Genomic DNA, 123,854 nt, shown 5'->3' with positions numbered 1-123,854 from the left:
AATATAAAATTTTATGTATTTTGTTTACAGTGTAAATGAGATATGACAAGTCAGCTGTAATGTGTCTATCTCGTTTACACTGTAAACGAGATACATGAAATGTTCATCTCGTTTACAGTGTAAACAAAATATATAGAAGACAATTACAGCAGTTATAAAAGGATGTGTAATTCTTGGTATTCTTGACAAACTTTTTCTATCCTTTATGTGTCTCATATTTCTCACAAATACAAAGCATTACTGGCCAGTAATATTTCATATATTGTTGTGCTTGTGTATCTCAATTGTCATATGAGAAATGGCGACAACGGGGTGACATTTGAGTGTGAGGATCCGATATTGTTTCGCACTCAGCGTGTGGAGACGTTGTCGGATTTGAAGAAATTGATATTGAGCAAGCTCGGTAGTACACAAGCGAGGGAAATCGGAAGGGTGGCGTATAGGTTACTGGCACCCATGGGTAACGAAGTCTTCCAGTTTCGACTCTTCTGACTTCTTGGGGACGAGCATGTGCGACTGATGTTCGACATCCATGGGAGGATCATGGTGGAGCAGGTAATGGGGCTTTCAGCAGAGGTGGGACACAGTGGGGTGGGTGTTTCGTACACTCGACCTATGTACAGGACGACCGACCCTTCGCACCACCGCCTATTCATGTTGCCATTCCAGTGGATGAGGCAGAGGAGGGCGAGGAGGAGTCGGACGAGGATTATGTGGCGGACAGTGCGGATAGCAACTTGTCCGACAGTGGGGAGGAGGATGAGTGTGTTCTGGAGACACCTGTGCAGACTGTGGCGCACCATGTCCTGCCTCCACCTCTCCCGATTCTGGCGCTTTCGATAGTTCCATCTCACTATCACAGTCTGGATCTGAATGCCATGCACGAGAGGACTCCCTTTTTGGACACGGGAGAAGAGGATTACAACCTAGACGGCGGTGCAGAGTTTCGGGTCAGCCACAAGTTTAGAAGCCGAGAGGCAGTGCTTCAGGGTGTGAAGAACTACAGTATTCAGAGGAGTGCGGAGTACCGGGTGATCGAATCGGACCGGTTAAAGTACCATGTGCAGTGCCGTCAAGCTGAGAATGAGTGTCAATGGAGTCTCCGTTGGCCCTTCGGCAGAACCTCGGATACTGGTAAGCTTAAATTTACTTGCGCTTTTCAATACTTCTGTACGATATATTCAGTAGGTGCACCAGGTTGTTGGACTTGTCTGTCAATAGATACCCTCTGATCAGTACATAATATAGTACCAGGCATACTGTCGGAGGGTCTCCGAATCGTCGGTCGGAGGCATCTGGAGGATACGATCACGCAACCACACCAGCTTCAGCGTGAAGGACTCCTTCCTCTACGCGGCCTGCGGTGCCACCACCGGAGGCCTGGCACCAACCAGCTGCTCCACCTTGCCCCACGTCTCCGTGCCGTACCATTTACCGAAGTCACGAAGGCACCCCAACGGGATTTTCGTGTACGCGTAGGCCTAGGTGGTATGCCATGTCTTACAGGGTGATAGTGACCTCACTGCACGAAAGATGAAACGTGTGAGTCTCCGAACGCGATCGCTCCACGAGTGCTGAAATTAGGGAATTGTCAAAAGTGAAGTCCTTGAGAGGCACCGTGTGCCGAATCTGGCCTCAGCCAGATACGAGACGTTGGCGTCCAGTGGAGGAAGGGTATGGATGACTTGCTGGGGCAATAGAAGGCGAGGCCTTTGCGGAATAAAAAAAATTAACTTATAAAGAGATAATCATAAATTTTTGTAGTCTATTTAAGAACATAGAGGTACTTCTACTTAAGAACATACTTCCATGTTTCTAGTCTACACATGTCTCTAAATTACATATGTCGGTAAGCAAATCCTAATTAAGTCATAACAATCTTACAGAAGCAAATACAGTTCTAAATTCATCATACAGTCCAATCCCTAAAGCATTTGACTCACTGCTTGTCACTACAGGACTACCCTAACAATGTCAACATACTTAGATTAACCGAACAAAACGCAACTAACCTCGAAGTCGGCTGCCCTTTATGGCGTAATGTGACGTCTCGTTCAGTCTGTTGATGTCCCCGTCGTTCCCCGCCTAGCGTGCCATCACCGTATCAGTCTCAAATGTGGTAGGAAAGGGTAAAAAGAGAGGAGAAAGAGGTTGACCAAATCAAAATGGGACCTAGAGTCAGCTGTAAACGACTTATACTTATAGGCGCAGTATGGGCTTATCTCGTTTATAGTGTAAACGAGATAATTAGTCTATCTCGTTTACAGATAGACATAATTTGGTTGACGTGTCTTATCTCATTTACACTGTAAACGAGATACATGCAATATCACTTCGTTTACACTGTAAACGAGATAAAACTAAAGAATTTAAATTGGTAAATATTTTTAAAATTATTTATTTCGGTAATTATTATTATTTTATTTATTTAAATAAAAAATCTATAGTAAACTTTTGTTTTATTGTTTAGTGCCCTATTGTTTTAAGTTAACACTTTTTTTTATTTCATACATACAGTTTAATTTGTGTTATTGACATTTTAATTTATTGTTTTAATGTAAATACTATTTATTTTATGATTTGTATAATAGTGAATTTTTTTAAAAAAAAAATCGAACTCAAGGTTATGAGCATATAATATATTTAAGCGGGTATGAATTTTTTTAAAAATATTTTTTATTACCGACGCTTTTGTATTGGATTATTTGATAGTAATTACACAATTTTTTTTAAAGATTAAATCTTTTTAATCCATTATCGTCAGATTTAGTGTTAGAAAAATTCGACAATAATTTATTAAAATCAAACATTATTTGTGTCAGAAAAATCCAACACTATATTCAAAATTTTTCTATGAAATCCTAAAAATTCAAAGGTAACGTTGTAAAGAGAAAAGGTCAAAAAAATAAAGAAGAGAATAAAAAATCAAGAATCAATAAAGATTATGAAACGTGTACAACAAGCAAATAGGAGAGAGCTTGATTAGTTAGTGTTCTGTTTCAATAACAAAAAGCAGTTACAAGATCTTTCATTATAGACAAGGCTTCTTGCTTCTAAACCTTCTATGATATGTGAGAGAAGCTTCAAGAAGTATTTACAGCATCATCAAGGCCATGAATTCAAAGTCTAAAATTTCAATTGAGATCTATCAAATATGAAGAATCAGCAAAAGATTACATAGGTAAAATTTACACTCTTGTTGATTCATTAATTGCTATTGATAGTCATTATCTGGATGAAGATCATATTCAAACAATCCTTGATGGATTAACTGAGGAGTACCAAGGATTTATCTCACCTGTCATGTTTAAGATGGGACAAATCACTGTCATAGAGACAGAATCATTTCTCGTTGCTTATGAAGAAATGCTCTAAAGATTCAAAAAACTGCAACACTTGATTCCATTAGCTAATCTGTCACAAACATCAAGTTCCTTTGCTTCTAATTTCCAAAGAGGCATGAATACAAGAAGAGGAAGAGGAGAAAGGTTCTCTCAGAGATGAGGAAGATACAGTTACCAAAAACCTTTTTCTACAAGGAATAACTAAAGATGACATCTATATGTTTTTCCATTTGTTCTATCCTAGGACTATTAAATGCACAGCGTTAGTTGCATCATGTAATTCATCACATAATGTAGAACTTTGGCACAAAAGACTTGGCCATCCTTCAATTAGAATTGTGCAAAGTATTATGAATAAATGCAATATTTTCTTTATGTCTCTGCCTAATAATATTGATATTTGTGAATTTTGTTCTATGGCCAAAATGCACAAATTGTTGTTTGATGACTCTAACTCTGTGTACCTAACACCTTTAGAATTGGTATATATAGATATTTGGAGACTAGCCCCATCTATTTCCAGAAATGGATACAAGTATTACGTATGCTTTGTTGATGCTTGCACTAAGTATACATGTATTTTCTCCTTATTAATAAATCCGAGAGCCTTGTTGCATTTCAAAATTACAAGAAACTACTGGAAAATCAAACTGGATGTACAACAAAATCTATACAAACTGATCATGGTTCTGAGTTTTTATCAAATACTTTTAGATCTTTTCTCTTGGATTGTTGCATTTCACATAGACTAGCTTGTCTTTACACACACCAACAGTAGAGTAGAGTTGAAAGAAAACATAAGTATATCACAGAAATTAGATTATCTCTTTTGGGAAGATGTCTTTATTATTGTTGTACATCTTATTAACAGATTACCAACTCCTCTCTTGAACAATTCTTCACCATTTGAGGCTTTGCATCATAAAGAACCAGATTATACAACTCTCAAAATATTTGGTTGTGCTTTTTATCCGTACCTCTGATCATATAACAAGCATAAATTAGATTATAGATGCCAATTATGTCTATTTTTGGGGTATGATAGTCAACATATAGAGGGTATAAGTGTTTATCTTCAAATGATCAATTATATATGTAGGCATGTTCTCTTTGATGAAAGGAAGTTTTCATATTCTATCATGTTCCCTACTAATCAGAATACTTCTCAAATAAATGCTACTAATAATAATAATGATTCTGTGTAGGTCATAAATATTTCTTTTAACACTAATTCTATTGATCACCTCCATATTACACAACCTCAACTCCCATCTTCTGACCCTCATATATTATCCTCATCCACACATGACACAAAATCAACACCTATAATACATACTACATCAGAAACAATACCTATCAATTCTTTAAAACAGCATCATATTACTCAAAATCTCCCTCATGGCCATATTCCTATTTCCAACATAGAAATTCAACTACCAGTGTCACCACCTTCTCAAATTATACCACTTCTAACACTAACCCCTCTTCCAACTAATACACATAAAATGATTACTAGATCTAAATCAATTAAACCTGCAAACTCTGCACTAACTGTGGTTACTAATGTTAATGATGATCCTGAATTTCTATATCATATACCTAAGAATTCTACTGAAGCTCTCAAGCATCCTCAATGGACTCATGCTATGGAGCAAGAATACAAGGCTCTTTAAAGATGTCAAACTTGGACTCTCACAAGTCTGCCACCTAATTCCACTATAATAGGAAGTAAATGGGTGTTTGCACTAAAAAAGAACTCTCAAGGACAAATAATTAGTTATAAGGTCAGATTGGTGGCAAAGGGATTTCACCAAAGGGTGAAGGTTTTGATTTTGATCAAACATTTAGTCCTGTAGTTAAGCCACAAATTATTCGGATTGTTATCACTTTAGCTCTTCATAAGGGTTGGCAATTGAGGCAATTTGATTTTGATAATGCATTTCTTAATGGTATTTTACATGAAACAGTTTTTATGGAGTAGCCACAGGAGTTTATTCAACAAGATTCCACACATATTTGCAAGCTTAACAAGGCTATATATGGTCTTAAATAGACACTCAAGGCCTGGTTTCTAACTCTAGCTTCTACTCTCTCTCATTTTGGACTTAAAAATACTAAATTAGATCCATCCCTTTTCATTAGAAAAACTGCAACTTCTATTACTCTTCTTCTAGCATATGTAGATGATATTTTACTCATAGGAGATAATCCACATGAATTGCAGACTCTAATTCAACAGCTCAATACATTTTTTTCTCTTAAAGATTTAGAAAAATTTAACTATTTTCTTGGATTGAAGACTACATACCATGGTGACAATCAGATTTTTCTTCATCAAAGAAAGTACATCAAGGATTTGTTAGATAAAACGAAGATGTCAACATCAAATACTGTACCAACTCCGATGGTTACATCTACAAAATTACATATTAATGATTCACAACAGTTTGATGACCCAAAAATGTATAAGTCTATTACGAGAGCTCTTCAATATCTTACTCTGACCAGATCAGATATCACCTATTCAGTACACAAAGTTTGTCAATTTATATATTCTCCAACTGTCAACCAATGGAAAGCAATCAAGAGAATTCTAAGATACATTAAAGGTACAATAGATCAGGGACTGTTATTTTCTAAAAACACTGACTTGAGTAATAAACAGCAAGCAATCTTAAGGTCTAGCACAAAAGCAGAATATAGAGCCCTGGCAGCAGCTCAAGTTGAATAAGTATGGGTGCAGAATTTACTTTTTGAGCTGCATGTGACATTGAAGACCTCACCAGTTATCTATTGTGATAATCAAGGAGCTTGTCTCCTTACAGCTAACCCAATTCTAAATAGCAAGTCTAAGCATTTTGAACTTGATCTGCACTTCATTTGGAATCATGTCAGTAGAGACAAATTGTTTACAACTAATATTCCAGCTCAAGAACAAGTTACTGATATACTTACAAAACCTCTCACATTGCCTCTCTTTGCGAAGTTTAAGCACTGTTTTGGTTCACTCAAGTTCCCCCTTCAGTTTAAGGGGGAATATAAAGAAAAAAGGTCAAGCAAATAAAGAAGAGAATTAAGAATCAATAAAGATTATGGAACGTATATAACAAACAAATAAGAGAGAGTTTGATTAGTTAGTGTTCTGTTTCAATAATAGAAAGTAGTTAGTTTTATAGCTATATATATAAAAAGTTTATGGTGTAGTCAATAAATAAAATTCTTTCCTCTCAATTCTAATCATAAAACATTACTTAGAATTACTTCTTACTTCTCTGCACTTATATATCTCAACAAACTTAACATTTTGCTGCAGACTTTATCTTAATTTTTTGCTGCATAAATCTAATCAATTTATATTGAATAAACTTCACAAACGTGTTTCCATGAATAGTTTCTTTGTCATTAAATTTAACAGTAATAATATCTTCCATTATATTTACATACAAAATTTGAAAGTAAATTCGACCATAATTTATGTTTTTCCTGTAGTGATATCGTCCAAGTAATAGCTGATCAATATGTAATGAATATAATTGAGGTGGATCCAACTACTATAGATAGAATTAGATAATAGATATTATTAAAACTATATAGAATAAATAAAAAATTTGTATTGTAATATTAGGGAAGTGAATATGTGAATTGTGAAATGCCTTAAGACATTTCTTCTTCTTGAATCATTTTCTTTTCTATCAGATGGTTTTTTTATTTTTAATTTCCAAATTCTAGTAAATCGATTTTCTACACCGACCGTTACGCAATATTGTTACCTATAGTTGCACCAAACATGAAAAACCGGACAAATTAATTCTTCATATAATGAAGCAATGTCACATGTAACATGAGGGCTAATACTATTGAAGAGGCATTTTACATTTTAGCATAGAATATTCTTATTTCTTTTTTAATAAAACATATAATATTACTATCACTTATTAGATTCTTTCACTTGGATACGTAAGTTCGGTGAAAACTCAAGTGCAGTCAACTTTACGTGAAATTGATAATTGAGAGCCGTTAAATAATTTGACTGATTTGACTAAATTTTTATCTAATGACTCTCAACTATCAACTTCACGTGAAATCAATTGTACCTGAGTTTTCACTTGTAAGTTTTACATTTAAAACGAGATTATAGAAAAGGAGTGGGACAAAACAAAAGCGCTACATTATTTTTTTTTTCTTTCCGCATTTTTGTGTTGATCTTTAATTCATGTTATTGATTGCTTGCAACACTGCTTGCTTTACCACTTGCGCATCGATGCTCTCCTTCTGATCTTGACCCTGCAAAAAAGTATCACACAAATTTTAATTTGTAGGTGTTAGTAAAAAAAAAGAAAGAAAAAAAAAGAAAGAAGAAGGAGAAAGAAACCATCCACCACAATGTTTATATAAAGATAATGATAGATGATTGCTTATGTAAAAATATCTTTATATAAAGATAATAATTAAATTATTGATATTTATTATATTAAATAATTTAATTAAATATATTAAATTATTTAACCAATTTTAATTATCATGACTTTTTTTTAACATTGGTGAACAAATCTAAATATACCGGAGGCACTCTTAATTTTGAAGCTAAAAACTTCAGATAGATATGTATATGATCAAATTGAAAATAGCAATATAATGCTTTATCTATTTATAATTTTGTCTTGAACATTTTTATTTATAGATAGGAAATTATATAAGACAAACTTCATATTTTAAAAGAAGAGAAAAATATGTAATGTATGAAATATGAGTAGATACAAAATAGATGTTTTGTTCTGAAAACAAAACAGTACAACCTCCTCGTGATGTTTTGTTCTGAACGTTACTATTTAGAGGGTGATAGATGTATAATAAACTCCAACATGTAAGATTTTAGAACACAAATTTTTTGCCTAATAATTTATATGATTAAAAAAAGGGTACGAGCCGTGTTCTTTACCCCCCAAAACATTTTTTGAAAAATAATTACAAATTAACATATAATAATATGCTTGAATTGTTTATTTAAAATTCTATAATTTATGGCTCGAGCAAAAAGCTACTAAATGTTTTTTTTTTTTTTGCCTAAACCACACAATTTAGACCTTTTCGATTGTAATAATTCAAAAAGTGCAGTGCTAGAAGTGTTATGTTATTGTACTATGACATATATACACTAAGAAATTGGTAGAGAAATCAAGAGGATAGTAACGATGAACAGAAATAGAGCAATCCTACATGAACATCACTATTTCAGTTTCATGTATGTATTATAATTGTTTGAATAAAATTATGAATCTAATTTAAAAAGAGAAAAATAAATACATATATGAATAGATAAATAAAAAAATTATTAGATATATAGTCATTTATGTACTTCTTTCTACTAATTTAAATTTTTGCATGGTATCAGAATATTCATAATTGAAAAATTTAGAATTTGATTTTTATTATTCTTCAAAAAAATAGCATAAGTCAAAATAAAAAAATATATAAAAATTTCAACAAACTAAAAAACTCTTATTTAAAAAGACATATTAAAAATATAATTATTTATGTGTCTTTTCTTATCTATTTAAATATTTAGAAAAATTAATTTGTTATCAAGAATAATTATATATGTTAAGAGAAATAACAAATGGTAGGTATAGTAGATTATATTATTATCTTACTTCTCCTCCCACAGCTTCAAGCTGGAAATTGTCTTCACAAGAAACCCTAGCGTCAAGAACATCAAGACCCAGTTCTTCAAAGGCCTCAAGTATTGCCACAAGCATACCGGGGCAATTCCTTTCTGAAAACACATTAATAAGAAAACCCCTTTCTAGGGTTTCTACCGTGACCTGAAAAAAAAATTCAATAATAGTTTGTTAATATTATCTAATAATATAACCAAGCATGACTTCATGAGTAAAAACAAACGCTCACACATATATAGAAGCTAAAAGATAATAAATTTAATTGATGATTAGAATAAAAAAGATGTATACAATAAACTCTAGTTATTTAACTATTTTTATAAGAAAAAGAAAAGTATAAGACTAATAATAAGCACCATTGGTAATTCATCTTGGGAGGTTGATGATGAAGATCCAACGGTTCCTAGCTCTGAGTTAATTCCCTCCACTTTTTGCTTCAACTCTTCCATGTATTTGGTGGCGTCAACAATAATAGAGGCTTTGTTCATCTGCCAAAATACCAAAAGAATAGAATAATTATTATTATATCGATGAAAATATTGATTATTGCATTGAAGGAACAACCAAAAAAATATGCTTCTACACTATATGCTATTAATTACAGCACTGGAATTTGTGGCGGTTCGAAGCTGTTGCAACATGCGTTGCATAGCTGCTTTTTTTCTCCCCCTTGAAGACATATATGCTTCTCTTTCTTTCTTTCTTTCTTGAATCCCTTTGATTTCTTTCACTTCTTCATCCAAAGGCATTTAATGGTTTTTTTTATATATACAATGGGAGGCCGTACAAATAATTGTATGTGATGATCTCTTGTTTTTTTCCTTGACGACTACCAACTTATCCCCGACAACATATCATGCTTTTCAAAGTTGAATTACAAATTTGCCCTTAGGAATATATTTATATTCTATTATTATTTCTTGAGGAAAATATATTCTAATTTTTTGTTTAAGTTAGAGTGATGATCACTTGGCCTATACCATGTTTCCTAGCTCGGACAAGAATATGTATGTACAAATATTGTAAAACCATACTCTATTTCTTTTTGAAAAAAAAAATACTACATTAATTTTCTTTTTCTCATGATTTGTAAGATGTGACACTAATTAGCTTGCCCTTTGAATTTAATTACTTTTATGTCATTATAATTTCAATCAATTTTTAATGAGGTCTATATTATTCCAAATGTTGTTTTAATCAAGTCCTAATTTCACCAAACAATATAAAATTTCACTACTATAGATAAAATATTTCATAAACATTTATTTCTTGTCCTTATAATATTTTTTTCCTTCTAATTTTACTCCTTTTCTTAATATGGAAATGTGAGATTTTGTATATGCATTGGTTCATTTTACGTGATATAACTTATAAGGATAGTTAGATAACAAATATGAATAAAATTCCATTTATTTTGAATTTTTTGTTATTGTAGAGACTTTAATTAAAATTCTTTTGTACTATAAAAGCTTGATTATTGAAAATTTTAAATTGGAAAGAATTAATAAAAAATTAAATAAAATGATAAAAAAATATAGAATAACTAAATCTACGTATAATATAAAAAATATTATATAAATACAAAATATCAATAATCAAATTAACCATGTCTTATTTAATTTATTTTTCATATATATTTGTATTTTATTTAGGTAACTAATTTTTTTTGGTGACTATTTAGGTAACTAATTTGATGTACACATAATATGCCGATATAATAATAAAAAAATCAACATAAATATATGAAAATTTAAATAGTGTCAACAAGTAGAAGATTATATAATTATATAGAATTTAGTGTTAGAGATATTCATTTATATTTTTCCTTCTATTAAATTAATTTTTTAAAAAAAATAATGTGATAACATAACATAGTACCGTCCTTTTTGTGAATGAAAGAAAAGACTCTTATCTAGGGACTGAATTCTTTTATTCTCTCATTTCAACTAAGGATATCCCTTGAGGAGATCAAATTATATTAATCATATATGGTATCAAATTGACAACAAGAAACCATGATTTTTTGTGTGTGTGATCATTGTTGAATATTTCACTCTCAAGAAGAGAAGAAAATATTATATTGTAAAGAAAATTGAATGAACAAAGATGAAGATGAAGTATGAACATTTAGCTTATTTGTTAGTGTGTCCACGATATTTATTAATATTTGTTCAGTACATATATTTATTGTGTTCAACCCTATTTTAATAAAAAATAAAAAAATTTTAGACACGTTTAGATACACTTAAATACTATCATGTGTTAGCGTATCCAACCTTATTCTTAACATGTATTCTTGAAATAAATTTAAAAATAATATATATTATTATTTATTAAAATAAAAAATTATTTAAATACTTTATATAATTAAAATGAGACATTAACAATAATTAGAAATTAATTGATATTTTAATAATATATATTACGATTTATCCAAAAAATATTTTATATTTTATAGAATAATACTACGTGTACAAGTATGTTGTAACCAAGTCCAACCAAATTGTTACAAAGTCCAATAAAAAAAATGCGTGCATACCTTATTATTCTTTTTTCGTTTTTTTATATCACACAAAAATTTATTGATATAACACACAAATTTTTAAAATATAACACATAATTTTGTACATAACACAAACTTATTAATATAGCATATAAATTTTTTCTTATCAAGCATTTACTAAGAAACATGAACTACTTCTTTAAGATTTTCTATATTTTTGTGTCTTTGTTACAAAGAACTCATAAGTGACAGCAACTTTTATTCCCTTTTTTCAATGTTGCATATTTTCATTTCATATGACTCCTAATTGATATACACCCGTTGCTTGCCACTGGATGTCTTTGAAGAATGATTTTTGATAGTATAAATTTAACTCAAATTAAACATTATACAGACAAAGTTATCTGTATAAATATTTTTCAACACACAAATCTATGTGTTTTTATTTTTATTTTTTTAATATATTATATGTTTATTTAATTCTCTTAATCTAGGATACTTACATATTTATTCAATGATAAAATAATAGAAAATAAATTAATTCGGTTTATAGAGAAGTATAAATATACTTAATAAATCAATACAATTTCTAACTAAAAGAAATCTTAATATTTTTATGCGAACAAATTTAACCTGCAGCGTAAGAATTATACTTTTAAAATGTATATTAAGCATTTTAAAATATATAGAAAGAGATTTTTATGGTTATTTAATTAAGTCAGTCAACAAAATTCTCAAATCATTTCATTGTTATGAGAATAATAGAATGGCGAGACTCAAACATGAGAGGATGGATATCTTTGATCCCAATAAAAGGCATTTGGTGTGTATATATCTAAAGGATATACCCAAGAAATTAGAGGCTCTAGAAATTATTATACATTCTGAATTCAATTGATTAGGTAATGAATCCTTCGTACCATGGTAATTTTGTTAAAGTTCAAAATCATGAAAGAATATCATCAAATTAATAAACTGTAATGTAATCTTTGTAGTTTGTAGTAATTTTATACTACTTGGGCTTTCATGAATTTTTTATGGAAGTGTAGGTGAGTTGTTTTACTTTGTTTGTATGATCTGTTTATTTTGTGTGAACTTTCGTATCTTCTTGTTTGTCTGTCTTAGACTCTGATATTCTACTTATTATATATATATATATATATATATATATATATATATATATATATATATATATATATATATATATATATATATTGAAAACCTTTTTGTTCGTACAATTTTTTTTAAATCAACCATTGAATTAGAAGCGTATGTGCTATAGTTCATTTCTAAGAAAAATATTATGTCAATCCAAGATCATTTGTCACATTTTTATATATTTAAAAATTAACGTAATATATATTTGTTCTAAATATACACGAACAAATATTTCTTTAAATATATATTTATTGATATCCAATTTTAATAAAATTTGGCGTAAATATTTTTATTAAATATTATAATTCAATAGTTATATCAATAAAATATATATTTCATAAAAAATTATAAAAGCATAATTTTATTTAAAAAAATTTAAACATCAGTAATTTTTAATATTTTTTGTTATTATTTAGTCAGTACAAACATTAAATTATTTTTAACAAATAAATTTTATTAATTTATATGTATAAATTTTAAAAATTATAAATATAAATTGTATTAGTTTATGTATATAAAATTTTAATAAATATAAGTATAAATTATATATTTTTATGTTTAAAACATATAAATATAAATATAAATTAATACTAATCAAGTATTAATTAAAAATAATAATATTTACTGATAATATAATATTATTTTTATTTAAATTAACACCGATATTTTTTTATCTTAACTATTTATATAACTGAACCCACTTGAATTCTTTTAATGAGTTGGCAAGTGGATAATAATGTGAAAGGGCATTTATGAGAAAACACAGAAAAAATAAGAATATAAATTGATGAAAATACATTCTACATATGTAATTGTAGAAGGAAGATTAGAGAAAGAGATTAATATAATCAATTTAGTTAGTTTAATCATTTATTTAAATAAATATTAAAAATTTGAATTTTATTTTATATATACAATCATTATTAATTAATAACAAATATTTAAATAAAAATATGATTTATGATGAATTAATGTTTGTTATGTCAAATATAAAAATATACCGTATAAAAAAAACGGAAAAGAGAATAAGATGGAATGGAGCCCGTGAGAGTTTGGAGGGATTGACAGCTAAACAACCTTTGACGCATCCGTCGCAGTTTTCGATGCGTATGAATAATGGAATAATTGAATCACTTCAATTCATGGCTTCATTCGATCCAATATAGGTAGCTACTGCCACCAAATCACCATGCATATCCCTAACCCTAATCATCATCCATTCCCCTCTCTATCACGTGCAGATTCCCTAACCGCGTTAACACTCATCATTCCCTCCACAACATTTTTAAATCATTTGTGGGACCCATTTCTTTATAATTTAACTTAATTTTCGGACATATATATTATATTATATATGGTCTCAAAAGAAATTCATATTTAATTTTTAGAAAGAAATTTCAGTTGAAAAAGTTTGATTATGTTTTAAATATGAAAAAGTATAAGTTAGCAATAAAAATATTAAACAATATGAATATATATGGTCTCAAAAGAAATTTATATTTAATTTTTAGAAAGAAATTTCAGTTGAAAAAGTTTGACTATGTTTTAAATATGAAAAAGTATAAGTTGACAATGAAAATATTAAACAATATGAATAATGAATATGTCAGATGTTTAATTTAATAGATATGGAGATGATTATTTTTATTATTTTTAATTGAATAGTTATTTTTTTTATTAGATTTACTCATATACAGTTAATAATGACTAGATGTTCAATTTATTAGATATACAGGTTATTATTCTAAGGAAAAGTATAAGGAACCAAAAGCTTATCAGCCAAAAACTAAACAAAACTATATTAATTTATATCAATAATTAATTAATTTTAAATTTTTTAAATTCAAAATTTAAAAAATTTTAAATTGATTAAGTAAACCTAATTAAAACCTATAAAAACCTTCTTCTTTTTTCTCACATTAATCTATCCACTTCTAACAATCACAAATTCAAATAATATATAAAAGAACATCCATTTAATATGAAAAAGAAACATTCTAATACTTAGTAAAAGAAACATCCATATATATTAACTCGTAAAAATTTTGAATTCATCCAAAGGTATTTGGCTGGCTTTTGGTTCCCTAGCTTTACTCTTATCCTAATGTTAAAATTTATGAGGTAATTTTAAGTAAAATATTTTTTATTTTATCAGATCAATTCTAGAGTCTATTATTTATAAAAATTATTATCTACCTAACAAAACTGTTTAAATATATATCAATCTTCTTTGAAAATAACTTTAGAAATAGACAATACCTTTGCACATCTAAAAAAAATTGTTTATATAAAACTCTCCTTATAGCTTCGCTCGGTAAGTAAATAAGATCAACAATTTATATGTATTTATTACGCTTCATTACTAGATTCGTGTTCATCATTATCAATAGTGACTAAATTTTCATTTTATCCTTGAAATCTACACAATTATTCATTTTGATCTCATTTTTCGTTGCTGTTTTAAATTTTGAATAAAGTTGTATCTTTATTATTTATCTAGTTTCTAAAAAATTTGATATTATTTGGTTTTATATTGTTAATGTTTATAATGGGATAAAAAAAACTTTATCGACAACCCGATTGTTTGTAAAATTATTTTTTTAATTATTGAATTTTGGTCAAGTATTTTATTGATGACTCAAGCATCGCTAATAATAATAATTTGGAAAAGTTTGGAAGACCAGCAATTTTTATGTTTTTTGGTCAACACTTAACCATCAAAACAAAAGTGAATGATCTCCTATCATTAGATGTAATCTCACATCATTAAAAATACTGTTAATGACTAATTGACAGTTACAAAATACCAAAATTGCTGGTTCCTAACATTTCTCGTTTTAACCCATATTTTTTGCCAACGATTTGGCAATTGGTTTAAATAATTACTGCAACACCTTAATCGTCAGTAAATTTGTCAGTTAAAATGACAATCATGTAGCTGTAACAAATGATTTCTTTTTTTTTCTTTAGAAAAAAAAAAAAACGTTATTGCATGCGTATTTAAAATTGCAAAGGCGACAATGCGATCAATAGAAAACCCTAATTTTGTAGTGCATGGCTCTTACGCACTTGAGTAGTAGCTAGCTTATAATATAAAATAGCATATTCTTAATATCTTAGTAGGATTACAGATACTCCTTGTGAAATAATGTTACATAACAAAAACTAAATCTTCTAACACATTATTATTGGATTACTAATTAAAGTGCCATGAACCCTAGGAAACCAAAATGAATTGGCATCACTCTATATGTTGTGTTATAATATATATCCTACAATGGATGAATCCAAATATTGCCTCACCATTGCGCAGAAAGATAATTAATTATCTAGTACCTTACCTACCTCTTCACATGTGTGCCCGTAATTAATCATCGCTACAAAACAATTAAACCATAGCATAAAAAAAATAAATAATTACCTTGTCTCCTACCATGACAACTTTCATTTTAAAAATTTTCCTTTCATGAACATAGGATTGTTCTAGACGTCCTAGAACCAAATAAACAAAACATTGGACTTAGGATATGACAAAAAAAAATGCTCAAATTTGGAGATCACTTTTTACCACTAGGGTTAGAAGTGAAATACCTCAGTTTGAGGAGAGTAACAACGAGATAGATTACATTTCTCGCTCCACGAGATTGTTTATATTATGAAATCACTCTCTTTAAGAATTTAAGATGATAAAAAAAATATATAAATGATTATATCTCTAACTCATCTTTTTATTTTAGTATATATACTAAATATTCTTCTTTTCAATGAATTTTAATACTACTATTTAGAACCCCAAAACTTAAGGTATATTTTCTCTTCTTTTTTTTTTTGGTGTTTTGGTTTTTCCTTATTGGTAGTATACTTAGCTAAAGGTTTAGATTTTAAAAAATATATTGAGAATAATATTTTATTTATTGGAATATTTTCAGATCATACAAAATTTCAGATTATTCAGCAAAGAAAAAGTGATACATTATCTTGTTGCAGCATTTTTTATGTTGTTTTAGAAACAAAAGAAATTCAATTTTTTTTTTATTTTTACACGTTAAGATTCTATAAAATTAAATACGGGACTCACTTTCCAGTTTTAATTCAATACAAAGAATATCTATTTTTTTTCTTTACATATATTTAATATATTTTTATGTTATTATATGTAAAGTAGCATTTGTTTTTATGGATAGGATACAGAAATATAGATAGTAAATATCTAAGGCTGTATTTGTTTACGGATACAGGACATTAAGATTGAGATAGAGACACAGAAATATAAAATTGTAGTTGACAGATGAGACATAGACAGAGACATTCTGTATATCTAGAGATACTAAATTAATGTATTTTGTGTCCATCATGACAAGAAAAATACAGAGACATTAATAAAGCACATAATCTTTTTTATTTTTTCTTTCATTATTTTTGTTAATTTTTTATAATTATATTTTTATTATATTTTTTCTCAAATTTGTTGAATAAATAAAAATGAGAATAAATTAGATTTTTATAATTTGATCTAATTTATTACTAAATAAAATATAAAAATATTAAAATTTACGTCTTTATTCTTTATATCTTATCTTATCTTATTTTCATAAATAAAATATTTATTTTTATTAAAAAAAAAGAGCTTCTGCCTCTATGTAGTTATGTATGCATGTCATGCACGCATATTGCTTTAATTTTTCTATTGAAATTTATTATTATTATTATTATTATAAAATTATTTTTTCAAAAAGTTTATTAACATAATAGAAAGAAGTATATAAATGATTATATCGTCTTTAATAACACAATCTTTTATAGTTTAAGCTATGATACGTATTTTGTTATAGAAATTTTAATACTATATTATAAATTTTTTTTAAATATTTAAGCATATAAATAAATATATCACTAACAATTATTATTTTATTTTTTTTTAATTTGAACTTAAAAAATAAAAAAACAAAAGTATAAAAGAATTCTTAAAAAATATATCCCATGACAAAGGCAACATAGTCCATAGGTGAGGAGTCCCTGTCCCTCCACGGGTCTCTTCCGATCCTTAATAGAACCAAATTAGGTGAAATTCATTCCAAAATCCTTTATTAATGACTTAATTTGAAAAGCAAAAAGCTGTGAAGGATCATTGATTCCTTTCCGAATTAGTCTGCTGGTTGTTAGAATTGTCTAACATCATCAGCGTGCATGCTTACTCAAATTAAATTAAATAATGACATTTGTTTATAACTAATCATTCTCTGATTGGATGTTTTATTATAAGATGATTACATTAAGACAATATACCAAAATATAAAAAATTGGGTAATTAAGAAAGAAAATAGTCTTGAGTACGCACTGTTAATTGTTTATGTTTAAGAAAATTAACAATTTATTCATCATCATAACCAATGACTGCTTGGAAATTCTTCTGACAATGATATGAAAAAACCCATTATGAGTTGACGATATAGTAACTGGAATAATTTTAACTTGACTTAATTTTGATATATAATCCTAATTTACAAATCAACCTAATATCACATCCAAAAATATTGATTTTAAATTGTTGCATGTGATAGCGAATGTGATCAAAGTACAACTGTTAAAATGGATCGAGTCCATCCAACTGTCCCATTTTACACTTCAAATGGGAAGAGTTTTTACTTTAAAAATAAGCTCACGTGAAAATGAGACGCTTAATAGATTCAACACGATAAACTTGTGAAATAAAGAATTTTTTTTAATAAACAAAATATTCTATTTACGGATAGTCGGATATAGATTATTTAAAACATTTTTATCAATTTGTACAATATATCTTATCTCATTTATATGTAATACGTGATAAGTATGTGCATATTTTGTTTACACTATACACATGATTTGATGCGTAATTTATTTCGTTTACAACGTAAACGAGATGTGCACATATTTATTTCGTTTATATGATAAACGAGATAAAACTTAAATGTGTTTATATAAATATAACTCGTTCACGGTGCCTATAATATCACTATCTATATCCTTGAACCTTCATTTCTCTCTTTATTGCATGTTTTGTTAATGTTATGACGTGCGTAGATATACGGAACGATAACATCAACTGTCTGAATGCTATTTGGCATATCGTGGGGGCAATCGACTTTCGGGTCATTGTTGTTTTTATCTTTTAATTAAGTAAGCATATGTGATTATAGTTAGGGTATTTTAATAGGTTTGGTTTTGTTACACATGAATAAAATAGATTATGTTTTGGTAATATAAAATAATTTAGTTGACAAGTTATTAGCATTTGTTAGATATTAATTGTATTTTTAGTAAATATTAATTTACTAATTAATTTAATTTAATTTATTCATTAACTGCTTATTACATTATTCTATTTCTTTAAGTCAAATTGTATATTTTTTATTTTAATTTTGAATATGCTAGAGAACTTAAATTGAAATAGATTTGTTATTAAAAGGTTTCTTTTTTTAATAGAGGCCTCGCCTACTACTACCTAGGCGGGTGAGCCACACTCTTACACAATCAGACGCCATTGTCTCTTAACTAAGGGAGGCTGGGTTTGGCGACACGGTGCAGTTTAGGGACTTCGTGTTTGATAACTCTTTGATCACTGTATTTGTAGAGCGATGGCATCCAAAGACCCACACTTTTCACCTGCTATGGAGTGAGTGCATCATCACCCTACAGGCCGTTGCGTATCCCCTAGGGTTACACACACACACAGAGCCAGTGGGTAGGTGCTTGTGTGACTTCCAGACTTGGTACTAGCACCCGACATGGGAGTACGTAGAGGAGCTCCTAGGTGTCAAGCCTCCTCATGCTCAGTAGTAGGATGCCTAGAGAAAAGAGTCGTTTAGTATCAAGATGATATGACTTTGGGATTGAGTCCGGCACATGCCAGCGAATGCAGATGTAGCCACCCTCCGTCAGTACACGAGGTGTTACATCTTGTTGCTGATTGATGGTTACCTGATGACAGACAAGTCAAACAATCAGGTTCATATTAGATGGTTGTCACTTTTGGATAACTTCGCTAGATGCCGCAGTTTGTCATGAGGATCCGCAATGCTTGTCTGGAAGTACCACTCCTTATGCCATGCAACACATTGAGATATGACCAGCATAGCTAGATACACTCCGCTCTTGGTCTCGTAGATATATCATTGGTTTTCTCAGTGGTGTCTACCTGAGAGACAAATCCCGACGTTTCCCCTAACAATGAGGAAACTATTTTCATTTACGGTTTTTGTCCTTTCTATTTATGTAATTAAATCTTTTATCGCATAGAGTAAGACAATTTGATTATTGCACATGTGAACAGGTTGATAGGTATGTTCCAACAAAGTAGGGACCATCATGAAAAGAAAGTCTTCCAATGACGTACGGAGTTAGATCGGTTGCAATTGCATGAGGTACGTGCATTTGTTTTATTTAATTGTCGATAAACATTTAGTTCTCCTATATAATGAACTGGTCCTGATGATTCTATTACACCTTAATATGCAATTTTTATGGATACCGTACAACGATTGCGCACTGCATGCCATGAGTCCAGACTAGTTGAAAGATGAAGCAGAGTAGGGGACATAGATGTCTATTGTCTCCCTTGTTTGTTTTAATATTGTTGAGTTTTACCATGTTGATCGGTTGAAATGCTAGTTCCGAGGGGAGCATCCAGTGCCTGGAGACCCGGAAAATGTCGACAGGTTTTTGACCACCACAGGATGGGGAGAGGACGTGTGGTGGCCCATTCGTCTTGCGGAGTGGTATGATGGATGGAGGGCCCGGCCACATGATCTTTATTGTGTGATTCACAGACTATAGGCCTACGCAACAGTACTCGACTTGGTACTAGCATGCTTGCCACGTTAGACATCTGTCTGACTAGGACGTCCTTGATGATCCCAGACTTTCGACTCTCTTGGATGACATGCAGCCTATTGCCAGTTAGCCTAGGGATGTGCTCCACCTTTCCTGGGATGTCCCTGATCGTCATAAGCATGTCAAATGGGTTTGAGCAGACATTCAAAGGCCAGTGAAAGAAATGTTACCGTCGGTTTAGAATTTTCACACAAAAATAATCTCGTTGAAGTATAGATCTAAACCAACAAACAACCCTCAATCAAAGTTTAATTTTAGTTGTCACAAGTTCAACCCAATAAAAATAACTGAGAGTATTACTCCCGGATCATTCTAACTAGGAATTACAATCGAGTGCTCAATTATTGGTTATGAGGCCAAGTGGGTTGATGATAAGACAAGAAATTAAATGGCAAGAAATTAAATCAAACAACTAAAGATAACAAATACTAAAGAGAGGCATTCATGGCAAGGATTGAGAATCAAGGTTTTTTAATCTTAGTCATTAATCATAGCACAATAATTACCAAGAGCTAAGCCTATTACGTTATCTTCACATCGGAAGAAGGTCAATTAGGCCTAGTTAGCCCCAACCCATAAGTAGTATCAATGGAAACAAGATTAATCAACCACTATAGATCACCAATCTAAATTGGGTATTAATGACTCAAGAGTACCTAACTTCTCTTTCCAAGTCAAGAATGCTAAAAAATTTACTCTAAACCTAAGTCAAGCATTTTATCAAACACTTGGTGTGCATAAAAGAAAAGCATATTAAATTGCAATAATAATAAAATCTACTACTACCAAAAGTAAGAAAATAATAATAACAACTCAACTAAGCAACAATAAACATGAAAACATAAATTTGCATTAAATGAAAATCAAAATTAACAAAAGTTCATAAACATAAAAGTGATATAAAAAAAGAAATTAACAAGAAGAACTAAGAGAACAAAGATGTAAGAACAAGAAATTACAATGAAAACTAATTGAAAACAATAACTAAACCCTAAATCTAAGAGAGATTAACCTAATTCTACCCTAATTCTAGAGAGAAGAGGAAGCTTCTCTCTCTGAAAACTACCCTAAGACATGTTTATAACCTTTCTAATTACTCCCCTCTTGTTCTTTCTTGAATTTGGCCTCAAATACTTTAGAAATGAGTTGGATCTAGGCCTGAGTGAGCTCAGAAATCGCCCCTAACGTGTTTCTTTAATGAGGTCATGTGATGCTTGTCATGCGTATGCGTCGCTTGGTGAATTTCTAGTCACGCGTATGCGTGAGTCACGTCTACGCGGAACTGGATAGATTTCCAAACTTCGTTTCTTCATGAATTCTCGACTTTTACATGCTTTTTCTCCATTCCTTCAATCCAATTTTTGCCTTCTAAATCTGAAATCACTTAACAAATATATCAAGGCATCGAATGGAATTAAAGTGAATTAAATTTAGCAAATTAAGATCCTAAAAAGCATGTTTTTACTCTTAAGCACAAATTAGGAGAAATTCACAAAATCATGCTATTGCATTGAATAAATGTGAGATAAGTTGATAAAATCCACTAAATTTAACATAAGATAAACCACAAAATTGGGGTTTATCAGTCGGCTAGGAGGGAGATGGGTGTGAGGGACCATGGAGGAGCTACGGGTCCCTAGAGAGAGCGAGTTAGGCCCCACAGAGAGCGGCTAGATGTCGAGCCTGAGGAAGAGGCAGAGTATGCCAGGTAGAAAGATCATAGTGACATACCAGCTGGCGCAAATGACTCACCCCCACCCCCACCACCATTATCGGTCTCATAGACGCATTAGCTTCAGGATGATCCCTTTACGGCTCCACCTGGCTGGGTAGATCTGGGTGCGTCTTTGAGTGGTCACAAGAGATCTATGGTAGAGGAGATCCAGTTCAACGAGGCATTTCAGATTCATACGATTGACCAGAAGATGATGCAGCATTTTGCAGAGCAATTTCGCTCCGGCAGAGAGCCGAGTGTCGCACAGGGTCCACGCTTCTCATAATCCGTTGCATCTACCATGGTGTAGGTTCCTTACTTGTCACCAGGGCCCAACACTTCGTACGGCACGGATATCCGACCGGGTTCTCAGTATGCGACACCCCTTCGATTGACTGTGGATGATTGATGAATACACCACAACCGTTAGTTGTACCGCCATACTATCCAACTGTACCACCTTACTGCCAGACACAGCCATATTATCTGTCCTACCCACACCCTCCACTCCCACCCCCACCTCCATTGGGTCTACAGGCTCCACCAGCTGCACAGGCTCCACCGAATCCAGGATGTCACAGACCATCTCAATAGACATAGGCTCCATCCTATGGCACTGGGCATCGGTTGCATTGCGCACATGACCAGCACTGATGATGTACTTTACATGCTTTTCGTATTATTTGTAGGTTAATCTATATTTTACTTACTAGTGTAGTATACTTTATTCAATCTGTGCACTGATTTTTATTTAGTAATCTGAGTTATTTTTTCTTAAGTTTTTGTACTAAACTTATCTTATTTTATGTTCATTGTTTTATTTAGTTTATATATGGAGATTTAAATTACAAAATTGGAAGCACACTATTAAGAACTTAGGCTTTTAAAATCAGAAATTGCATTTGATGTACATTAAACGTAGTAACCAACACAAGTAAGATAACGAAACGATAGGACTACAAGACACAAATAGAACAAATGAAATAAACCATAAAAGGCATATTACAAATGATTTTCCTATGTGGGTTGATAGGGACAATCTCTTCGAGTATGTCCAGTTTACCTGCATAGACCACACCGTTTCTCTTGGAGCTCGACCTCATCCATATTGTTACGAAACCTCGAGAAAACTAGTTTGCCAGTTGCTTTTCTACGCATGATGGGATTATGATGTAAAGGTGTCCCATACCACTGCAGTCGAAGCTTCTCGTATGGGATTGGCGGGAACTGAACCTTGTACACCTTGATCATGGCCTCCTCCAAGTACACTAGAAAAACATATGCCCCCACATTTGACACTTACAGCAACACAAGCAGCAAGTGCATGACAATAAGAGAAATGTAGTGACTGGAAAAGACTACAGTCGCATGAACCCGCATTCAACTGAACATAGAATGAACCTTGACACCGACCCTCAAAAGGCTCTAACTCATCCACCACAAACACTGAGGCCCTTCAATCGCAGTGTGTAATTCACATCTTAGAAATTCCCTTTTTGTTCTTCTCAACAGCAGCCTGCAACCACTATGAAAATCGATTACTGGCTACCGTTTGGGCCTGTGCCTCCCTTCCCTTCCTGATGAACAAATGCTAAAGTCTCTCATAAATGCATCTAACGATAGCTAAAATTGGTAATCGTGTACCCTTCAGAACTATATTGATGCACTTGGAGAGGTTAGTTGTCATGTGTCCAAACTTGCGTCGGCTATCGCAATGTTGTAACTATATTTTCTTTTTGAATCTACCGGCCCAGTTTGCCATCTCACGCGATAGCATCCTCAAAGCATCCATGTATCACTCGTACCTAGCCTTACTTGGACTATAAGAACCATTCATGAGATATTGCTTGTCCTCGGCAGATTTGAAATGAGACACAAAATTCGCGGCCATGTGCCTGACACAATACACATGGAACGCTCTAGGAGGCTTCCACCCACTCTCATCGACTCTAAGTGTGGCCTTGATCACCTGGGATCTATCAGATATAATCAAAAGTCCTTCTTGTGGTGTCACATGTCATCTCAAGTTGGTAAGGAAGAACGACCACGACTCCGTAGTCTCAGAGTCAACAATTGCAAATGCTACAAGAAGGATGTTACTGTTACCGTCTTGTGCCACTGCAATTAGCAATGCAATCCCATATTTGCCATACAGGTGCGTGCCACCCACGGAGATGAAGGGCTTACAATGCTTAAAAGTTTCAATATAGAGAGGAAATGCCCAGAGAAAACCTTATCAAATTGGCAGCATTCGTGCACCACCAAATGCGCATCATAGTACGATACCGCACTGAGATCACATGTTGTGCCGGGACGATAACTCTGCAATACTTGCAACAACCGCAATACCTTGATGTATGAATCCTCCCAATCACCATATATTTGCGCAATTGCCTTTTGCTTTGCCAACCAAACCTTTCTGTGCGATAATTTGAAGTGATAGCTCTGCCTCAATGTACCCTGTAGAATAGGGATAGTAACTGATGAGCTGGACTGTATGAGGAGCATGATGATTCTATAGATGAAGTTTTTGTTCAATTGTTAATAATCTTAAGATATAGTGGGGGCTAAACAGGTGTGCAATCCATCAAATTTACGCACCTCTCTAACAAATTCATATATAATCGGTCAAAATTCTAACCAAAATAAGATGATGCATTCAAATACAAAGTAAGGCTTACCAGTATCCGAGATTCTGTCGGAGTCCGCCACGGAGACTCCAAGGATAACCATTAGTAATTGCCTACAACGCACATGGTACTTTAACCAATCTGACGCCACAACTCGGTACTAAGCACTTCTCTAAATGCTGTAATTCTTCACGCCTTGCATGACTCCCTTTTCTGCTTCTGAATCTGTGATCAACACTAAACTCCACACTGTCGTCTATTTTGTAATCGTCCGCACCCATATTGGAAAATGGATACCTTGTGCATTGCGTCCAAATCCAATGTTTGATAGTGGTTGGGTACAACTGATAACTCTGGTATTGGTTGCAGAGCAGACAAAAGGTTTCGAATTGATCCACCAACCAGAGTCTATGGAACGAACTCATCCTCGTCATCATCCTCAAGGAAACCACTTTCGTTGCTATCGGCAACATACTTTTCATTGGACTCCTCACCATCCACGTCCATATCTACTGTTGGTCTAGCACAATGCAGGGATGGTGGTGCAAGAGTGGGTTGTCATCTTGGACGAAATTCGAGTTAGCAGAACCACCACCAACAACTTCACGAACCTTCGCAGAAAGCTCCATCACTTGTTCAGCCATGACTCTCCCATTGGACATCAAACATGAGGTGCATATACTCATCGTCATCGAGCCAGAATAAAAGAAATTGAAATACACCATTTTTCATTGGTGCTAGCATGCTGTACCCAACTCTTCCAACCTCTTTTCTCTCATTAGCTTCAAGATGTGTCAATATCAGACTCTTTATCTTATACCTAGAATTTGCTCTCTGAGTATGCAGAAAAATAGGATTCTCACACTCAAATATAACCCCACTGTCATTGTTTTACATGTGATAGTTGGAATACAGCGTTATAGCAAAAAAAAAAAAAAAATACTACCACTAGACATTTCTACTAAATTTATTAAAGAAACAGAGGAGAAAAATGATTGAGATATTTGTGAAGAATACCAATAGTTTGTAGATCCTTCTATAGTTGATTAAAATTTGTCGTACCATAACTCGTTTATAGTGACAACGTTTTAACTTAGCGTATATCTCGTTTATAGTGTAAACGAGATACGTGGATGTGGCTCTTTTCCATGGATCACGTATACAAACGTGATATATGTATTTGTTGACGTGTTTTATCTCCTTTATAATATATATAAAATATGTTCATATTTATCTCATTTATAGTATAAATGAAATAAGACATATGACACAAATCAATAAAAATATTTTAAATAATTTATATTTATAAATAAAATATTTATTTTTTTTATTTGAAAAATCCTGAAATAAACGGACTGGCACGCAAAATAAATGGGTTGAACCATTTTGCTTAGCTTGTTTAGATTTTTTTTATTATTTTTTCTATTTTTTAAATGCTTTTAACATTTTTAACAATGCAATTTAAATCTCTGAAATTCTAATAAAAATATCTCAAGTTTTAACATAATAGTCTATCAAAAAGGTAAAAAGTTTGACCCAAAATTAATATGTTAGTCTAAAATTTAATTTTTTATATCTTTTTTAATTAAAAATTACCTATTTAAAAAAATCGAGTTATATAGTCTGTTTAGTCAGGAGATTTTTTTTAAATGAGTCGGACTTTCATTTCAAAGCCTTATATATATATATATATATATATATATATATATATATATATATATATATATATGTATGGCCCACCAATTTAAGTATGTGAGCTTAAACAATCAGGCCAACCTATTTGACACCCTTAATTAAAAGATGCAAAATATATATGAAAAAACAAACCAAACGAAATTAATAAACATAAGTTGATATATATGTGAGATATATAAATTTTTACATATCTTCACTAAATTATGTAAATTTTATAATAAATATTTCATAATACAGTATTATTAGAGTTATGATAAAAAAAAAGTATAGAATTCAATTTTTATCATTTTAAAAAAATTAGTATAAAATAAATGAAAAACCTATATAAAATTTACAACTTAAATTATTTAGAAAAATAATTTCATAATAAGATAAGAAGCGAAAAATGTAAAAATATGAAGCTTTTCCATTCATTCTTGTTATGGAGGGCACTGCTTTGTGATCATAATTGAGTCTAAGTGGGACTTTGAATTCGATTTGGCTTTGTTAACATGCAGCGAGGTATATATAGAGTTCTCTTAATTTCCATGCATGAACACATCAAAGAAATAATTGTATCCATCTCCACGTATAAACATTACAACCAAAATCACTTTAAGTAAAAAAAAAAAAAATAGTGACAATAATAAACTGATCATTATATATTTTACTTAATTTTTTTACAATAGATATATATTTATTGTTATTACCATATGTTATAATGACAATTATATATTTTTTGTAGACATTAAAAAAGTTTATACTGACAAATATATAATTACCGCTAAAACTTTTTAGTGATAAAATATAAGACGACTAATGTTTAATTGCTAATAAATATATTAACAATTATTTTTATTGTCACTAAAACTAAAATAAAAAATCACTAAAAATAATTTTTCTAGCAATAAACCACACCCCATTAAGTATTTTTTTCTTTAAATACATTTATTTGAATCTTATATTCACAATAACGTGAGTTATATAATTCATATATTAGAAAAATAATTAGAAATATTAATTTATTTTTTAATTATATTCTTAATTTTTAAATAAAAACTTTAAATTTTTATAAATTTAAGTATTAAAAAATAATTTAGACCTTTCAATCATTATTCAAGTGGATATGATTTTAGGTAAATTAATTACCAAATAATATTTTTCTTTTATTTATATTTTTGTAATTTTTGTATTGTGACAACTGTAACCAAGTTTTTTTTTTTAAAAAGGGATATAATTGATCATTTATACACGTGTAATCAGACAAAACGAACATTAACATATTAACATCAACAGTGCGAAATTTGGAACTCAATCTCGTGACCTATCTTTTATTTCCTTTTTCATTCATTCGTTATATTATTTTATTATTCCTTCCCCTAAACATCAAGTTCGCATTGTAATTTTGTACGTAATTTGAAGGCAACGCGCTATTTCTGTCTCATTTCCTCAAATACAAATTTTTGTCTTTGTCTTTTCTGTTTTTCTATTTCAACCTTCCATTCTATTATTATATAGGAGTTATTCAAATAAAGATGTCTAAAACATCTTTTTTTAAAAATATTTTTTATTAATTAAAATTTAACACATATAATTAATTATATCGTATTATTTTTGTTAAAATTATATTAGACAAATTAATTTAACCAAAAAAATAGTAAATCAAATTTTGAATCGGTCTAAATTAATATTATTTTTGATAGAAAATAACTACAATATTCCTATTATAGAAAATGATTAAAATACTCTTTTATATATATATATATATATATATATATATATATATATATATATATATATATTAAACTCTAAATCCTCATCCTATCCTATGGCAGAGAAGTAAAGGACTAGAATTTAAGATTCTCAAAATTAATATATATAATAAGAGTATTTTAGTCATTTTTTATAATAAGGATATTATAGTCATTTTCTATAAAAAAAATAATATTAATTTAGACTAATTCAATATTTGATTCGCTATTTTTTCAATAAAATTAATTTGTCTTACCTAATTTTGACAAAAATAACATAGTTTAATTGATTATATGTGTCAAATTTTAGTTACTAAAAAATATCTTTAAAAAAATATTTTTGACATCTTTATTTGAGTGGCTCTCTTATTATATATATAAGTTACTCTTTTGTTTTCTACGTTGATTTAAATTTTAATTTATTCTATATAGAAATCATTAAAGAAATGTTTTAATAACAGGATTGGCAAGCAAAATAAATGAATTATAAATTCTAATTAGTATACTAAACTTAAGATTAAATAGACCTAACTCAATTCTAAAAATTAATAGAGAGTCAGAAATGCCTCACATAATTATAAAATATCTAAAAAATTTATTCTTAAACGATATAAAATTTGTTTTACACTACCTTTACTACACGCAGAAATAATCATATGAAATATAAACATTTATAGATAAGTAATCCAATATTATTAAATTAAACAGACTTTATTATTATATTAGAATTGAGACTAAATAAATTGAATTCAAATTCAAAAACTAGTTCATAAAATAAAAATATCTCGTAATAAGCCAAAGATGATACTTAAATCTAACATAAATCTTCTCCATCTAATAGACTAGTCTTTTAGATTAAATTCTTTTCTTAAATTTGAACACATACATCATATGATTCTTTGTTGAATGACACCCAGAAGGGATGACTTAGGGCAACGTGAAGGCATTTAGAACTTGTCTAGGGTTCAATTCAAACAATTTGCAAACAAGATATTGGTCTAGAAGAAAATCAATATATAAATTTTGTTTGTTTGTCTAAATTATAGGTATATGAATATTAATTGTGATCATGTTTCTAACATCCTTTCTTTGTTTTGGTTCAATAAGAATTCAAATTCTAAATCTTTTAGGTCATATAAATTCGGATCAAAATTAATTAAAAAATTAGTAAAATGATAAAATAAAAAATTAATCATATAAATTAAGATAATAGAATTTATATTCAGTGGCGGATACAGAAATTTTAAATTATAATGAGGGCAAATATATTATATATAAAAAAGGTAAACCACTAATTTAGCACACAAATAATCAAAATGTGAATAAAAATAACCTTTATTTTTATTAACAATAAAAATATTCTTAAAATATTTTAAAATACAATAAAAATATACAACGTTAAATATATGTTCTTAAAAAATGTTTTAAAATATTAGATTTTAATGCGATTTTTTATAAATATCATTAGAAAAATAAGATTATTTTATCTTTAAAATTTGACAATTTTACAATAAATAGATTCTTTTTATACAAAAATTAACTTTTTATATATTTGTTATTAATATTGGTATATATAGATAGGTACTAACGATATTTTAATTCACTTTTTTATAAATTAATTATATATAATAATATTAACAAGGAGATTAACTAAGATAGTAAACAAATAATCTTTTAACTAGGAGGTTTTCTATTTGAATCTTTAAAATAGCGAAATACGTTTTTTTTTTTATCAATTATATATGATGAAGAGTATTTTAGAAAAAAAATTATGCAGCAAATTAAACTCTTCATATTCCATTATATACTTTACAAATTGCCTAATAATTATTCAATTGTTTCATAAAAGAAAAAGCAAAATTGATTTTCAATAATAATAATTCAATTTTGATGAATTTTAACATAAAACAATTTTATATGTATATTTAATTACATAATATTATTTCAGTAAAAATAATTATATTTTAAATAGATAAATAGATAAAAGTACTAAATGCTTTATTATTTTAACTTACTTTTAAATAATTTTTAATCTAGTTTATACTCGAGAATTAATTATCAAAATATAAATGTAGTGCAGAATTCTTCAATCCACTATTAAATATTAATGTTTAGTAAACAAGAATTCAAGAATATAAATTTTAACTAAATAAATTTTTTAATTAAATAGTATTATAATATTCTATTTTTATTAAATTAATTTAATACATATTGTACTTTGAGATAAGATTAATGAAACAAATTATTATTGTGTGAGATTAAATTATAAGATAATTTTAAATTTTATATGGGGACAAATATAATTTTATAATGGAGACATAAATAAATATACAAGGACGACTAAAAGGAAAAAAAATATAAAGATACTATTAAAAATTTTACGAAACTATAGAAATTAATAGAATAATTAAACCTAAAATTTAATGTTAGACGGGTTTTCTTTTGCTCATAATAACAGCGCAACTTGTGGTGCAGTGTTTAGAGATCACCTTAGCAAATTCATTAAAGACTTCTCGTGCAAACTTGGTAGTTGCTCTATAATGCATGCCGAACTTTGGGTATTGTCAAAGGATTCTAAATTGCAGCTCTAAACAATTTTAATCATGTTATTGTGGACACAGACTCTCAAATGGTGCTGAAGTTTGTCATAATGACAAACTAAATCACTTTAGTCAATTTGATAATGATTTTCACTTTAACATATAATCATCACTTTTAAGTTAAGTATTTATATATCAAAACCTTGATTGAGAACATCCAAGAAACTTTTACTTTTTCCCTACATTACTCGAAGTTGCAAACTAAAATCAAGGCTACTTATAAAATTGAATGAATGCTTATAGTGAATGAAGATTGAATGCATAATGACCATTATGCTTGTAGGTATCTAGCTAGCAGCTGAAAATCCGGTTTCTAAGATTAGAGTCAGCCCTACAAAACCAAATATCTGATTATCATTATATTATTATTGTCATTATTACTAGCTAGGGTTTCAAACCCTAATCCTAATCTTTATGGATACTGGTCAGATAAATACTCCTCATTATCATTGTTACCTGTTATCATCAATATGATTACGTTTAATTATCCTGACACAATCTCAAAGTTAATTAATATAATTAAGGAGCGAAGATTTTAGCACTTCAAAAGACTATCAATTTTTTAAAATCCTTATTTTTTGGAAGGTTTAGAATTTAAAATTGGGTTTAAACTTTAAAATTTAAAATTTAACATTTAAGATTTATCATTTAAGATTTAGAATTTATGTATCTGTTTGAAATTTAAAATTTAATATTTAAAATTAAAAAATAATTTAAAAAATTAACTGATATTGATTGAACAAAAATGATCTCACTAATTAAATTTATAACATATTTATCTTCAATTGATGTAAATTTTTTAATACATCCAATTATATTAAAGATTTAACATAAAACCCGTAAAACATATATGACTGATATCCTATAGGGGTGTTCAAAACCGATTCGGACCGAACTAAAATGACGAACCAAACCGAAAAAACTGAAAACTGAATTAATTGATAACCAAAAAACTGAAAAAAATTGATTTTGCTGTTTTTTGTCTGGTTCGGTTCGATTTTTGATTTTGAATCTGAAAATCTAACCGAACCGATTAGGAAAAAAACCCTAAACGTAAACGTTACTAACCTAGCCCCCACACCCCCCTTCAAACGAAACTGCGCGAGTGCGCGACACCCCCCACCCCCCAAACGAAACTGCGTCTACCCTTACCCCCAATCCCAAATCCACAATCCCTACCCTAACCTTCAGTACTCATCGCTCCTTCTTCTCCAAATCTCCACACCTGCCGGCTGCCGACCTGCGCACTCAGCCACCCACCGGCCACCACCGCGAAGCCTTTGGCCCGTCGCACATTAGGCCAACACGAAGCCACGCCGTCGCACATCAGGTCAAGACGAAGCCACAACCGACCGACTCGACACGGCAGCACAGCACCACGCCGCCGCCGTTGAGACGCCACCACCCTAACCCATAAGTTCAAGCCAGCACGGCAGCACCTCCCGGTCTCCCACTCAGCCTTCCTCCCAAGTCAATATGGAGCCCGAGCCACCGATTCAGGTAATGTTTACCATTTGCATTCTGTTCATTAGTGTTGATTTGTTTCTACTGTTGATTTGTTGATTTGTTGTTAAGTTTTGTTGCTGGCTCAATGTTGAACTTCTTACACTATTAATAGAAGGTGAAAAATAACAAAATAGTTGAGGAGAAAAAGCTGAACTATGTGCAATTGGCCGAGTAAAATTATACATACGACTAACAAATTTGATCTTCAAAATTGATATTTTTGAATTTATAATTTTTTAAATTTCATATATTTGACCACCAATTTTATATATCTGAGTATCTGACCACCAATTTTTGGCTAAGTTTTGTTGATTTGTTCATTAGTGTAAGTATTAATGGTTCAATTTTTGGCTAAGTTTTGTTGCTGGCTCAGTGGCTTGCTGTTTAATGGTTCATTTTATTGTTGTTTAATGGTTCAATATATTGGAAATGTCCTGCTTGCTGTGTTGCTGTTTAATGGTTCATGTTATTGTTGTTTAATGGTTCATTATATTGGAAATGTCCTGCTTGCTGCCTTACTGTTGCTGGTTGCTGATTAATTGTTGAATGTTGATAACTTGGTAATTGGTATTGCTGGATTGTTGGTTATTGATTTGTTGTGCAGTTTATTGATGGTTATTAATTTATTTGTTGTTGTGTTTCTAGCCTTGATTTATTGTATTTATTTATGTAGTTTGAGGTGGAAATGCAATTCAATGAGACTGTAAACAAGAATGAGGTGGAGTTATATCTTATGGAGGCATTAGAGAAGAGTGGCGTGCAATTCGACATTCTAAATTGGTGGAAAGTGAATTCTACTAAATATCCAATTCTTGGACAGATTGCAAGAGACGTCTTAGCCATGCCAGTTTTCACAGTTGCTTTAGAATTGGCATTTAGTACTGGAGAAAGGGTGTTGAATAATTATAGGAGTTCTCTAACTCCGTTGACAGCTGAAGCGTTAATTTGTACACAAAATTAGCTCCGAAACTCTCCAAAACTTGTCCTTGAGGAACTCATCGAGGAATTGGAGAAGTTAGAATTAGGTATGGTTAAGTTTCTAGTTATAATTTTCTTTATTTTAATATAGTTTTTATTAATATATATCATTTGTTATGATTGTTTCTTGTTTTATATATTTTGTAGAAGTTGCACCTACACGTGATCCCAATGAAAAAGATTCTGGTGTTGAGTCTGATTGAGTACATCTTATAGTAAGAATTGTTCTCCTTATATTATTGTCGTTGTTGTTATTGTTGTTGTTGTTGTTGTTGTTGTTATTGTTGTTGTTGTTGTTGTTGTTATGTAACTTTTTTTATTTCAGGTTGGTTTGTATTAAGAAGTTTAGCTATTTTGTTGGAGAAGACACCATAACTTTGCTATCAGTTTAGTGACAATTTATTTTTATTTTCAGTTGTGTTGACTGTTGAACTATTAAACTTCTTTAATTGTCGTATTTGAATTCTGTTGTCGTTAAATTTCATTAGATCAAGACTTTGTTAGCTATTGTGTATTTCGGTTTGTCAATTTCAATGTTATGACTTTGCATAATAGTATGGTAGGATTTTTTTTATTTGATTGAAAAAACTGAATAAACCGAACCAAACCAAACCGATATTAATTAGTTTGGTTTGGTTCGGATGACCTTGACAAAAAAACCGAATCAAATCGAACCGCAGTTTAATTAAACGATCGGATCGAATGGCTTTTCCTTCAAAAACCAAACCAAACCGCACCGCAAACACCCTTAATACCCTATATGGTTGACCAAACTAACAATTACAAACAAATTCTAATACCATGCACTATAATAGATATGACAGATGGTGGCGGTTTTAAAGGGATTGCGGCGGTTTCGTATCGCCATTAAAATGATTTATGGGAAAGTTGTCCTTTAAAGTGTTGGAAAATGGTTTTGCGTCAAATTCCTAGCCACCGCTGGTATCAAGCACACTATTTTCTTTAATTTACTGGGTTTTTTTTAAAAAAATTGTGTTGGTTTCAAATTGTCCAAAGTTTTTATCTGAGTTTTTAATAAAAACCGCCACAATTTTCTATATAAGATCAAAATGAATTTGATAAAAAAAAAAAAAACTACAATGGTTTATACCTTTTTTATTATAAACTATTTTCTTTACCTCATAATTGATCAAATTTAAGATATTTGCATAAAAGAAACTCGGCAATATAATGGACAATACTAAGCTTGGCTTACTATATTTATGTAAGTGAGGATCAAATGGCAGGTGTAAATATAAGTAAAACTTTAATATTTTATTAATTTCTAATTTATAGGTATATGTGTATAATATTTTAATATTTGTAAATTGTAATTATTGGAAATTAGGTGTTGGGAGGTGTATGTGGGGTCTAAATGTGGCAATGATAGCTGGTGTTGTGTGTTTATAAGTCACCAGAATCCAAAAAGGACATGATATATGAGAGTTGGGAGTGACATTAGGGTTCACGGGCTATATGTTTTCTTTCTACTTTCAAACAGAAACAAAGTGCCTGCAAACACTTATTTAGGGGCCATTGCAAGTAAGAAAATCTTGATGGCATAAAAATTCTATGACCACCATATCATACAAATCGGATTTGTCTCTTTTCCTCACATGTTGGATCTAGCCACCAATACTCTACATATAGAAACAACCAAACTTATGCTTCACCACAGAAACAATAATATATATATATCATATAATACATATATTTGTACACATTGTATCACATCAAAACCATTTTTCATTTTTAATAAAATTAAAAAATACTTCTTTGGCATGTTTTTACGAAGGAGTATGTTTTTTTGGCATTGTTCAACTCTGTCCCACCTTAGCTTATTTAATCAAAAATATTATTCGTAAATTAAAATTAAAATTAATTACTAAAATTATATATTAAAATATTTGTATATAAATATGTGTAGTTTAATTTATTTTTAATGTATATTTATATTATAATATATATTATATACTGATAACTAATTTTAATGATTAGTTTTAATATATACATAGCATAAATATAGACTCTATCTCACTATTATCTCTTAATAAAAAAAATATCCACCCTAATCTTTAATACTTGTCTTACTACTAGGGGTGTGCATGGTCCGATTCGGCCCAAAGATCCAATTCGGTTTCGAACACTTTAGGAGCTAATTTAGTGTGATTTTATCGAGTTTAAGACTGGATAAGGGTCTCAAAAATAGACCCAGTCATTATTTCAGGTCGGGTCCAAGCCATGTCTCGCGTCACCCGAACTTGGCCCGGTGACCCGGTCATCATACACAATTAATATTTTGTGTTATTAGTGATGGATGATGGCTATTCTTATGTGGAATTTAAGTATTGTAAACCTTAATATTTTGTGTTATTAGTTATTATAAGACTATAAGTTAATGTTTTATGTTTAAAATGCAAAAGATTTTAGACTAATTAATGCATAATATTGTGTTATTTGTATTGATTTAAATATTTGGTGTTATTATACAATATTAGTATTGATTATGGTTATGCTTTAATTTTAGAGAAGAGTTGTTTCTTATTATATTTTTCTAAGTGAATTTTACCATGTAAAATAATAGTTAGAATTTTGAAAATTTGGATATTTTCACATGCTAGCCTATAACACAATATCAAGATAATGTAATGTTAACAGCCCGGTTTTCACCCGATATAATCGTGACCCAAAAGTGTATAAATTTCATCGGGTTTAGAGCCGAGTTCGGATCTAATAAATAAATCCAATATATATTTCGGTCAGATCTGAATCACCTCAAACCCGATTTCACCCGACCCATACAACCCTACCTATTCCTACCTTTTCCTATAATTTCCTATAATATTATGCAGAAGATTAGTATAATTTATTTATATTATAGTTAACATTATTATTAATGGTTATATGGACCACACATGACAGCATATAATGAGTGTGATAATATATATCCCCCACAAAATAGGAGCCTCATTGAGGAACGTAAATAAAGATAGCAACCCTTGAAGGCTATTATACTCCAACATTGCTTCCAGAATGAAGGGACTTGGTGTGACTTTAGTGGGTAAAATAAAACTATTGGTGAACTTCTCAAAATAAATTGAATAAATAAATAAAAAGCCTTTGATTTTGTTTGGTTTTCCTAATAAAATCCAAGAAAAGGTGACTAAGCTGATTGTAATGGCTTTGTAAAATGAATGATGCGGTTCTTGACCAAAGAATCATGTAAATCGGGTTCATTTCCCCATGAAAATTGGAGATGACTCTTTAACCGAGGCTTCACATATCATTACATTAGGTGGTCCCTCTTATTATATATGCTTGTTAGATTAACATTATTTAAATATAATTAGAATGACACGTTTCAGAGTTCAATTAGATAATTAATTTTATCATTAATATTATCAATTTTTAAAATTATATTATATTTTGAATTTTAAATTCAAAATTTTAAACTATAAATTTTGAATCCTCTAAAAAAATAAACACAAAAAAATCCTCCAAAAAATAAAATTAAAAAAATAATTTTACAACAAAAATTGGTTAATCTTGATTAATTAAAAATTAATTTTTTATGTTTATTATATATTTAAATAATTATTTATATTTGATTAAATCAACTAGTTATTTTTTTATTATTTAACACTTATAAATAGAATGTATCTTGTATTATATGATGCACATAATTAAATGTATAGACTTTTTCTTAGTTTTTTTTTTAAATACTACTCTATAACAAACTCTTATGAAGGCAATATAATAAAATTATTTTAACATCTAAATAAACATAAGAGTTTAATAGAAATTTTTTAAATCAAAATCATAAAAGTTTTAGAATTCGAGTGTTAAAAAAAGATCATGTATGTCAGATCTTAAAAGTGCTGAAGTAAATAGTATATGAACTATGAGATTTATTTGTATGTTTTTTTTTTTAAAAAATCTATTAATATCATAACTCAAACAAAATTTAATTTTTTTTTATAAGAAAGTAATATTATTTCTCTGATTATATTATGCCAAGTTTGGCAAGAAGTACACAATGGATTAGTTACATGATTTTTGGAATTTGTTCTTAATTGCATAATCTGGTGGATATCATTTTCAATTGAACAATCAATTTGTGTCATATGATGCTACATTAACATTTTTTACTACCTTACCACATGTTTATATATTTCAGATTGGAATTCTTCACAACTCACAATTGTTGGAATTATATGTTTGCCCTTACGTAGGTACAAATAAATTTTGTTGATAACTCAATTTGGGTACCTATGATTTTTGTCGTCTAGATTTATGTTCCTATCTATTATTATTTCCTACAATTTTTGTTAGGGCAAAAAGTTAATAGTATATATCTTGGTTTGGGTGAAACTGGATTAATTAATTCGATTTATGCCCAATCTATTTTTACTTCAATTGATTCATGAACATCTTTTATTGTAAAGTTCGGTATAAGTAATAAAATTTAAAATATAATTTGCATGACAGTGTTTTAGTAATATGTAATTGTGTTCAAATAACATTTAATTATTCTGACATAATTTATCAATCAGGCATTTTAATCTTCTGAATTTTGTCTTTCATAATGATTCTATTAGAAATTTTAATTTTACCATCATATCACTGCTTTTAGTTTTTAAAATATAATATCAATTTATTCTCCATTCAATCAATGAGGTTAGTTGTATATGCGAAAGCAACATTTGACTAAACTTATAGTGATCGATCTCAATCACTTATAATTTAATGTTTTGAACTTATTCCATGTTTGCATAACCAAGATAGTTTAATTAGGTGAACATTATTGAAATCATAAGGCTTAATGAAAGCATTAGTCATCATTTGGATTGCTAGCTTAAGCATTATATCTTGTGTTTGATCTTTAGAGGTGACGTATATATATAATTTCATGGTTAGCCTTATATTCACCAAAAAGTAAACTTGGACTAGATTAGAAATTAGGCGTTGACTATAGTAGACAGATATATATTCGAGAATTTATGTCTGATTATCCTAGAATTAGATAAACATTAAATGGTAACCACTTGACATGGAATAAATTATATCTTTCATCTATCTCACTTCTGTATTTTCAAGGAAGAAGATGATGATGATAATTATAAAATAAAAAAAGGTCATGTTATTCATGGAGTAACCATGGAAAGGAATAATATCCTCGGATAAGGACTAATAATTAAGGATTATAGTTATTAGGAGTGACAGCATTATCCGAATTTATGAGTGTCTACTTCGTTTCTATTCGTTCGAAGGAGATAATTATCTACTTTGATGCAGGGTGAGTTTTATGTGGAGCGGGATTTTGAGCGAGATGGAGCCGGATTTTTGTCCTTTTCTGTCCTGGTATGCATATAATATATATAATTTTAATATATAATATATATTTAATATATCAAATAATTAGTAAAATAATTAATAATATTGTATCATATTTAAATTTTTACTTTAATTTGTGTTATGTATATAATAATAGTTATATAAATTTTAAAATTTAATTTTATTTGTTAGATTTAATAATTATAGGGACAAGTAGGAGCAAATTGAGTTAGGGTTTTAACTTTTTATTACTACTCATGGATACGAGTGGGATAAATTCTATACAGATTGTTAATTGTAAGGCAGAACTAAAGTTGGATAGGACAAACATCTATCTCCTACTCGCCTCATTGCCACCCCTAATTATAGTAGATTTGAAAAAAAAAATGATATTTAAATTACTCTTTATACTTTTATATATATCTTTTTTATGGTTTGCTTTTATACTTTTTATCAATTACTTTTAATAATATTAGAAATAGAAAATATACAAAAAAATATTTACATATAAATAAATAGAGTATATTATTATTATTATTATTGGTCAGAGATCTATCATTTCAACTCTTGCAAAGTCTTCATATTCAAGGATATCTTCATTGGTTTCTACGATAACTTAAACCTGCTGTGGTGTTTTTTTTTTTTTGGTCTACACCACACACCACACTTACGACTAAATTTTATATATTCCACTCCTGGAATTTGAATCCTAATGCTGTTTGATCAAAGGCTTATGATTTTTTTTTTTTTTTGGGTCATGAAGGCTTACAAATCTTTCATCTGTATTAAGTCTCAGTTGCAACTTGCTTAGTTTTTCTTTGTGGCATTGAACATGCTGTAGCTGTTTTTTTTTTTTTTGGGTATTAACATGCTGTAGTTGTTATTCAGTAATTTTGAACTTTATGAAATAGTAGTAATTTTATTTTCCATTTGGTTTTAGGCAAGCTTCCAAATTATTCGGCCCATTTCTATGGGGCATAAATCCTTCAAGACCGGGCCTAACAATGGCCAATATAACAAACTTACCATACCGACCGACCAAAAACATAGGATATCAACCTTATGTTGTCATACTTGATCAAAAATAAAGAACTTAAAGATATGTTTGGTTCAGCCTCATAATTGACTAAGAAAAAAAAATTTGTTAGAATGTTTTTTCTTTTTTTTCTATTGTTTTTTGCTGATTCTGAACCACCGTTATGAGGGGTGGTTTTGTCCAAGGAGGACACACTCTCTCACATGAACCATCCAGAGCTCCTGAAGAAGATAATGCGAGAGCAGCCAAAAAAGTAAGAAAGGTAGGTGAAGACCAAAGCTTTTTAAGAGAGTCTCTTCTCAAAGCAAGGGAGGAAGAATGAATAGTTGAAAAAGGGATAGAAGGACAAGCTGGAGGTGAAGCTAGAAGGTCCTTCAGTGAGATGGTGAAAGGAAGCAGAACTCTAGTAACAACGAAAACTAATGGCGGAGCTAGAAACTTAGCAGGAAATCAGGAGGATATGATGGAGGAGGATGGAAGAGATAAAAGAGAAGAACCACAAAACAGGAACATTCCAGAGATAAAGGTGGAGAAAGTTAATGGGATCTTCAACTTTGTTTTGAATGAAGTGGCAATGAAAAACCTCAGACATCTGTGGTGGGATACGCTGATTGTGAAGTTGATGGGCAAGAAAATATCATTACCAGTCCTCACCCGCAAGTTAGAGAGTATGTGGGAAAGTAGGAAAGTATTGAGGTGATTAACATTGACAACGAGTTCTTCATTGTAAAGTTCTTCTTACAAGAGGACCTTGACTATGCATTGACAGAGGGACCATGGAGGATCTTTGACCATCATTTATCAATCAGATTTTGGAAGCCAGATTTCAATCCAATGGAGGTAACAATTGATACAGTGGCAGCGTGGGTAAGGTTACCAGGTTTGGCCATTGAGTACTATGACAAAGAGATGCTAGAGAGGATAGGTAATATTGTAGGAAGAACTCTCAAGGTGGATTCCAACACAGCCGATAAGTGCAGAGGTAAATTTGCTAGGCTGTGTGTGGAGCTCGACTTGACAACACCACTCATATCTCAATATTCCATCAATGGTGTGAGGTATTTGGTGGAATATGAGGGGTTGTATGATATATGTTTTACTTGCGGTATGGTAGGCCATGAAAAAGCAAAATGTCCAATAAATGTAGTGACCGGAGAAGAGCAGGATAAGCCGGCGGCAATAGGAAAAAAGATAGTCAGGGAAGAGAAGTTGAGGATGTAGAACAATGAAGGAGAGCCCAGAAGGGTAAAGAAGTAATTGCACAAAATGAGGGGGCATTATGGAACTGATATGTTACAGGAGCAATTTGGACCATAGATGGATGTGAATCGCCAGCCACGTGGCAGGAGGACAAAGATAGGGGACGCTGCAGGGGGTAATGGGACGAAAGGAACAAATGATGGTAGAGAAAAGCAAAATAGCAGGAACATGGGTGGTACGAGGTTTGCAGTGTTGTCTGCAGAGGAGACAAATGAGGAGGCAACCAATCATTTGTCAATTAAGGATATTCCACTAGAAAAGACAGATCAGAAGATTCAAGAGCCTAGTATAGTTTCTACAAGCAACCCCACCAATATACACAAGGTACCCAACATTTTTTTTGGCCTTTGGCCCAATGCTAACCAGAACAGGAGAATGGGTCGGGTTAGAAGCAAATAGACCCTTCGCTACTGGTGTAGCACCCATGCCCCCTCTTCATCTCTCTCGCTCTTCGAGACTTGGTTTCCGTCAGCTGCGCAGCCATTACCGCTGTCTGCCCGCCGTCGATCCCAGAGGCTGCGCTGGCACCGTTTCTCGCCACCCCACTGCCTCAAACCGCCAGTTCTGCTGTGGCCTAGTCCTTCTCGCTTGCTGTAATAGCTGATTTCCATCGTCGTCGTCTGATGCATTTGTCCGCGGGTGAAGCCGTTTACCATCGCGTCTCTGCCATGAATCTTCGTTGCCAGTGAAGCTCCGGTTGGCTCTTCTGCCACGCCAAATTTCTCCTTCCCTAGTTCACTGTCTTGCCCAGGTGTGTTAGCGTTATTCACGAAGATGTTTCTCCTTTCCAGCGAAGTCGCATCAGCACCGTTGACAACTGAGAGAGGGTTTAGAGTTCTGAAATTTGGCATCAGATCTCTCCACCACATTGATTTCCCGAAATTCAGATTTCCTTGCCTCGGAATTCTGGAATGCAATGTGTTTTGAGTCTTGCCCATTGAATGGCTTCGATTGGAGCATCCGTTCTGGTTTGAAGCTTCCCTCCTTAATTGTTCTGCTATTTCTCGTGGGGGCTCCCGTCTCCAGTTTTCCCCCAATTGGCCTGCCAAGGAACATTTTGCCACTCCATCTGCGACTTTATTTCCCTCTCTAGGGACCCTTATGAAGCCACAATTGGACAGACTCTCAGCCAGAAGAAAAATATCTCGAAGAATCGATTCCACCTCTCCTATATAAGTTTTTGATTTCACTGCTTGCACAAGAGGTAAATTATCCGATTCTATTAAAATTTGCTCCATATTAAGATTTGTAGCTAAAATTAGTTCCTTTCTCATTGCTTCTGCTTTTGCAGCCAGGTTGGAATGAGCTTTGATTCTCATCGATTCTCCTGTTAACAGTCTCCTGGAATTGTCTCAAATCACAATTGCAGTTGCTCCCTCTACGGTTGATCTACTATAGGCAGCATCTACGTTAGCCTTCAGCCAGTCCTCCGGTGGAGGTCTCCAGGTAATGCTCATTCTGCTCATACTCCTGTTCTAATTTTGTCTGAGCTGCTCCTTTTTTGCAGTGCTTCCCTGATTTCTGATTCTAGGATTTTAGCTCTGATGATGGTAGCATTGGGGTTGGGGATAGTGTTTTAGAATATAGTCTGGTTTCTCGTTTTCCAAATCTTCCAATTTAGCATTCCAATTCTCCCAATTAGATCCTCTGCCTCTTTCTTTCCTCGTCCTCTAATTTTCCTGCACATTTCAAGCAGCCATTTTGCAAAAGACTTAACTGTCTCTGGTGTTGGTAGACATTGACTTTGTGCTCCAAACCACGTTGCTCTAGTCCACGGGCATAGAAGAATTGCATGTTCCGTTGTCTCTATTCCTTCCCTGCAAATTCGACAGATAGGAGTATTAGTTATTTTCTTTTTAAATAAGTTGTTATATACTGGTATTATATCATGTGCTGCTTTCCACAAAAATATTCTTATCTTTGATGGAACATTCATTCCCCATATCTCTTTCCAAAGATTCATCATATCTGTGCTTATTGAAGGTCCCGCTCCCTCGCTGACCTGTTTTTCCTTCTTTGCCACATAATATCCTGTCTTAACAGTGTAACCCCCATCCCATCTGAAAGGCCATATTAGTCTGTCCTTGCTCCTTAGTAGACTTATGGGTGTTTGCAGAATTTTGTTGCTTATGTTCTCCGGGAATAATTCTGTTATTCTTCCTTGTTTCCATCATTCTCCCTCGATGATGAGCTCGTTTACTCTTTCCACTAAGTAATTTCTGCTCAAAAGGATTTTACCCATGCCCATAACCTAGTTGTCTTCCTATATCTTTACTTTTGAGCCCTTTCCAATACTTCATCTTCCATTCCTTCTCAAGAAGTCCATGCCTTGGATAAGACTTTTCCATGCCCATGATCCCCCACTCCCGATGCCTGCTTCCCAAAAATCACAATCCTCAAAATATATTGCTTTTAGAATTTTTACCCATATTGCATTTGGATTTTCAATCACTCTCCATGCTTGCTTGGCCATATAGGCTAAATTCTGACACTGTAAGTCCCTAAAACCTAACCTGCCATCCTTCTTGCTTTTGCAAATCTTGCTCCAGCTTTTCTAGTGTATCCCCTTCTCTCTCTCAGAGTTTTTCCACCAAAATTTTGCAACTTTTGTTCCTATTCTTTGGCAAAAGTTTTTGAGCAGCAAGACAATGCTCATAGCATAGCTGGGTATGACTTGAATTACTGCTTTAATCAAAGTCTCCTTCCCTGCCTGATTGAGTAGTCACTCTTTCCATCCTTCAATTTTGTTGTCTATCCTTTCTTCTAGCCATGCCAACGCTTTGTTTTTCGATCTTCCCCAATGTGCCGGTAACCCAAGGTATTTCCCAGGATTTTCCCAGGTTTGCATGCCCATAATCTCTTCTATATTGACCCTTGTCTGAATCGGTACCTGCTGTCCAAACACTATGCTCGATTTCTCTAAATTTATCTTTTGTCCCGATGCATCCGTGTATCTGTTCAGAATTAAGATGCTTTGATAAAGTTCCTCTTCTTTGGCTTCCGCAAAAAGAATGCAATCGTTAGCAAACAGAAGGTAGGTGATAAATGGTGCTGTTGGAGCAAGTTTAACGCCTGAAATACATCCTTTCCTTTGTGCTTTGGTGCGGTATTTTATAACCCACAAACTAACCAACAAGTGCACCGGGTTGTACCAAGTAATACCTTACGTGAGTAAGTGTCGATCCCACGAGGATTGATGGATCAAGCAAAAATGATTGATTCATTGGTTTAGTTAGACAAACAGAAAAGAGTGTTTTGGTATTCAAAGAGCATTAAACAGTAAATTAAGAATTTCAGAAAGCAAGCAACAATGAGTTGGAAATAAAATATGGAAAAAATAGTTAAGGCTTCAGAGTTATCTATTTTTCGGATTGATTTTTCTTACTAACTATTTTAATCATGCAAGATTTAATTCATGGCAAACTATATGTGACTAGACCCTAATTCCTTAGACCTTCCTTCTCTAAAATTCATCAACTGCCAATTCATTGGTCAATTAATTCCAATTAGAAGGTGAAGTTCAAATTCCAGTTTATATGCCACAAAAATTCTAATTATCCAAAAATAAGGGGATTATATGTCACGTATCCCGTTAAATACAAACAATTAGAAATTTAGGATAATCTGTTTTCAAGCTGTTGTTCAAGTAAAAAGCTTTTCCAAGTTTTACAAGAACTCAATTAGAACATGGGTCATACTTCCGTCACCCAAATTCATAAAATAAAGAACGAAAATAATTATTGAAATATAAATCAAAACATCGATTAAATTAAAAAGATTAAACAAATCAATCCATACAAATAGACAGAGCTCCTAACCTTAACAATGGAGGATTAGTTGCTCATGGTTCAGAGTAAAAACTAGGATTGTGGTAAAATGTGCAGTGTTACCATCTGATGGCATCTAAATTCCTACTTATAACTAATCCTAATAAATTTAAAATCTAATTAAAAATAATATATTTTTCTAAAATTAAGATTTGAATTTAAATTCGAATTAATTAACAAGTCTTTAGCTGATGGGTGGGGACCACTTGATTTGTCGATTCTGCAGCTTCTAATCTGTGTTTTCTGGGCTGGAAACTGGGTCAAAACAGCCCAGAAAGCGCCCCTAACATTTTTCTGCATTTTTCTGCACGTGGCGCATGTCACGCGTACGCGTCGATGGTCTTTTCTGCGAGTCACGCGCACGCGTCGCTAAGCAAATCTTCAATTCACGCGTACGGCGTTAGTCACGCGCACGCGTCGCCATGGATACCTCCAATTATGCGCACGCGTCAGGCACGCGTGCGCGTCACTCCTTGCAGCCATCTCCTTTGATTCTTGTGCTGCAGAAACTCCATCAAATCCAGCCAAATGCTACCTAAAATAAACATTATTGCACAAAACTCAAAATAGCATCCATAGTGGCTAAAATATAATTAATTCTTGATTAAACTCAACAAAATCCAGGAAAAGATAGGCAAGATGCTCACGCATCATGCTTCCTCCATAAGTGCTGTGAGAACCTCTCCTACCATAATGAAAAGGTATGGTGATAAAGGATCACCTTGCCTCAGACCTCTTTGAGGTTTTATCTTCTTAGACAACTTACCATTTATTTTAAATATATAACTTGCGCTTTTGAAACACTCAATTACTAATTGTATCCAGCTCTGCTCAAAACCAAAAGAATGTAAAATAGTTTCCAAAAAGTCCCATTCTAACCTATCATAATCCTTGTTCATGTCCAATTTTACAACTAAGTTTTGGGAGCCAAACCTGCTTTTTTTGTTTAAATTATGGAAGGCCTCCTGAATAATAACAATGTTGTCTTGCATAGGTCTTCCTCCCACAAAAGAGCTTTGGGTAGGGGAGATTAATTTATCAAGAAGCTTTTTTAACTTGAGGACAATGATTTTTGTCACGATCTTGTAAATGTAATTACAGCAGCTTATGGGTCTTAATTGGCTAAGGCATTCTAGTTGTTTAACTTTGGGAATCAGGACCACCGTAGTCTCTCCCATGTTCTCTGGCATTCTCCTACTAGCAAAAATTTCCTTAATAACATCATAGACCTCTCTACTGATGATATCCCAGTACTTTTGAAAGAATAAATCGTTAAAACCATCTGGGCCAGGCGCTTTCAGGCTTCTCATACTGAAGGCTGCATCCCTTATCTCCTTATCTGACACTTCCTTTAGAAGCTCCCTGTTCATTTTAATTGTGACCTTTTTCGGGATAATTCGGGTGTATTCCTCTACTTTGCTCCTTGTGGTTGTGGCAAACAGATCAGTGAAGTGTCTCTCTACTAATTCCATGATGTCCTTGCTCCCTATAATCAAATTTTCCTCTGCGTCCTTCAATCTTTCGATCCTATTCAACTCTCTTATTTGAATTGTCGTTGCATGGAAGAAGGAGGTATTTTGTCCCCAAACTTTAGCCATTTTAATCTTGCTCTTTGGCCCCAGTACTTTTCTTCTTTTTTCCATAGCTGTGATATTTCAACCTTCAGATCCTTGATCCTTTCCTGCTACTGTTCTGAAAACTCTTGATTCTGCAGTTTTGTGATTTCTTCCTTAAGTTGGTTAATTTTCTTATCTGCTCTAGTGAAAGTTCTTTTGCTCCATTGCTCCAATTCCTTCTTGCAACTCTTGAATTTTCCTTGTAGTTTTTCCTATTTACTCCTTTTATTTTCATTCTTTTCCCATCCTTGCTTGATGATCTTCTCACAATCTTTGTGATCTTCCCATATGCTTTATACTTGAAGTGTCGTTCGAATTTCTCTCTTGGTTCCAGCCTTAAAACCAGAGGGTAATGATCAGATCCTATCGCTGGGAGGGCTGTGAGGGTTGCATTCTGATATAATCTCCTCCACTCCCAGTTGACAAAGACCCTGTCTAGCCTTTCTCTTGTAACGAAGCCATTCCTAGGATTGCTAAACATGTGAATTTTCCTCCCTTAAGATCAATGTCCATCAATCTATTGCTATTCACAAAATTCCTAAATTCTTCCACTTGCTCTCTTGGCTTTGGGTGTAAACCCACTTTTTCTTTCTAATTTAAAATTTCATTAAAATCCCCAATGAAAAATTGTAGTTCATTTTGATTCTGATTTTGAGCCACTAAATCCCTCCATTGCTTCCTTCTCTACCTAAAATTGAGGTCTCCATACATAAAACAGCAATCCCATTTATTTTCTTTCCTATCTGTAATATAAGTTTTAATAACATTATGACACCAAGAGTAAATATCAAGATTCATATTTTTATTCCATAAAAGACTCAGACCTCCGGACAAGCCTCGGGGTTCTACACAAAAGGATTTATCAAAACGGAGTTCTCTCTTTAACTTTTTGATTTTGCATTCCTTAGCTCTTGTTTCCATGAGGAAAATATTGGCCGGCTTGATCTTTTTGCAAAGATCTTTTAATTCGGTAACTGTCGCGGTTGCCGCCACACCACGACAGTTCCAACTTACTATACTCATGGATGGGGTTAGGGCATGTATAGGCCCGCCTCCTCAGCCTCTGTACTACTGAGAACAGTTTGTATTTCTCCTACAACTATGTTTCTCTCTGTTACCTCTTTCTTCTTGGTCTTTTTGGTCTTAGTGCTGTCTTGAAACAATTCTTTTTCTTTTTCTTCTTCCCCTGTAGCTTTAATCATCAGAGTGTCCTGTTCAGCCCTCTTTTTCTTGATATTCAATTTGCTTATGATCTCCATTGTGAGCCTCTTTTCCCACTCAGCATGCAGAGCTTGTGTCTCCTTTCTCCCACTCTTATCTTCATCATCTTCCTCAGATAGCTCCACAAAATATGTGCCTCCTCCACCTGCTCTCTGTATAATTAAATTCTTCTTTTTTGTCATGCCATCTTTCTCTTCCTCCATTCTTTTGAGCGCCCAAATTTCCCTGGTGTCCTCATTATATTTTAAAGCCTTGCCTTTGTTTTGTTGTTCTGTTCCTCCTGCTACATTTGTTGTGTTTTTAGCACCAAAATTGGCTTCAGAATCTTCCTTATTGTTTTTGGGCCCAATTCATCCTCCGTATTGTTATACTGCCTTCTACATCCTTCTTCTTTCTTGCCTTCTTTTTGTGTCTTGTTGGTCCATTTCCATTAGGCTCGTATGGTCTAAATTGTTTGGGCTTCCTACTTATTGGTTAATGCTTTTCTCTTCTCCCTGTTGTTTCCTGGTCCAGTACCCAACTTTTATTCCCTCTTTTATTGGACCTGGCCCATTAGTATTCCTTCCTCTTCTGGCCCTGATCTCATTTAAGTCTGTCATAATTTTTTCTAGTATCTTCTTGGCTCTTCTATTGTAATTCCCTCGATTTTCTTCCATCCTCAACTGATTAAGAGGGATTTCTTCTACCTGCTCTGTAGCTCTGAGATCCATTTGTCCTAACTGCTCCTGATTTTTTTATGCTACTTTCTTTCCTTTTTCCTTCCTTCCCTCTTCTAGATTTCTACCTATTCTGCTGGCTGCAGATTCCTGTAGTTCCTCCACTCTCTCATAGTTGTCCTGGATTTCACGCGCCTTCGTCTCTTCATCCCCTTCTTGTGATTTGCTCTGCTTCCATCTTCTTCCCTCTCCCCTATTCAGAGATTTGGCTTGGTCTACCCCTAGCCCATGGGTATATCTTGGTACGTCTAGATTCCACGCCGCCATGGCCATCTCTTTGTTGCATTCTTTTTTTGTTGTGTCCTATAACCCCACAGTTCATTCAGTAACAATCTTGAAGGTGCTCATATTTAAATTAGAGAGGTTTTCCCTTGCCATATAGAAACCTGTGGGTAAAGGCTTGAGAATATCCACGGCTACCCTTACCCTTAGAAAAGTTATAATGAGTACATGGTTCCTTATCCGATCTTCCACATCAATAACAATCTCCATCATGTCTCCAATGATTTTGTCTATTTCACTGTTCATGTTCTCCAAGGGTAGCCCATGTATCTGAATCCAAAACTCCATATATTGGTGATTGTCCTCCGATATTGATTCATGATGTGACCATAGTTAGAGATTTAGGAGATGACCTTTTATACTCCATGGCTCCCCTTTCAAAGTCTGCAGACATCTCCACATATCCTTGAAGCTCGTTAGAACTTTGTTGCGTCCTACTTCAAAGATGGAAACTCCTTCTGGGTTTTCCCAGATTCGCATAATGACATTTTTATTGCTTCTAAATGGGACTTCTTTGCTTGATATAATTTTTCCTACTAAATTGATGATGTTTACTTTACGTTCTTTTTGGCTGTTTGGTTTGATAGTGATTGTTTTTCCTTCTATCAGCTCCCTTCCAAAGTTTGGCATATTTTGTGTCATCTTGTGTATTTTCTTTTGGTGCAGTGTCACTGGTGGATGTATGTGGTTGTGGTTTATTGGCTAGCGTGGTAAACTAGTTTGAAAGGAAAAAGTGAAGGTGTGATCAAAGGTATTGGGTGGTGAGGTGGAGGTGATAGAAGGTTAAGATTTGTATGGTATTTAATGTAATTGTTTATGCTTTGCTCCCTGCTGAAGCATCTCCCAAATTGGAGTAACCCTGTAGTGGTACTCTCCTGTAGAGAGGAAAGGTGCTCTCCTGTAGAGAGAAAACTTACAAGGTACTCAACATGAGCTCATCAATTAACATTTCAGACCAAGAAAATATTTTAGCCCAACAAAAAAAAGAAACCAAATAGAAAAACCCAGAAGCCCAAAAAATCCTGCCAACACAAAGACCCCAACACAAGCCAACTCAACAAAAAACACCACAGAAACCCAAAAGGAACTCATAAGGAAAACACCCAGCAAACCAAACCAGCCCATAATTCTCTACACAATCTATCACCTTAGGTGATCAAAACAATATGGACACATCACGAAATCTTTTATCCCCAAGCCCAGATACTCAAATTGAAAATACACACGATATTAGGGAAGACATGGTCATCCCCGAAACAGCTGTTATGGAGGAGGATCAACACAACTCAATGGACCCAGAACCACTAGACCCACACTCTATAGCTTCATAGATAATGGTGGAAGCAGCTCTTAAGTTTGAAGAAGAGGAGCAGAAAAAAATATCGACAGAAGAGGAAATAGCTATGGCCATGCAGGAAATGTATGAGAGCAACATACGAGCTGAAAATAACTCAATGAACACAGATAGTGGTGAAGATATGTCCTTTGAGAGGGATAAGATGGTGCTAAAACAGTAGTTGTCTGGGTGTGCTTCTCTACCTATCTTTCTCTATGATCGTTTTTTCGTGGAATTACAGAGGAGTAGTGAGTAAGGATTTCACTCGCTTCCTTAAAGAATTTAGTAGGTTATATAAACCTGATTTCATAATACTTCAAGAAACTAGATGTAGTGGTGACAAAGCTTTGGAAGTTGTTAGGAGGATTGGGTTTAAATTTCTTCATATAGAAGAATCCGTTGGCTTCAGTGGTGGTATCTGGATCCTTTGGAAGGACCCGAATATAAATGTTAATGTCAGAGTTCTAAAAATTCAATTTGTACACTTAGATATTACCATCATTAACAAGGAGACTTGGCTTCTTACCGCCGTTTATGCTAGCCCCCATGAGAGTTGAAGGAAAGAGTTCAGAGAGGATGTAGTCTGCCTTGCAAGAGGCGTGCAGAAGGAGTGGCTAGTTGTAGGAGATTTCAATGATATAGCGTGCCCCTTAGAGAAGAAAGGAGGGGGAGTACTGATTCTAGGGCGTGCATTAGATTTAAGGAATGGATTAATGATTGTGGCCTCATAGACCTTGGCTATGTGGGAACCAAATATACGTGGAGAGGACCTCAATAGCAGGGGATAGAGCGAGTTTTCAAACGGCTTGATAGGGCCTTGGGAAATACAGCTTGGAGAACTAGATTTGCGGAGACTCGAGTTGATGTTCTTACAAGAACAAACTCTTATTACCACCCCTTTTAATTACTTTCAAACCACAAGCATAACAACGAAAAGAAAGACCTTTCCGTTTTAAGGTTATGTGGAACCTCCATCCAGAATTCAAAGGGTATATGGAGAGCACCTGAAAAAAACAAGAGCTGCTTGGTACTGCCTTAAGAAACCTCTTAAGAGGATTGAAGGAATGGAATAGAGATATTTTTGGTCATATTGGGAAGCAAAAGCAGAAGCTACTCAATCGTATAGGGGGAATTCACAGGGTGCAAAGCTAAGGGCCACAACCTTTTTCTTGAAAGGTTGGAAAAAGAGCTCACGGCAGAGCTTGAAAATATTTTGGAGAAAGAGGAGCTAATGTGGCTACAGAAGTCAAGAGAGAGATGGGTGGTTGAAGGCGATCGCAATACGAAGTACTACCATACTAAGACCATTATAAGAAGGAGAAAGAACAAAATCTTAAAGTTGCGTAACGAGAATGGGGAGTGGATTGAAGAAGAGGAGACCATTGTCTAACATGCTATTAATTTCTTTACGGTGCTATATAAGGAAGAGGAAAATAATAACCCAGTCCAACTTGTTATCAATAAGTACCCCCCACTAGATGAAGAGAATAGGAAGGATATGGATGCACTTCTAACCCCAGAGGAAATTAAAGGAGCTTTTTTTAGAATTGGTTTTCTTAAAGCGCCGGGGGAGGATGGCTTCCCCGCTAGGTTTTACAAGGATAATTGGAACTGTATTAAATCTAATGTTCTCTCCATGGTGGATGTCTGTTGAATAAATCCGGCTTGCATTAGGGACATGAATAACACACTGATTACACTCATCCCAAAGATTTCCACACCAGAGTTTATAACCCAGTTTAGACCCATTTTCCTCTATAACGTCAGTTATGAAGGGCTATCTAAAACAATAGTTGAAAGAATCAAACCTAGGCTGGTGAGTAGAATTGCTTCGCAGCAATCCAGCTTTGTTCCAGGCTGAAATATTCATGATAATATATTGATAGCCAAAGAAATAACTCATATCATGAAAAGAATGAAAGGTAAGAAAGACTTCATGGCGATCAAATTTGACTTTGAAAAAGCCTATGATGGAGTGAGGTGGTCTTTTCTTAACCAATGTTTAGAGGAGTTCGGGGGTGACAAGCAAGCTAAGAGAGATTATCATGACATGCGTGTCATCCGTTTCATACAATTTGTTATGGAACGGAGGAGAAACAGAGGTTTTCAGCCCCATTAGGGGTTTGAGGCAAGGTGACCCTCTATCACCTTATCTTTTTGTAATTGTGATGGATAAATTATCCCTGATGATAGAAGAGTATGTGGAATCTAATAACTGAAAGCCAATCACAGTTGAAAGAAGGGAACCGAAAATCTCTCACCTTCTCTTTGCGGACGATCTCTTAGTGTTTGCGGAAGCAACTGTAGAGCAAATTGCTGCTATTACAGATGTGATGAAGGAATTTAGTGAGGTGTCTAGGTTGAAAGTCAGCGTTTCCAAAACAGCCATAACTTTCTCTAATAATGTGAAGAAAGAGGAAAGAGAGACTATAAAGGGAATCTGTCAGTTCCAGCAAAATCAAAGCTTGGGCAAGTATCTTTGAGCAATGATTACTAATCAACGAAGAGGAAAGGAGAAGTTTAAACATGTACTACAACGAGTGCATAACAAGTTAAAGGGATGGAAAAGACAGTGTCTATCTTTAGCGGGGAGAATAACACTTGCAAAGGCGGTGCTGAACCCCTTAGCATACTATGACATACAACACACCAGACTCTCAAAAGAAGTTTGTAGGGAGATAGAGAAAGCTATTCGAAGTTTCGTTTGGGGGGATAACCAATCTCAAAAAAAATTCATCACATTAGGTGAGAGACGCTGTGCCAACCAAAACAACAAAGAGAGTTAGGTTTTAGAAAGCTACATGAGATGAATGAAACCTTTATTATGAAAATTCTATAAAGACTGTTCACGGAACAGGAAACTCTATGGACGCAAGTGGTTACTCATGATAAGCAGGAAGTGTTAGATGGGTTGGAGAATATAAACAGTAGTAATAAAAGCTCTTCTTTTTGGAGGAAACTGCAAAGAGTCTGGACTAGAATGAAGTAGCATTGTAAGTGGATTGTAGGTGATGGCAAAACAATTAAATTCTAGGATGATATTTGGCTATCAGGAGAGGAACCTCTTAGAGAAAAAATTTACAAGACATTCCAAAAGAGTAGGATCAGTACACAATTGGAGATTTCGTAAACATAGATAATCAATGGCAGCTCAATATTTTAGAACCTTTTCTCCCATAGAATCTAATAGAAGAAATAAGAAAGATAGAGCCGCCACAGCCCCAAAAAGGAAAAGACACTATAGGGTGAAAATTTACTGCAAATAGAGCTTTTTCTATTGCTACTGCATACAAGAGCCTAACTAGCCAGCAAGGTGAAAACAGCAAAATTTGGAAAGCAATATGAAAATGGAAAGGCCAGAAAGAGTGCGTACCTTTTTGTGGCTCATGAATTATGGAAGGTTGATGACAGCGGATAAAAAAGCCAGAATGATTGGAATTTCTCCCTACTGTCATAATTGTCTCCAAGTGAAAGAATCGATCCTCTACATGCTGCGAGACTGTCCTAGCGCATCTAGGATCTGGGCTAAAATTGTACACCCAAATGCTATTACTCTCTTTTTCACAATGCCTTTGGAGTTATGGGTATAGACGAACTTTAGCAATGACATGGACAAAAGCTCTAAACACAATTGGATGAACGAATTTGTGCTAACCTGCTACTGGCTTTGAAAGTGGTGAAATGAAGAGGTTCACGATCCAAATTTTCTCCGCTCAGTGAATCCTATTTCACTCATAAAGGAGGAAGTAAAGGAGTATAAGAGAGCTCTTCAGAAAGGTAAATTTTTATCTATTGAAACAGCTCAAAGTAAAAAAAATTCACATTAAATCCCACTCAAATGATGATGGGTTAAATTGAATACTGATGGCACGTCACAAGAAAAAACAATGAAGGCTGGGTGCGGAGGTCTTCTTCGAACCCATAATGAAGAGTAGATTGAAAGTTTTGGGACAAATCAGAGAAGATGCCAACCAGTGCAAGCTGAGTTGTGGGGCGTCCTCCATAGACTTCACATGGCGGTAGACCAGGGAATGAGAAGAATGGAGGTGGAAATTAATGCCAAGGAGGTCTATGAGATTTTAAAGAATACAAGACAGAAAAATTATACCACAACAAAGTGTTCATGGAGATTTACGAAATCTTTCGAAGACCTTGAAAAGTTGCTTTTATACATATTGGAAGAGAAGCCAATCAATGTGCACACTGACAAGCGCGCAACAGCATCACGTTCAGGAAGATGTTTTACTTTTTGGATACTCTTCCATTAGATTTAGTTAGTTTAATGAAAGATGATGTAAAAAGGGTTCTTTTGTCCCAGAAACTTAGTTTTGTAATTTTTTTTTTTTGAGTCTAATGTGCCTTACCCTTAAAAAAAAAAAAAAAACAAGATATGTTTAGTTTGTATTTTTTTTAGTTTTTTTTAATTTTATAAAAAAAATAACAATAAAAATAACAAAATTTATTTTTAATTTTTATCTCCTACTTTTATTCTTTTTTTATAAAATCTAAAAAATAAAAAATAATAAAAATAAAAACACAAATCAAACCAAACGCACTCTTATATTATTATATAAAAAGTGAATTTTTTGTAAATGTCAATAAAATGTAATATAGATTGGCTGGTGTATAAAAGCATTAATTTAGTAAACATTGACCAATAAATAAACTTTTGAAGAGCAATTTGATTTAGTAAACATTTGTGGACTTATTTGACCAATAAAAAATTTTTGAAAATCAATTTAACCGTTTACATATTTATAATTTGTTTATTGTAAGGGAATAATTACTTCTTCTGCCTTTTTTGTTTTCCTGCATATATTTTTAGGCCATTACACCATATTTTTAAAGTGTGAGTGATTAAAAATATCACATATTTTATTTACTAAAACTAATTATTTTAAAAGAATTTAACTTTTACATAACTATCTAATAATATTTCTTTCTATGATTATTTACGCAAAAACATAAAATTAATTTTTTTGTTAACTTGACATTTGTTAGACTAATTAACTCTCATGTTAAATTTTAATAAAAATTTATATAAATTATTTTTTTATTATTTAATAAAGACATAAAAAATTTTAATTAAACCAGTCTTTTTATATACAACGATTAATACAATGTAAAAAAAATATTTCCAGCAAAATAAAAATTTAAAAAATTCATTTTCAATTTAAACTTAAAAGTACTATCCCGAACATCAAAATTAGATTCTTCTTAAAATTAACTTGGAAATTTTTTAGCTAATTATTAGCCTTGGTACTTTTTTTTTTGTTGACTATCTATTAGTCTTGGTACTTTAAGTTAGCTTGACAAATTCCCAAAATGATAATTTAGTTTTTACGTGAAATTGTGAATTAAAAATTCATTTAATATGTTGGATTAAATTATTATTTAATAATTTTAAATTAACAATACGTAAATTTATTTTTACTAGATGAAGGTGATATTTTTATTTTTTTATTTTTATTTTTTTTTCAAAAAACAAGCGAACCTCTTGTTCTTCCTCTTCGTCTTGGTCTTGGTTTTTGTTTCTGGTTTTTTTTCTTTTTCTTCTTCCTCCTTTCTTTCTCTTCATTCCAATGTTTACGGTTTCTACTTGGCGCCTAACACCAACAACCGCACCCGCATGGCCACCAACAAACACCGAGTAATTAAAACCTCTCACTTTCTCTTCTTATTCATCATCCTTTTCATTTCCATGCATGTTAATTAACTCGTTACTTCGTGCTTAATTTCCTGTTATTTGAATTCAGGTTACCACGCCATTAGCTGGTAATGGAGTAGAATTCATTATGTTTGGAACTATTCGTGTATCGCTTAACCTCAAGAATTTTTCACTTCCTTTTTCAACTAAACGCAATTCAGATACTGCAAAACCAAAACCTGCTTCGAGCTTCCGTGTTAATCAATTTGATATCTGCTTCAATGGAAAACGATATGTGCCGCAAGAAAAGAACAAGAAAATCTGCATTGAAGGGGAAAAAGAGAGGATCATACTGCGGCCTGGCATGGTTCTATTGAAGAAGTTCTTAACACATGATGAACAGGTACTAGATAGAGATCTTAACTTCTTTCACTATTATTTGTTGAAATTAACCAGGATTCAAGAACTCTGTTCTCTTAAGCATTGTTGAAATTTGTCTAACTGGCTTTAAGTCTTTAATTTATGCATCGTATCCGTTAGAAACTTAGAATTCATGATAATAACTCCAGTAAATTTGATGGTGTCTACTTATAAGCCAAGAATACAGTCTAATTATAATGACAAGCTGAACTTAATATCAAACTAAATAAATATAAAATTAATACGAGAAATACTTAGATACTATATTAATATATAATATACTAAATATATTCTAGAATAATGTTACACATCCAAATTTTTTGTTAACCAAGTTCAACCAAGTTGGTCTAACATAACAAAAATAAGTTATGACTAGCATTATTAATATAACTGTATTCCAAGTCATAACTGATTTAACCAGGACTTAGTTCATAAAAAGATTTGGATGTGTAGCATTATTCTATATTCTAATAGTATCCATTCTAGTTTGCCTCATTAATCCTGAATGTGGCATCATAGTTGGTCTGCGTTTTATCAAAAAAATGGTAGTTCATTAAGGTCATATTGCTCTGATAATTGTAGGTGGAAATAGTGAAAATCTGCCGTGAGCTTGGTCTTGGTCCTGGAGGATTCTATCGGCCGAGTTATGCAAATGGAGCGAAACTTCGATTGCATATGATGTGCCTTGGTCTAGACTGGGATCCTCAAACCGGAAAGTATGGAAATAAGAGGCTAGTTGATGGTAGTAATCCACCCAGTATTCCTGAGAGATTCAGAAAGTTGGTTGTAAAAGCAATACAAGAAGCACAATATCTAATAAGAAAGGAATGCAGAGTAAGCTATGCTGAGAGGATACTCCCTTCAATGTCTCCTGATATATGCATTGTCAATTTTTATAATAACTATGGAAGGCTTGGTCTTCATAAGGTCAGCTACTTTTCATTGTATTCTACAAACTTAGATTGCATAATTTGCTTTACACTTTCTGCATAAATGTAGGTTAAATAAGATTGCTATTTTTATGGCTTTGGTAAAAAAAAATTTATATGTAACTGAAATTATTCTCTTATCACCATCCTACATTAAGATCAACTTGGTGATTGATACTTATATTTTGAACCATAGTTGCTAAGTTGATTTATACATTAGAAAATCTATATACTCAACTTTGTTTTATTCATCCGGCTCAATTTTGTTGTTTGCCATTATTTAGTGGTAGAAACTCAAGTATAGTCAACTTTATGTGAAGTTGATAACTGAGAATCGTTAAATAAACTCCTTATTTGAGTTTTTACCTTATTTGGTAACTAAGAATGATTTGACGAACTCCTTTCTTTTTCTTTAAAATGATTGGATTGGAACAAATTGCGCAGGATCACGACGAAACGCCAGAAAGTATCCAAAAGGGGTTGCCTGTTGTGTCCTTCTCCATTGGCGATTCGGCGGAATTTATTTATGGTGATCACAGGGATGTGGATAAGGTGGAGAAGGCAGTTCTAGATTCAGGAGATGTGGTGATATTTGGTGGTGTATCTAGGCGTATTTTCCATGGAGTTTCATCAATCATACCAAACTCAGCACCAAAGAAATTGCTTCAAGATACTATGCTCTCTCCAGGGCGCCTCAATCTTACATTCAGACAGTATTAACACCTTCATATTTGTTTATATAACTGTATGTATCTGACTTGTTCCTAATCTCAACCTGCACTGAAATATATCTGGTTTCGTCTAGTTTATGATATGAATTTTTGACCAACAGCAACGATTCACAATGTATCTGCTGTTAAATGATTTAATGAGAGATATCGAAAGGGTCTAATTTCAATCGGTAATGGTGGGAAAAATATCCTAAAATGATCGTATTTAATTTTAACATTCATAATTAAACACATTCATTATGTATAATCTTAGTTAAGAACAATACTACATAATGAACAAAAATTATTATTGTTGGCGAATATTTGGTCAACAAAGATATTTTTATACTAAACGCTAAATTCTAAATTTTTTTACCTTAATTTCTAAATAATAAAAAGTAAAAAGTAAAATAATAATAATTAAAAATACAAAATAAAATAATTTTAAACTACTCTAATTGATTTTTTTTATTGTCTCCCATGTATCTTAAATTTCAATATACCATCTTGATCGAATGGTGGTAGACATTTTTGTTTCCCTTTTTTTTTACCAAAGTAGAATTTTGTTATAGAGAAAATGATTTTCCTTTTCTATAAAATATTTCTACTTTTATGTTTTCAATAAGTGTCTTTTAACATTTTGTTTTCTATTTTTTAGACCACTCATTTGGATAATTTAGTAGTTTGCAAATTATTGGTAGGTACTAGGGATAGTAGAATAATATGATACATATGGTGGTGACTAATATTATAATGTTAGTATGATAATATAACTAAATATAAATGTATATATCAAGTGTTATCTTAGCTTAAAGAGAATCACGTACCTATCAGATAGATAAGCACAACTGTACAAGCGTTCATCCCTTTCATCTCGAACATTCCACATGTCAAAGGTATTGCCATATCTTGTCTTTAGCTTCCAATTATTTGGTTTGAGGTGTCACTCTTGGTTGTTTTGCCCTTTTATAATGGGTTATAGATTTCAATAATGGAAAAAAATGCATTTATGTTATTATATCTTATACTTTATTTAAATTAATATCTATTGTTTTAAAATTTTAATATTCTTATTTTCCACTTTTAAATCATATTAATGTGTTTAATTGACACAGTTATGAAATTTTAGATAATCTCATCAACAACTCTAACAACTCTTAACAGATTCAAATAATCAAATGCATATGATGATGAGGATTTGGTTGTGGAATCCTACTCGGCAAACAAACACACAAAGGTTCCATTAGAATATAATAAGCATGAAATGTTGAGAACCTATTTTGTTTTCAGAACCTTTATGATTTATTTTTCTTTATTTACATCTCCCAAAACGAGTTAGGGTCGCCTATGCCTCGGACTTATCATGATGATACATTATAATTTAATATCATTTTTATTCAATCTAACTACTAAACCATGGCCACAAACAACTAATGTCAATTGTTTATAGTGGAAACGAATCATCATCATGGGTATGACTATGACTCTATGAGTGAATTTTTTTTTCTTTTGCAGCATAAGTGAAACACCATGCATATCTTGATTACTATATGACCCATATCCACGTAAAAAAAAAAAAAAAAGGGTTGGCAACAAATAGTGTAACATCGTCGTTCATGCTAAAAGGATAAATATATAGTTTTAAAATTAATCTTAGAAGAGAAATTTGTTGACATTGGCATATTAATAATTGACCCATCTCCTTTGCCAATTTGCCATCATCAGGCTAAAACTTTTTTACGTAATATAAATAAGAGTTTAATTTTGATGATGTAAAGCGTTTTATATAGTGGTATTTTTTATGATTATTTACGTAGTTAATATAAAAGATAGTTATTTTTATTGATATGACATTACGTAATTAGATAAATGTATAAAACTATTTTATGCTAGATATATATCAGTAGCTAAGAGAAAGAAAAGTTGAATCTTGACATCTTTTTACTTCGTTTAATTAATTTTGGAGTTGAATGGATCTTCTGGATTTTGGAATCAGATGAAAGATAAGAGATTATTTTATTTTATCTCTTGTCGAGGGAAGAGTCAAAACAAAATTACGTGTTAGGTGTATTACTGTGAAGTTTAGCTGGATAGAATAATCAGGAGATAGTTTTATTTTGTCTCCTAAAATGCATAATCAAAAACAAAGAAGAGAAAGAGAAGTAATACAGAGATATATCCTGGTTCAGCTACTCAGTGCAATGTAGCCTACATCAAGTCTCCATCACAATAATAACAGAATTTCACTATCTTTGAATAAGATTACAAATTCCAATTTTTCTATGATTCTACCCAATCCTATATGAGACAAATTCAGTTTCTAACCCAAATCAGATTTGACTAGAAACTCACTCTATCTTTCAACAACAAAGTGCTCACCCAACTTGCACGGGAATTTCCTCAAGATCATAACACAACCGAAAAACTTACAAAAAACTTTTGAAATGAACATTGGCTTTTATCTAAGTGTAACTCTCTTGCCTTTTTTCATTCAATGACCTTTTTTCATACAATCCTCATAGTATTGCCTTTTTCCATTGAAAATAAAAAAAGAGTAGACTGAGATTTTCAATGAGAATTATGAAGGAGAAGAGTGTAATAGCTTTGTAAGCTATAGGAACCCAAACATTATGCTCTCACTCTTTACTCCAATCCTTGGTCGTTCAATCCTTTAATAGAGGAGTGAAGTTTTCAAAGCTTGAAACTTGCTTCAGCACTTGTTTGACTTCTTCTCCCAAAAATCAGAAGTAGCAACGGCGTCACAGAGCAGAGATAGAGTAGAAGCAGTGACTAGGGGTATAAGTTACCAAATCGGACCGAAATTTACCGCAAAAATGAACCGAAATTTACAACAACCGAATGAACAGGTGCAGTAATGGTTGTTTTTACAAGTTTGCCCTTTAACCTAAAAACAAAACCCCCAAATCCCTAACTCTAACTCACTCAGCACTCACCATCAGCAGCCACAACTCCACCCAACAAGGCCACAAGTCTGTAAAATAACTTCCATCTTCCTCCTCCATGCCTGAGAGAATGAGAGCCTGAGAGAGTCAGAGAGCTACCGCCGTCCTCCAGTCGCAAGTCGTCCATTGTCGCCGTGAAGGACATTGTAGGCGTTGCAAAGTGCTGGAGAGCGCCGTCGTCTAGCCGCAGTCTTCACGCCGTTGTCCAGTCCATGCCGTCATCCAGTCCACGCCATCGCAGCAAACCCTAAATTGAGCTGTTTGTCTCCATCACCGAACAGTAGTCTCTATCGTCAAACAATAGCTTTAATTCGAGCCCTCTCCTGTAACTCACGATGTCTTCTTCAGAGGTGAGTAACTTGGTATATTCACAATTTGTTGCAAGTTATTAGATGTTGTTGCTAGTCTGTTGGAAGGAAAGTATAGTCACAATTTGTTTATTTTGTTTCATAAAATATGTTGCTGTTGCCGGATTAATTTGTTGGAAACAAAGTATATTTACAACTTATTTTTTTTATTTCATCACCATCCAGATATATATCTATTTTTGCTTCATTTATTATCTCCATCTAGTAAGCTTGAATTATATATTATTATTAGGTGAATTATTATGATTTTGAGTTCTTGTTTGATACCGATGATGACTAGCGGGGAGCCTCTATGGCTCTATCATGTGAGCCTGAAAGGAAATTTACCTATTGTGTCTAAGTTTGATCTTTATATGGCTCTATCTATGACTTGTTTACCATCATGAACTTCCTCTTCTTTATCAGGACTTGACCTCTCCTTTGTCATCGTTTGGGAAAGAGAAAAAAAGGAAAAAAAGGACAAGAAAAATAGTAATCAAGAAACATTGTGGGTGACTTACAATAATTTCGTTTATACTGTCATAATGGATTATTTTCATGTCATTTAGGATAGCAACAAGCGCTTAAATTTTATTTATTTTCAACATAAATTTAAGATTGGTGGCTGCCAAGAGTATTATTATTAGGTGATTAGTTATTGCCTTTAGTTGCTTGCAAAATATTTATTACAATACCTAGTAAGTCTATTATGTTAGTTTCACCTAATGCTTGTTTGAACTGACTTAATGAGATTAGTTACGAAGTGATGAGGAGCTAGTACTTTTGGATTAATCTTTTCAATTGTGTGTAGGTCTTTACCAAAATGCTCTAAAGTTGATTAGTTTTTCACTTTTTTGCTGTCTCTTTGGGTCAAGACTTCTTCATTTTAAGATTTTATATTTATCTTTATTTTCAAACATCCTCAATTTTATTATGATTTAATACTTTGTTATTTAGTATGTTTCATAATTTGTTATTGTTGCATAAATATTAGAAACAATATTTTTGAATAAGTTTGAATGCTGTATTTTGTTGTTCATTGTTATGTTTATATATATGTAGCCAACAAATTTATGACTTTATATTTATAATTTATAATCTATATTATGTTTATGTTTATAATCTATATTGATTTCTTTGTTTTATTTTTGTAGAAATTACACCAACCAGAGAAGATGATGATGAATCTGGTGTGGATTCAGATTAAGCATGGTGGTTCTTTTGGTTTTTATTTGGTTTAAAATGGTTGTTTTGGTTTTTAGTATGTTTAAAGTGTGTTTGATTTTGTTGTTTGCTAGACATTTTAAATTGTCTTTATTTTTATGTTTAATTGTTGGGACAAGTTGAAATTGTATTGAATTTGAATGTGATATACTCTTGTTATTCTAGTTTATTGACGGTTTTAAACTTCATTTTATGGTGATTTAAATTCTGATTATTAGGTTTAAAAAAATTGAAAAAACCGACCGAACCAAACTACTGTGGATTTGGTTCGGTTCGGTTTGATTGTCCAAAAAGCAGCAAACCGAACAGTTGGCATCACTATAGAACCAAACAAGTCGGTTCGGTTGATTTTCGATCCAAAATCGAACCAAACCAAACTGATTACAGCCTTAGCAGTGACTGAATCATACAGGCATCCATACCTTCTATCTTCTCTTTCATCCTTTTTTAAATTGCTTCTTGAATCTGAACCATGCATTCTTACTTTGGCTCCAAGTTTGATTCTTGAGCTTTGATTCACATTATAGTTTCATCATCTTAAATGCCTTCAACTTTTCGAATCTGTGTATGCAAGAAGAAGATATTTTCATCAAGCTTCAATGAAGCACAAATATGAAAACTCCTTTTTGTGATTTGTCATTTGAATGTGGTCTTGTCTTTAGTCTTAGCCTCTTTGACTTTCTCTTCTTGCTTGAATTTGGTAACTCCCTTTTGTTTTTTTATTTTGTCTTAACTCAGAGCTTCCCTCTTTCTTTCTTTTCTTTTGAGCTTTCACGTGGGTGATAGGAAAGAGAGAATAAGACAGAAGAGAGAGTTTAATTTCGGTGGTGAAGTAAATTGGTTCAGATGTAAAAGGAACTCATTCTCTTTAGTTAGCAACCAAGTAAATGGGCTTGGATGTGGACCACCAATTTGGACTTGTTTATGGATATGGACTCACTTCCTCAATTTAAGGCTTGAAACATTTCTTTGTTTCAGATAGGAATGAAGCATTCTTTTATTTTTGAAGGAAAATTGTTGTTATGATTAAAAACTATTTTCTTGATCTTGGTCATAAGTAGGCCAGACGCAATTTGGGCTTATTTTCTTGTTTATTGGGCTAGTGTTGATTAAATTAATTTTCTGCACATTAAATAAATTAATCATATACATAATTAATTTTTAATCCAATAATAATATTTATTCATCATCTATAATATGTTGTTAGTTCTTCAAACTCAACAATTTTTCATTAATGACAAATATTATGAAATGAATTAAAAAAAAATAAGAAGAGTTTTAAGAATTTTCTTTTGATGTTTCTTTTGGTTTGAAAACTCCCCCTTTCTTTTAATCACTAGACTTCCCCTGAATGTTTGTATTTTTCAACCAAGATGAATAAACTTTACATAAAAATAATCTCAAACATCCAAGAATTATCCAAAAAGTTTTATATCTTAGAAAACCTGTTTGATCACTAGTCAATATTTACAAAGCTATTTATTTGTTCAAAAAATATCATCAAACAGCCTTAAAACAACCATTAATCAGAACTACATAGTCAAAAACTCAGATATCAAACAAAGCTATGATCAATAAGTATAATCAATATTCACCATCAAAGTAATATATATAATTAGAGCAGTATACACAATCAGAGCTGCAAATAGTAATTTTAAAAACAGAAACTGTAGCCTGCGTCAAGTATCATGATAATTTCAATTCATTTTCACACAACACTTACTCCTCTTTTGTTATCAAGGAGGGTAAACTTGCACAAAAAATAGTTCAATATGCAAGACATAAGTGCAAAATAAGTAATTGTGTTAGTGTCAAAGTTAAGTGCCTACGACTATTACAGTGATCTAACAGTAAACAGTATCCAAACAAGAAAATTCAAAGACCAAAAATCAGAAAAGCAAATTTTTAAACAGCAGCAGCATCAAACAGGGGCTAGACATCGGATCTCTCATCCTCGGTTCCAAGATGATCTTCTTTTTGCTCGGACATTGCTTAATCGTCTTCCAAGGCATCTATGTATTTGAGTAGCTCTTCAACTCGGCTTTTAGATTTCCTAAAGGAGTTCTCATTTTGAATTACCAGTTTTCTAGCTTGTTGGCTCGAGTTGATCATTTGCATAGTGAGATTCACAAATTCATGTAAGATGTCCTTGACAATGCCATTAATTAAGTACTTGTGAGAGGATGATGTCGTCCCTATAGCAAATGGAGGAGGAATACTTTCATCATCATCTTCTTCTAAAACCATGTCCTTTGCTGCCTTTGTGTCCTTTCCTTTAGATTATTTTACTGCAGCACCACTCTTAAGATATAAATTTTTATTTTCTTGTATCTCGTTCTCAAATCAACACCAAAATACTAAAAGATGCAAGTTAAAAATATGCCATATGAAAGAAAAATACTTTTATCGCTTTTGATACAATCATACATATGGTGCATCATCAAGTAAGCAAATGAGATTTCAGATTTGTTGAGTATTGCATAGAGGACCAAGGTATCACAGAGAGTGATTTTTTTAAATGAACCACTTTGGAGCATAAGTATGTGAGTGATGAGGCGGTAAAATTGGACTTTGGTTGGACCTAAGGCTCTATGATTAGAGGTATAACACCATCCATGAGGGATATATTTTCACATATGTTAGCCAATACATATTTGTGTGAAATGTTCAGATTATTATCCTATTTTCCAAAAATGTAGATATTGACGTCATCATAATAATCAAGGGTTTCACCAATAGTTTCTTTGTTCAAATTTGGTGGCCTTTAACATATGAGTGAACAGATTCTTCACTATAGTACATGTTTGCATAACATTCTCTAACCAAATCAAGATAGATAGGCTTTCTAATTTTAAAGAATTTTTTCCAATCTAAGTAAACAAAATTTTCAATGAAATCAATTTCTTTTTCAGCTAATGCTTTTAGGTCAGCAACATAAGATGAGCACAGAGGTCTTTTGAAAATAATATCTTTATGGAACTCAAAATTTATAATTGAAAAAAAGTGGAGAGGATCATAATGAGAGTGAAGGCGATTACCAAATTGAGATTTAAAACCTACTGGATCAGGATTAGTAGGTTCTTTCACCGAGTTAAGAAAAGGTCTTCTGTTACTTTTGGAAGGGTGACTGGAAGGAGCTGAACGTCCTTGCAGATGAGAGGATAAACGAGGAAGAGGAGTAGTTGGTGGTTCTTCATCTGTCATAGTTTTTTTTCTTTTGCCATATTTGCCCTAGAAATTTCTGCATCTTGTGGTACTGAAGCGGGTCTGCGAGAGGTGGTTTTGATCCTTGCCATAGGCTCGGATATAGAAGAGGAATGTGAGAAAAACTATGAATGTAGGTGTGGGCTTGTCCTTTTTGTGGATGGTTTTATGGAGATCGAATAGTCCATGTTCTTCTTTTCGTGGCAACTTTCTTTCTCATGGTTAATGAAATAATGAATGTGGTGAAGAGAATGTGGGTGTGGTGGAAAAGGTGAGAAGTTTTCGAGTAATAACTGCTTTAAATACTTAGTGCCTCCCCCTTTTTGAAAACAAAAAAGATAAATGAAAGGGGTTTTGAAAAAAAATTAAATTTTAAAACAAATACAAGCAGTTTGAAAAAACAAAACAGTTATAAGATTTTGAAAATCAGAAAGTGATTTGACTTGAAGAAAAACCCTTAAAAGCAAATACCTTTTTGATGTGAATGATCAAAGCAAGCAATGAGGTCCACTTCATAAAATAGAATTTCTTCTTCTTGAGCTCAATGGTGGTTTTAAGGAAATACAATGGACCACCAATGATTTAGTTTTGACCCATATCAATTAGAAGTACCAACACTTAGTCTGAAATTCAAGGAACCTAAAGGGAGTTATCATCTAAGTAGTTTTATCTCATGTCGACCTGAGAGACAAAAACAACCAGAAAATAGTTTAATCACATTTAGTTGAAAAACTCAACATCAACAATTCCTAATGCAGTTTTTAATTTACAAAATCTTTCTTCACACAAAGGTTTTGTAAAAATATTAGTCAATTGATCCTCAAATTTCATAAATTATATGTCAATTGTTTCATTTTGCACATATTTTCTAATGGAGTGAAATCTCACTTTAATGTGCCTGATTCTTGAGTATAAAACAAGGTTTTTGAAAATGTTAATTTCACTCATATTATCACAAAGTTAAGGGATACTATTGACTTACAATTAGTAATCTGCAAATTGTGTTTTCAGCCAAAAAATTTGTGAACAACAAAAAGAAGCGGCTATGATTCAGCCTCAGCAGTGGATAATGCAACAGTAACTTGCTTCTTGTTTGACCACACATTCAAGGACTGTCTAAGAAAGCAACAAATTCCTAAAGTGCTTCTTCTATCAACACGATCTCCGACAAAATCTTTAACACAATAGCCAACTACACAAAACTCGTCAGATTTGGGATACCAAAGACCAAAATCAGCAGTGCCATTAATGTATCTAATGATCCTTTTTACATCAAAAAGATGTGATTCTTTTGGATGAGATTGAAATTTAGAACAAAGTCCAACACTTTGAACAATATCCGGTCTAGAGAAAGTTAGATACATGAGAGATCCTATCATTCTTCTATACTTTGTTTCAACCACATCTTTCTCCATGTCATCCTTTTCAAGTTTAGAATTTAGATGCATTGGTGTACTCATTGATTTAGACTTTTTTAAACTAAATTTCTTTATTAACTCCTTGGCATACCTTGATGCACAAAAATTTTACTAGTAGTTTGTTTGGTTTGGAGTTTTAGAAAAAATATAAGTTCTTCTATCATACTCATATCAAACTCACTAGTCATTAATTTTTTAAACTCAACACATAATACTTCATTAGCCGATCCAAACATAATATCATCCACATAAACTTGAATAAGTATGAAATGATCATTAGATTCTTTAATGAAAAGAGTTGTATCCATAGTTTTCCTTTGAAAACTATTTTTCAACAAGAAGGAACTAAGTCTTTCGTACCAAACTCTTAGAACTTGTCTCAAACCATAAAGTGCTTTAGAGAGTTTAAAAACATAGTTTGGGAGGTCTTTATTTTCAAAACCGGGGATTATGTTGTGTATACTTCTCTATCAATAAATCCATTCAAAAAGGCATATTTGACATTCATTTGAAAAAGCTTAAACCCTTTGTGGGTTGCATATGCAAGCAATAATCTTATTGCTTCCATTCTTGCAACCGGAACAAATGGCTCATCAAAGTCAATGCCCTTTTCTTCGTCATACCCTTGAACTACCCATCTAACTTTGTTTCTAACGACACTACCATTCTTACCCAATTTATTTCAAAAGATCCATTTAGTACATGTTACCTTCTTACCATTCGAATTAGATACCAAAATCCAAACCTCATTCTTTTCAAATTAGACAAATTCTTCCTCTTTTCTTGACTCATGAAGGATGATTGAGTACTTCCCTCATGTTTTGAAGTTTCACTTGAGAGATAAGAACAATCTCATTAAGTTTTGTCCTTCTTCTACTTGAGAATCTTGTGGTAACTCTTTGAGATGAATCTCCAATAATGAACTCATGTGGATAATTCTTCAAGAACTTTCATTCTCTGGGTTTTGGTGAAGTGATCTTAGGTTGGATATGACTAAATTCTGCACTATTGAGATTTCCAGAATTCTCTGTTTTATTAGGAGACAAAATAGAATTGTCTCCTGTATTTTGGTTTGAAAAATCAAAACAACATTTTTCAATGATGGTTCTGATTTGTCTTCACCTTCGATCCTTTTAGAGCTTAACTCATTTTCAATTATTATATCATTCTCTTCAATAACACTTGAAATTGTATTAGAATCACAAAAGGTAACATGTATGGATTCTTCAATACTTCTATATTCCTTGAGTTAAACTCTATATATTTTGCTAGTGGTTGAATAACCAATAAAAACACCTTCATAAGATTTTGGATCAAACTTTTTAAGATTGTCTTTAGTATTTAAAACAAAGCATTTACATCCAAAAACATGAAAATATTTAAAGTTGGGCAGTATTCCTTTCCAAACTTCATATGATGTTTTTCTTTAAAACTTTTTGAATGATTGTTTGGTTTAAAATATAACAAGCAGCGTTACTGTTTCAGCCCAAAAAAATTTTAGAACTTTATTTTCACAAAATATTGTCCTAGCCATTTTTTAAAAGCTTCTATTTCTCCTTTTAACAAATCCATTTTATTGAGGTGTTCTACGACATAAGAAATTTTGAGAAATTCCAAATTCATCACAAAATAATTTAAAGTCTTGTTTTTAAATTCTTTTCCATAGTCACTTCTTATAAAAATAATTTTTAAATCTTTTTCATTTTGAATCTTTTTGTATAAAATTGAAAAAGTTAAAAGGCATCATCTTTATGAGCCAGAAAAATAATTCATCCAAATCTTGTATAATCATTAACTACCACCAAATCATAGTGTTTACCACATAGATTTTGAGTCCTAGTGGGACCAGAAAGATCAATATGTAGCGTTTTTAATAGTCCTTTGTAGAGATGCCATGTTGGGTTTAAAAGAGCTTTTAGTTTGTTTACTCAATTGACAAGCATCAAAAGTGATGTCTTTGTGAAATTTGATTTTTAGAAGATCTTTTACCAAATTCTTTTTCACAAGTTTAGAAATTTGAAACATGCTAGTATGTTCCAATTTCTTATGCTATAACCATTTTTCAGATTCAATGGAAGTAAAACAAGCTACATTTTGTTCTTTTAGTTCCTCCAAGGTGAGTTCATACATGTTATTGCATCTTTTAGCTACAAACAAAGTTTCACCAAAATTTTCACAAACAACTAAGCATTCTAACTGTTTGAAAATAACCAAATAGGCTAAATCACATAATTGGCTAACACTTAGAAGATTATGTTTCAATCCATCAACTAAGAATACATCATTAATAAAAGTAGAGAAACTCTTACCCACCTTACCTATGGCCATTATCTTTGCCTTTCCGTCATCACCGAAAGTCACAAAATCTCCATCGTATTTGTCAAGCTTTATGAAGAATGTAGACTTTTCGATCATGTACCTAGAGCATCCACTATCCAAGTATCACATGTCATTCTTAATTTTGGATGCTAGGCAAAATTGCACAATATTTTTAAGTGATCTTAAGTATCCAAATCATTTTGGATTCTTTAACGTTAAACTATTTTGGTTGCCCAAAAGCATTGTATTTTTCAATCGCTTTGTAAATTTTATCACCAATTTTTCTTTCAAAGATGAAACATTAAATAGACAAATGACCAAATTTATTGCATGTATGACAAAAAAAATTTCTTATTGATTTTTCAAAGTGATTTGGATTTTAACCGATTTTGTTTTTGGATATTGAGGTTTCATTTTCAAAGCAAAATTTTTCAAAAACAAATTCAGTTTTTTTATGATACTCTAATCCAACTTTCTCAAAAAGAGATCTTTAACTAGTTAATAATTTGTCTAAATTTTTAGAATTTTAAACAAATTTAGTTATGTCATGATTTAGACCCTTAATCACTTTATACAACCTTTCATTTTCTTCAATGAAGTTTAAGTAGGCAACAACAGAATGCTTTTCATCAAGTCTTTTGATTTCAGATTCAAGCTTTGTGTTCTCTTCAATAAGACCAATATTACTTTTTACTTTTTTTAATTTTTCTTTGAAATAAACATTTTCAGCCTTTAAATTGTCATTTTCAGATTCAAGTTTATGGCATTAATTCAAAAAAAATTCTAATTTTTTCATTAAGTTCATCAATCATAAGATGGAAGCCTTCATTAGAGGGTTTAAGAAAGGTTACCTCATTATTGTGACTGTGATTGACCATTAAGCATGCTTACGAATTGTTGTCCGACTCTTCATCCTCTTCAGTGTCATTTTCCAAATCTTCCCAAGAAGCCATAATGTATAAGTCTCTTCTTCTTGTCCTTTCAAGACTTGTCTTCTCTCTTGAGTTTGGGACAATTATATTTGTAATGCCCAACTTCTCTGTAGTTGTGGCAAATGACTTTGCTAATGTCCTTCTTGGTTTCTTTGAGCTACCTCCTCTGTTCCTTCTTTTTTGTCTCATCAGTCTTCTAAGTTTTCTAACAAAATACACAATCTCATCATTTGATAATCAGTCACTGGATTCATCATCCAACGATTCAGTATAAGATTTAAGAGTCACTCCTTTTTTTGTATCATTTTTTAAGTGAATGATTTTATTAGCTAGTAACTTTTCTCTCAACTCAGTATAGGTTATTTAACTTATCAGAGATAACAGTAGTAATGGTTTCCTACTCTTTAATCAGGCTTCTCAAGACTTTCTTCACTAGCACTTGTTCGAAATGAGTAATTCCCAAAACATCCAAGTTATTAATGATGATAGAGAATCTCTCAAACATGTCATCAATTGATTCTTCTTCTTTTATAAAAAATATTTCATACTCTTTGCTTAGTATATTAGTCTTTTTTCACTCAATGGCTTTTTCATATAATCCTCACAGTATTGTCTTTTTTCATTGAAAACAGAAAATGACTAAACTGAGAAAATAAGATATCCAATGAGAACCATGAAAGAGAAGAGTGTAATAACTTTGTAAGCTATAGGAACTCAAACGGTGTGCTCTCACTCCTTACTCCAATCTTTGGCTGTTCACCTCTTTAATAAAGGAGTGAAGCTTCCAAAACTTGTAACTTGTTTCAACACTTGTTTGACTTCTTCTCCTGAAAATCAGAAATAGTAGTGGCGGCATAGAGGAGAGATAGAGTAGAAGCAGTGACTGAATCATGCATGCATCCATATCTTCTATCTTTTCTTTCATCATTTTTCAAATTACTTCTTGAATCTAAACCGTGCATTCTTGCTTTGACTCCAAATTTAATTCTTGAGCGTTGATTCACAGCAGAATTTCATCATCTTCAATGCCTTCAACTTTTTGAATCTGTGTATGCAAGAAGAAGATCTCTTCATCGAGTTTCAATAATGAAGCACAAATATGAAAATTTCTTTTTGTAATTTGTCCTTTGGATGTGATCTTGCCTTTAACTCTAACTTCTTTGACTTTCTCTTTTTGCTTGGATTTAGTAACTCTTTTTTGTTTTTTTATTTTGCCCTAGTTTAAAACTTTTCTTTTTTTCTTTTCTTTTGAACTTTCACGTGGGTGATGGAAAAAAGAGAAGAAAAAGTTTAATTTTGATGGTGAGGTGAATTGGTTCAAATACAAATAGAACTCATTCTCTTTAGTTAGCAACCAAGTAAATAGACTTGGATGTAGACTATCGATTTGGGCTTGTTTATGGATATGCTCATTTTTTCAATTTGAGGCCTGAAGCATTTCTTTGTTTCAGATAGAAATGAAACATTCTTTTATTTCTGAAGGGAAAATTATTGTTGTGATTAACAACTATTTTCTTGATCTTGTGTGGAAGTGGATCAGATGCAATTTGTTGTTTTTTTTCTCCTTGGGTCAGTGTTGATTAAATCAACTTTTTACACACTAGACAAACTAATCATACACATAATTGACTTTTAATTCAATAATAATGTTTAGTCATTATTTATAATATCTTGTTAATTAGTTCTTCAAACTCAACAAAACAAATTAAAAATTTGATATCTGACTCAAATTAACGATTTCAAGAATACAGTAATATTTTTTAATAAAGAGAATACTTTTAATCTATCACGTATAAAAAATTTAATACATGATAATTTATTCAATAAATGATATCAAACATATTTATTTAAAGACGTTTTAAGAGAAAAGAATTCTAATTCTATTTAAAAAATTAATTTAATTTTTAATTCAAATTCATAATTTAAAATGATACATAATTTTGATAGAATTAAATTCTTATTGATTTTGATTTTACTAATTTATCTTTAACTAAAAAGAATTTAAATACTTTTGTAAAGATATTTTGGATTTTCAATTTTTAAAACTAAATGAAAAGTGATCTGATTTATAAATAGAGTAAACGTGGGAATTAAAATTTTTATTAAAATTAAAATGATTAAATTTTGTTTATTACAAAATATGGAAAAGAATTTGATTCTTCAATAAATTCTGATTCCTAGTTCCAAACAAGTTCTTAATAATTAGAAAAATTAACATTTTTATACATATTATCCATTTTCGTAATTATAATATTAGCTGCAGTGAAATTTATAATATAATTTTCATACCTAATTCTCTGCCATTCTCATTGACCACTAGACCATTTCTAATTTCTTTAATCATTTTTTATTTTCCATAATTAAAAACTTCTAGAAAGTGCATCAGTTGAATTAATTAAGTTCATCCGGTGGAGACATTTTGCAATTTCAGTGATCAGTGCACTGTATTCCCAAAACCGTAATTTTATGTCATCTCCAAGGGTCTTTTTGGTTTTTCAACAACACTCCCACCAAATATGCCACGTCATCACCGTCACCATTTCCCTCCTATATAATAACTCCTCTGTAACTACCTCATTCGTCTTCTCATTCTCACTCTCTCACTCAAACAGATTCTTTCTCTCTCTTTTCACAGCAAAGGGTTGGGTTGGGTCCTGCATTATCGGAGCAAATCGCCGGAAATTCTCCGTCCACGGGAACGAAAATGGCGATGATTCTTGCGAGGAAGCTGTTGCAACGGCGATCGCCGCAGCTGCTTCGTTGGCAGAGTAGCTTCCCTCAGGCAGCGGTCAAAAACGACGTTGCATCCAGAGCCGCCGTCGAATTGGAGCTTCCACCGTTTGACTACGCTCCTCCGCCGTACTCCGGTCCTTCTGGTGACGAAATACTGGCGAAGCGGAGGGAGTATCTGAGCCCTTCACTGTTTCATTTTTACAAGAATCCCGTGAGTCCGCGATACACCCTATCATTTTCTCTATGTTAATTGATATATTTAATATTTTAAATATTCTTTCAAATTTGACGATTTTAATTATTAATTATTTATTTAAAAAATATAAATTAATTATTTAGAGAAATAATGATTGTGTGCGGTGGGTTGCAGCTGAATGTGGTGGAAGGGAAGAAGCAATACTTGTTCGACGAGAAGGGAAAGAGGTACTTGGATGCATTCGGGGGAATTGCTACGGTGTGCTGCGGGCACTGCCACCCAGATGTGGTCGACGCCATCATCAACCAAACCAAACGGTTGCAACACTCTACTGTGCTCTACCTTAACCACGCCATCGCCGATTTTGCCCAAGCTCTCGCTTCCAAACTCCCCGGTAACCTTAAGGTCTGTTATTTCAGCACATCAATTACGATCAATTGAATCAGTATACATAATTTTTATTTTTATATTTTTTAAAATTATTCATGACTCTGCATGAAATATTATTGGGAAGTTTTATACCGATCATCATATATAGAAATCAATCTTCTATAAACTACTTTGCGATCCACTCCACGCTTTTTACGTGTCGTTTCTTTTATTTGTTAGTATAATAATAAGTGCTCCTTATGTTTGTTTTTAAATTTTTATTTTTGGCCTATGCATGCGTATGGTATGGTATGCGTTAAGTTTTCGTTACTGGTGCAATCAAAACCATACTATATAGAAGAAAAATATATATTTGAGGTGACGTGTAATACGTGGCGTTATTATCCTATGTCTAATTTTTTATAGAAAGGGGACAGATGTGAAAGGTGGAAGTTGAGCTATTTTTCTTTTTTAAAAAATAAATAAAAAGAGAAAATTTAGTTATATAATTATTTATATATTTTTAATTAAAATAAAAAAATAATTTCATGATATAATATTAAAATTTTTATAAAAAAATTAAAGTTTGATTTTTATTGAAAAAATTAACCTAACAAAAAATTAATATTTTTTATGTAGATAACATAATAGATTTTGTTGATTTAATCATATTAGATGTATATTAAAATTAGTTATTAATATATAATATATATTAAAATATAAGTTAGATAATATATTTATTTATATAAAAATATATAATAATCAATTTTAATAATTATTTTTAATATATAAATAATATTTTTATTGTTGGTTATATCTGATAACAAGATAGAAAATTGCTTTCTTTAACCATTAATGAATTATATGTAAGTTGATGGTTCATGGGATGCCATTCGTCTAATCGATCACTTGGGTGGTATCCATGCTAGCACATGGATTCAGACCAAAGATAAAATGTGCATGTCATTTTCAAGCGTAACATGTTTCACTTGTATTATTATCTCCTATGTTATATTAGGAGAAATGTGAGAGGGTAATTAAAATTTATTATTTTTTGTTATTAGTTAATTATTAATATTTAAAAATTACTAAATTAAAAGAATTAACTTGATAGTTAAATAATGACCAACAATATAAATTCTGATAATTCGGCCTCTACTATTTCTCTTATATATTATAATAATGATAAAATTGAAGTTTAAGTATATTCTGTACCATAACTGTTTATGTCTTATGTCTATGTTAGTACAATCGTACCCAAAAAAAAAAAAAAAAAAAAAAACTATGTAGTACAAGTGTACAACCGCCGAATTTTCATTTTTATTTTTGTTTATGTTAAAGTTAGTGTATTGTTATATGCTCTAAGTTGCAGTTTTATATGCATAATTTTAAAATACCGGCATGCACGAATTTGATTTGTCTTAAAAACTTGACATATACCGATATACGTAGGTGGTGTTTTTCACAAATTCTGGAACTGAAGCAAACGAATTAGCGATAATGATAGCAAGGTTGTACACTGGGTGCCATGACATAATATCTTTAAGGAATGCCTATCATGGGAATGCAGCTGGGACCATGGGTGCCACTGCACAAAGCATCTGGAAATTTAATGTAGTTCAGGTATTATAATTTTATGTTAATTTAATTTAATTTTGGATTAAATATTTTTTTGTTGTTTTAGAGATATCCATAATTCCATATATGGTTTTTGTAGTCCTCCCAAAAACATTCGTTTGATTTCAGTTTAGCATTTAAAAAAAGGATCCCCTAGGGAGACAATGGACTATTTGTACAATGTGTACAATAGCTATTGAGTTATGAAATGAACATCTCCTACACTATTTAGAATAACCATCCGAGTTATGAAATGAACATCTCCTACACTATTTAGAATAACCATCCGAGTACAAGGGATAATAAACTAATTTTTGGGTTCACCAAGAATCGAACTCTTGACCTTTCGGATCTAGCGCTTTAATACCATGTCATGATACCACTCATCCCAAAAACTTCAGTTGATAGAAAAATGTAACACTAATAATTATATCTTTAATACTTCATAAACCTCCATTGTACACATTGTATAAATATTTCATTGGCTCCTCATACTTTCCCTTAAAAAAAATGTCATTTTAACCTAAAGAATAATAACTTGTAGTTTATTACACGTCTCCTTAGTGATTTGTGTATGCAATAGCAATAATATTATAGATTAATTTATTTATTTCTTCAATATTTTTTACCAAAAAAATTATGTGGGTCTAAACAAAAAAAAAATACTACTTAAATAGAGACAAAAAAAATTATCATATTGATGATAAATAAAAATTGTTTATAATTTAATTTTAATATACTGATAATCTCTTTTATAAAATCAAATTAAATCCAAAATAATCAAGTCATGGCCTTAAGTTCACTTGGTTGGTGAATTGACTAGGTTGTCTACCTAGCTTTCCATGTGCGTGATGGCAACATCAACGGATATTGGCTTCAGTGGGACAAATCACATGTAGCTATAACCAGTTAAAGGAACTAAACAAATTTTAATTTCTTTTCAAAAAAAAAAAAGAAGAGTTCTACTATGGCAAGTTGGAAACTATAACACGTTCCATTAACAGTGCTAGTTAAGTGCCGTGTGCTTCTAGAATTGAAATTGTGGAGCCCCTTTAGCAGATAATATCACACATCACAAGTTCAGAACTCCATGATGGCATGATGTGTGATTTTGTCTGTCTCAATTTGGATTAAACAACATAGTTGACATCATGGCCATAATGGCCATAAATTTTGTATCTTTCCATTTAGTACCTTAGTAAGTTTTCAATTTATTTCTTGTTAACCAGAAAGCATTGCATTCCTTGTCGGTTGCATTTTCAATTCTAACTAGTAAAATGTGAAAATACTAAAATAGTACGAGCCTAATAGATTCTTGTGCTGGTGCTTCCAACAGAGTGGTGTTCATCATGTAGTGAATCCAGATCCATACAGAGGTATCTTTGGTTCTGACGGAGAAAAATATGCAAGAGATGTCCAAGATGTCATTAACTTTGGAACTTCTGGAAATGTTGCAGCGTTCATATCTGAAGCAATACAGGTATATTACGTATGTTAAAATTAATACTCATTAAAAGAAGACAAAATTAATTGGGTAAAAGAAACTGCAATGACATGATTTCTTCTTGTTTATAGCATGTAAATTGAACAACTTAAGATATAAATTAACTTACAAGTAAAATGCTGCATCTGTATTAGCTTATTTTAAAGGATTTAATTCGCCAGCTTGAATCTTCAATTCACTTTGTATAACATAAAACTTTTATTGAATATTTATGAGAATTCATTTGAGACATAATGGAAAGGAAAAAGATCTTCTAAAGTGAGAAAAATTGTAATTTGATAAAGGGGTTAATCATCATTGAATTCGTAATTGTAATTTATATCATTTGTGAGTTCCACTATTTTGATTCAAGGATGATTAAGCTCTCACTTTCTCGCTCTACCAACTTCTTCACTTGAAAGAAACTTGATCCGTATGTAAAAGGCTAAAAGTGACTCATCTTCAATCTTGTCCTGTTTCTGATAGGGAGTTGGGGGTATTGTGGAATTGGCTCCTGGTTACTTGCCTGCTGCTTACAGTATGGTTAAGAAAGCTGGAGGGCTTTGTATTGCCGATGAAGTTCAGGCCGGCTTTGCTCGCATCGGCAGCCATTTCTGGGGATTTGAGTCTCATGGTGTTGTTCCTGACATAGTCACAATGGCCAAGGTACTTCTTGTATTGATGAATTGAGAATGAAAATATACTTTATCATTATAAATGATTTGATATGAACATCTCTAATTTGTTGGTGACAATGTTGGCTCCTTTGGCAGGGCATTGGAAATGGCATTCCCCTTGGTGCTGTTGTAACTACTCCAGAGATCGCCGAGGTCTTGACGCGCCGATGTTACTTCAACACCTTTGGTGGGAACCCTGTATGTACTGCTGCAGGGTTGGCAGTTCTGAAAGTAATAGAGAAAGAGAAGCTTCAACAAAATGCTCTTCTTGTTGGATCTTACTTGAAGGAGAGGTTAACTGCACTCAAAGATAAATATGAATGTAATCCTTTCCCATTATTGCTATTGCAATTTATTCAGGAATTGTCTTTTCCTTTTCCCTAAACATAATTGGTTTCATCTTTCATGTGTAGTGATTGGTGATGTGAGAGGAAGAGGTCTCATGCTAGGAGTTGAACTTGTCGCCGATCGAGAACTTAAAACTCCTGCAAAAGCCGAAACACTACATGTAATGGACCAAATGAAAGGTAAATTCATGGAAGAATCCTCAAAAGGTCTCATATCTAAACAATTCTAGCCTTTTGAGCATTTAAATTTCTAAATATGAAAAAAAGTGAATGCTTGAGATGTTAGCAGGACCTCTTTTGTTGTGTTTGAGTAGCCTCCAATGTTCATATCCCTCTTAGTATGCTAACCTGCGCTTGTCTGCTGTTATTACTGCAGAATTAGGAGTGCTAATTGGAAAGGGTGGTTACTATGGAAATGTCTTCAGAATCACACCACCTCTCTGTTTCACCAAAGAAGATGCAGGTTAGCTTCAGCCTCTAATCCATTAATTATATACATTACTAAGTTTTAATGATTATTTTCCATTACATGGAAGTCTCACATAAGAGAAATGTTTAATTATTTTATTAGTCTTTATAATTTTATTAAATTTTTAATTAAGTTTTTGTACATTTTTTCTTTTTAATTAGGTCTTTATACCAATTAAATTTTGTAACTAAATCCTTATTGTGACAAAAAACATTGGAATTAATAGAATATTTCGTTAAACAAAATGGACTATTTTGTTTAATAGAATATTCCGCTAATTCTAACGTTTTTGTCATGGTAAAAACTTAGTTACAAAATTTAATATGGTGTATGGATCTAATTAAAAATATATATATATATATATATATATATATATATATATATATATATAAAAGAATCTAATTGAAAATTCGGTAAAATTATAAAATTCGGTGAAATTATAAAAATGGATAGAATTATTACACCTTAAGAAAGTTAAATAGCAAGGGGTGCTTGCGAGTTATATATGTCATTTTATGTAATTCACTGTTTAGGTTTTCTCTATCGTAAGACTTCTAATTAAATGTATACAATTTTTAAGTTAAAAATCTTATTAACTTTGGTCAAATATGTTTTTTACTTTTAACATTTGCAATTTTTTAAAAATATTTTTAATATTTAATTTTATTTAATTTTATTCTTAACATTTTTTATTTATTTAATTGTCTCTAAAATTTTTTATTTATGCCAAAATTAACTTTGGATATTTTTTATTTTGTCCCTAATAGTATAAATGAAATTAACGTTTAGAGATAATTTTGGCACAAATAAAAAAATATTAAAAGCAAAATTATAAAAAAATAAATATTAAAAATATTTTTAAAAAAATTACAAATACTAAAAACAAAAAACATACATTATCCATATATTTATAAGTCTCCGCAAAAAGAAATAAAAGAAAAAAAAATATGGATGCAATATTAAATTTTTACATTGACTGGTCGCAGACTTCCTCGCAGACGCAATGGACTTGACCCTGTCTAGAATGTAAAGCATAGCTACGTGGATTATGATATTGTCAATAATAAGTTGCTACTTCATCAACTGGAAATGTATTATATCATCTTCATAGAGATGAAATCACAGATAGCAACTTTAGACCTGCAATATGAAGACTATGATCTTAGAAATATGAAATATGTGTAGATATATAATCATTTATATTGTCTCTTCCTATCAAGTTAAGCTTTTAGGTAAAATAGTTTTATAACATCGAATTAAAATATTATTTCATCCTATAAGTTTAAACTTTTTAGAAAAGTGATTTTATAATAACAAGAGTCAATATCTCATTGTCTCTAGTTTAACAATGATGTTTTCGTCCTATGTTATTTTATTTCATTGAGTGTTATTTTAATTTCAGGCGATTCTGCAAATCATGATCTTAGTATATTCTTTCGCTTTCGTTCTATGCTTTTTTATTCTTTTGCAACTTCTATGCTATTTTTCAGTTTGAGATTTGAAAATATGAGTCCTTTCAACCCCCAACCCAAGACTGACTGCGAGTGTGGATGTTGCTTTTGGTATAGAATTTAGTGTTTCTCGGTTATTTACAACAAGGCAATATAACAAATAAAATAACTTAAATATTTGTGTGATTTCTGTTTAACCATTATTTTGTTTAGGATATGTCCATAATAGTGTATGATAATCAAGTTTATTAGCTATTAATAGTCCAAAATCAGGTTGTTTTATGTGGTAACCTTGTTCGATATATATCTTAATTCTTGAAGAGATTATGCTCTACTATTTTTGTCTGAGAATGAAATATCTACAAAAGGTATTCTGTGGCTCAAACCAATATAGAAGTATATTAGAGCAGTAAAATAATTTAAAATTTAGAACTTAGAGAGGTAGAAAACATTACGGTGAAAACCCATGTGAAGTCGACTTCACGTGAAGTTAATATCTAAGAGCCGTTAGATGAAAATTTAATCAAATCATCTAACGGCTCTCAAGTATCAACTTCACGTAAAGTCGACTGCACCTGAGTTTCCACCAAACATTATATAGACATTAGGTAAATGAGATTAATGTCATGATCGTTTGGTCATTAAATTAGCAATGATAGTTATTAATATGGTCGATTACAAATTCAGAATTAAAGTAAAATAAAATCAAGTTATGATTCATATGTACAATAATGACTGGGCAGCTGGGCTATAAGATAACGACTGTTATTAATTATTGGAGTCGATAAGACTCTTAGGCTATGACGCATAGATATTTTGCTGAGTTGTCTTGTTGGCATAATTGACACATTTCGAACACGACACACAGGTTGCATTTGTTTATGAGAACAGGACAAGACAAGACATTGAGAACAAGACAGGACAAGACACTGATGGATAGAGACACAAAATTTTGTGTTCTTATATTCTGTTTGGTGATAAACTAGAACAAATTATGAAAATGCAATTTATTCTCATTTTTTTCATTCACAAAATTTGAGATGAAAAATATAATAATAAAAAATATAATTATAAAAAATTAACAAGAATAATGAAAGAAAAAATAAAAAATAAGTTGTGTCCCTTGTTAGTGTCTCCGTGTCCTTCCTGTCAGGATGGACACAAAATACACTAATTCAGTGCCTCTGAACACATTATCTCTGTCCATGTATCTTTTGTCAAACACGATTTTGTGTCTCTATATCCCTGTCTCAGTGTCCTGTCTCTGTAAACAAATGCAGCCACATAGATACTCGTTCGACACGCGTGTATCCCATGTCAACATGTGTCCTGTCCAAAAAAACAAAAAAAAGTTGCCAAACATGGCCCACTCAACCTCTCTTCATCATTGCCGGTCTGCCACCACCTCTTGTCTCACCACCATATGGGTATTCGTCATCTTCGTCACACTCTCCTCACATCCACTCACTCTCAATCTCAGCATCTGCTCCACGCTACCGTGGGTGTTCGTCGCTGCTCCTAGCTTACCCATGCTCATTACCATGAGTATTCGTTGCCGCTCCCTGCTCACCCGTGCTCGTTGCCGTGGGTGTTCGTCGCTGCTCCCTGCTCACCCGTGCTCGCCGTCGTGTTCATCGCCTCTACAGTTGCTGTTTGCCTCCTCCATTTCAAGTAATAGAGAATTTTTCTTTTTTCATCATTTAAATTTTGGTTCTGTCCTTCTGATCTTCTCTTTGATTCTGCTTTTGTTCTGTGATTTTCTTTGATTCTGTTTTGTTCTTTGATTTTGTTTTGCTCTGTTCTTCCTTTGTCTCCTTATTGATTTATCATTTATGTATCAATTGTTGAGTTAGAATTCTACTATTGTGTGATCATCAATTTCAATATTTCGCATTTGAGTAGTGATTACACTGTTTAGTGGTTGTTGTTTTGTACAAGAGAAATTAGATGGTGCAAAAGTAACTTTTATTCTTAAACTATTGTAGGATTGTAAGAGATGAGTTCAGAGAATGTTTAAGACGATTCTGAAGGCAGTGTAGATAAGCCTTTCTAGAAATTTATGATTGAAAAAAAGATAAAATTGAAGGTGGTGAAAATCTTAAGTTTCAATGTAAATTTTGCAAGGTCTTGTTTAGTATAAAAGAACACTTATTGAAAATTTTAAGAAAAAGAATTAGATTTTGTGCAAAAGTTACATCAACAAAGTTTGAATAACTTAAAAAGTTTGATGGTGAAAGTACATTGTTGTATGAAAGAAAAAAAAAAAAAAAAAAAAAAAAAAAAAAAAAAAAAACCTAAGTCAATTCCCCTTTCACTCTTATCTAATGCAAGTGAACTTGAATAGAAAAAAGAAGGGCTATTGGGCCTTTAGTGAGTACTCTTAATGTGAATGCAAAGGAGACTCTAGATTTACATATTACTAGAATATATTTTTTTATCTGAATTACCTTTTCATCTAGCAAAAAATTCTTATTTTGTCAAAGTATTTTTTTATTGTCAATAATTATATTGATGGTTATATTACTCTTGAGTACAATAAATTGAAGACAACTTTAGAGAAAGAAAAGCAACATATGAAAAGAATGTTAGAACCTACCAAGAATTCATAGAGTGAAAATGGAATGAACATTGTAAGTGATGAATGGAGTGATCTCCAAAGGATACCTCTTCTTAATTTTATGCTTGTGACTGAAAGTGGGCCTATGTTTTTAAAAACTATAAATTGTTCATATGAGATCAAGGACAAGGATTATGTCGCAAAGCAAATAAGAGATGTGATAAGAGAAGTCAGTCTCTCAAATGTATTGCAGATTGTGACTGCTAATGCGCCGATTTGTAAAGCGGATGATTTATTAATTAAAGCTAAATTTTCATCTATTTATTGGCCTCCTTATGTTGTTCATACTCTCAACCTTGCTTTAAAATATATTTGTACAGCTAAGAATACAAAAAAGAATAACTTTGTCTATGAAGAATGCTCATGGAATACTCAAATTGTTGAAGATGTTTCTTTTTAAAAAACTTTATTGTTAATCTTCATACGAGGTTATCTATTTTCAATGAATTTAATTTATTAAAGTTGCTTAATGTTGCTCCTATTCGATTTGCCTTCATTATTGTGATGCTCAAAAGATTTAGGTTGTTAAAGTAAGGACACAAAGAAATGGATATAAGTGAGAAGTGATCTTCATACAAAGAAGATAATATTGATAAAGTTGAGTTTGTTACAGGAAAAAATTGAGTGAAAAAAATTGGTGGCAAAAAATTAATTATATTCTTGCTTTCACAAATTCTATTTATGATGTTTTAAGAAGTACAGACAGGGATGCACCTACTCTTCATTTGGTTCATGAGATGTAGGATTCAATGATCAAGAAGGTAAAAAGTGTTATATATCTCTATGAAAAAAAAGATGAATAAGAGTCATCATTCTTCTACAATGTTGTGCACTCAATATTAGTTCAAAGATGAACAAAAAGTAGTACACCCCTTCATTATTTAGCACATTCATTGAATCCAAGATAACCTAACTCTTTATATTCATAATTTATAACTTTTATTTATAAGTAAAGATAATTGAATTATTACTAATTTTTTCTTAACCACTAATTATATAGTATTATAGACATTAATGGTTGATAGAAGACCCTACACAAGTTTCTCTCCATCAAGATATTGAGATCACTAATGAGAGAGTTAAATTCTTGAAGAGGTATTTTCTTGCTGAAGAAGAGATGAGAAAAGTAAACACTAAATTTGCAAACTTTTCTGATGGTAGAGGTGTCTTTGATTATTATGATTCCTTGAATGATAGATGCTACATAGTCGATACAAATCTTTATGGCTAATTCATGGTGGTAAAGTAAAACTTCTTCAACCAATTGCTCTTAGGTTACTAGGATAACCATCTTCATCTTGTTGTTGTGAAAGGAATCGGAGCACTTATTCCTTTATCCATTCCATAAAAAGAAACAAGTTGAAGCTTAAACGTGTAGAAAATTTAGTATTTGTCCATACTAATCTTCATCTTCTTTTAAGAAAAACTTCAGAATACAATAAAGGAGAAAGTATGATGTGGGATATTGCCGGAGATTATTTTTCACCAATTGATGAAGAAAATGGTGTCTTTGGAGTTGCCTACATTTCTTTTAATGAACCGGAGTTGGAAAGAATAACTTTTTTCTAATGATGAAGATATCAACCATATCTAATAGAGAAATAGAATGACTTTTAGATATTCTTTTTTTTGCGTACATGTGATGTATAAAACTCTTACTAATTCTATTAAGACATAAGAATTTAGGATTTTATCTTTTGAATACCTATACATTTTAGGAAGAAATACATGTCATATGATTTTTTTAAAAGTAGTTATTGATTTGATATTAATGAATATATTATTTATATATACGTGTTCCCGTGTCCGACAATTTTTTAAAATTGGTGTCACTATATTCTATACTGTATTGTGTTTCATATCCATGTCCGTATCCGTATCTGTGCTTCATAGCTTTTAGGTGTCTTGTGTTTCAGACTGATGAGTATGAGCGGCCTTACCCTATTTTTTCCTTCTTTTATTTTTTCTTCTGGTTTGATTCATTGATTAGTCAATCCAACAAGTGTTTATTAGTTGTGGCAAGAATTGTCATTTGGAGTGTGAAAAGTGTGAGTTCTCAGGAGATGAAGAGAGATCCAGAAACAGAGGAAAAGGAAGAGACATTGTAGAAAAGAATGATAAGGTTTCAATGTACAAGCAAGTATTACATTGTTCTTATAAGTTTATGTAGTAGCTAACTAATTACTAATATTCACTGCCAGCTGTCAGTAACAGCCCCCTCCTCAAGCTGGGAGTGTATAAATCTAACATTCCCAGCTTGGAATGACACATAGCAAACGGATTAGGAGCTAAAGATTTAGTGAGAAGATTGGCTATCTGATTCTTGGTGGAAATAGTAAAAGTTTAGTCATACTTTCTTGCCATTTGTCTCCAACTACATAGCAAACAACTTCAATATGTTTAGTTCTCTCATGAAAAACTAGGTTGGACACAATATGAAGTGCAAATTGGCTATCATAATAAATCGTCACTGGCTTGGTTTGTGCAACTTTCAGCTCCTTCAACATGAAAGTAATCCACTAAGCTTCACATGTGGCCACTGCTAACGCTCTATATTCTGCTTCACAGGGTGATCGAGCCACAGTATGCTATTTTTTTACTTTTTCAAGTCACCAAAGAAGTGCCTAAGAAGAAGAAATAGCAGGAGGTGGACCTTCTAGAATCAGGGCATGCTGCCCAATCATAATCTGTGTTAGCTGAGAAAAATAATCCCAAGCCTGGTGCAGTTTTTAAGTACCTAAGCACTCTCGCTCCTGCTTCAAAGTGCTTATCCGTCGCACAATCAAGAAATTGAATTAGTTTTCCAACTGCGAAACTAATTTATGGCCTTGTGTTTGTCAAATAAAGAAGCTTTCCTATCACTTCCTATAATCTAAACTAGATTCAAGAGTTGTCTCTATAGTTTTGGACAATTGGATTGTGTATCCATAGGTGTTAAGGCTAGTTTGGCTCCTAACATTCTAAATTCTTCAAGTAAATCTCGGCAATACTTTTTTTGGCAAACTGCAATGCCCTTCTTGCTGTGAGCAACTTCCAAACCCAAAAAATACTTCAATTTTCCTATGTCCTTAATCTTCAACAAGTTGTGCAAATGCTGTTTGATAAACAAAATTTCCTTCAAGTTTGTCCCAGATAAGATGAGGTCATCAACGTACACTAGAATGCATGTAAAAACTGAATTAGAGAACTTGGTAAACAATCTATAGTCACATTTGGATTGAGTGTAGCCACAAGCAATTAAAACAGAAGTTTTTTATTCTACTGGCAACTTGCTTGCTTCAACCCATAGAGTGATCTATCTAATTTACAAACCAACTTCGAATCAGGAACATCAAGACCAGGTGGCATTCATATACACTATTTTAGAGAGTTCCCGATGTAGAATGGCAGTGTTGACATTTAGTTGGTGGACGTACCAATTCTTCAGAGCTGCAACTACCAATACAATCCTTAATGTAGACATTTTTACCACGGGACTAAATTTCTTAAGATGATCAAGGCCAACTGTATGTTTATGTAAAACCTTAAGCAACAAGCCTCACTTTATAACGATCAATAGAGCCATCAAGGTGAAGTTTTAGCTTAAACACCCACTTGCAGCCCACCACTTTCTTCCCACGAGATAAGGTAGTAAGAGATCAAGTATTGTTTTTCTTTAAAGTCAAAAGTTCATCATTAATTGCACTTTACCAACAAGGGTTCTTGATAGCTTCACCATATGTTTTGGATTCAATCTGAATTGACATATTTAAGACAAAAGATTTGTGTGTTGGTGACAAAGGCTCACATGACACAACTTGTGAAAGAGGATATTTTGATTTAAAATCAGAATTGGAAGTAGACAAAGCATTCGAAGTAAGTAGCATGCAATGGAAATTCTCGAGGTAATTTGGTTGTTTTCTTGTTCTAGATTATCTTCTAAAGTCTGATGTAGATGCTTAAGTGTGTGATTGAGTGATGCCATGTGCTTGTGAAGAATGGTCTATGGATGCAGGTGCAGGATCTATGCTTGAAATTGGTTTAATTTCAATTGTGAACTCATCAATATCATGATTGTCACTTGATGTGTGTGTATTCATGTGTAGTTAAGGAATGACATCATAACTAACCTCAAATGCAGTATATGGTTGGGCAGCATGATTTAACGACGAAGGATGAGATGTAATAAGAATGCTAGGCATGGAATCAGTATGATGTGATGTGGAGGTGAGTGATTGATCAACAATGAGTTTTTCACAATTAGAATCCTTTGCAAAAGGCATAATATGCTCAAAGAAAGTTACATTTTTAGATTAAAAATATTATTTGGTTTGGAAATCATACAACAAAAAACCTTTTACTCTATGTAACCAATATATGCACATTTCTTAGCCCTTTTATCTAACTTCTTTTTATGTGCGGTAAAGGTAGAAGCATATGTGAGACAACAAAAAAATTCTTAAGTAACTTATATCAGTAAGTTTATCTTTTAAAACTTGATATGGTGAGGAATTGTGCAGCAACATGCTAGGCAATTTATTAACCAAGTGAATTACTAGTGCTGCTACACAATTTCACAATGGTTTAGGCAGTTGTGAGTGAAACATTAATGCTTTTGTGACATTCAAGATGTGTTGATGTTTTCTCTCAACTATATCATTTTGTTAAGGTGTCTTAACACATGTGGTTTGGTACTCTATCTCTGTACTATCATAGAAAGATTTGAGATTAAACTTAGGGCCATTATCACTTCTAATTTTCTTAATTGAAATGCAAACTGTGTTTTGATATAGTTATAGAAATTTTTTATTAGGTCACCACTCACTCTTTGCTTTCATAAAATGTAACCATGTAAATTTATTTTTTGTCATCAATTATTGTTAAAAAAACTTATGTCCTTTAATAGATGAAACTTTAAATGATCCCTATATGTCCATATGAACAATATCAAAAAGGTTGTTAGATTTTGATATGCTCAATTCAAAGGTAATCTTTTATTTTTAGCATAAAAACAAGAATCACATGGCTCAACTCCTATGGTATTTTTCAAGAAATCATAGTTTTTTTGCATTCCATGGATTGTTTCAGCAGGTATGTGGCCAAGTCTTAAGTAAAACTTGGTGGCCCAGTATATTATCGGTAAATGTATTCAATAAAAAAGTTAGCTTGCTAATAAACCCCTTTAATACGTTCAATTCAATTCATTGTATATACTGAGCATTATGTCGTATTTATATAAAAGGTATCTAGGTCGATTGAAGTAATACGTGCATAATAAGGCACAAGCAGAAGGCTCAACTGCGGAAGGCTATTTATTTGAGGAAATTTTGACTATCTATTCTAAATATTTGGATAATATTGAGAGTAGAATCAACCGACTAGGACGAGTTGATTATCAACCTGTTGATGTTACACATAATTTAGGAGAAACTATGTTCCCAGAATTGGAAAGGCTTTAGGGGCTGTTTCACATTATGGACTCACTCCAATGGAAAAATATCAGGCACATCTTCATGTGCTAATCAATTGTGAGGCTGTCGTTCTATTTTTTGAGTAAGTACGCACATATATTTTTAAAATACGAGTATAATTCTTTTCACCCATTGACTAGTTGGACTAATTTTCTGTTGTCATAAAGTACATTTAGGGCAAAAATAAAGTGAAGAATACTGACATAAACAATGTCGCAATCTAAGATAGACAGTGTTGTGCATGCGAAATTTCCTCGGCGGTTGAAGGATGAGGTTGAAAGAAATTTAAACCGATCAATGTCATTTTAGCCTAGAATCTATACTTTATGAAATCAAATTTTTATATAAACGATGGATGTTATATGGTGCCAGGTTCCAATGGACAATACGCTTCATTCGAAAGAAATAAAGTAGCTGGCATGAGGTCCCATGCTTCAGGCAAGACGTTTTGGGGCATACAACGTCAATGTATACAAGTTTAGAACAATCACAAAGGAAGACGGGCTAAAAACCCAAAACAGTGGAGTTTATACCTCATCTAATATAAGAAGTTATGCAGCATGCATGACAATAGAGTGGTTGTTGGTAGTGTTCCATATTATGGAAAAATTGTGGATATAATCGAATTGAATCACAGCTACCATTTCACAGTGTTTTTGTTCAAATATATATGGGCTGATACAACTACCAACAGAGGCATCAAACAACTCTATTTGGGCCTTACTAGCATTAACTTCACTCGTCTGATACACACCAGTGATCAAGAAGATGATGAACTGTAGATATTGGCATTGGAAGCTCATCTCATATACTATGTGCATGATGAAGTAGATAAAGAATGAAGTGTAGTGGTTCATGTAAAACCATGAGAGTTGTATGACATGGGAGGAGAGAATAAAGAAGTTGAAGCTACTTTTTCTCCATAGCCAGGGTTGAACATGTCAGCGGCAGGTGACATCAGTGATTTACAGTTGACAAGGGATGATGATATAGAAAACCCAACAGACGATGTTTCTGAAAATTTCGATGATGTGGCATAATGAAAATGTGGAAAACGTGAACTTCATTTATAGAGAATCTGTGTGTGAGTAATAAGTTCAATAGTGTTAATGATGCACGTAGTTTACTGGTTACATTACTATCTGTATTTTCGTATTTCGGTTAAGTCTTTACTGAATTATTGGTTTTCATGAATAAAAGTAGTTTTCCTTCAACGTTTGTTGCTAGCAAAAGTTAGTTTACAATTAAGTATTAATGTCGTCATTATTGTTGTTCTTAATTTCCAGTGAAAATAATCATGATATCGAGTAAATCATTATCAATTTCAACATTGTTACGACTAATCAATATAGTCAACATAAAATGGTGGTGTAACAGGACAAATAAAAATGGAAGAATTTTCATCATGCTGTGCAAGCATAATATTAGCTAATGAAATGGTTATGACCTCTCCATTCTTTTCATTGGAACATGCAATTACAGTTGCTAGAGACATATGGTTCCATAAGGTGAATGTTAGTTGTTGGTTGGAGACAATATCAGCACGATCTTGTTCTAACCAATACTTGAAAATGGCAAACGATGTTACTATGCAGGTTTGTTCATTAGGCATACCCTTAAAAACTTGTGTTAAACTATATTTAAATAATATATATTTTAAGTTCATATATGGTAACAAATTTGCTACAATAATAGTTGTTACGTTATCGCTCAAATTTGTAGGAACTTCATGAATGGGGATCAATGTACGAGAAGAAATTTGGATATATTTTTGTGACATGTGCATCTGGTAGGACCTCTGAAGACATACTTGCTGAATTAAAGGTTAAAAATAAATATCTAACATAGAAAGTGCATCATAGAGAAATAGTATGCTTTACAAAAAAGACCATGAACTATACATTTTTTATGATGTAGATGCACTTTTAGAAACACGATGTTGTTGAGTTGAATATTGCTTCAAAAGAGGAAATGAAGTATATAAAATTGCACATTACAGAGTTTCTTTTCAAGAAATCTGCCCAAACTACCGACAAAAGAGATGGTAATTGTATTTTTTTGTTTAGTTTGAAGTTCCCTTACCATGTTAACGCACATTTTTTCTTAATTACTAGCTAATGACCTGGGAGTTATCATTTTCTTATGAGTATACTTAAATTGTTGTATGCATGTTGATATTTTCAGTGTCAGCTGAATATTCAGGCGAAATAGTTAATGATACTCTAGATGGGACAGAAACTGATTTAGAAGACAATTTAATATCTCCTCCCGTGGAATTGACATCTCCAGGCAGTTTGAGCTCAATAAAGTTCTGGAAGAAGACAATGAAACTTTATACACCTAACAAAGACAAGATGATAAACATGCTGCAAAAGAGGCTTCAATTTGAACAAAAAGCTATGGTTTGAAGATGACTTATCATATCCTTTATCATGTGAAGGCTGTAGATTTGTGACAGAGTATTTTTGGCCAAGTCAATACGATGTTGAAGAGAAATTTTGACTCGTAACATGTTTGTCTACAATTCTGATCTTATGCTTTATTGAACCTTGTTTTGATTTTATAAATTCAGACATTGAATAATTTTTTTCTTTAACATTTATGCTTGAATACAAACTTAAAAGGAGCTAATAGTAGACGAGGAAATCTAGTTCGTAAATTTGTGCACATCATTGATCAATATATATTTTTTTATTCATTAACTGTTTTTTACGTAATACAAATCCGAAAATGTATGTAACGCAATAAGTAACAGTGTTTGAAACATATTTAAAAAAAATAGTGAGAACTTAAGTAGATTTTACACGGCAATGTTTGAACATAAAAAAATTCGAGTGAAAAATATATTGTAGTGGTTAAAAGAAAAACGCTGCTAACAGAGTATCTTGTATTGAGCGCCGCAGTAACCACTGCAAAATAACAAGCTTTTGGAAGCCCTTCCCTAATCCATCGCAACAACCGCTGCCATTTTTCATTGAGCAGCGATTTTTGGGAACCGCCGCTATCTGCCGCTTTTTTTGTAGTGATATTTAAAATGTTACATGCTAATGCTAATATAGATGCATTTTTATTTATGGGTATCAGGCTTTCAAAAGCATACAAGCCTCTCCTTTGCCCAACTACACCAATCGTCTTCTTGGAATACTTGTCTTGAAACTCACATGTTAAGTCATCAAAGATGAACAAACAATTGAGGTTAGTGGTCAATTTTAAAAATGAAATCAAATTAAACTTATAATTTGGAATTAACAAGACTCTAATCAATTTAAACTATTCTGAAAACACTATTATTCCAACAATATCAGTGATAATGTGTATCCGTCAGGAAGCTTGATAACTACAAGTTTAATATGACAATATTTACTAAAGATTTGAATTGAATATGAGACATGGTCAGTGATTCCTAAGTCTATGCCCAGAAACTCGAATTAAACACATATAGAAACATGATGTGAGCAATACCTTGGTTTGAGGGAAGAGCGGTAACTTGGTTGACACGATGGATCTGTGTCTTGGTCCTTGTTGGTTAAGAAGTATAAATAGTGCTTTTTTTTGTCTAAAGTAAAATAACTCCTAGCTTTGCTACCATCATCATGAGTTGGATTGTTGTTTTCATCATTATTCAGCTCAGCAGGGGTAAAATTATTGATGGCATTCTTTGTTCTTTGAGGGCTTGGGAGGTATCCGTGTTTCTTGTAACAAATATTAACTATGGCTAGATTTTTTGCAAAAACTGCATTGCTTGACACCTCTTCCTCTTCTATATATGCTTCTTTTACATTGGGTGCCATGAATTAGCCAAAAACGGACAATTTTTTTTAATGCACTATCACAAATATGGGTTTTAGCAACGCCAAAATTTGTAACACCTTAAAATTGTTCTCTTAAATAGTTTTAGACAACGATTTTTAAAGTATTGATGTTGAAGTTCAATTTTTCACTACATTATAATAACAAAATAAAATCATTCTCTTTGACTATTTTAAAGAACAGTTTTATAACCGTTACAATGATTTGTTTTTAGGCAACACTTTTTAATTGTTGTCTAAATATCTGTACAAAGGATACGCATAAAAACCTTTGCCAAAATTGTAACACTTTAAAACCATTCTATTAGATGGTCTTAGAGAATGGTTTTTACAATGTTACTATTAAAGTTCAATTTTTTACTACGTTATTATAGCAACAAAATAAAGTCATTCTCTTTGACTATTTTAAAGAACAATTTTATAACCATTATATCAATTTTTTATTAAGAAATTATTTTCTATTGTATCCTGGTTGTAAAAACTTTTTCACATTATCATTCGTTATCTAAATGTATATGTTAAAGACTCTTAATGGTTGGAGCAACATATCCTTTACAGCTATCCCAATTATTGCATTTTGTTCTGGGATATATATATATATGAAGATGATGAGTTTTGTCCAGTTTGTGAAGCTTCCAGGTACATAGAAAATGTTGAAACAGATACTGAAGTTGATAAGTTAAAGAAAAAATCCATGCCTACAAAGATTTTGAGGCGCTTTCCCTTTGATTCCAAGGTTTAAGAAGTTGTTCATGTTTTTAAAAACAGCTGAGAATAAAAAGTCTAAAGAAGCAGCAATTAGAGCTTTTCAATCCATATTTGGGAAAGAGAAGGCAGGGCAATTGCGATGTCACAGAAAAATTACTACACCAACTTTGTTGAAGAAAAATGAAGAAATTGCCACTCTTAAGCATCAACATATAGCTGAAAAAGTAACATTAGAAGGTAAGGTTGATGTGATGTAAAAAGAAATAGATGAATTAAAATCTTTTGTTAAGATAATGCTGCAACAAAAAAATTTAGGAGTGAACCTTGAAATGTTAACTGCTCAACTAAGAAGTATTTTAAATAATCCAAACAATGATGCTAATGAGAAGGTATTATTTATTTTTAAAGTTGCTATAAATTATGATATCTTAAATAATAATAGTTAATTTATATTGAAATCAATTCAATTGTTTTGTATATTCAAATAGAAGAATGTTTATATACTTTTTTGCTCTTTTTCTCAAATATTTTCTTAGTAAATATTATTAGTATTAAAGAAAATGTAATTTTATATTTGATTTATTATTTTTTGTTTTATTTACAAAAAAATCATATTAAAAAGAAAAATAAACTTAATTAATGTCACAAATTTTGAAAAACAAATATTAAAGAGTAAATGTCATGAACTTGGAATTAACCGTCATCATAAGCCTCTTTTACATAGCATATACATTATATATATGATCTATCATTTAACATGAAAAATTAACACAATGTGCATGTCAATTTAATTATATCATAACAGCAGGTATATTTTTTGTTTCCTAGTTTAGATCATTATTTTTAAAAGATAATTAAGAGTTCTAATTCAACTTCGTAATTTATAAATAAAAAATTTAATTTTTTATATTTTTAAAATATAACATATATATTTAAATGTATTTAAATTTTTATTTATTTAAGTATTAAAAAGATAAATAAAAACTCTTAAGCAGTATTTGTTTTCAAATACTGGAATTGAGATTAGGGTATTGAAATTCAGTATTGTATTAACTAAAATTTTAATTATGTGATACAAAATTTTAGTTTTTTCAATACCTTTAAAAAGTAGAGACAGAAGGGACTAAAATTTCTAAAATTGGAGACTAAAATTTTAATAATTTTTTTTAAAAATGCTTTCATTTCATTTTTCAAATTTTAAATCTACCCACATATATATATATAAAATTTTAAATCTACCCACATATATATATATATATATATATATATATATATATATTTAAGATATATATATCTTAAATCAAACATAACATTTAAACATAACTCAATCCTATATTTTTTATACTAAACACAATACAGAAATTTAATTTAGTATCAATTTTTGAATCTCTATCTCTTAGTCTCTACCTCTCAATGTTTCTTCTAAATGCAACATTAGTCATTGCTTATTTTATTTTATTTTATTTATTGATGACTCCTTTAATTTGTATAACAACACTCATGTCTTTTAAATTTTTTTTCCTTAGAAATTAAACATGGGTTTGTTTATGTTGAGATTAATCTCCATAGATGTATCCATATTTTTCCAAAAACGTATAGTGTTATAAGTTCTTTCATTCTGTATGCCTTAGTCCCCGAGCTTCATATTCATTTAAATAAGAGTCTCGCTAGGGAGATAATAGACTATTTGTACAATGTGTACAATTGGTTATTGAGTTACAAAATGAGCATCCCCTATACTATCTAGAATAACTATCCAAGTACTAGGGATAATAAATATCTTCCCAAAAACTTAAACTAATTTTGGGGTTCACTAAAGATCAAATTCTTGACCTTTCGAATCTAACGCTCTAATACCATGTCATGATACAACTCATCCCAAAAACTTCAGCTGATGGAAAAAGGTAAAACTAATGGTTATAATAATCCATAAATATTCTATTGGCTCCTCATATTTTCTTTTTAAATAAAGACTATATTCAGTTATAATTATAGTTAATTATTATTGCATGCAAGATTTTTCAACAACTATATATTCTTGGATGGGGAATTCTATTTTTATAAATGGATAAAAGTATATACAAAGAAATAATAAATAGAAGACAAAAAAAATTCTAAAGATTTAAAAATAGTCCAATATATTTCAAAAACTGTTTTCTCAAGTTAAAGTTGTCCTTCCTACTGTATATAGAGTGATAATTTAGACGAATTGCAAATGATTTCTTGAGTTATTGCACCGAAATTTAGGAGATAACAAAGTGTATAGTTATAATTTTATTTCAGAGCAGCATAAGAAAATAAGATAAAAAAAAATAACAGTTTTTTTTTTGTGTCTAAAAAAAAACACTTTTGATTTTCTGCCTAAACAATCTTTGAATTATATTGAACTATATTAAATTTTTTTGGTTGTACTTTAATTTATAGTTTCTATACTCTTTCGAATATATTTTATTTATTTATTTACTCTTAAAAATATTAGAAATAAAGAAGACACATAATTAACAAAAAATCTAATTAACAAAAAATCTATCTAAGCACAATAATACTGAAATCCATTAATCAATAAGAACCAGCTTGCTTTAATTTCTCCAACTAGTTTCCTGGATGCAGAAGAATAATAATAACCCAAAAATCGCATCGAGAAGGTTTATTACACACTCAAAAAAAAAGATAAAAATGGAGGGGGGGGGGGGATATTAAGTACATAGATAGCTAGATTTGCACCGAGATGTTATTAAAACACGAGATATAATAATAGCAAAAGAAAGTTGAATTCTAATAATTGAAATTTTAACTAAGATTATTGATACATGATACAAAATCAACAATTCACCATGAACTTTACTACTTTAAATTAAATGGGACAATTAAATATAATAAGAAGGTATTAATAAATAAATAAATAAATTAAACATGGTGAATTTTACTAGATATATTGCTAGCGATCAGGCCTAACCATCATTGATGTCATGGGAGAAACTCTGCCGCCGGAAACAACCACACTTCCCCGGAAACCGATACCGGAAAATCGCAACGACGAGATGAGAAGAAAGGCTGTGTCTGTAAGGAGATATCCATATTGATGATAGATATGAATGCACTTCCTTAAAATCACAACACTTAGCATAGATATGAACGCCATTAGTCTTGCCATTGTTGTTGTTATAGATTTTTGCACTTTTCTTCTTTTTGATGATGTTGATGTTCTAAGACTTGGTCCCAACCAAAAAAAGAACTTGGGGTTTAAGTTTATATTATTATTATATATTCTTCTCTTGCTAGCTAGCTACCATAATGTGTTGCTTTTACTAAGGTGCCCTTGTTCCCATTTTTTTTCCCCTATTTAATTTCCTTTTGGGTAGCAATATTAGATGTTTATACACTAATTTATACGAGACTAATTTTGACGCAATAGTATAAAACGTTTTATACAGTGAGTTGCTCAATTATATTTGTTATTTTAAATAATTATTTATGTTATTATTGTAAAATATAATTAATTTTATTAGTATGAATAATTAAATATATGTATAAAATTATTTTATTTTGATAATACATTAAAATTAAAATTTTATTTTATAATACAAATATTGATTTTTTTTGTGTTTTAAGTAGAAGATGATATTAATTTAGTACTTTCAAGTGTAAGAATTTGAATATTGATATAGATAATATTAATTAGGTGATTGTTATAATGTTTAAAAGTATTTGTCTAATTTATTAAAAAGAGTTAAAAATTAATATTTAATTTTAAAAATATAAAAATAAATAATTATTAAATATATTCAAAAATTACCATAAACAATAAATTAGACAAAAATTAGACACCAACTTATAAATTCCATAGAATTCACTCATTAATTATTAGGAGAGGAGAAGCAAAATGTTGGTTTTATTTAATATACATTATCATAATAATCTACTATACATACACTAGTAATAATGAGTACGACTCTTTGTTGAATTATCATATTATTATTTCTTTAAAGTGCATGGCATTACTCTATAATGCCTTGTATATTTTCTTGTTAATTAATTGGGCAAGTTGGTAATTTTGTTGATAGCATCTTTAAATTGTCAGAGGTGGCGCCGTTAATTATAGTCATAAGAGCTAAAATAGTATTCCAATGTCAGAAGCAAAAAATGAGGACATCATGGAGACATTCATAAAATACAAGAAAGGTGATGCATGTAAAACTATATCTATCGGTGTGGCATTTTTTGAAGCTATGTGGCAAAAATGTCGACACTGATTCAGAATGCCAAAACGAAACAAAATAAAAAGGTTTATTTATATATTTATTTATTTTTTGTTCTTTATTTAAGGGAAAAATTGGTAAAAAGCAGGTTTGTAATCATGTTCTAAAGAAAAAAAAAAAAAGACATTGTTATAAGCTTTTAAGGCTTTATTTGGATAGAAAAGGTTACAAAATGTATAAGAGCATAAAGAAAATAGATCCACCATTACAATGCAGGCACATGTCTTGGATTTAAATTCAGTATTTAGATTTGATGTAAATTTGAAAGTCACTAATAGATCAATTAGGCTTTATATGATTACAAGGAAACAAATAAAGAAAAAAAGGGAGGAAAAAAAGTTTAGGAAATTTTTATTTTATTTAGATAGATTGGGATGAAAAAAATTAAAAGAGAAAAAATAATATATAATATTTTAAAAAGATAATTTTATTCTTATATATTTTAAAATGTGATAAAAAAATAAAAGAATAATATTAAAATGTTAATATTGGACGCATTTTCCTTTTGTTGTTGAAAGAAAAAAAATTAACGAGTCTCACCTCTATTTTTATACTTTTTATTTTTTTTAAATTTTTTCTAATCAAATAATAAAAAATATTTTTTTTTCAATTTCTTTCTTTTTCTTCTCCTTTCTTCTATTAAATATACTCTTAATGTAAAATTACCACAGTAAAATGCTCTCTGTCCTACCGTCATATCCAAAGCATAAGCCGAAGAATGTATGACAAAACCGTTGACCCAAGGATATGTAAATTACACCCAAACCCAAACCTAATAATAAAAAAAAAAACTACGGGGCTTCCTGTTTTTTTTTTTTTTCTTTATCTTTAACTTCTAAATTATTCCCCGATCAAGACCCCAAAAAAAATATATTTTTTGGTTTAATTATTATATTATTCTTTATAATTTTATTAAATTTATAATTTTTATTTTTATTTTTAATTAAATCTTTACATTATTTTTAATTTTATAATTAAATCTTTTTTAATATAAAAAATATTAAAATTAACAGTATTTCTACAAATTGAAAGTATCTACAAATAAGAACTTAATTAGATTTTTTACTATATTTTTTTAAAAGAATACTCTATTAATTTTATCGTTTTTGACATAAAAATGATCTAATTACAAAATTAAAAGTATAGAAACTCAATTGAAAAAAATATAAGAACTTAATTGCAAATTTGGTAAAACTATAGGAACCAACATAATAATTAAGCCTTATCTTCCGAAAAAATTCAACAGAGATATTATTTGAGTAAATAATTAAATTTGTCTCTGAAAGAGTATTCGTTCTCTAAATTGGTTCTCAAAAGATTGTTTTTAATCAAATTTGTCCTTCAAAAATTTTAAGTTAATCATATTGGTCCTTCTGTTATTTTTTTATTGATAGTGTCGAAATTTACTAATATAACATACTAAGTGACACCACAATACATACTAAAAATCCTAATTGATTATTAATATGATAAGTTTACGAAATATCAAAACTTAATTAAGGAAGACCTTGAGGCATTGAAATTTATCAATTTGAAATTATTTTGATCTATTTTCATAAATTTATTATGTTAGTCGCCAATTGAAATTACTAGATGTGAGTTGTGATGTCACTTAACGTGTCACGTTAGTAAATTCATACCTTGTTAAAAACGAAAATGATAAAAAGATTAACATAACTAACTTAAAATATTTAAAAAAAATTATTAAAAAAAATTTCAAAAATTAATTTAAAAAATGAATAATATTTTAAGACTAATTTTATCATTTACTCAATATTATTTCTATACAACAAAATATCATATTCTCCGAATATATGGCAAGCAATTGACAAAAAACTGTAAAAAAAAATGATACAACTAATCTTTGAGTTGAAATTGAGAAGAGATTGAGATGTTCGTTTTGAGCTTATCTCAAAAAAAATTAATGTCGTGAGAGATCTAAAGAATAAAATCTGAAGAGCAGTTTCACCTTTGATACCAGTCGCTAAAAATAGTTTGTCCTGTCTTGCTGTTGCCTGTTGGGCACCTGATTTCTTTTCTTCTTTCTTTTCTTTTTTCTTTTTTACTCTTTTGTTTCGGCTTTTTTTCTTTTCTTGGTTGCTCACCAAAAAACTTGCTAAGGACACTAGACAATTTTTTTAACTATTTTCATTTTTGGTCCATGAAATGGAAGGCTCATATAAAAAAAGCAAACTCGTTTTTACGACAAAATTACCTATTTGCCCATCACGGTAAATATTTAGAATTTACCACCATTAGCATTGAAGTAATCATTTGTTACAGTATCAGGGGATGCTTCTCACCATAATCAGTAATAACATGTGTCACCCACCCATTGGATTGTTCGGCTTCCATTGAACTATTTTTTTTTTTTACTCTCTAATTTTCTCCCCACGACCTTCTTCCTTCCCCTTCTATTGGTGCATGGCTTTCTATATGCAATATGTTGTTTTGATTCAAGATGACTGAACTAAAGATATCTATGTAGAAAGTCTTTTCAGTTGTAAATTCTTTTTTTGGGTCCAGCAAGTACACTTACATTCAATTTTTTTTGTCATTCATTTGATTTTGGTCGCAAACAGTTCCCTTGTTTTTCTTTTTGGTCAAGAACAGTCAACCCTAATAGCAATAATCCAATATGAAACTGTGGGCTTGGCCCAATATTGGTGAACGTGATTGGGTTGAGTTGGACCCAATGCAATCAATGTCCAAATCATCATCATCATTTCATTTTTATCATTGTTTAATAAGTTCTTTAGACAAAAAATAAAAAAGAAAAAAAGAAAAAATAAAATTATTACCACTAGAGAGTTCTCAGATGAGATCATTCTTATAATTAATTACTACTTGTTTCTATTAAATAAATTTTTATTCAAAGCAATTTATGCGCGTATAGTGAAAACATTTTAAAGCGACATTTTGACAAAATAAATAAATAACCTACTTCTTAAAATAAACATAATCAAATATATACCTTATCACGATTGCAACAAAAATTTATGCTAGCTATTGTCATAAATCAAATGATTCTGTTTTAATTTAATTATTATTAGTAGGAAAGTCACTAGTTGATGTAATAATACATGATTTGGATTTTTGGATAATACTTTTATGTACGAACACTTTGTTAAAGTTAAATTATAATAACGATTCCTAAATAAATTCTTCAAATTAAAGTTAGTGTTCTGATTGGTGCTAAATAAATTATTTCAAAAGTTAAAATCATAGAGGGCTTTTGCCATTCCTCATACATGGTACTAAATATTTTTAAATTCATAAACTAGTTAATTGTACAATTATTATGAAAGAAAATTAAAGAGGTGGGCCAAGTCCCATTTACTAACTTTAGGAAGATTAATATTCTTTAATTTAATAAAGCATAATCTCTCAAACATTTATATTGTGGGGAAGTATATTCTCACTTGAAGCTTTGGATATTTGATCCTCCATTAGCACTTAGCTTTTGTAACTAACCAATAAAAAAAACCAAGTAATTTCAACATGTCAAATGTCGTACTCGGAACCATCTCATAGAATCCAAGGTGGTACATAGTATATTATTACTATGATCTCTTTCAAATTTATTATAAAATGCTTAATAATTGATCATGTCTTTTTGCTTTTAGATTCTATAGTAAACAAAAGTTGATCGGATTAAGACCCTTGATGATGTCATGGGACATATGTCATTTACATGTATAAGCTCATGGATTGGTTCCTTTGGATGTGTTTTGTCTCTTGTCTTACATGTTAGTGTTGGAAATTTGAGACTAATTACACATCAAATTTCTGACAAATGTACCAATAAGATTAACTTGCATTTCATTTTCAATCTCTAAACCAAATGCTATTATCATATTCCAATTTCCAACCGTTAGGGTGAGATCTTTCAAGATACATTGGGCAAGTGTGTGATGCGGTGTGTCCCTTTTTTAACACCAAAAAATTGAAATAAAGTTGATTAATCTTTATTCTTGTGCCAAATCAATGAGAGAGTATATATTGAAGGGTAGTGTCAGTATCGATTTACCTATTTTAGTCATGTTCGGATTAGATTTATAATATAATAATCAATTTTCCTATTGTATATTTTTAATAATATTAAATAAAGTTCTAATCAAAGCTAAAAATACTTAAACATTGATGTAGACTTAGAAATTTATATATCATTTATGAATAGAGATGATCATGAGATAAATTTAAGCGAATTTTCGTATTACTTGATCTTGTTATGTGTTATTCAAGAACCCATTTTATATCAGATCGGCTAATTATTTATTTTTGATTGTATAAAAATGAGACGTATACTCGGAGTTATAAATTATATTGTCATTTTTATTTTTAAATAAATCAAATAATTTCTTATATTTTATTTGTTGTTTGACATTTTAGCTATGTAAATTTATTGTTTCTGTTATGAAAGAAAGAAAAAGGGGAGGGGGAAGGGCCGTCGCCATCGAAACTCACTGTCGCTCTCATAGTGCTGCGATTTACCGTCGCTCGTGCAGTGCCACGACTCCCCCTAGCAGCAACGAGACTTGCCCTTGCCCTCCTCGTGTTCCTCGTTATCGTCGGGGAGGTGATGGTGGTGGTGGTGGTGGTGGTGGTGTTGCTGCTACTGACCTTGTCACCACTTTGCGTCTTCGTCGTTGCTCCTTGCCGCTGCACCTTGCGATTGTGCTTCTGCTTCTGCTTCGGCTTCGGCTTCTGCTTCCAATTCGGTTTCTGCTTCCGATTCCGCTTCGGCTTCTGTTTCTACTTCTGCTTCCAATTCTGTTGTTGTTTCTGCGTTTGCTTCGGTTTCTCTTTCTGATTTGGCTTCTGCTTCTGCGTCTGTTATTTTTCTGATTTTATTGTTGAATTTGATGTTGTTATTTCTGAATTTGAATAATGTGTTATTGTTGGTGTTGAATATTGTGCTATTGAATCTGATTATTGGTATTTGGTGGGAGTAAGGGAGTTAGTGGTGGTAAAGATGGTGGTGGCTTGGTGGAGGATATTTTTGTCTGTAAAAAATCAAAAGGACGTTTTTAATACAAAAAATAATGTTGGAAACGATTTTAAATCTAAAATAACGTTTGAGACGAATTTAATTTTGACCATAAATTTTAAAGACCACAACAATACTTATCCCTTACTATATCAACCACTGAATGATATTAAACAAATGACTTTGAATTTATTTTTGAAACATATAAGAATTTTTAGTAAAACAATTATTTGATGATTATCATTATGATAGGTCCGTTGGTTATTAAATTTTGACAAAATTTAAAAGTGTAGTTTAAACTTATATTTTTTATTATTTAATAACATTTTTTAATTTGCTAATACTTTTATTTTTTTTATTATTTTTAAAATAAAAAGTATTTTAAAATATAAAAAATATACTTTGATTTTGATTACAATCTTTAAGTATTATCAAAATCTTATAATATATACACTTAAATTTTAAGGTTAAACTATTAATTAATTGAATTTAAATCCACTTATAACTCATGAGTAAGTAAACACTGAGTTTTAACTTTAAGGTGTTATTTAGAAAAAAAAAACAAAGATTAAATTAAATTTTTTTTATTATATTTGGTATAATGTATAAATGATTGAGTCATATCTCCGTATTTTATTTAATTTAAAATAAAAATAAAAATTTAAATAAGTAAAATTATTAAAATACTCTTACTAATAAAAAAAATTAAAATAAACCCTACCCAACCATCCTCTTAGGCTCTAGCTCTTTCTTCTTTTTCCTCCTCTCCCCCCTCCCCCCTCCCCCCTCCCCCTTTTCTCTCTCACACATACTCTTCTGTATGTCTTTCTATTTTTTTCCAGCGAACCAGCAGCGACGATTTCTCTCCACAACAACGATTGTAATAATGTGTTATGTCGTGTGTTCTACTGCATCGCAAATACTTATTGGTCGCGTCGTTGCTGGTCCACCATGCCGCCCTGTTCTTTGTGCTCGTCGCGCTACCTTTGTTCTAGTTCTGGACTGAAGAAAGTTCGAATTCTTGATATGTGCTCCCTTCATTCCTTATTTGGCAGTGGCATTTTTCTTTGTCATCGTTGTCACCTTCTCTTCCTTTTTTCTTCCTCTCTTCAACCTCCTTTTTTTAATCTTCTGTCTTAATGTTCTTCTCTTTTCTATTCTAATTTTGAAATATTCTTATTTTTAAAATTGTTGTATTTGATTTTCATATATGTTTATGAGATTATTATTGTTGTTGGTAGTGGTAGAATTCAGTGATAGCAAAAGTATAATAGTGAAAATGAGAGGTGGGGTGAAATTCGGGTGAGAGGTGAAAGGTTGTGAAAGTGTGTAAATCTGGAATATAAAATTTTGAATGAAGGCATTTTAAAAAAGAAAAGCTAATAAAGTTTTAGTCTTCATCTTTAAAAATTTTAGTTTTCTGTATTTTTATTTTTTAGAAATAATGAAGATATTGAAATTTTGTATTTTGAAACTAAAATTTTAATTTCAGCTTATAACTACTAAATATGAAGCTGGGTCTTGGACTTTTCGTTTCAATCCTAGTACCTCATAGCAAATACGAATGAAAAGATAAGCTTGTATGATTATTTTAAATAGGACTTAGTGTTTCTGTAAATGTTGTTGTGTTTTTAGAAAAACAAATTATAGCTTATTTTGTGTTTTATTACTCTTCTAACTCAAAGCTATTTATACGTTTGACAAATAATATTTGTACTTTTTTATACTTTTTTTTGTATTTTTTATGGTATGAAAAATAATTTTTTCTTATTTTTCATCAATTATTTTTAATACAAATAAAAAATATACACAAAAATAACACATATAATATTTTTATTTTTTTTCATTTCTATGATAACATTCACTTAAAATTAAGTTTAATAGCATAAGCATATTTGTAAGACAATGGCCCTACCACAAAATGGATGAATTGATTTGGACAATGAAAGTGGGTAGGGGGAAAAATTACATGTGAAAGACACGCTGGCGCACTTATTTATCACCATATTCAAAAGATGCTTTTACCTTACAACCAAAAATTTAAGTTGTAAATTTAATTGGAAAGTGTTTTAATGGAAGAAATGTGTGGTCTAAGTAAGATTCAAAGTGGAAAAGAGAGAGTGTGGATTGCTTTTGGTTTAAAGGAAAAAGATGAATAGTAGTTTGTGATGAGGAAAATGGAGCAATAGTTTTGTCACAAACCATTTGTGGATATATATGGATTGGAATTGGACCAAGTATTTTATTTATGATTAATCCAACTATCAAAGACCTTAATTCTTTGACTTCATAATGTGTTTCTACACCTTAGACACACTCATGTATATATTAATAAGAAAAAAAAAAGGGACACAATCAATTTATGTAAAACTGTGACGCACGGTTTATTTTAGATCATAAAAAGAATTCAGTATGAATACTAAAAATCAACTATATATATATATATATATATATATATATATATATATATATATATATATATATATATTTTAGCATGTCAGACATATTTAAAATATGATACTCATCAATATTCGTTTGACATGTATATCTTTCGTATTTAATTATATTTTAATAAAAAATAAAAAATTATTTTTCGAATATATTTAGACACATTTAAATATTATTACGTGCCAGTATATCTAACTTTATTTTTAATATGTATTGTTGAAATGAATTTAGAAATAATATATATTATTATTTACTAAAAAAATTATTTTAAATATTTTATATAATTAAAAAATATATTAAAAGTAATTAAAAAATTAATTTATATTTTAATATTAATAAAATATCAAAATATAATTATAATTTATTTAAAAATACTTTATATTTTATATAACCATATTTAAAAAAAATTAAAATTCGTGTGTTGTGTATCTTGTATCACATTGCATTCCATATCTGTGTCCATATATTATAGTTATTAACCAAATTAAATAGATGAATAAATGTTCTGAATTTAACAATTTTAAAATTAAAAGAGGGAGAGTTTTATAAAAAGAGATACGACTAAGAAGAAAACGTAAGACAAATTCACATATGTTTTATTTATTAATTTATTTTGTTCATATGATAAATTTAGGTTAATTTATAAATCTCTGTGAAAATAAAATTTGGAATTTGGCCACCAAAAAATCTTTTTTTTTTTGTGTCTTACCAAAAAAATATTTGAGAATTAGTTTTCAGCCTTCCTCTCTGTTAAAAGTTGAAAAAAAAAACTCTTGAAAAGGAAAATTTTAGAGAAACGGAAAAAAAATAAAGAGAGAGTTTAATTTTAATTGAGAATCTTCTTATTCACAAGTTTAAAATAGATAAATGAAAGATCAATAAAGCATAACCTCTTTATAATATTGTATACACATAAAAAAATCAGTTTTTAAATCAACTATTATATATTTATATATATATTTTTGTATTAAAACATGTTTTCTACTCGAATTTACACCCTCACCTTAAATCACTAATTTCATGTCCACAAAATTACCTGAAAGATCATGTAATTTTTATTGCTCAGATTTTCTAGTTTTATCACATAATGAATAACACAATTCATTTAAATAATTACCATGAATTTCACCAACATTCACTCACTACAATTTAGTTATTTGTTCCATTTTCCATATATTAACTAGTAATTACATTTGTCATGGGGCTGGTTGGCAAATTGATAAAAGAATATATATAATAATCATTTTGTAATAAAAAGAAATAAGGATAAAAATAGTTAAGACACTTTGTTGGTAGGGCTTTTTTTATATAAATAAAATAAATTAATTATTTATCCAAATAAATCGATTTTTAGATTTATCGTTTTTAAGTATTTAGTTACAATTTTGTTGGCACAAAAAACGAAAGGGAAAGTATGAGGAGCCAATGAAATATTTGTACAATGTGTACAATGAAGGTTTATGGAGTATTAGAGATATAATTATTAGTGTTACCTTTTCTCATTAGCTGAAACTTTTGGGATGAGTGATATCATAACCTAAGAAGCACCAATACGACATGCGATACGGACACGACACAACACGGATATGCCGACACGTTCTTTTTATAAAAAATTGGATACGACACGTTTAAGATACGTTGTGAATTAAAATTTAAATAATATATTAAATTAATAAAATATCATATTGTAAATATAAGAGTAAATATAATTGTATAAAAAAAGTCTTAAAATTATGTAATTATTAAAAAAATAAAAAATTTTAATCTACTCTTGTCATCTCGCTAACAGAAAATGTATCAATTTCTTCTCCTCCAAGTCCATCATGAATCAATTATAAAGAAAAAATTGGTTAATCGGGCCATAAAATCACAAAATCAATTGAAGATTTGCAGTCCAATAGAAAGATCCGTCTCATGAACATCTGAATCGAGTCGGACTCGTTCGGATTCGTGACCGCTCCACCAAGATTCGGGTCGGACTCGTTCAGATTCGTGACCGCTCCACCAAAATTTTGCACTGCAAGAAGACACGCCGCTGATACGCTCGTTTGAAGTATCCACCGAGTGTCGGTGTCGGATTCGTGTCCGACACGGATACGCCAGCACCATGAAAGAATCCGTGCTTCATAGATCATAACATGGTATTAGAGCGCTAAATCCGAAAGGTCAAGAGTTCGATCATTGGTGAATCCCAAAATCAGTTTAAGCTTTTGGGATAATGTTTATTATTCATAGTACTCGGATGGTTATTCTAGATAGTATGGGGGATGTTCATTTTATAACTCAATAGCCCATTGTACAATAGTTTATTGTCTCCCTAGCGAAATTCAAAACGAAAGTGTATATTATAATATTTGCACAAATACTAATAGCAAAAACGTTGTTAAAAAGATTTTGTTCAATTTCACTCTTTTGAACCGCAAAATCCAAGGCATGTGTTTGCACTTCCATTGCTAATGAAAAACAAGATAATAACGACTATAAATAACGCACTATTTGTCGGCGCTTTTTGAAACTACATCACTAGCCAAAATTTTATCTGTGTGAGAGGGAGAGGTGTTGCAATGCCGAGAAGAATAGAGAAGTGGAAGAGAAGAGAAGAAGAGAGGAAAAGAAGAGGGGGAGAAAATGTCACACAATTAACGACATTAATAAACTAAATGATTTGATAATATCGAACAAGTTGGAGATCGTGCATCGTATCGACCAAACAATGCTTTATCACGTTCAACAACATCGAAAGTTAGTTGTATGACTCTTCCCATATCGCCTTGAAGTACCCTAACCAGAACAGATAAATTACATTCTATCATGGGAAATATTACTTTGTAAATCAGATTGCTATACAGTTAGTTATGCGTGATCTTGGAATATAGTTGTTGTCAAACATGTATGTTATATTTCATACTTACGAATCTCCTAGTATTTAAGGTTTTGCTGATAAATAACCCAAATGCTCCATCTAGAACTAGCTGCATAATACTTGCAACAACAGTAGTATTTCATTTGATATATTCAATTATCCAATACTCAGCGCTTTTTCGAATATTGTAGTCTTTTATGGTTAGGTGTACATACTCTTTGTTATAGAATCTGTGTCCGAGTCATAACTCCACACTCCCACCTAGTTGTAGTCATCGGTGTCCTTGGAATCAAAAGACAATTGATCAATTTTCATGACATTAAGGTCCAATGTAAACTAATGGTTTAGAACTTGCAATCGAGGAGAAAGAGGAGGTAATGATAGTAAAATAAATTATAATTGTGTAAATTCGAAATCTTGTATTTTTGGAATGGACTCCATCTTATTATCATTGTCATTCTCATAAGCAGTTTCAACCTAGTCCTCATTTATTTCGGAGTCTTTTGAAAATTCGGCATTCAATGGTACAAATGATGCTTCCTTTGGCACCCAATGTTGGTTCCTCGAGTGTGGCTCGCTCTCAGCGTAAAACTCGACATGTTTGAACATGAAGATGAAGAACTTTCACTTATGTACACGACCTCAATGTAAAACTTCATTGCTTGTTGAGCCGCAATTTTTCCATGCACTTTGAACATAGCACAAATATGTTTGTAAGCCAAAACACTTTATAACACACTCTTTGACATCAACAAATAAAAATTAATATCCTATTTTTTTTATGTGTTTCCTTTCCACTCAACTTAGGTTTACTAAAATTAAACTTTTCAGCTTAATCAATAACTATAATTATGATGTTTATATTGTAATTCGATTATTGTATTTAAAAGATGCACTATCATTATTACATCTCATTGTTGCATTAGGATAAACAACAATATTAACACGTTCAGTTACCATTTTATAACAACTTTAAGAGAAAAACTTGAATAAGAGATCAAGATGAGAAAAATAATACATAAAGGTGTGGTGTGTGGTTGTGTTATGCTGCTCTAGTATTTATAGAAAAAATTTTGGATGTTAATTCTTTCATTTTCACTGTCTTAATATACGAATTTAAGAAAAAAATATACTACAATTTTGTTGTTTATAGGGGCGAAAGCACCTTTTTGTTTTCGCTATTAGCGAAAACGAAATTATATGCCGCTTATGCTGAGAACAACAACGAAAATAAATTTTTTTTGTGCTATTTTTTATACCAATATCAGTGCAAATTTTGTATATCACGTTTTTGCTTTTACTGCCAATAAATTTGTAACTGAATATTTGAAAAAGTAAATTTTTATAAATCAATTTAATTGAGTAAATAATTAATATTTTTTATTTAAATAAAAAAACTTTTGTTAGTATCGTCAATCTAAAATCCTTTTTTATATTAGATTAGATTATTAGAGGTGAATTGCCTAATAACTTAAATTATGTATTATACGCTATTATAAACTTTTACAAAACGTCAATTTGTCTTTTCATAATTAAAATATATTTTTTAATTTTTTATAATTAAAAAATATTTTCTTTATAAAATATCAATAATGTTTTATTTTTTTATAATTATATTTTTTTATTGTAAAATAACATTTTAAAGTATCACTATAATAATATAAAACACTAAAATATATAGTCAAATATTTTTGTGTTTCATATTAAAATCATCTATATATAAAGTTTAACCTCAATCTAACACAGTATGAAAGCGGAAAAAAAATGTACATCAATACACATTACCATACCACGAGAGTGTCAAATATCAATTAATGTGAAATATGAACGATTATTTTATACTGATTTAATAATCTTACTATATTAAGTTTAAATATAATCCAAATGAAATAATAGATCATGTTAATTTAAATCTCTTGATATACCAATTATACGAAAGATTAACGATATAAATGCGAGATTCTTGAAATAAATATAATTTTTTATTTTATATTTTAAATTAACTTGTGTGTCCAACATTCAGCTTTCAGCATAACGAAGTAATCTATCATCATCTTCATCAACTTGAGGTATTCTTTTGTGTAAAATTTAAACAACCTTCTTACTTATATGAAGAAATTGTTCATATGATTAATTCTTATTCAACTCTTCATAGGATTGGTCCTTATTTCATCCTTCATGGATTAATTATTTGCATCTAGAAAGTTTGAAATTTAATTTGATGTACATAAAAAAAATAGATTCATCTACAAAATAAACCATAAAAATTATTTATATTTATATATCACTTAAATTATTTTCTCGTACGATTTATGTTTTATGTTTAAATATTTTTTCTACTTAATTTATGCAGTTTTTTTCTCTTGCATCTTGAAAAAAAAAAACAATGAGTATGGCTCACTACTTACTATTCTCTATAGAAAAAAATTTCAAATTTTACACAAAATAAAAAATAAAATATGTTAAATATAAAGTCATAATAAAATTGTCAGATTTAATATAAATTTTATGAAATTGATTTTCATTTAAAATCATAATATCAACCAATTTTAAAAATTAAATCCGGATTTAAGCTACTATGCTACTAACCACGTTTTTATTTTTGATATTGGAAGAAAGATGGTGTAAAACCGGGTTATAGGATTGCAGGGTGCTTCACGTGATTGTGACGGCTGCGATAAAGAAATCGGACGGTTCGATTTAAAGAATAGTCATCGGCGGTCTAATTAGAGAATGGGTAGGTATACAAATCAGACCGTTCGATTTATGCCCCCAGCCACGAGTCAAATATGCAACAACCGAGCCCATCTGCTTGTATATCATCTATTTGAATACTCCAACCCCTCATTTCACTCGTTTCTTTATCTCCAACCCTACCTTCATCACTTTCACTCTCCACCATTCATGCATCAATGAAACCGGTTTGAAGAAAAAAAATTTGGACCACTAATTAACAATGCCAAGAAAAAGAAGAATAAAAGACGTTAATCGTCCGAAACTCCACATTGCTAATTATCTTGATCATCCTAATTATATAAGTTTGTATTTTTAAATATTTCGATTTAATTAAAACAATAGTGATAATGTTAGAGATTAATAGTTTATTATAGTAATAAGGTTAGAATTTAGTGTGGTAATCATTTTTAAATATTTTGATTTAATTAAAATAATAGTAATAATGTTAGAGATTAGTAGTATATTATAGTGATAATGTTAGAGATTAGTGTAAGTATTTTATTATAGTGATAATGTTAGAGTATACTTTGTAAATATGTTGATTTAATTAAAATAATAGTGATAATGTTAGAGATTAGTAGTTTATTATAGTGATAATGTTAGAGATTAGTGAAGTAATAATTTTTAAATATTTTGATTTAATTAAAATATTTGTAATAATGTTAGAGATTAGTATTTGATTGTGATGATAATATTAGAGATTAGTGTAGTAATAATTTTTAAATATTTTAATTTAATTAAAATAATAGTGATAAATTTAGATATTAGTAGTAATAAATTATAGTGATAATGTTAGAGATTAATGTAATAATAATTTTTATTTAGATTACGGATGTATGATAATAAATTAATTATTGTTATTAATAGATTCTAGTAATAATTTTTATTAAAATGTGTAGGTATGATAATAAAATAATTAATATTAATTGTTATTAATAAATTTATTGTAATAATAATTTTTATTAAGATTATACGTGCGATATAACAAATTAATTATTATAAGTTGTTATTAATATAGTAATAATTTTTATTAAGATTATATTATACGTGTGTGATACTAAAGACATTAATTATTAGTAATAAATTTGTTGTATAGTAATATTTTTTTATTAAGATTTAGGTACGATAATAAAATTATTATTATTCTTATTGTTATTATTATTATTATTATTATTATTATTATTATTGCTATATAAATATAAAATAGAAAATTAGGAATAAGAGTTGTTATTATAAAATAATTTTGAGTAGTTAATAATATAGTTAACATGATTATATTTTATTGGTTATGTGATAATAAAAATTTGATTCTGTTAAATTTAATTTGTTAACTAAATAAGGTAATATTTGTTTAATGTGGTCAATGGCTATATTTTGTAGGGTTTATGGATGTTGTAATGTGATCACTATATGTTGTCAGATCGGTACAATCAAATTATGGAGGGACATTTACGTGAGACTGGCTTTTATCATATTTTTCAGACTGGAATTGTTCAATGTCAGTCAACATTGGTAAATGCTTTGATCGAGAGATGGCGCCCTGCGATTCACATATTCCATTTTCTTGTTGGTGAGTGTGCTGTGATGCTGAAAGACGTGGCGATAATTCTTGGTCTTATGACTAACGGTCTGCCAGTTACAGGACTGACACTCAATAGTTTTAAGGCGTTAGAAGCTGAATGCTTGGATCAGTTTGGTGTTGCACCTAGGAAGACAGATTGTAGAGGAAACTTCATCAAGTTGACGTGGTTTCGAGGATTGAAAAATTGTTTAGTGTTGGCCGATGATATTCATATTCAGAGGTACATGAAGTGTCACATCAAATGCTAAAGCATACTGCTCACGTGGAATCCGGTCGAACCAATTGATATAAGTCTCACCCAGCTCGCGTAAATACTGATAACGCATCTCGTATTCGGGAACCGTTCTCGAATATCCTGTCAATAAAAAAATAGATCCACCATAAACAACGTTGATTATAATAAATGGGCTTAAAAATAACTATAATAGTAACTATGATACCAATATTGACGATAAGCTTCTGTAGATACGGAGCCTTGAACTTTCTCAAGAAGTTGGACTCTATCTGTTTGATACAAAATATGTGAAATGCTATAGGAGGAGACCATGCTCGGTTACTACGAGCAATAGCTGACATGATCGAATCGTGCCGATCAGAGATAAGGCCTACACTATCACGTGTCACAACATGTTGTCACAAGTTACTAAGAAAAAAGTGCCAAGTCTCAGATGTCTCTCCCTCCACTATCGCAAATGCAATAGGCACGATATTGTTGTTGCCATCATGTGAAACTACAACCAACAAATAACCCTTATATTTTCCATACAAATGAGTTCCGTCTACCTGTACTATTGGCTTGCAATGTCTGAATGCTCTAATACAAGGGTAATAACTCCAGAAGATTCGTGTAGTACACGAATATTAGGAACCAAGTCGTCTCCCTGATACGCAGGCATTGTTTCAAAATGAACGACTGCTGATAACTCCTTGTGACACATGGCCTCGAACCAAATGGGCAAAGCATCGTACGAAGCTTTTCAACCTCCAAAAATTGACTCCACTGCTTTCTGTTTTGCCAACCATGCTTTGCGATAATTCGACTGTACTTCCGTAATCACTGATTTCATCTTTATAGATGGGTCAACTTCTACCAATGGCTTTATTACTTTCGCAATTGTGTTGGAATCCAGTTTCGAATGATCTTGAGAAACGATGGTCCTAGTACATATGTGACTACCATTGTACCTCCTTATGTCCCAACAGTACTTCCTGGACAGTTTGCTCACCCTGATAAGCCAATCACAACGTGCGCCATACTGGGTACGTTTAGCATAAAATGTCGTCGGTTCTGACTTAAGCACTCGATAATCTATACCTCTACAGATGTTATAATCTTTCATCTCCTTAATTATTGTCTCTCTAGAATTGAATTCCATTTCCACGATGAATTCTCCATCCGTCATAACAGGGAGCTTTGCTGCAATCACACCACAAATTTTATATTTTGATAAATAATTCTTAAATACGTGTCGCATTAATAAACCTTATGATCCATAAATCAATAATAAATCATTCAAATGATATTTAATAAGTTAACAATCACTACAAGAATGTGAAATACTAAATTCATCAACATACATGTTTAATTCATAATTAAAATATAAATAATTACTAATTATATACTATATTTTACCTATAACTCTATGTGCCTTAAATATTTGTCTCAAACTCAAAACTTATGTATAAATCATAATTTAAAATTAATACATACATGCTCGAACTCAATATACAGTTCGATGAACGATATTCGGGACCGACTTTCAAGATACAGTGAAAATATTTTTTGCATGGTCGCTTCATCAGTTACGTATTTCGTTTGAAATTGAACGAACCCACTAAATACAGATATAGGATATCTGTACAGAATACACGACACTCTCCTACATATTTGAGAATTCATCTTTTTACAAATCACACCTTTTAATTCTTCAAATGACAGTGTGAATGGAATTATAATATCCAATGAATTTTCACACACAAATTTCACTCTTTCAGATATTTGTAATAAAATTTGGCCATGATAATACACTTTTAATCTCAGTCTATCATCATGATAATAGAGAAGAAGAGAAAGACAGAGGCGAGTTTCAGAGATTTGGAGAATGTGAGAAGAAGAAGATGAAGTGGGTTTGCTCAGTTCTCGATTGGGTATATATTAAACTGGAATCGGATTGTCCGGCCGCTTTTTTGATGATTCAAACTTTTCTGAAGCCTAAAATCGGACAGTTCGATTAGTGGAACGGCCCACCAAAAAAATTGGTCTCCCAGAAATCAGTGGGTCCGATTTTTTTGGACAAAAAAAAATTCACCATCCTTGCATGAAATCAGTAGCTTTGATTTCTTTGCACACAGATCTCCAACAACCACAAATCGAACGGTCCGATTTGTGTCCCCTCTCACTTATAAAAAATCGAACTATCCGATTTTCTTCCATCTGCTAACTGCCGTCACAACGGTATAAAACTCCCCTAAGTTCCATAACCCACCGTTGCACCAAAATTTTGTCAATATGTAAAAAATTAGCCTGCTACTAACTCATCCCCTTTGTATGAACAATGATGTAAACTAGCTTCAATTTTCATCTGAAAACAAGAAGAAATAAAATAAAGAAAACAAACAAAAACAGTTATAGACTACTGAAAGAGAGTAACTGTAGCCAGCAAGGAGCACGCGCATCCAATTTCAGAAACAATTAAAAAAAAAAATTGTCTCACATAGTCACATATATAAATAAATATTTTATTTTGTTTTATTTTCCCCCCTTACACAAAATCTCATTCCCCTCACACTTCAGAACAGAGAGTATCGTTAGTTCTCGTTTTATGCGCCGCCACCTCCACCACGGAAACAACAACCACCATGAAAACCACCGTCACCGCCACCACTACTTAGGGTTTCACCTCTATTCGTTTTCTAGGGTTTCGAAATCAGTCTTAACTCTCTATTTTGCTCTCTCTCGCTCGCTCTCACTCTCACTCCTTCCCTTTCGAGCTGGATTCTCTCTCCTTCCTCTCCCGAAGAATCTTCATGCGCCGCTGGTTCAGCGGCTTCGTTGATTAGCTTCTCTCTCTATTTCTCCTCTGTTTCTCTCTCATCGAGTTTCTCTCTGTATCTTCGGTTATATGATCGTTTCCGTTACCATCACTTCGCTCCGATTTGCATGGCATTGGGGGATTTGATGGCATCGACGCGGTTCTCTCAATCTCCTCTCATCGTCGTCTCTAATAGCCACAGCCAGAGTCATAGCCATAACCACTTCGACGATTGCGCTTCGTCGTCTTCCTCGTTGTACGCGCTAGACGACGGTGATTTTGGTTCTAGGAGGCGCGATTCGGAAGCTTCCACCGCCGCAGCAGCGGCAGCGAGTGTAGGTTATGGTAATGGTGATGTAACAGCTGCCACCAGCATGGCGTACCTGCCGCAGACCGTCGTGCTGTGCGAGCTGCGGCATGAGGCGTTCGAAGCCTCCACGCCAGCCGGACCTGCTGTCAACGGGTTGGTCTCGAAATGGCGCCCGAAGGAAAGAGTAAGAGATTTTGATATAAGTATTAGTATCGTTAGTTTGTTATGATGTGTTTGGATTTGAGTATTTTTAGGGTTTAAAAATCAGTTTTTGTGCTCTACAGTAAACTATTTTGAGTAGAAAAGAAGATAATCGAAGCACAAAGTTATCCGTTGTGGTGCATTATTCTGTGTCTCAATGAGACTCGTTAGATTTGAGTGGGAATGTTATAGTTCATAATGTTTGGATATGAACTTTTCTTTAGTTACCAAATTGGTTCTTATGGTTGCTGTTTTTTGTTTTTTATTTAAATTTTATATGTTTTTTTTTTTGATATAATGCAGAAGAAGTGAATCTTGAAACACTATCTGATATAGGTACTATGTTCTGGTTGAATGAATAAAAATGGCTGGACTATAGTGAAAATATTCGTTTATTCTGTTTGGATTAGAGTACTTTTAGGGAAAAAATTCAAAATGTAGGCTTCTGGTTATAAGCAGAAGCTAGTACACAAACTTATCTGTTATAATTCATTGTCTTGTGGCTGAGGGAGCAAACGTGTTAGGGTTTAAGTAAAAATGTTATAGTTCACTCTGTTGGGATTTGAATGTTTAGGGGAATGAATTCACATTTTTGGCTGTTTTTTTTCATGCCTTTAAATATTAAAAAGGTTTATAGGAACACATTCTTTATCTATTATAGTTCATTGTGCTATGGGGGGAATGAGCAAAAGTAATTTTTTTCTCTTAAGAGCTTGTGCAAAGGTGAAAGAACTTTGTTGTTGTTGTTGTTGTTTAATAATGATGCTTGTAGTGGTTTGTTTTTGATATTGGCTGTTAAGGTTGTAGGATGGTTGAAATTGGTCTTGATTGTGCAAATTGCGAGCTCATCTGTTGAATTTCATTGTCCTCAACGTTGTGACATTATGATTACTTGATGGTTCACTGATCATTTGAATGAGAATAGGTAGGATTGTTCTGGTCATTCCAGTGGTCCATTCTATTTCCTTATTTTATGTAGGCATGACAGCATGAAAACTATGGCAGTGTAACTGTCAATCTAATAAAGACAATGTTGTGTACAAATAATGATTATGATAAAATTAATCTTTGCACCAAGAATGGGACTATTTTATCAAGGCTGAAGAAATATGCAGTTTTTGTTTGCCTGAAGACGTGTCATAAAATGGAGAATGATAAATCGAAGTGATAATATAGGTCCTACCTTGTTAAGGGTATTATTATCTTTTAGCCATGTAGCCCATTGAGAGGCATCCTATGTTTCATTCTTTATTCTTATTTAGAATGAGAACAATTTTCCATCCTATGTGTTTTCTGCTTGTTTGATGACAGTCCTTTGCTTATAATTAAAGTTTTTTCCTTCTAACTGGGTAGTGACAAGTTTTGACATGTTTACCATGTCTCTCCACTCATGAGGGTAACAACTTTAGAATAGTGGTGAGCAGTGCACTTGACTGCCCATTAGTTTTTCTTGTTTCTTTTCTAGTTGTGATGATGAATGCTCCAGGAAGATACCTATATTTTATGTTTGCTAAGAAGTCTGCTTTAATTTATTGCCAATTTTGTGGTGCAGATGAAGACGGGATGTGTAGCTCTTGTATTATGTTTAAACATTAGTGTTGATCCACCAGATGTAATAAAGATATCTCCCTGTGCTAGAATGGAGTGCTGGATAGGTCTCTTTTTCACTCTTCTGATCTCAGTTGTTTTCAAATTTTTTTTCTCTGGTGTTCTAATAAAACGTTTTCATGTTTTTTGTCTTCTGGCAATTTTATGTTGATTAGATAGTATTTTGAACCAACATTGTGTATAATTTCATCTTTTTTGTATCGTTTTGTCCATAAATGTGTACTTGTTATGTTCCAGATGCTTGTCAGTCAAAATCAGATATTGGCATTGCATTTTTTGGCATTTAACCCAAATATGTGTGGGTTGCACCATTACACTTATTCAATATGGTTGGAGTCTCTTTACACTTGCTCTTCTGTGTTCTTTCATTGAGTTTTTGTTTGCGAATCCAATTATATTGTGTTAGTTATGAATTGGTTAATGAGAATGTTAAAAAAGTGCAAAAACTAAATCTTTGCAATAGGTATGCTTTTATTTATCTGGTTTCATGTAATTCTCTCTCTCTCTCTCTCTCTCTCTCACACACACACACACACACACACACACACACCTCTCTTTCTGTTTTCTTCTGTTATAATGAGTTATTTGGTTGCCAAGGAAAAATGATATGCAATATCTAACCTCTGGATGCTTACAACTATAAAACTGGAATATGCTCACTCTGATTAAATAATTTGCATCACTTTCTGCTTTTTGTTTGAAAACTTAGGCCCAAACTTTTAGATTTACTGTCCATACAGATTTTCTTCTTGAAGAGATCTAACTCTCGCTTTACACTTTCATCTTGGCAAATGCTGCAGATCCTTTTAACATGGCACCTCAGAAAGCATTGGAGTTAATTGGAAAAAGTTTGAGCAATCAGTATGAAAGGTGGCAACCAAAGGTGGAAATGTTTAGCTTGTTAAATCCATTGTGATATTCCTCTTTGATGTTAATGTTTAGTTAATCCTGTGGGCATGAATTGTCAACAGGCTCGGATCAAGTGTCAACTTGATCCAACAATTGATGAGGTGAAAAAGCTTTGTATTACATGCCGTAGATATGCAAAGTCTGAAAGAGTATTATTTCATTACAATGGCCATGGTGTTCCAAAGCCAACTCCCAATGGTGAAATTTGGGTCTTCAATAAGGTATTTTTTCTGTCCTATAATACTTGATGTGAGATATTTATTTGGTAGGTCATATATTACGTTGTTTCAACTGGCGATTATCATGTCTGGCCAATGCACAGGGACGACAGATATATGAACTGAGCACATATATTTTAATATTTATATGTCAAGTTATGTTATGTCTCTCTGTGAAGTGAATGAACTAAACCGTGTAACAAACATATTTGAATTGGAAGTTAGATTAGTACTAATAAAATAACTTGGCTAGAGAAATAGAGAATATAGGTATGTAAAGTCCCTAAATTATCACAAATAATAATGCAAGTTCTCATAAATTAATAATAACCTGTTCTACATCAAAAAATTGGATAAATAATACTAAACAGGGAAAATGGAGGGTCCAAATGTGAGGGGGAAAAAATAGTATAAGAAGACACTTATGTTGCTTGGATTTTGTTCACATTTGGTCTTGTTCCTCATCCAAATTATTTATAGAAGAAATTATTGAATACTTCATCAAATCTTAAGACAATAAATATTTATACTTTCATTACTTTACATTTTGTAGTTTCTGTTTTTCATATTTTAACTGTTGTCCTAAGGCATATATTAATGGAAACCTTTCTTATAATGGGAATTGTTACTCCCGTATATGCGTCAAGATCCTAGATATGTGGGTCTTCTTATACTATGTATCAAGGATGTGCTTTTATATAAAAACGTGTTTTTCCTCTTTTCATATCATTTGTTGACCTTTTTATTTTTCCTTTTCTGTTATTTTTTTGTTTCTTTTCGTTTTGTGGTTAAAACTCAAGTTAATAATTGTGTTAGCCAGTTTTTCATTAGAGTAATAAATTAAGTCGAGGAATGGTATATGTGAATCAAGGACCAAAGTGACTGTGGGTAGCCTTTAGGTTTTGTAATCTGCTTTTTCCACTACATTCTTTGTTTGATATTTTCTTTCTTATATAGCATTGCAACTATTCTCATAGGAAATATGAACTTAGAATCTTTTCAGCAGCATTTTGTTTATTTGGCAACTTATAGAAGAAAGTAAAATGGAGGTGAGGGAGATATTATAGAATCTGAAAAAAGTGTGCACAGGTTTTCATAATTTAGTTCTTCCAAAAGCTTTAGTTTTGAGAGACGCATGAGTACTCTGATATCTCACACCCACATTCACATGAGCTCATTGGTCGCAGGCACAATTTATCTTGTGCTAAAATCTAACTCCTACTTATTGATAAGGACCGCACTTTAGACAAGTTGGTCATAGAGCTTCTAAACCATGTCTGAAATAATCTCTCCAACATATTCAAGTTGAAGAGATAGAGGCCCATAAATTGTTTATAAATTAAAACACTTGTGATGGCAGAGAAAATATAGACACATTTGTTCATTGATGGTTCTAAATTAGACAATATAGTAAAATAAAATGGACCTGATTCTAGTATAATAATGAATCTAAACTTGATTGAAGTGATGAAATCTTATCAGAAAACTTCCTTATTATCTCTCAGTCCATATATTATAATTAGTAACGAATCAACAATTTATTGTTATTCCTATTCTCATTTTCATCATTTCACATGCACTCGTGCAGAGTTATACGCAGTATATCCCCTTACGAGTTGCTGACCTCGATTCGTGGCTGAAGACCCCCTCAATATATGTTTTTGACTGCTCTGCTGCTGGGGGTATTGTTAATGCTTTCATTGAGGTATTCAGAGTCAATTATTTTAACATAACATATTGGATGGAATAGAACTGTTACTATGGGAACTAATTTTTTCGTTTATATTTTTGGCTCTTGGACTTGGTATGATTAGCTTAATGAATGGAATGCTTCTAACTCCCCTGGAACCACGAGAGATTGCATTCTGCTTGCAGCATGCGAGGCACATGAGCAATTGCCTCAGAGTGCAGAATTCCCTGCTGATGTATTTACATCATGCCTTACGACACCTATTAAGATGGCATTGCGATGGTGAAGCTTCTCTTCTTATTTTAAATGTATTTCTTGATGTATTTAATTCCTCCCATAGTCCCATTATTTAATATATTCAGGTGGTGAAAATCATGTACATCTGACGAAGTGGAGGAGACAAATTACATCACACACACACAAAAAAAAACTAATAGCCAATTTTATTTTTCTGCATATTTATTTGTTTAGTGAAATTGTTTACTTCTAACAAAAAATATTGCTCCTAGGTTTTGTACCCGTTCATTACTTCGCGGGTCTCTTGACTATTCACTTATAGACAAGATCCCTGGTCGTCCAAATGATAGAAAAACACTTCTGGGAGAACTAAATTGGATTTTTACTGCAGTAACTGACACAATTGCCTGGAATGTTCTTCCTCATGGTATGTCTCAGCCCTGCCCATGGTTGCTGCTACACTAATGAATTGCCTCTTCTTTAATCCAATTTTCTAAGTAATTTTCATTTGTATCTTGCATATAATATTACTGATGTTTTTGACATGCAGATCTCTTTCAGAGACTGTTCAGACAGGACTTGTTAGTTGCAAGTTTATTCAGAAACTTTCTGCTGGCTGAGCGAATCATGCGATCTGCAAATTGTACTCCTGTTTCTTTTCCAATATTGCCGCCAAGCCATCAGCATCATATGTGGTATCTTGGATGATAATTTTTGTGATAATATCATATGGGCTGAAAATTTAGTTATTTGTTTATTTTGGTTAAATCTTTATGTATTTTTGTTTTCTCTACAGGGATGCATGGGACATGGCTGCTGAGCTTTGCTTGTCGCAACTCCCGTCATTAGTTGAGAATCCTAATGCAGAGTTTCAGGTATCTTGGGAATCTTAAATACTTTTGAAATAGAGACTCTATCTGAACCTTGAAAATTAACGATAGGAAATTAATTGTATATTTTAAGATTTTATTTATTGGTTTTGAGCTTACTTGTTGAAGTCCCCCCTTTCTCTTCTTTTCCAGCCTAGTTCATTTTTCAGTGAGCAGTTAACAGCATTTGAGGTATGGCTTGACCATGGTTCTGAACATAAGAAGCCACCAGAGCAGTTGCCTATTGTTCTCCAGGTGTGGCACACGTTTGGGTCTCCAGTTCCTAATCCTTAAGTTATACTTCATTTCCTTTTCACAATCATATTATTCTTGTGGGAAGATTGTAGGTATCTGCTTATATCATTTCATTCATTTGAAGGTTATCACTGTTCTTATTTCAGGTTTTGCTTAGTCAGTGCCATCGATTTAGGGCTTTAGTTCTCCTTGGAAGGTTTCTTGACATGGGACCATGGGCTGTAGATTTGGTAATCCCCCCCTCCCTCCCAAAAACAAAAAAAAAACACCATGTCAAAGTTTATGGTACATCTTGTTCTATATCTGTAAAAAGGTTTGTAATGTTATATGGTGATAGTGGTTTCCTATGAACAGGCACTGTCTGTTGGAATATTTCCTTATGTTCTGAAGCTTTTACAAACAACAACACCAGAACTTCGTCAGATTCTTGTCTTCATATGGACAAAAATTCTCGCACTAGACAAGGTACCTCTGTAGGAACTTAATCATTTTCTGTAGTTATAGATTTAAATAGTAAAGTGGGTCTTGTGCTTGCTGGATGACTTTCCACATTGATAACCTTAACAAGTGTCCTTAGGGCACAACTAAAGCCTAGTTCTTTTTGTCTTCATAACACTTTCTACTTTTTAATTCTTCGCAGTTATATGCTGTTGAAGCCACAATAATTGCCCTTAATTTGTCGATACTGCAATGCCTTCATTAATATAGCAATATGTATAACACCATATTGCGTTAATCCACCAACTTTTTTCCTATGAATATATTACTAGCCTTACAAAGTTTCATATTAAATACGAGCCTGTTGCAGATTAAATGGGGTTAATCTAACAGCTTATTTAGTTTATGAAGCTCTTATGCACCCTTGGTGTTTATGTTATGTTACAGTCATGTCAGGTTGATCTAGTGAAGGATGGAGGTCATATATATTTTATTAAGTTTCTTGATAGAATGGAAGCATATCCGGAGCAACGTGCAATGGCTGCTTTTGTTTTAGCAGTAATTGTTGATGGCTACAGACGAGGTCAAGAAGCCTGTATTGAAGCTGGTTTAATCCATGTTTGCTTAAAGCATCTTCAGTCTTCATCTCCCAATGATTCACAAACTGAACCCCTTTTCCTTCAGTGGCTTTGCCTGTGTCTGGGGAAACTGTGGGATGATTTCACAGAGGCCCAAATAATAGGTTTGCAGGAAGATGCTGTTTCTATATATGTTTCTCTACTGTCTGAACCCCAACCAGAGGTTCGCCTCCTTACTAATTAAATTTGCTGATGCATTGAGTTTCTCTTCAATGAAACAAAACGTTAATCATTGACATGTTAATTTTTTTCATCTGTCCCAGGTTAGGGCTTCTGCTGTATTTGCGCTAGGTACTCTTCTCAATGTGGGAGTTGATTACTGCAGAGGTGCTGGCGGGGATGAAGATTGTGATGATGATGAAAAGTGTAGGGCTGATTTTAGTATAGTGAAAAACCTTTTGAGTGTTTCTTCAGATGGGAGTCCACTGGTGAGGGCAGAGGTAGCAGTGGGTAGGTGATTAACATCTGAATTGAATTGTGCTTATGTCTACAAACTATTTTGTGTCATTATAATCATTATTAGACGGAAGGTAAATAGCCTTTCAACTATTTTTGTATCTTATAAAATAATCATTACATTTGTTTTCTTCTGACTGTCAGCTTTGGGACGCTTTGCCTTTGGTCATAACAAGCACTTAAAGTCCATTGCTGCTGCTTACTGGAAACCTCAGAGTAACAGTTTGCCGAAATCCTTACCTTCACTGGCAAATGTGAATGGATCTGGTGGTGGGCATACTACCCAGAACCAGCATATGCCTCATGGAAGTATTATTTCATCTCAAATTGGGCGCCTTTCCAGGATTGGAAGCGACAATTCTTCAGTAGTCCATGATGGGCGAGTCTCTTCTAGCAGTCCTCTTGCTGGTTCTGGAATTATGCATGGGTCCCCTTTGTCTGATAATTCATCTCATCATTCTGATTCAGCAATACAGAATGATAGTTTTAGCAACGGAGTTGCTAACCATACTGGACCAAAGTCCTTAGACAATGCATTGTATTCAGAATGTGTAGCTGTTATGTGTGATTTAGCAAAAGATCCATCTCCTCGCATTGCAAACCTCGGTCGCCGGATACTGTCAATAATAGGTATTGAACAAGTGGTAGCAAAACCGTCCAAGTCTGCTGGTGTTCGGATAGGTGAACCTGTGGCAAGTCTAGTTCGGTCATCTTCATGGTTTGATATGAACGGAGGTGGATCTCGTCATTTTTCCTTTTCTCATCATTTTTCCTTTCTTCTATTTTTCCCAGTAGTTAGTTATTATGGATTGTTTCCAACAAAGTTCTGCATTAAATTTGATTTTCGTACTTATTTCTCCACAATATGCTATTGGCCTCCCTGCTTATTATGTTTGCTGTGGTGGCAGGTCACTTGCCTCTAACCTTCAGAACTCCTCCAGTCAGCCCACCTCGTGCAAACGTTTTAACTGGAATGAGAAGAGTATGCTCTTTGGATTTTAGGCCCCATATAATAACTTCTCCAGATTCTGGATTAGCTGATCCCCTTCTAGGCTCCGGAGGAGTGTCTGGGACTTCAGATAACAGTTTTCTTCCACAATCAACTATATATAATTGGAGTTGTGGGCACTTTTCCAGGCCACTACTAACTCCTTCTGATGATAGTGAAGAAGTATTGGCCAGAAGAGAGGAGAGGGAAAAAATTGCATTGGAGCAGATATCAAAGTGCCAGCACTCTGGTATATTTTTTATGCTTTGTTTGTAGTGAATAAGTTATTTGTTTTTATTTTAAAAACCACATTTGTGATTGAATTATATATGGTGTTGTATTCTGTCAGCTGTTAGCAGGCTAACCAATCCAATTGCTAAATGGGACACAAAAGGCACACAAACAATACTGTTACAGCCTTTCTCTCCTATTGTGATAGCTGCCGATGAGAATGAGCGGATCAGGTATGAAGAATTAATTAATATTACATAGCTGAATGGGGGCTTATTTTGTTGTGAAGTTGGTAAAACTCAGTTTCAGTCAGTTTGACAGTCAGCTGAATTTTAGTATTGTAAAGGCTGGAAAAAGGCCAAAAGAGTGATCATATTTCTTTTAAATATTACGGAAATTTGGTATTCTGCATAGGCCACCAAAACGTTGTGGTTCTAGATGTTTACTTGGTTTTGCTTGCTCTATTATATTATTTTGTCATACTTACGTTGGCTGATTGGAGTTCACCACAGGGTATGGGACCATGAACAAGCTGCACCCCTTAACAGTTTTGACAATCATGATTTTCCAGACAAGAGGATTTGTAAGCTCTGCCTGGTGAATGAGCTTGATGATAGCTTGCTTCTTGCTGCTTCATGTAATTTCCTCCTGTTTCTTAATGTTATTTCTATTTCAAACTACTGTTGGCATATAGAGTTATTTTGAAATCTTTGTCATGACACAGGCGATGGAGACATTCGGATTTGGAAAGATTATACTCTGAAGGGTGAACAAAAGCTTGTCACTGCATTCTCTTCCATTCATGGTCATAAATCTGGTAG

At 31.7% G+C, this 123,854-nt stretch overlaps 6 protein-coding genes across 7 annotated transcripts in view; 3 read left to right on the top strand and 3 right to left on the bottom strand.

Moving 5' to 3' along the window:
• Positions 1 to 7,132: 7,132 nt before the first annotated feature.
• Positions 7,133 to 9,846, bottom strand: LOC112751503 (transcription factor bHLH61). Its single transcript, XM_025800660.2, has 4 exons — positions 9,625 to 9,846; positions 9,379 to 9,510; positions 8,996 to 9,166; positions 7,133 to 7,628 (listed from the first exon to the last, which is right to left on the bottom strand). The coding sequence occupies exons 1-4, from the start codon at positions 9,769 to 9,771 to the stop codon at positions 7,551 to 7,553; spliced, it is 528 nt and encodes a 175-aa protein (XP_025656445.1). The 5' UTR covers positions 9,772 to 9,846; the 3' UTR covers positions 7,133 to 7,550.
• Positions 9,847 to 24,286: 14,440 nt separating this feature from the next.
• LOC140177387 (uncharacterized) lies at positions 24,287 to 25,406 on the bottom strand. Its single transcript, XM_072210480.1, has 3 exons — positions 25,321 to 25,406; positions 24,556 to 24,784; positions 24,287 to 24,460 (listed from the first exon to the last, which is right to left on the bottom strand). Exons 1-3 carry the CDS (start codon positions 25,404 to 25,406, stop codon positions 24,287 to 24,289), a joined length of 489 nt encoding a protein of 162 aa, XP_072066581.1.
• A 30,117-nt stretch (positions 25,407 to 55,523) lies between these two features.
• Positions 55,524 to 57,861, top strand: LOC112751489 (DNA N(6)-methyladenine demethylase ALKBH1D). Its single transcript, XM_025800645.3, has 4 exons — positions 55,524 to 55,686; positions 55,793 to 56,086; positions 56,686 to 57,030; positions 57,477 to 57,861. Exons 1-4 carry the CDS (start codon positions 55,666 to 55,668, stop codon positions 57,750 to 57,752), a joined length of 936 nt encoding a protein of 311 aa, XP_025656430.1. The 5' UTR covers positions 55,524 to 55,665; the 3' UTR covers positions 57,753 to 57,861.
• Positions 57,862 to 66,523: 8,662 nt separating this feature from the next.
• LOC140177386 (uncharacterized mitochondrial protein AtMg00810-like) lies at positions 66,524 to 66,940 on the bottom strand. The gene has a single exon (XM_072210479.1). It carries the CDS (start codon positions 66,938 to 66,940, stop codon positions 66,524 to 66,526), a length of 417 nt encoding a protein of 138 aa, XP_072066580.1.
• Positions 66,941 to 72,578: 5,638 nt separating this feature from the next.
• On the top strand, positions 72,579 to 79,389 carry LOC112751474 (alanine--glyoxylate aminotransferase 2 homolog 3, mitochondrial). The gene is made up of 9 exons (XM_025800629.3): positions 72,579 to 73,093; positions 73,253 to 73,483; positions 74,900 to 75,070; positions 76,401 to 76,544; positions 77,034 to 77,213; positions 77,321 to 77,546; positions 77,638 to 77,751; positions 77,948 to 78,034; positions 79,027 to 79,389. The coding sequence occupies exons 1-9, from the start codon at positions 72,854 to 72,856 to the stop codon at positions 79,068 to 79,070; spliced, it is 1,437 nt and encodes a 478-aa protein (XP_025656414.1). The 5' UTR covers positions 72,579 to 72,853; the 3' UTR covers positions 79,071 to 79,389.
• Positions 79,390 to 113,677: 34,288 nt separating this feature from the next.
• Positions 113,678 to 123,854, top strand: part of LOC112751458 (regulatory-associated protein of TOR 1) — a 12,178-nt gene continuing 2,001 nt past the window's right edge. The window contains exons 1-19 of one of the 2 annotated variants that reach the window (XM_025800613.3): positions 113,678 to 114,479; positions 116,049 to 116,151; positions 116,905 to 116,987; positions 117,076 to 117,234; positions 118,820 to 118,936; positions 119,046 to 119,203; positions 119,431 to 119,585; positions 119,709 to 119,853; positions 119,955 to 120,033; positions 120,181 to 120,282; positions 120,429 to 120,512; positions 120,637 to 120,747; positions 121,168 to 121,521; positions 121,622 to 121,808; positions 121,959 to 122,549; positions 122,723 to 123,052; positions 123,152 to 123,266; positions 123,546 to 123,670; positions 123,758 to 123,854. The exon at positions 123,758 to 123,854 is cut by the window's right edge and continues 49 nt beyond it. In XM_025800613.3, coding sequence (XP_025656398.1) covers positions 114,114 to 114,479; positions 116,049 to 116,151; positions 116,905 to 116,987; positions 117,076 to 117,234; positions 118,820 to 118,936; positions 119,046 to 119,203; positions 119,431 to 119,585; positions 119,709 to 119,853; positions 119,955 to 120,033; positions 120,181 to 120,282; positions 120,429 to 120,512; positions 120,637 to 120,747; positions 121,168 to 121,521; positions 121,622 to 121,808; positions 121,959 to 122,549; positions 122,723 to 123,052; positions 123,152 to 123,266; positions 123,546 to 123,670; positions 123,758 to 123,854 — 3,461 coding nt within the window. In that variant the 5' untranslated portion in view covers positions 113,678 to 114,113. The remainder of the gene's footprint in view (positions 114,480 to 116,048; positions 116,152 to 116,904; positions 116,988 to 117,075; positions 117,235 to 118,819; positions 118,937 to 119,045; positions 119,204 to 119,430; positions 119,586 to 119,708; positions 119,854 to 119,954; positions 120,034 to 120,180; positions 120,283 to 120,428; positions 120,513 to 120,636; positions 120,748 to 121,167; positions 121,522 to 121,621; positions 121,809 to 121,958; positions 122,550 to 122,722; positions 123,053 to 123,151; positions 123,267 to 123,545; positions 123,671 to 123,757) is intronic. The other variant, XM_025800617.3, reaches the window with a different exon arrangement.

Source organism: Arachis hypogaea, chromosome 2, assembly GCF_003086295.3.
Source record: "Arachis hypogaea cultivar Tifrunner chromosome 2, arahy.Tifrunner.gnm2.J5K5, whole genome shotgun sequence".
Classification (NCBI taxonomy): domain Eukaryota; kingdom Viridiplantae; phylum Streptophyta; class Magnoliopsida; order Fabales; family Fabaceae; genus Arachis; species Arachis hypogaea.
The sequence above is the reverse complement of the archived record's forward strand: the minus strand, read 5'-3'. Positions and strand labels throughout refer to the sequence as shown.

Coding starts and splice junctions, on each gene's coding strand:
- LOC112751489 (XM_025800645.3), top strand. CDS start 55,666: ATGGCCACCAACAAACACCGA. Junction 56,087..56,685: donor TCTTAACACATGATGAACAG/GTACTAGATAGA, acceptor TGATAATTGTAG/GTGGAAATAGTGAAAATCTG. Junction 57,031..57,476: donor GAAGGCTTGGTCTTCATAAG/GTCAGCTACTTT, acceptor CAAATTGCGCAG/GATCACGACGAAACGCCAGA.
- LOC112751503 (XM_025800660.2), bottom strand. CDS start 9,771: ATGCCTTTGGATGAAGAAGTGAAAGAAATCAAAGGGATTCAAGAAAGA. Junction 9,511..9,624: donor CCGCCACAAATTCCAGTGCT/GTAATTAATAGC, acceptor GTATTTTGGCAG/ATGAACAAAGCCTCTATTAT. Junction 9,167..9,378: donor CCCAAGATGAATTACCAATG/GTGCTTATTATT, acceptor TTTTTTTTTCAG/GTCACGGTAGAAACCCTAGA.
- LOC140177387 (XM_072210480.1), bottom strand. CDS start 25,406: ATGGACGTGGATGGTGAGGAGTCCAATGAAAAGTATGTTGCCGATAGC. Junction 24,785..25,320: donor GAGGATGATGACGAGGATGA/GTTCGTTCCATA, acceptor CTTCATCTATAG/AATCATCATGCTCCTCATAC. Junction 24,461..24,555: donor CAACATGTGATCTCAGTGCG/GTATCGTACTAT, acceptor GAAACTTTTAAG/CATTGTAAGCCCTTCATCTC.
- LOC140177386 (XM_072210479.1), bottom strand. CDS start 66,940: ATGAGTACACCAATGCATCTAAATTCTAAACTTGAAAAGGATGACATG.
- LOC112751474 (XM_025800629.3), top strand. CDS start 72,854: ATGGCGATGATTCTTGCGAGGAAGCTGTTGCAACGGCGATCGCCGCAG. Junction 75,071..76,400: donor GGAAATTTAATGTAGTTCAG/GTATTATAATTT, acceptor TGCTTCCAACAG/AGTGGTGTTCATCATGTAGT. Junction 77,214..77,320: donor ACATAGTCACAATGGCCAAG/GTACTTCTTGTA, acceptor CTCCTTTGGCAG/GGCATTGGAAATGGCATTCC.